The following is a 121367-nucleotide window of genomic DNA, read 5'->3' on the forward strand; positions in this document are numbered from 1 at the left end:
TACAATACTTCACTATTTGTTATTTCCTTAGCTGACTACTACTTTATTCTCACCTATCTTCTTTGTATTATGTGATCTATGAGCCAATATTTTTGAATACTGTACATTTTAGATGAAATATCATTCTAGGCATACCTTGGAGATACTGCAGGTTTGGTTTCAAACCACTAAAATGAAGTTATTTTCATAATAGAATGAATCACACAAATTTAAAAATTTCCCAGTGCATATATAAGTTATATTTATATTTTATTGTAGTTTAAGTATGTAGTAGCATTAAAATGCTAAAACATATGTACTTTAATTTAAAAGTACTTTATTGCTAACGATCCTAACAAACATCTGAGTCTTCAGTAAGTTGTAATCTTCTTGCTGATAGAAGTTCTTGCCTCACAATTGATGCTTGCTTGACTGATCATGGTGATGGTTGCTGATGGTTGGGGTGGCTGTGGAAATTTTAAAAAGTGAGATAGTAATAAGTTTGCCACATTGACTAATATTTTGTTTCCTGAGAGCTCTGATGGATACCATTTTTACCCACAGCAGAACTTTTTACAAAATTGGAGTTAATCCTCTGAAAACCTGCTCCTGCTATGTTAAGTAATTCCATGTAATATTCTAAATAGTTTTTTGTCATCTCAACAATGTTCACATCATCTTCCTCAGGAGAGATTCTATCTCAAGAAGCCACTTTGTTTGCTCATCCATAAGAAGCAATTCCTTATTTATTAAAATTCATCCTGAGATTGCAGCTCTTTGGCCATATCTTCATGCTTCATCTCTAATTCTAGTTCTCTTGCTATTTTCACTACATCTGCAATGACTTCTCCACTGAAGTCTCAAACCCCTCAAAGTCATCATGAGGGTTGGAAACAACTTCTTCAAACTCTTATTAATATTGATATTTTATGTTCTCCCATGAATGTTCTTAATGATATCTAGAATAGTGAATCATTTTCAAGGTTTTCACTATCAGAGGAATGAGTATCTATGGTAGCTGAAGACTTATGAAATGTATTTCTTAAATGATAAGACTTGAAAGTTGAAATTACTCCTTGACTAGAAGCTTCAGAATGGATGTTGTGTTAGCAGACATAAAAATAATATTAATCTCATTGTACATCTCCATCAGAGCTCTTGGTGAAAGCTACATTATCAATGAACAGTTATATTTTGAAGGAATTTTTTTTCTGGGAAGTAGGTCTTAACAGTAGGCTTAAAATATTCAATATACCATATTGTAAACAGATGTTCTGTTATTCGGGCTTTGTTATTCAATTTACAGAGCACAGTGGGTTCCGTATAAATTTTATGGGTCTTAGGATTTCTGAAAGAGCAAATGAGCATTGGTTTCAATTTAAAGGGACCAGCTGCATTAGCCTCTAACAAGAGAAGAAACTTGTCCTTTGAAGCTTTTTGGAAAAAATTTATTCTTTTTAGATATACCTGACAGTATATTTTCCTTTGAAGCTTTGAATCCAGGCATTGACTTTTCTCTAGCTATGAAAGTACCAGATAGCATCTGCTTCCAATAAAAGTTGTTTGAAATCTGTTGTTTCATGTACCCACCTCCATTGGTTATCTTAGCTAGATCTTTTGCTATAACTTCTATAACGGCATTTAATGTTTCACTTTGCACTTTTATGTTTTGGAGATGACTTCTTTTCCTAAACCTCATGAACAAACCTGTGCTAGTAACATCAAAGATCATAGATCACAGTGCTGGGGCTGGGGCTTAGTGACTGTTTGCCTAGCACTGGGTTCGATCCTTAGCACTTCGTACAAAAATAAACAAATAAAATAAAGGCAAGATATCCATCTATAACTACAAAAAATTGTTTTAAATCACAGATCACTACAACCTTATAATAACAATGAAAAAGTTTGAAATGTTGAGAGAGTTACCAAAATATGAGTTCAAAGCTGTCCTCAGCAATTTAGTGAGGCTCTAAGCAGCTCAATGAGACCCTGTCTCAAAATAAAAAGGGATGGAGATGTTGCTCAGTGGTTAAGGGACCCTGGGTCCAATTCCCGGTAAAGAAATAAAGAAAGAGAGAGAGAGAGAGAGAGAGAGAGAGAGAGAGAGAGAGAGAGAGAGAGAGAGTTGGGGGTGGGGGAGGAATGGATGGAGGGAGGACATGCTATTGAGCAAATGACACCAAAAGACTTGCTCAATGTAGGGTTGCTACAAGCCTTCAAACCTTAAAAACATGCAATGTTTTGGGAGTGGAATAAAGTGAAGCACAATTTTAAAAAGTTATGTCTGTATTTTTTTTTTCCTAAACATACATACCTATGATAAAGTTTTGGTTTTTATGTTTTGTTCTGTTTTATTGCAGTACCAGGGATTGAACACAGGGGGGCTCTATCACTGAGCTACAGTCCCAACAATTTTTGTTTTTTTGTTTTGAGACAAAGTCTCAACAAGTTGCTGATCCTAAACTTGTGATCCTCCTGCCTTAGCCTTCCGAGCAGCTGGAAATTCAGGTATGCACTACTGTGCCCAGCTATGATAGAGTTTAATTTATAAATTAAGTACAGTAAGAGATGAACAACAAGTGATAATAAAAATAGAACAATTATAACAACATACTATATTAAAAATTATGTGAATGTAGACTCTCTCAAAATATCCTAGTCACCCTTCTTCTTGTGATGATGTGAGATGATACAGTACCTACACGATGAACTGGAGGGAGGTGAATGGCACAGGCATTGTGACAGCACTAGACTGCTACATTAGGATTACTTGAACACAAGCAGTATGATACCAACATTCAATCTGAGAACCAACAGCTGCTAAGTGAAATATGGCAAGGAAGGCAAAGGGATGAATCATGTCCTAGTCAAGATGTAGCAGGACAGTAAAATATTTCATCATACTACACCAATAGCATAAAATCTAAATCTTATTATTTCTGGAATTTTTCATTTAATATTTTAAGATCACACTTGAATACTGATAGCTGAAGGAAAAGTAAAAATATAGATAAGAAGGGACTGCTGCATAGAGAAATCCCGTGGAACCATTCTCTAGCCTCCCCCAATGTTAACATCTTGCACAACTATGGAACATCAGTCAAGAAATTGACATCAGTGCATGTTGAGAGCCACAGCCGAAGTGGCCCCAGCAAATTTCCAGCTGATTGGCTCCTCTGCAGTGACGCTCATTGGGCTGTTTCCCTGCCCTTTCAGACCACGGAGCTGCTCACTGGGGGACTCTTTTTGGTTCTGCCCACGTGACCCAGCCAATCGGCCTCAAGAGCAGGAAGAGCTGGTGGTGGCAGTTGGGCTCTGAGGGAATTCCTGGAGAGCTCCTGTGGTGCGGCATGCATTCTAAAAATAAAGTTCGTTCCTGCTTGACAAGTGGCTCATGAATTGTGCCCAGCCAGACTGTGGCATTTTGGTGGCCCATACGGGAATGACTGAGGGTAAGTGATAAGGTAAACTGCTCGCCCCTGAGGGCAGGGCGAGAGGATGGGTAGCCATTTTAAGATTCTTCTTTCGTTTTGTTTTGCTTTTGTTTTAAGTTGCTTGTCCCTAGAGATGGGTGAGACGGAAGAAAAACCGCTCACATCTGAAGAAAAACTTTGCGTCTGAGGAACAGATAGGGAGAAAGGACGGATGGACATTTCAGGAGGATAGAAAGGCTGATATAATGAATTTTTGTTCCATTTTTGTTTCATTTTGTCTCGGTTTTGTTTTGCATTATCTTAGTGAGGGGTATCTTTGTCACGGAAATATGGAATTAAAAATTAGTAAAAAACAAACCGAAAAAATGTTAAGTAAATTGTTAGAGGAAGGAGGCACCCCAGTAATATCAAGAACAATTAGGGCATACGTTGAAGATTTAAAAAGAATAGAAAAGGAAAGCCCAGGAACTTTGCCAGTTGGCACATTACTGTTATGGACGTTGGTACAATCTTGTTTACTTAGTCAAGGAGAAGACATTTTAAATCAAGTAAAAGAGGAGGCCTCTCGAGATAGTCAGAAAGGGGAAGAAAGTTTAAAGCAGAAAAAGCCATCAGGGGAGAAGTTACAACAGGAGACTGCTACTAACACCTTTCTATCACCAGAGGGCGTAAGTATCCAACCAACAGCTCCACCTATAGAGACAACATATGCTGGGAGGCCCCCAACCCCTGTAGTTGATAGATGGGATCCTGAGACAGGACCTCAAAGATTAGCATGCCCTGTATTTGAGCAGGCAGGAGGGCAGTGAATTTACCATGCTTTAGATTTCAAAACAGTGAAGCAGCTAAAAGAGGCTGTAACAACCTATGGTCCTCAAGCACCCTTCACTGTAAGCATGGTTGAATCCATTACCAACTTGAACATGACACCAGCAGATTGGACTAGTATGTGTAAAGCTGTGCTAAATGGAGGACAATACCTGTTATGGAAGGTTGCCAATGAGGAATTTTGCACGGAGACAGCTAGGCGAAATGCCGCAGTCTGGCTGGGCACAATTCACGAGCCACTTGTCAAGTAGGAATGAACTTTATTTTTAGAATGCAAGCCGCACCATGCGAGCTCTCCAGGAATTCCCTCAGAGCCCAACTGCCTCCACCGGCTCTTCTGGCGAGCCTCTCAACTGGCCTCTTCCCACTCTTAAGGCCGATTGGCTGGGTCACGTGGGCGGAGTCAAAAAGAGTCCCCCAGTGAGCAGCTCCGTGGTCTGAAAGGGCGGGGAAACAGACCAATGAGCGTCACTGCAGAGGAGCCGATCAGCTGGAAGTTTGCTGGGGCCACTTTGGCTGTGGCTCTCAACAAGTACACTCTGTGGAGTTTACTTAAATTTTATCAATTGTGCATGTTGTGTGTGTATGTATGCAATTCTGTCACGTGTATGCAAAACCATCATCACATTCAAGATACTAAGCTACCCCATCACCCAAGACTCATGTCACTACTTCAGAGCCTCACCCATCCCCCAACTCTTCCATATCACTACTTTATAACCACACTCAAAGCCTCTCTCCCATCCCTGACTTCTGGCAACAACTATTCTGTTGTTTTTTTTTTTTTTTTTTAAAGAGAGAGAGAGAATTTTTTAATACTTATTTTTTAGTTTTTGGCGGACACAACATCTTTGTATGTGATGCTGAGGATCGAACCTGGGCCTCACGCATGCCAGGCGAGTGTGCTACCGCTTGAGCCACATCCCCAGCCCCAACTATTCTGTTCTTTATGTCTATTATTATGTTATTTTTAAAATGTTAAGTAAATGGAATCATCCAGTTTATATCCTTTTGAGAATACCTTTTTTCAGTCAGCATAATTTTCTTGAGTTTCCTCCAAGGTGTTGTATTTATCAATATTCCATTCCTTTTCTATTGCTGAGTAGTAGTAGTAGTAGTAGTTCCATGGTATGGATATACCACAGTTCATTTAACCATTCACCCATTAAAGGACATTCGGATAGTTTATAGTTTGAGGCCATTGTAAATAAAATTGCATGAGCATTCAGGTAACAAGTTTTTGTGTGGCAATAAGTCATATCTTTGTATATATGACCAAGAATATGCTGCTGGATTGTATGATAATCCCAACTTTTATTTTGACAGGCGTTGCCAAGTAGTATGGTCTGAATTTACATCTCCCCTTTACATTTAGTTGCACCTGTAGTTATCTCAGGAATTCTTAGTTGGGTCTGACTTCCCCCTTCCAAAGCCTGGTTATATACATTTATTTTAAGGAAAATAATGAAATTATTTTTTAAATTTTGAATTAATGTTTATTGTTCTAAATACTACAGAAATCAAACTTAAATATGGATATTTCACTTTTCTAAGTTAGTAACTTGCCGCAGTCTGGCTGGGCACAAAATTACGAGCCACTCACAGCTTTGTAGATTCAAACAGCAATTCTTTATTCCCGAACTCACACCGGCCCTCTACAAACACGTTCTGGGGAAATCCACGTTCTGGGCAAAATCCACACTCTCCACTGGGCTCTAAATCCCAAATACTCTCTGAATCCCGGGAGAACTCAACGGGAACTCCAGGAGCGGGCACGCCTGAGGCAGCAGGATACGCCCTATTCCCAGCAGGGTACACCTTAAACCTGGAATCGCCCTAAACCCAAGGAGAGCCCTAAACCCTGATCCCCCTAAACCCAGATCCGCTCTGGTCCTTGAGCAAGGTCACCTTACATGCAATGTCACTGCAAATGACCTGGGTCCAATATGGAGAGTCCTTCCTCTAAGTAACATTGGGTGGGCTGACAAAGAAATCGTCATACCTACTTGGCTAATGGCTCTCAGCAGTAACTTATAGCTCTAGCCCAGACCCTGAAGGATCCAAGGATCCAACTGGAAATGCCTACCTAGCATGTCCACATGGCATCATAATGATAAACACAGTATTCAAAACTGAACTCAGTCATCTCCTACCTATCCATTCTCCTTCAGGTTTATGTACCATTATGCCTTCCCACTATTGGCCCAGCAGAATCAAGCATCAAGATAGATTCTTCCCTCTACCTTATACCTTCTCATCCAAGCAATCAAAAAATTCTCTTGGTTCTGCCTCTTTGATAGCCCTTACCTGACACCTCCTTTGTATGTACTCCCTGCCTTCCCTTATCTTGTCTTTTCATTATTTTTCTTGTGTAGATAATAAGTTTTCAGAGAATGAAATAGTAATTTCTCAATGATTTGCAATCTATAGTCCTTATAAGTGCCCATGAATTGATTTTTTAAAAGTCACTTTTTTCATTTATAAGAACTAATAATGTAAAATTGTATATATTTTTATTGTCATATACAAAAAAGGATTCATTACTAATAACCAATTACGTGAGTTACTAATGGTTACCAAAATGTTGTATTAATAAGCTAAAGTTATATTAGTAGGATCCTCTCATTAAACTGTTACCCTACAAAGAAGTCTGGCTGAATGCAATGTTCATAAATAGTTGGAGTTTCCCTGATTTTCAGAAAGGATGCCTTTTGATTGTGTCATGGTTTTCAGTTTCTGCTTTTTTACTTTTTAATTATAACTTCCCATATGTGTGGATTTATATACAATGCTTTATGCTTATACCTAAAAGATAAATTTTAATTCAAATATTAATCATTCATAACTTTTTTTAGGCTGAATTAAATGAATATATAATCCTCCCAAACTTTCTTTTTTTTTTTTTAAGTAACATTTTATCTTAATGACTCAGTACTTTTTCCTCTGGACTATAACAACTGGTGGGGTATGAGAAGTTATGGGATCATTTCTTCCCCTTGCAAAATGGATCACAGTCAAAAAAGTGAGAGCCTCTGTCTATGATCATGTCATATTTAATTCCAGCCTCCCTTCTTCAAATGTATACACAATGCACTTTGATCTGTACTGTACTGTCAAAAAGCAATATGAGATTGCTAACATACAACATACAATCGTGTCATTCCCTCATTCTCCTCCACCCCCTTTTTTTGTGGTACTGAGAATTGAACCCAGGGTACTCTACCACTGACCTATATCCCCAGCCCCTGAATCTTCTGGCTTCCCGTTTCACCATGTGATCTTCTTTCATGTGCTCCTGCCATTGTGATGCCATCTACCTTGAGGCCCTCTCTAAAGGCCAAGCAGATGGTGTCACCTGATGTTGGGCTTTCAGTCTCCAAAACTGTGAGCCAAATAAACCTTTTTATAAATAAAGTATGCAGCTCCAGATGCTGCAGTCTGGCTGGGCACAAAATCACCAGCCACTCAAAAAGGAACAGACTTTATTTTTGAAACTCCCGCCAATGCCCTGTATGCTCCCGGGAAATATGCCCCCCCCCACACACACACACACGCTCGGCGTTCTCCCGGACCCACACACCAACAGGAAATCCCTCCTCTGGAATTCCCTTCTATCGCACTTCTCCAACCAATGAGAACTCTCCAGGAGTCCCATAGCAGGCCGAGGTGGACAGCAGAGGTCTAATATCCAATTGAATGCAGATCTTAACATAATCATATCAACTCAATGGCTTGCTGGCGTCACCTTACAACCAAAAATGCCATGCATCATTTTTACTTGGCTATGGCTCTCAGCATCCAGATATTTTGTTGTAGCAACAGAAAACAGAGTTAAGACACAGTTTATCAGATGTTCCTTACTTTTGATGACCTTGACAGTTTGAGAAATACTGAGTCGGGTATTTTTCAAAATAAATTTGGGGGAGCGGGAGTACCAGGGATTGAACTAAGGGGCACTCAAGCACTAAGCCATATCCCCAACCCTGTTTTGTATTTTATTTATTTAGAGACAGAGTCTCACTGAGTTGCTTAGCGCCTTGCTTTTGCTGAGACTGGTCTTGCACTTTCGATCTTCCTGTCTCAGCCTCCCACCCCTGTGCCTGGCCAAATTTTTTAAAAATTGGATTTGTTTTATGTTTTTCTCATGATTAGGCTAGAGTTATGTGTTTAAAAGAGGAAGAACACAGGGTTAAAGTATTATTTTTATTGTGTCATAACCAGGAAACATACTGTCAATGTGCATTATCATTGTTGATGTTAACCTCAATCTGTTGGCTGAAGAAGAATTTGTCAGTTTTCTCTACTATAAAATTATTCTTCTCTCTTTTCGAACTGTTCTTTAGAAGGAAGTCACTTTGCAAAGCCTATACTTAAGGAATAGGGAATTAAGCTCTATTTCCTTGAAGTATAGTATCTATATAAAGTATTTAAAATTCTGTACAGGAATTTATCTATTTGCCCCTTCCTTTATTTTATTTTATTTTTTATTTTTTTCTTTTCTTTTTTTAATTGGTTGTTCAAAACATTACAAAGCTCTTGACATATCATATTTCATACATTAGATTCAAGTGGGTTATGAACTCCCATTTTTACCCCAAATACAGATTACAGAATCACATCGGTTACACATCCACATTTTTACATAATGCCATATTAGTAACTGTTGTATTCTGCTACCTTTCCTATCCTCTACTATCCCCCCCTCCCCTCCCCTCCCATCCTCTCTACCCCATCTACTGTAATTCATTTCTCCCCTTCCTTTATTTTAAATATGTTTATCTCTAACTGGAATGCTAAAATAACAAAAACAATTTTAAAATTTTCCAATGGCTTAGTACACATTCTATTTCTTGTTCATTACAAAATGTCAACCATGGTTCAGCAGATGCCCCTGCTAAACATAGTAACTCAGACTGCCAGAGGTTCTGTTAGCTTCAGGTAGCTATACACCGTCTTTAATTTCTTTTCTTTCTTTCTTTCTTATTTCTTTCTTGCTTGCTTGCTTTCTTTTTCTTTTGATACCAAGGATTGAACCCAGGGTTACTTAACCACTGAGCCACAAGCACTTTTTAAAAATATTTTATTTAGAGATAGTGTCTCACTGAGTTGCTTAAGGCCTCAGCTAAGTTGCTAAGGCTGCCTTATAACTTGTGATCCTCCTGCCTGAGTGTGTGCCACAGCTCCTGGCTCAGGTAACTGCCCCTTCTGAAACATACAACTTCATCTGTTGCCAAGGCACAGGAAGAGCTCTGGAATGTTTCACACCAGCAAGTAAAGGTGTCAATTTAGCAATTCCATTTCTACCCATAGTTCATTGACCAGATTTAGCTTAACATGACTGTGCCTAAATACAAGGTGGTGAGGAAGTCTAATTCTGCCCACTTCCCTCTGGCTCCCATCCTACAAGGAGAGAGAATCAGGCATGAGTGAGTAGTAGGAGTAAACACCTACCCCAGTTGCCTACAAAACAAAATTCTGTTTTTTCTCCAGTTACTATTCAGCTGAAATGCTATGAACCTTCACTATCTATTTCATACTAACTTTGGGTCCACCTAAAGCTCCCTCAGCACTTTATATATCAATATTAAAATAACAGTTATATTGGATTATAGCCATGTTTTTTTCACCTTGATTTCTCAGCATCAATGTCTCTTACATTGAAAATACTCAATAAATCTTTACTATTTATTGAATTAAATAAAGAGGAGGAATTCTTAAAATTTGTAACCAAGCGTTTCACTGTAACTTCTTCTATAATAAAATTACTTATTTTGTAATTTATTGACAATTCAAGTAGAACTTTTTCCCTTATTAATTTTATTATTATTATTATTATTATTATTATTATTATTATACTGGGGACTGAATTCAGGGGCACTCAACCACTGTGCCAAATCCCCAACCATATATTTTATTTTATTTAGAGACAGCATCTCACTGAGTTGCTTAGTGCCTCATTTTTGCTGAGGCTGGCTTTGAATCCGTGAGCCACTGGGATTAAGGTGTGTGCTGCCACACCCAGCTCCTTATTAATTTTAAATGAAGTATTTAATTATAACTTCAAATAGATTTTTACCTAGATTGGCATAAGAAATTCTGGGTCTCAAACACAGAATCTTATTTCTAATTAACTTTAGAGGGATAAATTAAATGTATATTTAAATTTTTTTCTTTATTTAATTTATACTAATATTCTATGTATAGGTATTCTCTGCCTGATGATTAATTATTTTTATTTTTTTATTATTACTTGTTCAAAACATTACAAAGCTCTTGACATATCATATTTCATACATTTGATTCAAGCAGATTATGAACTCCCATTTTTACCCCATATACATATTGCAGATTCACATCAGTTACACATCTACTTTTTACATACTGCCATACTAGTGTCTGTTGTATTCTGCTGCCTTTCCTATCCTCTACTATCCCCCCTCCCCTCCCCTGACGAGTAATTATTTTCTAATTTTTTGGAAAGGACATCCTTATGTCATTCATGCTTGGTTTTTGTTGTTGTTATTATTTTTATTTATTTATTTATTTTACTTAAAATTTTTTCTTGTATTGGAGATAGAACCTAGAACCTTTACCACTGAGCTACATCCCCAGCCCTATTTTAAAATTTTGAGACAGGGTCTGACTAAGTTGCTTGGGGCCTCACTAAGTTGCTCAGCCTCCCATGTCGTTAGGATTACAGGTATGTACCAGTGTTCCCAAATTGTAGTTGGTTTTTTACTTGTAAATTTTTAACTCGCTTACCTCATTTGTAATATCAGAATCTTGTTTTAACACATGGTCAGGAAAAGAGAACACTTTAATTGCAGGTAGAATCATTTGGGGTTTTTTGTTTGTTTACTTGAGATAAGTTCTGGCTCTGTTGCTCAGGCTGGCCTTCAACTCCTGGACTCAGGCAATCCTCCTGCCTCAGCCTCCCAAATAGTTGGGACTACAGGCATATGCCAACTGACCCAGCAGAAATGCATTGTTTTAGACAATGACTTAACCATATTTGTTGAGTGATTACATCATATCAATGCATGTGCTTTCTACTGGAAAGGTAAAAGAGAAGATTTCAAGGAGAATAAGATCTTACAGAGCTCATTATGACAAATATAAAGGCAATATAAATGCAAACCACAATAATAGACAATACTGTCAAAGATAACAAATTATTGATGTATCTGTGTCATAAAACCAAGTCACTCTGAATTCAACTATGGTACTCTCCTGGTGCAGTGGGGATCAGAGGGGAGAGAAGCTGGAACTAAGGAGATTAGTCAAAAAGCCATGTTCATAGTCTAATCATGAAATTCAGACCTAAAACAAATTCCAAACTCCTTAGCGCGCGCACACACACACACACACACACACACACAATATTTAACTTGAAGTTTGACTGTATTCCTTGCATAAAGAAGATGTTTTAAGTGTAGTTTTTCTGCATTTAGGTATATATTATTCCTGTTGTTTTTCACAAGATTAGTAATTGTGTGTGTGTAAACTTTTCTAGAAAATAGTATATTTATGAGGAAAACAAAAATATCTTGACTTCCTGGATGCAAAAACATCTATTTTTTTTTGTGTGTGTGTGTGTGTATGTGTGTGTGCTGAGGATTGAACCCAGGGCTTTGTGCATGCAAAGCAAGTACTCTACCATCTGAGCTATATCCCCAGCCCCCATCCATTCTTTTTTTAGTGGATTAGAATTTATCGTAATTGAACATGAGTTTGAATTGGCAGTCAAAGAAACTATTTTCCAAAATAAATATATGAGACACTGATACCAGCCTTCCTCATTTTGGGGTCAGGAAACTTCATTTGAAAGATCCAAGTGAAAATGGTACTGTTTGTTTATACTTAACTCAGTATGAAACAGGCTGTCCCCTGTTCCACAACCAGGTACTTCACAGAGGTATTCTATTGACTAGAGTTGTGAAGCCAGGGAAGGGAAGAATAAGTGTGGCTGCATCCAAAATAACTTAAAAATGATGCTGAAGGGAAGAACAAATAGCACCCTCTTCAATTAAATATGTGCATATAAGTTATTTTTAATAAGAATTTAAAGCATCCTATCTTACTTGCTAAGGGTTGCAACAAAATATTTGTTTGTCAAGATGACGGAAAATACAACCATAAAACATGACCCAATTCCTTTACTTTTGAGAATTTTCCCTTTTCCCCAACTTTTTGTGATATTTTTTTAGAGCTCATTTATAAGTTGAAATCCCTGATTTGTAGTTTAATTAAGGAGAAATTAATGAATATGCAGTTGGAGAGGCAAAATAAGATTATATGGAAACTTAAACATCATACCTAATACAGAAATGAAATGCTAAAAGGAGGAAATAAAAATAGGAACATATCCATTTCTTTGCAAATAGCTGTATTTCATCACATGTTATTTCATTATGATTTCTCAATGTTGAATCACCAGTTATTTTGCAAATTGAGAAGGGAGTTTTGCAATGTGGCCAAAGTGGGAAATAAATTATTTGTTTATAATGTAGAATGAGGAAGTGAAATCCAACCAAAGTTCTAGTTGCTTTGACCCTGATATCTAAAGGTGACAGAACTAATAGAGTATTGAAAAAACATTCACAGAGAAATCAAAAGCTCTCCAGAATTCCTTAATCAGCTGCTCAACAAAAAGGATTCTTGTTAATAAAATAGGCTCTAGGCTATCAGTGGTATTGTCTAGTACTAGACCAATCTCTTAGAGAACACTCACACCTTTAAAATAAATATATGTGTATATAAATGAGTTTGCACAACTATATCAGGAATTGAAATCAGAAAGGAGAAAAATGTGAAATTACAGTGTGCCAAGGAGTAAGAATTGGGTTTCAATAGAAATTATTCCCTTTTAACTTCTACTTTTACAAGATAGTGTGGTAAAAAAAGAAGATGCAACTGACCTCAGCCCAAATCCCAACTCTGCCACTTACTGTGTTTCTTTGGGCAAGTTGTTAGCTCTATGAGGTGCAAATTATTCATTTATGAAATGGAAACAATACCTATGAAAACCCTTGTGAGAATTATACTGTGTTTTGTTTTGTTTGTACCAAGGACAGGTCTCACTGAGTTGCTTAGGGCTTTGCTGAGTTGCTGAGGCTAGCTTTGAACTCAAGATCCTCCTGCCTCAGCCTCCTGAACCGCTGGGATTAGAGGTGTGTACCATCCTCCCACCTCCCCATCCAGCTAGAATTATACTGTTTATTAAGAGACCAGCACTTTGTAAGCATTCAATGAACAAATCTAATATTATTTCCTTTGCCTTTTCCTTTATCTCAAGTCTGAGTCTCAATCACCAAGTTTTGGTAATTCAACTTCCTAAACATTTCCTGATCCCTCTCAGTTCTCTCCATACTCTAATATCATCTGCCATCTAGATTATTTGTCAGTTTTCTGGCAGCTCTCCTGGAGCCCAATCTAGAGAAATTTGTAAAGATTTTGATCCTATTGTTCCCTTATTTGATATACATGAATAATTTCTCATTATCTTTGGGATTAAATTCTAAATCCCACTGTCTTTAGAATTAAGTACCTAACTCTGGCCCTGCTCCATCCAGTATCATTAGTTTCACCATTTGTCACTGTATATCCTAGACTGCTTTCAGTGTCTTCTTCAGCCTTACCCTTACCTCTTTCCGCAGGCCTTCCAAACATGTTGTTTTAGCCCCATTCGTCATCAGTTTCCCTACCCTTTCTCATTGGCTACCTACAATTCATCATTCAGGTCTCAACTAGAATCTCCTAGATGAATCTCCTCTGTTACTTTCTTCCATAAACACAGTGCTTCCCTTTCTGTAGAACTTGGCTGTTTACCACTGAGCAGCATCCTCAGCCCTTTTTATTTCTTATTTTAAGACAGGCTATCACTAAGTTGCTTAGGGCTTCACTAAATTGCTAAGACTGGCCTTGAACTTGTGATCAATCCTCCCACCTCAGCCTCCCAAGCCATTGGGATTACAGGCATGCACCACCTTGCCAGGCAAGTTAGATTTCTGCAGTTTGGATGGTGTCAGAAGACCCAGGAAGGAAATTCTATTCCCCATTTGATCAAATTTTTCAATAAGCAGGAGCTTAAATTGGAGGGATATTGAACCCTAAAAAAAATAAAGGGATCGTCAATTCTTGGAGAAAAATACACTGGTCTGAATATTACAAACCCAAATTATGTACCATTTCCTAGCAACCCATGCATCGCAAGAGCCAACAAAATGCCACTTGTGGGTTGGGGTCAAGTTCTGCTCCTGTGGCAGAGGATGTTCTCACAGGCGACTCTGACCTTTGCAGGTGCAGCTGCTTGGGATGCCCTTCTGTTTTATAAAAGTCAGTTACACAGCCAAAGGGCAAGTCCACCAGTTGAGAGAGAAATTATTTCACCTTAACCTTTCTTCATCTGGTCTTCTCTGAAGAGCCACAGTTGTTGTCCCACCTCCTGCATATTTTCCTAGCATCCACAATAGAGATGAAACTAGGTCCTCTGTCCCCACAGGGGCAGCACCCCCTGAGTGCTGAGTGAAATAAGGCTGTTGTAACCATGCACTTGAAGGTCCTTAATGACAAAAGAAGCATGCACTGCTCCACTGTCAAATGAATATTGATGCCTTGGGCAAAATATACTGTTAACACAAAATTATTTCCTCCACTAATACAGACAATTTTGATTTTCTTGGATCATCCTAATTAGAATAAACAAGTCAAGATCAAATAGGATGGTGGGTGTAAGTTTGCTAAACCGTAAGTGGATATAAGGAATAGCACTCTGCTTTATTTTTCTAAATCAAACAATATTTGACTCTAAGCTCTATTTTCCCCTGAGTGGTGGCAATGATAATCTTTTAAAAACTTTTTAAGCAGACTTCCTAACCAGGAACTTCTAAGAGTCTCAAGAAACTACAAAGTCAGAAAACTCAGGGGAGACTTTAGAGCTTCAGTCTGCTGTGGTCATGCCTGAGAAATTCATACAGTAGTTATTGCCCAAAGGCTGGAAGCTCCTTTTCTGACCTCCTTGACTTGCAAGATATGTTTAGTCTCCCAGCAGCTACCTGCCTTCCAACAGATGTCTTGCCATCACCCTGGATCACCTAGAATGGAATGGAGGGCATCTCTTAATTCTTCTATTTGATGTGTCATTAATGTGGCCTTATTTAGAAATACCAAGGACTCCATTTTTATTATAATGTCTTTGTTTATTCTATGAAAGTGATATTTTTTCTTATTGCTCTGAGATATTAATTAGGGTTTTTATTTTATTTTGCATTGCCTCTGTTTCCTCTAAGTTCCTCTTCTTTAAATGTTTATTTTGATCTTTCTTTCCTATTAGTGGCTTTCATCAAGTATCTGATTGATTGTATATATGGTTAAACACTAAGGAACTAAATGGAAAATCCATGATGGGTCATACCACAGGCAATTGAGCAAAACAGGACATTTCGTCATGGGCTCCAAATATTAGTATCTATGGGTGTTTTCTCCTGGATCAGATATTTGTCCCAGAAAAGAATCCTATTGACTCCTGCCTGGGAAAAAATTTGACAACCATATTAGTAGAGGTGGATAGAGAGCTAGGGGATTGGTTTCTGGCTCAGAAGGCAGACTTTGAATTCATCTCTCTGTTTATGTTACAGCCTGTAGCCCACCCCCCTAAGGTGCTGCTTTTTCCTTTTTTTCTTTTATTGTGGTGCTGAGGATCAAATCCATGGCCTCATGCATAACAGGCAAGTGCTCTACCACTGAGCCACATCCCCAGCCCTTTTTATGTGCCTTTCGTTTCAAGTCCAGATTCTCTGGTTCATTCTCACCAAAGAATGATCATCGCATCTTTCTTTCCCTCAGGCTAAGAAGAAACAACAACCTGCTTTACTGGTCAAAGGGAGAAGACCTGAGAATTGAACTACTCCATATAGACTTCCAACCAGTCTTGCTGTTCTTAGCCCTGCCATTCACTCCTGCTTCAGAGTTGCCTAGTCTTTTCCCAGTTCTAAGACAAAAGTCATCTTACTTTTTATTAACTTCCTCTTCTACAGGCTCTGGGTTCTCAGGTTTCCCCATTATCCTAAATTACCACTATCCCCTCTGGATTACAAAATTGTATTGAAGTTTCTCATTTGTTGTTGTCTCTTCTGCTTTTCCATTGCCCTTGTTGCATTATGCCTTTTATAACTTCTATTGTTGCTATTTTAATGGGATTTGGAAGAGGGAAGAGATAGTCCTGTGTTGTCTGCACACTATCTTTAACAGACGTTCCATAGCACATTCTCAATTGTATCATAAGTTGTGCTAAGTCTTGGCCTTTAAGAATGATTTCACTTTGGGAGAGTAATCAAAAGTCTGAGAGATCCTTGGTCAAATTCCCTTTCCTTGGCCTGAAGTCCCCAACACTCACCATAATTATTTTTTCTCTATTTTTGGGGGAAATAACTTTAATAAATTATTAATTGTGAGCAATTAATAAGTTATTATCCACTGAAATAGGACAAACTTATCTGGGATCTACAAACACCTTTTGTTAAAAGGCAAAATGCATATATTGCATCAAATAAAACATTTAGTATACACACAATTTGGGGGGAAAATATTTCTGCCCCCAAATCATACCTACTTGCTCTTTTATTTTTAAATATCGTTTTTTATTTCAAGTGAAATAATAACAATGTTTATCAAATGTTACCACTGCCCATAACTCTTGCCCTTGAGGAAATAACAAAAGGGGATTAAGAATGCCTCTTTCCTTTCAAGTAGTCACACTGTATCATTGTTATCAGCTTGGCTCTGGGTGGCAAGAAATCATAAGAGCATCACTGTTCAAACATTTGTTTAAGAAAAATTAATCTTACCAGCGGAAGGCAGAAACCAGCATAGATAATAACAGGGTGTTTTCCAAGTATTGAGTTAGGAAGAGTGCAAAGGGAACCAAAGACTAACTTTTAACTGATTCCTATATCTTCGTTTCCTGAAAATCAGCCTATTTATTATTTTTTAATTTAACTTTATTCTATTTTATTTTATTTTGTATTTGTGGTGCTGGGGATGAACCCAGGAGTGCTCAAACACTGAGGTATTTCCTTGGCTCTTTTTATTTTTTATTTTGAGACAGGATCTTGCTAAGCTACTGAAGTTGGCCTCAAACTCCTTCCTTCCTTAGACTCTCAAACAGCTAAGATAACAGATATGTTCCATCACAAAAAAAAAAGAGGCATAGTTTAAACAATATGATTATTCTTGATTTTCTAATAGGATTGCCAGTCATTTAGAACCAAAGCTGGTAACCTGTAAAGGCCAGGTGGAAACATACTGTCATTGATGCAAAATAAGGATAACTACACCAAAAAATGACCTTTTTATGTGACTGAGAATCCTTCCTCATAGATATGGCCAGAGCATAGTTCTTTTTTGGTTCTGGTAGTGTTGTTTTTAACAATTTTTTTTTTTTTTTTTTGGTACAGGGATTGAACTTGGGGCACTTGACTACTGAGCCACATCCCCAACCCTATTTTATATTTTATTTAGAGATGGTTTCACTGAGTTGCTTAGCACCTCCCTTTTGCTGAGACTGGCTTTGAACTCACAATCCTCCTGCCTCAGCCTCAGGAGCTGCTGGGATTACAGTGTGTGCCATGGTGCCTGGCTGACAATTTTTTTATCTTTCTCGTTTTTATGCATTTTACCACTGAGCCACATCACCAGATCTTTTATTATTTCTTCAGGAGAAATTTCCAATGATAGATTGCTCAGTAAAAAATTAGTGGGGCCAGGTGCAGTGGCTCATACCTGTAATTCCAGTGGCTCCAGAGGCTGAGGCAGGAGGATCATAAATTCAAAGCCATCCTCAGCAAAAGCGAGGTGCTAAGCAACTCAGTGAGACCCTGTCTCTAAATAAAATACAAATAGGCTGGGGATGTGGCTCAGTGGTTGAGTTTCCTGAGTTCAATCCCTAGTACCCCCAGCCAAAAAAAAAATTAGTAGGCATGTCTTTTTTCACATTATTCAAAGAGGACCTTATATCATATTACTAACTCCAGAGCCTCCCCCAATGTAAGTAAATGAGAAACAACATGCTGTATTTCACATCAAAAGGAAAAGAATAAAGAAGAAGTTTTCCCCAACAATCACATATATGGATTCTTGGAAAATAACTTCTTGGTATGCTTTCCTCAGCCTAACAGAATAAAACTGGCTAACTGTTATGAAATTCCAGTGAACATCCTTTTCATTCCTCACCACCTCTCTTTCAGCTTTGTTGCAAGATGACATTTATCAAGCTGTAGCTTATGCAAAAAAGGTTATCAGTGACTAAGACATTAGTGCATGGTATGACTTAAGGATTAAAAGCGGGAACTGTTTTACCCTATTCTTGATGAATGCAGTGAGATATAACTTTCAGAGACCCAAGTGATATTATGAAACTGAAAGTTGCAGTCTGGGGCATGTGCTGCATAATATATCACCTCCATCTCTGAAGAGGCAATCTATTTTAACTGATTCCGAATCTTGCTCTTTTACTCCTCTATTAATTTTAGAGATTTCCAGAGTTTCAAACATTCTACACTCTCTACTAGTCCTTTCTCTTATCTTGGAACTAATTTTTAGAATATGTAAATGTTCCATGCACATAATTCAACATTTATGTTCAGCATTCTGTGCCCTACGGAGGCCTCTGAGGAAGAACAAAGCACCTTGTGTATTAATCTCCACTTAATCAGTAACATTATCTAGGTCTACTTGTAGCCTGTATGATATTTATGGATAGGATCTTTTGTTCCCCAAAGAGGTTTAAGTATGTACACTACAATGCAGATATGTTTTAACCTTTGCTTGTGTGTTTCTCTTTTCTCTGCAGGGTGGCATGGAGAAATCATTGTCAAAACCATGACCTCACTCAGTATATTCAGGGGTGTGGATGTAACTGCAAAATTTTCCTTCCTTCTCCAGCTCATTTTTTCTCTTTGCCACATTAAGGGATACACTACTATTGTTTCCCCTTCAAATGAATAGCATTTTTATAGAAGTAGGAGCAAAACACAGCCTTTCTCATAAGAGTTATACTGTTCACTAATGTGCATATTATTTAATAGTTACCCCCCCATTTCCAGCTTGTTAATAAAGCTAAAGCTGGTGAAAATTTAACTACAACCTTGATTATTAAATAATCTCCAGAACATTCAGTTTTTCATTAAAGAAATTATATATCCAGACTTAATCTTAAATGATACAAGTAGTTCCCAATATTACCTAAAATATATATAAAAAAAAAGACTATCGGAAATGCATTGATATTAGGCAAAATCCAAAATGTGTAGAATCCAATGCTTCCCATCTTCATAGTTATCTTCAAAGATAGGAAAAAGAACCACTCTCTTGGGCAGTATAAAATTTTTTAAAGAGTTGATGCCAGATGGCTAAAGATAGATATGGACTGAATAAAGAATTTTGTTGGCACAAAGTATGTGAACTTCAGTGTAAATATTTTCACAGATGTTGCCTTTATACAGCTTTATAAATAGACTTACAATATATCAATCTCTTTTAAACCTCTAAAGAACACTTACCTACATCTCACTCATTGTGAAGGTATTAAGAAGGGATTAAATGGGCTGTTGCTGTTCCCATTTCTATTAACTTAAACTCATTGGGCTGGGGATATGGCTCAAGTGGTAGCGCACTCACCTGGCATGCCCAGGGCACTGGGTTCGATCCTCAACACCACATATGTGTCTACCTAAAACTAAAAAAATAAATATTTGAAAAAATTTTCAAACATTTCATCTAAATCTGAGATAAATAAGCTTGTATAATTAATAACCACAGGAGTGAAATTATGCATACTCTAAAATGTTATTATTAAGGAGTTCAAATCACATATTTTATCTGCCCTTGTTTAGACCCATCTAGTGTCTATGGCAAAAAAACTTAAATAATTTGTAAAAACAAACAAAAAAAGATGTAGCACACTTAATGCCTACTGTATCCTCACCTCCACTTAAACAGGTGGATATCACTAGAGAAAAATCCACAAGCAGGCTAATAAATCTTACTTTGAATTCAAAACCATGAATCTCAAATGGGCCTCAAGTTAGCATGGTCACCTCAGTCACTTCTCTGGATTCCTTTTTTGTTGTTGTCCCCTCTCTCCAAAAGATTATGACAATTTTGTTTCTCCTGTTCTCTGTTGAGAGCTCCAACATGCACACCTGATGCCTTGTTATCCCCCTCACCTCTACATCCTCTATTCTCAGAAGATAAACCAGCCTCATATTCGATGGAGAGAAGAGACCACTTCAAAGAAGCACTACAAAGTTCTCCCCCTGTCACAAAGCAGCAGTCACACCTTCCCCTCATTGACTCTTCCTTCCCTCCCACTATTTCTGGGATTAAGAGCCTTTGCTCCTGGCAAAGGCAGCATCTCCATATGCAGCCTCTGTCCCATGCCTCACAACTCCCAGCTAAGCTGAGTTTCTCCCTCTCTGCTCCGTCACCTCCACCTCACAGACTGTTTCTTCTCAGCCTATCCTCCCATCCTACAAAGAACATTCCACTGACCCTACACCACCCTCCAAGTACAACCTCAGCCTCTGCTCTCTCTATGGTAAGACTTCTAGGGGAAAAGCGCATCCCCACCTCCCATCTCTCTTCAGCTCTTTCCAATCGGCTTCTGTCTCACTCAGCCACGTCTGCTGCCCTAGGACTTCTCCCATGACTCCTGGGTGCAATTCCAGTGATCATCTGCTCTCTGCTCTTCCTACTTGATCTTCATCAACATTTAGCTGAGTGAACCACTTCATCTCACTAGAAGCTTTTTCTCTCTCACCTTCTTACTTACATCCACCTCACAGACTGTTTCTTCTCAGCCCATCTTGCCTACTCTTTCTCTGCAAGTCCATTTCTTTCTTTTTAAAAAAAATATTTTTAGGGCTGTGGTTATGGCTCAGCGGTAGAGTGCTCGCCTAGCATGTGTGAGGCCCTGGTTTTGATCCTCAGCATCACATAAAAATAAATAAGATGAAGGTATTGTGTCCAACTGAAACTAAAAAAATAAACATTAAAAATATTTTTAGCTGTAGATGGACACAGTATCTTTTTTTCTCTTCCTCTTTTTTATTGATTTTATTATTTTTTTAAATACATGACAACAGTGGAATGCATTACAATCCTTATTACACATATAGAGCACAATTTTTCGTATCTCTGTATATAAAGTATATTCACATCAACTTATGCCATTATACGTGTATTTTTTTTTGCATTACAATTCTTGATACACATATAGACCACAATTTTTACAATATCTTTATTTTATTTCTATGTGGTGCTGAGAATAAAACCAGTGCCTCACATGTGCTAGGCAAGCACTCTACCACTGAGCTATGACCCCAGCCCCACTGCTATTCCATTACTAAATGTATGAATGTCCCCAGGCTCAAGCCTATAACCCTTTGGTATGTAACAGATTTTACTTATTCATATACAGTAGTCCCCCCTTAACCACAATTTCACTCTCCATTGTTTCACTTATCTACAGTCACCTATGACCTAAAAATATTAAATGGATAGTTCCAGAAGTAAACAATTGATAAGTTTTTATTGCATGCCATATGGAGTAACATGATGAAATCTCCCACTGTCCTGCTCTGTCCTGCTTGGGACATGAATCAACTCTTTGTCTAGTGCACCCGTACTGTATTGCCTTCTGATCATTAGTTCCTTAGTAGCCTACTCGGCTATCCTATTAACTGTGGGAGTATCCGAGTGCTTGTGTTCAAATACCACTTATATTACCTAATACAGTAATTGTTCTATTTATTATATTATTATTAATTTCCTACTGTCTAGATCATAAATTTATAATTTTTAAATCATAGGTATGCATATAAAACTAAAAACATAGTGTGTGTATATTATATATATATATATATATATATATATATGTATGTATATGGGTTCAGATATGCACTGCGCACCTCTAAATGTATCCCTCATGACTAAAGGTAATTATTGTATTAATCTCTGCTCAACAAAATATAACTTCCAAAAAGATTATTTTCCACTTGTTAAAAGCATTGACTTAGGCTGGTGGGCAGAATAGCTCAGTGGTAGATCAGTTTGGCTAGCAGGCAGGAGACCCTGGGTTTGATCTCCAGCACCACAACAAAAAAAAAAAAAAGAAAGAAAAGAAAAGAAAAAAGAAAGAGTGAGAGCTCAGTGAGAGAAACACAACACACACACACACACACACACACAGAGAGAAAGAGAGAGAGAGAGAGAGAGAGAGGGAGAGTCTTACTTTCCTCCCTGATCTTCCCATATTTCTTCCCCTCTGGTTGAGAAGGAAGAACAAGCTGCTGTCGTGGCCTGAGGGAGAACACTGAGAGTTGAACTGCTCCACATGGACTTCCAACCAGTCTTCCTGTTCATAGCCCTGCCTCAGAGTTGCCTTAGTCTTTTCCCATTTCTAGGACAAAAAGTCAGCTTGCTTTGTACTGATGTCCCCTTCTGCAGGCACTCACGTATCAGATTTATCCATTATCCTAAATTAGCCTTCACCCTCTGGATCATGAAATTGTATTGAAGTTTCTTTTCTATTGCTATCTCTTGTGCTTTTTCCATGGCCCTTGATGTCTTATGCTTTTAAAATTTCTTTTGATGTTTTCATGGGATGTGGAAGGAAATAGAGACAGAACTATCCCATAGTATATGCTGTAGAATATCATTGATCATCATAAATCCTAAGTCATCCTATGGATAATTCTTTTTGGGGGAATAATCAAAAGTCTGAGAGAACCTTGGTAAAATTTGCTTTTCATGGCCTGATACCCAAAACTCACTATAATTAATTATTTTTTTCAATTTTGGGGAAAATAAAAGAAATTAACAGTAATTAATAAATTATTAGTCATTGTAAAGGTACAGAATTATCTGGGATCTATAAACATCTTTTCTGAAAGACAAAATAAATATATTTTATCAATAAAACCTGCAGAATACACAGAACTTCTGGGGGAAAATTCTCTGCCCCATAATTCCTACTTGTTCTTTTATTTTTAAATAACTTGCTCATTATTTCAATTGAAATAATAACAGTATTAATTGAATGTTATCATTTCCCTTAACTCCCGTCCCAGCTAAAGGAGTGTGGATGTAGCTCAGTCGTAGAGTGCTTGCCTACTACACATAAGGCCCTGCGTTTGATCTCTGACATAAAAAATAAAAAGACCCAGGGCATAGGGGTGTAAACATGTCTTCTCTTTGAAGTAGTCACAATATATCAGGCAGGGTGTCATGGCTGTCAGTTTGGCTCTTGGTGGCAAGCAAATATTTGCTCATTCTATCCTCAAAACATGTAATTCCATAATTGTTCAAACATTTGAAAAGAAAACTTAACCTCATCAGCAGAAGGCTTAAACCAAGACAGATAATTTTATTTTTCTAGTACTAGGGACTGAATCCAGGACCTCCCACAGTACTAGGCAAGTGTTCTACCACTGGGCCACAACCCCAGCCCACAGCTGGATATTCTCAAGTACTGAGTAAGAAAGAATACAAGGGGGACCAGAGACTATCTCTTTGAACCATTTTCATTCTCTTTGGGTTCCCCATATCTGTCTCACTCTTTATTATTAAAGACTCAAAGGTAGGCCTCATCTGAACAATGTGATTATTTTTTTATTTTATTTTGAACAGGATTCTCAAACACTCATTCACAGCCAAGACTAGTAACCATTAAAGGTCAAGCAGAAAGAAACTTTCACTCATGCAAAATAAGGGTAACCACAAGGTGATAACCTTAATGTGGCTCAGAATCTTTCTTCCTAGGCAGATCCAGAGCACAGTTCTTTCTGAGTTCAGGTAGTGTTTGTTCGTATTCTAAGAGTGTGCTGAATCTCCTGACATGATTATCTTTGAAGGCAGCACTTGGTTGGCTAGATGTGTTTCTGTAGGTTTCAGTGTTAAAGTCATATTGCTTTATAAGTGACCTCTTATGTTCTAACATGGAACAGGAGGCAAAGCATTGTGGAAGTGGAGATAGAAAAGTTGTTCCATGAGCCTTATTTATGACAGGGAATCACTGATTTTTAACAATATAAAGTTTGGTATAGTGGTGGTAAACAGAGGATATCTTCACACATCTCCCAGCAACCCAGAGTAGTGGCTTAGAGAAGAAATGGAATGTGCTCTGAGGGACTCTATGATTATCAAAGACTTCCAGGAGAACTAGTACCTCCTCCATGTCATCCCAATGGTGGCTACCATATAGTAGTGTTGTGCCAAAGGAACCACCACTGCTAGACAAACCTGGTAAAGGAAGCTACAGTAGATATTACAATCATGTTGACTACTGAATAATGATGAGAGTCACAGGTTTTCTCATGATCAAAGAAGTGGTCCATTGTAGGAAGCCATCCGTGAAATACATGAGGACATTCTCTCAGCGTGAAAGCCAGGGAGGGATAGGCCTAGCATTGGGAACTTTTCATGGCTCTCCCATGGCAATAGATCACCCAATGCACGTGACCTTCCCCTCCACACTGCTAGAAAGGTCCCTCATAGTAGTACTGGAGATGGGTGTGTCCCTTTAGGAACTGAAAAGCCCACCTCTATCCTATTTTGGTGAAGAACATTCTATGGAAGGCCTTAGATATTTCCTGCTATAAATAAAACAGACATAGACTCCATTTTCATTTTATTTTTTTATTTGTATGTGGTGCTAAGGATCAAACCTAGTGCCTCACACATGCTAGTCAAGTCCTCTACCTCTTAGCCACAATCCCAGCCCCTCCGGCTCCATTTTTTCACAGAAGCCTGATCCGTCTCAGAGTTTGCCTGTCCTGCCCCTGCTGTTGACACTAGTTTCTGTGTTTTGTGCTCTTTTTTTCCCCCCGCTGTTTTATTTCTCTTAGCTTTTAATTCTCAGTGTTGTGATCGGCAAAAGGTTAGACTTATGCAGTTGAGGGGGAGAAATAAAGAATGTTCTCATGCTTCTGACCTTTTCAATGCTTTATTCACTTAAATCACTCAGTACAATTTCACTCTATAGGTTCTTAATCAAGAAAATGACAATCCTTTTTTAAAAAATGTTTTTATACCTTTGTTTTATTTATTTATTTTTATGTGGTGCTAAGGATCAAACCCAGGGCCCCACATGTGCTAGGCAAGTGTTCTACTGCTGAGCCACAATCCCAGCCCTGAAATGACAATCTTTAATGCTAGGCACTGCAATAGATATAATCAATTAACAGCAAAAAATGCTAGATTCATTCTAAGCATTGCAAACACACTTAATCATGACAGACTCATGACAGACATTCCCTCTGCATGCTAAGTCAAGTATCAGATCAAAAGTCTCAAGCCTTAGGCTGTAAGTCCAGCAGATGCACACTCATTCAGACCATGGTGATCAGATCAGGAGCCAAGGCAGACTTCACTTCTCAAGTGGAGCTGACAGCCAGGTGAGGAGACGGTCCTAGTGAGAAGCTGCGGCTCTCACCAGGGTCAAGGTATGGCTGTAGAATTTGAGAGCAGTGAGAAGGATGCAGAGGAACAAGCCAACGATGGGAAGAGTTGGGATGTCAATCCAGGTCCTCATCAGGCTCTCCAGCGTGAGGACATCAGTGTCAGCTGGCTGAATGTCTATTCATTTACTCCATTATTTATACTAAATTTTGGGGCTTCTGACCACCCTTTCAATCCCTATCAGCTGCCACTGGAGTTCTCAGTGATGTCATTTGCCCTGGGGTTAAAGCATCTGGTCTGGTGGTCCCCACTGATTTTCTTACCTCTTTCCCTGACGGGGTGAGGACAACATGACACAGATTTCACTCTGAGCTTGTTAGGGTGGGGAGAGGTAACTTGTTTGTGCCTGAGGGCCATACTAGAGGGCTCCATAGGTGTGCCTGTTGAGACTGCAGGTTTCAAAGTGGAGTTTTAAAATGAAGTTGCTTAGGCTCAGGCCTAAAGCCATCCTTACACTCAGCCACTTCTTTCCACCGAGGGGAATTCCATTCTCACTGCTTTTGCAAGACATGGGAGGGAGTCCACCTCACAGAGGAGATGAATCTGGCTTTACGAGGACAAGAGATGATTGTTCTGTAAACCCACAGCTTGAGGACAGGGACATGAGGGATGGATTTGGAAGAAAAAGCTCCACTGTTTGCATTACACAATACGCCAATCTCCTCATAAAAGAGAGGCTCCTGTTGCACACTGGTAGGAAGAAAGGACCCTCCACACAGCAGATCTGGCTCTTGGCTCAATAGAAGCAGCTTCTCTCTAGAATGAAGCAAAACTTACTCTCTCCATCAGTCTCATAGAGGTGAAAAAAGACCTAACAAGTCTTTAAAAATTTCAAGAGACATTTGCCCTCAGGAGTTCCTTCATTGAAGGTGTTAGAAAAACTCAAGAAGCTATGTAAAAAGGAACTTGCTGACTGCAAGCAAATGCACTGCCAAAAAGTTTAGCAATCAGATGAAAGTAGCTTGCCTGAAATTTCTGAGTTTGAGGCGGGATCCACAGCACTGTTTTTCACTAACCAGCCAAAGAACCAGAGTCACATGCAACAGATGGCATAGAAGTATTTGAAGACAATCAGCTAACAGTTGCTCTATAGCAATAGCATCAAAACCCAAAGAGACCAAACAGGTTGACCAACAGGACCAGAAGCATTTCAGATGGTGGTGAAAATGCTGCTTGCAAATGATTCTTCATTAGAGAAGTCTACAGAGTTTGCACTGAGGCAGAATTTGATTGCAATAGATGAGTGCTGTGTTGGAAAACCCAAGCTTTTCACTGCAGAGTATGATTGTTCTTCTCAAGATTTTGTAGAGCCTTTTTAGAAGGTTTAGTGCTCAGGCAAAAAATAAAATAAAAATGTTTCTAAATTTTCCCCCATTGTTCAATCCTTAATATATGGAATTTTTGTAATGAAGAGAAATACTTCATGCTAGCTGACCACATTTCCAGTATCAAATAAACATCTAAAACAATCTGCTTAAAGTATTTTAATTAGAAGTTTCTTGTTTTGGAATTTGTTTGTATTTTTTGAGGTTTTTTTTTTTTGGGCGGGGGAGGGTGAACAATCTATACCCATCCCTCATCCTTGCCCTCTACCCAAATGATGGTCAATTAAATTTTTAAGCTTGAACAAAGCAGTCCTGGGGTGCAGCTCTGTGTACTAACTCCTTCCTATTCTATAGTCTTCCATTTACAGATTAGAGATCATTTCACTCAAACATTACTAGTCTTTTTTTTAATATTTTATTTTATTTTTTTAGTTGTAGTTGGACACAATACCTTTATTTTATTTATGATAAAATAGGATCAAGCCCAGGGCCTTGCACGTGCTTGGCGAGCACTTTATGGCTGAGCCACATCCCCAGCCCCACATTACTAGTCTTTTTGCATTTCATAGTGAAGATATCATGTGGAAATGTTGGAATTTGAATTGTGGTGTTATTGACTTGTGCTCGCTTTCCTTAGGCTTTGTAACTTTTAATAAGTCAATGTGTCCTATCCTGAGTACTTAAGTATCTTAGAGAAGATTTGCTTTGAAAATACATCTCAATGATAAAATAGAGACACCTTAGAATAAAATCTTTCTTTCCAAGTAAATGAACTCAATGTGTCTCTTCCAAAATGCCCCTGAAACTTTTGCCTACTCTTACTGCTGGGTAGTCTTCAACAGTATCAAATACAAGACTAAGAGAAGGGGCAATTTTAGATGAACAATAAGGGATATTTAAAACTGAGATTTTTCAAAACCCCTCAGATCAGTACAGTAAACATTTAAAATATACAGGAGAACAGGAGTTTTATTTATTCTAAGGTTCATACTACCTGTCAGGAAACAGATTGATAACATGCTCTTGATTAAGTCATTTTCAGAATTATTCTGTTTTTAATCTGTGTAATCTGATGAGTTTTTTGTTCTGCTGACTCTTAGAGGTTCTTAGACATTCAAAAGAAATCTTGAAAGAAAGAGAAGAACAGGCAGTAATCCCCCCACAGCCAGCCTTACCAAGCCAGGCTGTGTCATCAGCCCTTCTAGTGGGCCATTCAAATCACAGGTTAGTTGAAAACCTAACAGGGACCCATTAGGACACTCTACTCATTTTCTGGTCACTTCCAGTAGCCCAGTGCCATTGAGCTAAAATATATAATCTGGTGACATTAGCAAGGAAACCTTAAAAATCATGTTTGTTGTTACTAGCCAATTTCATTATCCTCCCATCCTCCTTCCTTTTCTCCTCTATTCTACTTTAATTTTGGTATTCTTTTTATTTTTTTTTTACTTACCCCAGAGTACATCAAGGATATTCTAAAAGTAGAAATAGCAGTGTGAATAATTTCAATGGCTTCTCTCAGGGGTGCCCCCAAATATGTATTGTGCCATTCCACATATTTAAAAACTAATGAGTGAGTACATTTTTTTAATTTCATAAGGGAGAATACCTTGAATTTTTATTTTTCTCTTTGAGAGATTGTATTTAACTATCTTATAAAACATAAGTAAAATGAAATCCCACATATTATCTCTGATATTTTTTCTTAAAGTGTAAAGTGATATATTTGTTACAAACCTTAAAAAGATTAAGAAACTATTGATGTCATTTCTCCTGTCCCCTGTGTTTTGTTTTTCTTAAATATTCTGGTCCCAGGATTTAGGTTCTTTGGTTGGTATGTCACAAGTTTGAAAATAAAATCTTTATCCAGAGATGTAAGTTGTTTAACACATTCAAATTAATAAACATAATTCATCACCTAAATAGAATTAATGACAAAAATCACTAAGTCATGTCAATAGATGCAGATAAAGCATTTGACAAAATCCAGTACCCATTCATGATAAAAACACTGAAGAAAGTAGGAATAGTATGAATTTACCTCAACATCATAAAGGCTATATATGAAAAAACCTAAGCCAACCTCATAGTGAGTGGAGAAAAACTGAAACCCTTTCTTTTAAATCTGGAACAAGATTTTAAAATCACCACTCTTATTGAATATAGTGCTTGAAATTCTAGCCAAAGCAATTAAACAAGAGGAGGAAATGAAAGGACTAAAAATAAGAAAGGAAGAAGTCAAATTGTCACTGTTTGAAGATGAGATACTCCTATACTTAAAAGATCCCCAAAACCCCAGCAAAAGACTACTCCAGCTACTAAACAAATTCAACAAAGTAGCAGGCTACAAAATCAACACACAAAAATTAATAGATTCCCTACACCAAAATTGAATCTGCTGAGAAAGAAATCAGGAAAACAGTACCATTTATAATTGCCTAAAAACAAAAAAAACAACCTAGGAATACATCTGGCTAAGGAGGTGAATAACCTCCACATGAAAACAATAAAAAAGTGAAGAAAAAAGTTGAATGAGGCACAAGAAAATGGAAAGACCTCCCATGCTCGTGGATAAGCAGAATTAATATTGCTAAAATGGCTTAATTGGCTTAATATTGCTAAAATGGCTGTGCATGCTGGCACATCCCAGTGTCTCGAGTGACTGAGACAGAGGATCATGAGTTCAAAGCCAGCCTCAAACAGCGAGGAACTAAGCAACTCATTGAGACCCTGACTTTAAAATAAACTACAAAGTAGGGCTGGGAATGTGGCTCAGCTGTTGAATGCCTGGTACAAGAACTAAGAAAAATGGCAGAATTAACGAAGGCAATATGCAGATTCAATGCAATCCCCATCAAAACAATAATGACATTCTTCACACAACTAGAAAAAAACAGTCCTAAAATTTACTTGGAAAAATAAAAGACCCAGAATAGCCAAAACAATTTTAAGTCAAAATAAGAAATGCTAGATGCATTGCAACACCTAATTTCAAATTATACTACAGAGGGATAGTAACAAAAACTGTTTGATACTGGCACAAAAACAGACACATAGACCAATGGATAGAATACACAAATATAAACCTACATATCTACAGTCTTGGATCCTTGACAAAGGTGCCAAAAACATACATTGGTGAAAAGACAGCCCCCTTAACAAACTGTGCTGAGAAAACTGGGTATCCATATATGGAAAACAAGAATAGACCCTTATCCCTCATCCTGCACAAAAATCAACTCAAAACGGGTCAAAGACCTAGGAATTAGGCCAGAAACTATTCAGCTCCTAAAAGAAAACATAGGGTCATCACTCCAGCATATAGAGACAGGCAAATACTTGCTCAATAGGACCCCTAAAGTTCAGGAAATAATACCAAAAGTTAATAAATGAGATGGCATCAAATTAACAAACTTCTGTAAAACAAAGGAAACAATTAAGAACATTAAGAGGGGGGCTGGGGATGTGGCTCAAGCGTTAGCGCGCTCGCCTGGAATGCGTGCGGCCCGGGTTCGATTCTCAGCACCACGTACAAACAAAGATGTTGTGTCCGCCAATAACTAAAATAAATAAATAAATATTAAAAAAAAAAAAAAAAAGAACATTAAGAGGGGCTAAGGTTGTGGCTCAGCGATAGAGTGCTCACCTAGCACGTGCAAGGACCTGAGTTCGATCCTCAGCACCACATAAAAATAAATAAATAAAGAAAGAAAGAATTGTGTCCATCTGCAACTAAAAAATAAATTTTAAAAAAAGAACATGAAGAAAGAACTTACAGAATGAGAGAAAATTTTTGCCAGCTACACTTCTGACAGGATTAATATCTAGAATATATAGCAAATTCAAAAGAATTAACACTAAAAAGTCAAGAAACCCAATTAATAAATGATCAAATGAATTAAACAGACATTTCACAAAATAATAAATACAAATAGCCAACAAGTATATGGAAATATGTTCAACATCATTAGCAATTAAGTAAATGCAAATCAAAACTACATTGAGATTGCACCTCATACCAGTCAGAATGGCAGTTATCAAGAATACAAGAAATAATACTGTCATGTATATCTAAAAAGAACAAAAATTTTAAAACAGGAAAAAAGAATACAAGCAATTATAAATGCTGGAGAAGATGTGAAGAAAAAGAAATACTTTACACTGTTGGTAGAATTGCAAATTAATACAACCACTCTGAAAATCAGTATGGAGGTTCCTCCAAAGAATAAGCATGGGACCACCATAGGAACCATCTATAGTACTCTTTGGTATTTATCCTGAACAATTAAAGTTGTCATACTGTAGTGATACATGTCTACCCATTATTTTGATGACAGCACAATTCACAATAGCCAAACTATAAAACCAGCCTAGGTGTCCAACAACAGACAAATGGATAAAGAAAATATATATACACAATGGAGTTTTTTTCAGTCATCAAGAAGTCAAAAGTAGGTCATTTTCAGGAAAATGGATGGAACTTGAGACCATCATGTTAAGCGAAATAATCCAAAGTCAAAAGGTCAAGTTCATATTTTTTTTCTCATAAACATGGAAATTAGAGAGGACAAAGGAAAAGAAAGGTGGGGAGTGATAGCATGAAAAGCAAAGGGAGATATTAGACAATTATATTATTGTGGTATGTGCAGGTACTAATACGAGACAACAAATCCCACCATTATGTACAACTATGATGCACTGAGAAAAAAGAAAAGATAAGAAAGCCTGAGAAAATACCAGAGACAAAGGAGTTCTTCACTTAAATTCATTTTTTAAAAAATGTCTTACTAACAGATATGTTTAAATGTAGGATCAATGGGTAATCTTTGCCTCTTCCTTTCCCTCCAATTTCATTCAACATTTAAACTCTTTCTAAGCTTGCCATCAGCATTATTCTCCTAGGCTTGACAGTGTTGACTTTGTTGGGAATTTTCCTTTTCCTTTACTGTGTTTTAAAGCCAAATTATAGGATATATTCAGATGTATACCAGAGTATCTATTTTGTAAAATGTTCTGGATTAAAGATTTGTTTGTAAATTATCCACTGTTTTTCAGTATAGCTGACAGATGTGATAAAATTTTCATTTCCTTACCATGAAACCTTGATGATCAACATGGGGAAAGCTGATATTGTAGATCTTTTAGTGAATTTTAAAAGTTCAAAATAAAGCAACCAAGTTTAAATAAAATTATATAGATATGTAAATATCTTATAATAGTAACAAAAACACACCAAAGTAAAAAATTGGCTGAATAATTTGTCATCATGCTATATAACTTTGAAGACAACAGGGATATGTGTCATGTCTATTTACTTGAAAATATATATGTAAAGGAATAATTTTGCATGGAAAATATCAATAGAAATAGTGAAAACAGACAAAAGAATAGAGTAAAAAAATAAAGAAACAGCTGATTTTAAGTTGTACAAAATAGTCATTGTCTTTTCTTTAAAGTGGTTAAAATTAATAGTGAAATTGAATTTCCTGTTTTGGAAATGGTGCTGTTTTCCCAATTCTTCCTGAGCCAAAGCTTTAAACAACATCATGACTTTGTTTTCTTGTAGATTAATTCTCAGAACATCATAATATCTGTCTTCAAACATTAAAAAAAAAAAAACCATTCAAGGGTGGTGAACCAATAAGTAGTTCCTGCTCTGCACACAGCTCCAAAGGTATAGTAGCCCCCAACCACTAGAGGAAGAAGGAAGTTCTAAGATGTTAAATACTGAGGCCAGCTTCCCTAGGTAAGCTTAGTGGTCTGACTTTCCAGTCAACATGAAGGCTTTTCTGATTCTGGGGTTTCTTCTCCTCTCTGTCATAGTCCAGGGCAAGGTCTATGAAAGGTGTGAGTTGGCCAGAACTCTAAAAGAACTTGGATTGGATGGCTACTACGGAATCAGCCTGGCAAACTGTAAGTTGGGTCTTCCTCTTTGTTTTTACAATGATTGAAAACATCATTTTGGTCCTCTAGAATTAGATACCTGCTGGAGGGATGTGGGTATTATTCATTTTAAGTTGATTAATCTTCATTTTCTTGCACAACATTCAAAATATGCCATGATGAAAAGTTACTGTATAGCATACTCCATATTCTCCAATCTCTGTACTTTTCAGATTGACCTCAAACATTTCCCCTTCCACAGCTATTTGTAAATGAATGAGCAAGTAAGTACATGAATGGGTGGTTGAACAAAATCACAGAATAGCCTTTCCTATTCCATAATTCTTGGTTTCAAGATTCAAACTTAACATCCAAATTCACCTTTAGGTATTACAAGAAAATCACTCTCAGAAAAATCCTTAAATGTTTCTAATAAAGCATTTTCCCATCAGCCTATGTATCTGCTATGAATTTGTACAACCTTCTCAACAGCTCCATTTTCTGTTCTAGGCTCAATGTTGTCTGAGAGATGAGAACAAGAGGAAGGCAAAAGTGATGGAAAAATAGCAATTTAAAGATTTTAAAAAGTACCTTATCTTGCTTCACATTCTTATAAACTGATTTGAGCTACAAAAGGATACTCCTAGGGACCCTCTATAACAAAGGTGTTGAGGCAGGCAGGCATGGTGGCTCAGACCTGTAGTCCCAGCTACTTGGGAGGTTGAGGTGGAAGGATCACTTGAGACAGGAGACCACCCTGGGAACCCAGTGAGACCCTGTCTCAAACAACAAAACAACCCTAACCTGTTACTGATATTTTGTCAATTAAACACATCTTGTACTTACAAAGTAAGTCTCTAGTAAAATACAATTAGTTGCATAGAATTGGTTTTGATACACAGTATATAAATCAGTTGGTGTTGCTATTTATTACAAAAACAATTTCTTTTCAGGGATGTGTCTGGCCAACTGGGAGAGTAGTTATAACACCAGAGCTACAAACTACAACCCTGGAGACCAAAGTACTGACTATGGGATATTCCAGATCAATAGCCACTACTGGTGTAATGATGGCAAAACCCCAAATGCAGTTAATGCCTGTGGTATATCCTGCAATGGTAAGACTAGATAATATTTGAGTGATGGCACAAGAACTACCTGCATATATTTACAAGAACAGATGTTCAAGCAAATCAAATAGCCTTGTAAGGGTTTGTCAGGGAGCTAGAAAAATATCCATCTCAACTTCTAGAAAGTGATTGTTATCCTCAAAATTCCCTGTATAGAAACCTAGGGCTGGGGATTTAGCTCAGTGGTAGAGTGCCTGCTCATTTATTGTTAATGGCCTTATTAAAGCTTTTCTAAAACTTTGCCATTCCATGTATTCACTGAGAATGGCTTAGGGATCTTTTGATTGTGTGATCCTTTTGATTGTTTTATGCATTATTTTGAAAGGTCCTACGTATGTAGAAAGTTAGATTTTCAGATAATGAATACCCAGATGACTGTACACTTTCAACAATAATTAACATCTTTCCATAGATTCTTCTTGTATGTATATATACATTTTGCTGAGAGATTTTAAGGTGAATTAGAAATGTTGATATTTTATTTCTAAATCCTCTAGCTTGAATCTCCAAAATACACAATTCCTAAATAATCATTATCACACCTAAAACATTACCTCATGTATTTATGTACTTGGGATGAAACATTGTGTTTTAATAAGAAAAAGAACTCTCAAGGTTTGTTACATATATAAGGTATGAAAGTATTAGACTCCTGAACTCACGAAAATAGAAATAGCATGTACAAATTTTAGTGTATAAAATAGTGCATACATATTGCAGACTTGATATTTTAAAAATATTAAATGTTAAAATTCCCAAGAGAAAATCAATTTTATAAAATTATTTTTAACTTAGCTGATTTACTTAAAAATTGCTTTTGTATTGTATAATAATCTATGGTCATTGAATAATATTTAGAAAAATATAAGCAAGATGAAATAGCATGCACAGTCTTACTACCCAGAGATTTATAACCATGGATAATTTTTGGTGCATACTCTTTCTGAATGTATTTCAACATGTAAAGTTATATTAAACATATACATATCCAGATACAAATGTGTTTTTACAAAAATTAAATTTTATTATACACCTTGCTCTACAAATATCATCTATTCACATAAATTATTTCCATATCAATGTGATTATTTGAAAGGGAGACAGAATCCACTGTTAGGCTGTTTCCACTTTTCCCTTTTATGAATTGCTACAAATGGCTTTATGGATACATGTAAGGAGTTTCAATATATATTTCTCTCTCTCTCTCTCTCTCTTTAAATTCTTTTTTAACTTTTGTGCATATTGCCACTGAGACATATTCCCAGACCTTTTATTATTTCTTTGGGATATAACATCAGTGGTAGAATTGCTGAGTAAAAAATTTGGGGGCATGTATTTTTTCACAGTGTGCAAAGAGGACTTTCTTCCATATTAATTAATAATTCCAGGCCTCCAACAACTTTAGTAATTGAGAAACACTGTGTTATTTCACGTCAATAACAAAAAAATTAAGAGGAAGTTTTCCCAACAAACACAGATATATAAATTCTTGGCTTGGTATGCTTTCCTCTTCCCAACATAATAAAACTGGCTAAGTATAAACTTCCAAGGAAATTGCTAGAACATCCTTTTCATGCCTCACCACCTCTCTTCCAGCTCTGTTGCAAGATGACATCTCTCTAGACGTGACTTGTGCAAAGAGGGTTATCCGTGACCCACAAGGCATTAGAGCATGGTATGTTTTAAGGTTTGAAAGGGGAAACTGTTTTACCCTACTGTTGATATATGCAGTGAGAGAAAAAATTCAAAGACCTAAGTGTCCTTCTGAATGTTAAGTTGTCCTGTGGGGCCTAAGGGACACAATGTATTACCTCCTTCAGAAGAGACAATCTGCTTGAACTGATTCACAGTCTTGTACATTTATTCCTCTATAGATTTTAGGGATTTCTAGAGTTTTAAATATTCTCCACACTCTACTAGTTCCTGGTCATATCTTTTTTTGGGGGGAAAGTGGGAGGTTTGTATAAGGGATAGAATCAGGAAACTTAACCACTGATCCACAGCCCCAGTCCTTTTTAATTTTTTATTTGGAGACAGGACCTCACTAAATTGCTAAGGCTGTCTTTGAACTTGCAGTCCTCCTGCCTCAGACTCCTGAGCTGCTACAGTTACAGGCATGCACCCCATGTCGGCCTCCTTGTCATATTTGAAACAATTTGTGGAATAAGTAAATGTTCCATGCACATAACTCAACATTTGTGTTCAGCATTCTGTGCCCTATGGGTCCCTCTGAGGAGGAGCAAAGCACCTTGTATACTCATCTCCACTTAATCAGTAGCAGTACCTGGGTCTAATTGTAGCCTGAATGATATTTTTGGATAGGATCTTTTGCTCCCACAAAGAGATTTAAGTATGTACACTGCAATGCAGATATGTTTTAACCTTTGCTTGTGTTTTCCCTTTTCTCTGCAGGGTGGCATGGAGAAACCATTGTCAAAACCGCGACCTCACTCAGTATATTCAGGGCTGTGGAGTGTAACTGCAAAATTTTCCTTCTTCTTCAGCTCATTTTGTCTCTTTGCACCATTACACCACTAATGTAGTGTGTCACACTACCATTGTTTCCCCTTCAAAAAAGTAGCATTATTACAGAAGCAGGAACAAAATATAGCCTTTCTCCTAAGAGCCATGCCATTCATAATTTGTGTTTTACTTAATACTAACCCCCCATTTTCAGCTTACTAATAAAGCTAATGCTGGTGAAAAACTTACCTACAACCTTGATTATCAAATAATCTACAGTACATTTGGTTTTTTATTAAAGATATAATCAAGACTTAATCTTAAATGATACAAGTATTTCCCAATATTAGACAACAATACAAAAAAGGCTATCTAAAAACCAATGGAATTTAGGCAACATCCAAACTGTGTAGCATCCAATGCCTTCCATCTATACAGTCATCTCCAAAAATAGGAAAATTAACCACTCTCTTGGGCAATATAAAATTCTTAAAGGATTGGAAAGCCAATGCCTAAAGTGAAGACTAATCGAAGGAAAAATGTGTTTGCACAAAATGTGTGACATTTGGTTTAAGAATTTTCCATTTATGCAGCTTTACAAACACACTCACAATTTATATATCAATCTGTTTTAAGCTTTGAAAGAACACTTACCTGCATCTGACTGATCATGAAGCCATGGAGGGATTAAATGGGCTGTGCTATTCCCCAATTTTACTAACTTAGATTCATGCATTTCATCTAAATCTGAGACAGAAAAGCTTGCATAACTAATTAACCACGGGAGTGAAATTACGCATACTGTAAAATACAAATGTTATCATTAAATGGTTGCATTGCATATTTTGTCTGTCCTTGTTTAGACCCCTTGTTTGGTGTCTGGAGGGAAAAAAAATCACATATATTACAAAAAGAGAAAAGAAAGAACTTGGTACTCTTAATGTCTTCTATATCCTCACCTGCACTGAAAGCTGGCAATGGCTGGAGGAAAATCCACAAGCAGGCTAATAAACCTTACTTTGAATCCATAACCATGCATCTCATATGGCCTCAAGTCAGCATGGTCACCTCAGTCACTTCTCTGGATTCTTCCTGTGTTGTCCCCCTTTCCAAAATGACTATGATTATTTCACTTCTCCCATTCTTTGTTGAGAGCCCAACACACACATCTGATACCCTCTCTGCCCCCTAACCTTCCACCATCCTCTGCTCTTAGCAGATAACCTTTGCTTATATATAACATTAAAAAAAAAAAAAAAAAGCCATTTCAAAGAAGCACTACAAAGTTCTCCCCCTGTCACCAACCAGCAGTCACACCTTCCCCTCACTGATCCTTCCTTCCCTCCCACTGTTTCTGGGATGAAGGGCCTTTGCTCCTGGCAAAGGCAGCATCTCCACATGCAGCCTCTGTCCCATGCCTCACAACTCCCAGCTAAGCTGAGTTTCTCCCTCTCTGCTCCATCACCTCCGTCATTGTGCAAAGGGCCCCAGCATTCTCCCATCCTACAAAGAACATTCCACTGACCCTACACCACCCTCCAAGTATAACCTCAGCCTCTGCTGTCTCTATGGCAAGACTTCTAGGGGAGAAGCGTATCCCCACCTCCCATCTCTCTTCAGCTCTTTCCAATCTAGCTTCTGTCTCACTCAGCCATGTCTGCTGCCCTAGGACTTTTCCTATGACCTGGGTGCAATTCCAGTGATCATCTGCTCTTCCTACTTGATCTCTCATCAGCATTTAGCTGAGTGAACCACTTCATATCACTAGAAGCTTTTTCTCTCTCACCTTCTTGCTTATATCCGACTTCACAGGTTGCTCCTTCTCAGTTCCTCTTTCCCACTCTTTCTCTGCTATTTCATTCCTTTTTAAAATATTTTTAGTTGTAGAGAGACACAATACCTTTAATTAATTTATTTATTTTTATGTGGTACTGAGGATGAAACTCCATGTTTCCCATGTGCTAATCAAGGGCTCTACCATTGAGCCACAGGCCCTCTGCTACTCCATTACTGAATGTGTGAATGTCCAAGGGCTCAAGCCTATAACCATTTGATATGCAAAAAATTTTACTTATTCATTTACGGGGTCCCCTCTTGTCCATGATTTTATTCTCCATTGTTTCAGTTATCATGGTCAACTGTGACCCAGAAATATTAAGTGAAAGTTCCAGAATGAAACAATTGATACATTTTGAATTGCATGCCATAGGGAGTAGTGTGATGAAATCTCCCACTGACCTGCTCTGCCCTGTATGGAACATAAGTCTTTCTTTATTGCACCATCCTTTATTGCCTCCTGATCATTACTCATTTAGTAGCCAACTCAGCTACCAGATTAGCTGTGAGAGTATCCAAGTGCTTATGTTCAAGCCCCTTATTTTACTTAATACAGTAATTGTTCTATTTAATTTTTAGTTATTGTTAGTCTACTGTGTCTAATTCATATATTTATAATTTATAAATTAAGCTTTGTCATCAATAGCCAATAAAATAAAAAACACAGTACATACAGGGTTCTGTACTGCCTGTGGTTTCAGATAGCCACCTGGGGTTTTGGAATATATCCCTTAGGAATAAGGGACAACTATTGTATTAATATTTCCTCAACAAATTATAACTTCAAAAAGGATAGTTTTTCCACTTGTTAAAAGCATTGAATTGGGCTGGTGGGCACAATACCTCAGTGGTAAAGCAGCTTGGCTAGCAGGCAGGAGACCCTGGGTTTGATCCCTAGTACCACAATAAAAGAGAAAGAGAGAGAGAAACACACACACACACACACACACACACACACACACACACACACACAGGGTCTTACTTTCTTCCTGATCTTTCCATCTTTCTTCCCCCTCAGGCTGAGAAGGAAGAGCAAGCTCTGGTCCTGGCCTGAGGGAGAACACTGAGAGTTGAACTGCTCCACATGGACTTACAACCAGTCTTCCTGTTCATAGCCCTGCCATACACTCCTGCCTCAGAGTTGCCTTAGTCTTTTCCCAGTTCTAGGAAAACAGTCACCTTGCTTTGTATTCATGTCCCCTTCTACAGGCACTCATGTGTCAGCTAGACCCATCATCCTAAATTGCCCTTCACCCTCTGGATTATAAAATTGTATTACATTTCTCATCGTCATCGCTTCTGCTTTTCATGGCCCTTGTAGACTTGTGCCTTTTAAATCTTCTTTGGGTGATATTTTCATGGGATGTGCAAGAAATGTGAGATGGTTCTATCCCATTGAACATTCTAACAATATCATAAATTGTGGCAAATCTTTACTTTAAAGATGACTTAGTTTTGGGGAATAGTCAAAGTCTGTGAGATCCTTCCTCATCTCCTATTTGCCAGTCCTGAAGTCCCCAACATTCACCATAATTAATTATTTTTCCTCAATTGTAAGAAAAAATAAAGACAAAATTCTGAATTGTGAATAATTAATAAATTATTATCTATTGGAATAGGACAAAATTGTCTGGGATCTAAAGACATCTTTTCTGAAAAGACAAGAGACTCATATTTCATCAAATAAAACATGCAGAATATTCAGAACTTCTGGGGGAAAATTCTCTGCCCCATCATACCTACTTGCTCTTTTATTTTTAAATAGCTTGCTCATTATTTCAATTGAAATAATAACAGTATGAGTTGAATGTTATCATTTCCCTTAACTCCCGTCCCAGCTAAAGGAGTGTGGATGTAGCTCAGTTGTCAAGTGCTCCCTGACATAAAAAATAAAAAGACCCGGGGCATAGGGGTGTAAACACGTCTTCCCTTTGAAGTAGTCACAATATATCAGGCAGGGTATCTTGGCTATCAGTTTGGCTCTTGGTGGCAAGCAAATATTTGCTTATTCTATCCTCAAAACATGTAAGTCCATCAAACACTTGAAAAGAAAACTTAACCTCATCAGCAGAAGGCTTAAACCAAGACAGATAATAATGGATGTTCTGTTTTGTTTTTCCAGTACTGGGGACTGAACCCAGGGCGTCTCACAGTGCTAGGCAAGTGCCCTACCACTGGGCCACATCCCCAGCCCACAGCTGGGTATTCTCAAGTGAGTGAGGAAGGATACAAAGGGAACCAGAGACTATCTCTTTGAACCATTTTCATTCTCTTTGGGTCTCCCGAATCTGTCTCACTCTTTATTATTAAAGACTCAAAGGTAGGCCTCATCTGAACAATGTGATTATTTTTTTTTAATTTTTGAACAGGATTCTCAAACACTCATTCACAGCGAAAGCTAGTAACCATTAAAGGTCAAGCAGAAAGAAACTTTCACTCATGCAAAATAAGGGTAACCACAAAGTTTTAACCTTGATGTGGCTCAGAATCTTTTCTTCCTAGGCAGATCCACAGCACAGTTCTTTCTGAGTTCAGGAAGTGTTTGTTCATATTCTGAGAGTGTGCTGAACCTCCTGACATGATTATCTTTGAAGGCAGCACTTGGTTGGATAAATGTGTTTCTGTGGGTTTCAGTGGTAAAGTCCTATTGCTTTATAAGTGACCTCTTGTGTTCTAACATGGAACAGGAGGCAAAGCATTGTGGAAGTGGAGATATAGGAACGTTGTTCCATGAGCCTTATTTAAGATAAGAAATCACTAATTTTTAATAATATAAATCATGGGATAGTGGTGGTGAGCAAAGGACTATCTTCACACATCTCCCAGCAACCCAGAGTAGTAGCTTAGAGAAGAAATGGAATGTGCTCTGAGGAACCCTATGATTATGAAAGACTTCCAGGAGAACCAGTACCTCCTCCATGTCACCCCAATGGTGGCTACCATATAGTAGTGTTGTGCCAAAGGAACCACCACTGCTAGACAAACCTGGTGAAGGATGCTAAGTAAACATTACAGTCATGTTGACTACTGAATAATAATGAAGATAACAGCTTTTCTCATGATCAAAAAAGTGGTCCATCTCACAGATGAAACTGGCTGTACTTGGACAAGAGATGATTGTTCTGCAAACCCACAGCGTGAGTACAGGGACATAAGGGATTGATTTAGAAGAAAAAATTTCCACTGTTCCCATTATGCAACACACCAGTCCCATTAAAGGGATGTTCCAGTTTGCAGACAGACACTGGCAGGTGGAAAGGACTCTCCACAAAGCAGATCTGGTTCTGGAAGTATTTGAAGATGGCACAGAAGTATTTGAAGACAGTCAGCTAACCAATTGCTCTAAACCAATAGCATCAAAATCCAAAGAGACCAAACAGGTTGACCGACAGGACTGGGAAACATTTGGGATGGTGGTGATTTTTTTTTTTTTTTTTTTTTTAAAGAGAGAGAGAGAGAATTTTTTAATATTTTTTTTTTTTTTTTAGTTTTTGGCGGACACAACAACTTTGTTTGTATGTGGTGCTGAGGATCAAACCTGGGCCTCACGCATGCCTGACGAGCGCGCTACCACTTGAGCCACGTCCCCAGCCCAGTGGTGATTTTTAACAACATAAAGCTTGGGATATTTGCTGCTTGCAAATGATCCTTCATTAGAAAGGCCAACAGAGGTGGGCTGGGGTTCTAACTCAGTGGCAGAGCACTTTCCTGGCACATGTGACACTATGGGTTCAATTCTCAGCACCATATAAAAATAAATAAATAAAAACAGAGGATTTGTGTCCATCTACAACTAAAAATACTTAAAAAAAGAAAAAGAAAAGCCTATAGAGTTTGTATTAAGCAGAATTTGCTTTCAATAGATGAGCACTTTGTGGAAGAACTGAAGTAGTTTCACTGCAGAGTATGATATTCTCAAGGCTCTTTCGTAGAGCCTTTTTAGAGGGTTTAGTTTTTAGAGGGTTTATTTTTTCAGGCAAAAAATAAAATAAAAATGTTTCTAGATTTGTTTTCCCCCAATTGTTCAATCCTTAATATATGGAGTTTTTGTAATGAAAAGAAATAATTTATGCTACCTGACTACATTTTTGTATCAAATAAACATCTAAAACAATCCGCTACAGGCTGGGACTGGGGCTCAGTGGCAGAGTGCTTGCCTTGTAAATGTGAGGTACTGGGTTCAATCCTCAGCACCACATTAAAATAAAACAAACAAAATGAAGATATCATGTCCATGTATAACTAAAATTTTTTTTAAATAAAAAAATAAAATAAAACAATCTGCTTAAAGTATTTTAATTTGATGTTTTTTGTTTTGGATTTTGTTTATTTGCTTTTGTTTAATTGTTGTTGTTTTTCTGGTTTTTGTTTTTTGTTTTGTTGTTTGCATGTAGAGCCTAATCTATACCCATCCCTCATCCTTGCCTTGCCCTCAATTAAAATTTTTAAGCTTGGACAAAGCAGTCCTGGGGTGCAGCTCTCTGTACTTCTTTCCCATAGTCTTCCATTTGGGCACATGAGTGTAATTTACAGATTAGAGATCATTTCACTCAATATTACTAGTCTTTTTGCATTTCATAGTGAAGATAGATACCTTGTGGAAATATTGGAATGCTGAGTTGTAGTTTTATTGACTCGTGCTTGCTTTCCTTAGTCTTTGTAACTTTTAATAAGTCATTGTGTTCTATCCTGAGTACTTAAGTATCTTAGAGAAGATTTGCTTTGAGAATACGTCTCAATGATAAAATAGACATCTTAGAATAAAATATTTCTTTCCAAGTAAATAAATGTAATGTGTCTCTTCCAAAATGCTCCTGAAACTTTTGACTACCTCACTGCTGGGTAGTCTTCAACAGTATCATAAAAAAGACTAAAAGAAGGGGTAATTTTTAATGGTCAATAAAGGATATTTTAAAGCTGAGATTTTTCAAAAACCCTTCAGATAAATGAAAGAAACATTTAAAATATACAAGAGTTTTATTTATACTTAAGTCCATACTCCCTGTCTCAAAAAAAAGATGATGGATAACATGCTCATGATTAAGCCATTTGCAGAATTACTCTTTTGTTAATTTTATAATCTGATGAGTTTTTGTTCTGCTGACTGTTAGAGGTTCTTAGACCTTTAAGAGAAGTCTTTTATTATTTTAAATTTTTTAATTTGTTCTTTTAGTTATACATGACAGTAGAATGTATTTTGACATATCATGCATGCATGGAGTATAACTCCCCACTCGTGGTTTTACATGATATGAAATTACACTGGTCGTTTATTCAGATGTGAACATAGGAAAGTTATGTTCAGTACATTCTACTGTCCTTTCCATTCCCATTCCCCCTCCCTTCCCTCCATTCCCTCCTGTCAAGACAGGTGAGCATCACCCCACTCCCTGCCACAACCCCTCATTGTCAGTCACATCCACATATCAGAGATATCAGAGAGAACATTAGGCCTTTGAGTTTTGGCTTATTTCACTTAGCATGAGAGCCTCCAGTTCCATTCAAGGGAAATTTTGAAAGAAAGAGAGAAGAACAGACAGTAAGCCCCCCACAGCCAGCCTTACCAAGCCAGGCTGGGTCATCAGCCCTTCATTAATGGGCCGTTCAAATCACAGTTTAGTTGAAAACTTAACAGGGACCCATTAGGACACTCTACTCATTTTTCTGGTCACTGCCAGTAGCCCAATGCTATTGAGCTAAAATATATAATCTGGTAATATTTGCGAGGAAACCTTAAAAATCATGTTTGTTGTTACTAGGCAATTTCATTATCCTCCCATCTTCTTTCCATTTCCCCTTGACTCTCACTTAAATTCTGGCATTCTTTTTTGTTTTTAGAGTTACCCCAGAGTACATCAAGGATATGCTAAAAGTAGAAATAGAAGTCTGAATAATTTCAGTGTTTTCTATCATGGATGCCCCAAAATATATATTATACCATTTCCCAAATTTAAAAACTAATGGAAGACTGGGGTTGTGGCTCAGCGGGATAGAGCGCTAACCTAGCATGTGCAAGGCCCTGGGTTCTATCCCCAGCACCACATATAAATAAGTAAATAAAATAAAGGTATTGTGTCCAATTACAACTAAAAATTAAAAAAAAAATTAATTGAGCCAGGCTTGGTGGCCCATTCCTGTCATCCCAACACCTTGGGAGGTTGAGGCAAGAAGATCACAAGTTAAAACCAGCCTCAGCAACTTAGCAAGACTCTGTCTCAAAATTAAAAAATTAAAAGAGTTGGGGATGTGGCTCAGTGGTTAATTGCCCATGGGTTCAATCCCAGAACCAACACATACACACACACACACACACACAAAAAAAAAAAAAAAAAAAAAAAAAAAACTAATTGAGGCTAACATTTACTTTTTTAAGTTTCTCAAGAGAGTCTACATTGAATTCTTATTTTTGTCATTGAGATATTGTACGTAACTAACTCATAAAACATAAGCAATGTGAAATCCAACACATTATCCTTGATATTCTTCTTTAATGTGATTGATTTGTTATAATCTTAGGAACATTAAGAAAATACTGACGTCATTTTCCCCTTGTCCTCAGTGTTATACTTTTTCCTAAATGTCAAGTCCCATGATTCAGTTTCTTTAGTCAAGATTTCACAGGTGTGAAGACAGAAACCACAAGAGGCAAAAGCCTTGTCCACCTTATTGAAATTCATTAAAAACAAAACTCTTGGGGCTGGGACTGTAGCTCAGTGGCAGAGCACTTGCCTAGCAGGTGTGAAGTACTTGGTTCAATGATTAGCACCACATAAAAATAAACAAATAAAATAAAGGCATGAGTCCATTAATAACTACAAAAAAGAAAAAAGAAGAAAGAAAGAAAGCTCTTACTAACAGATACATTTAAATATACATTCAACAAGTAATTTCTTCATCTCCTTTACCTAAGTTGCATTCAACATTTAAAGCTCTTTCTCTCTTGCCATCAGCATTATTTCCTAGGCTTGTCAGTGTTAAGTTAGAGGTTTTTTTTTTTTTTTTCCTTTTCTTTAATGACTTTTTAAAGTCCAATTATAGGATGAATTCAGATGTGTACCAGAGTATGTATTTTGTAAAATGTTCCGGATGAAGATTTGATGTGTAAATTATCCATTGTTTTTTCAGTATAGCTGACGGATGTGATAAAATTTTCATTTTCTTACCAGGAGGACTTTATGATCAACATGGGGAAAGCAGGCATTGTAGAGCTTTTTGTGATATTAAATGTGCAATTTAAAGCAATCAAGTTTAAATTTACATATACATGTGTGTGTATGAGTGTGTGTGTGTGTGTGTGTGTAAAATTTATAAAAGTAACAAAAATACCACAGTAGGAAACTAGGTGAGCAACATGGCATCCTGCTGTATAACCATTAAGATGACAGGTACAACCAGGCATGGTGGTACACGCCTGTTATCCTCGCAGATCCAGAGACTGAGACAGGAGGATTGTGAGTTCAAAGCCAGCCCCAGGAACCGCAAGGTGCTAAGAAACTCATGAGACTCTGTCTCTAAATAAAATACAAAAATTGGGCTGGGGATATGGCTCAGTGGTTGAGTGCCTCTGAGTTCATACCCTGGTACAGAGAGAGAGAGAGAGAGAGAGAGAGAGAGAGAGAGAGAGAGAGAGATGACAGGAATATGTGTCATGTCCATTTTGTGAAAAGTATACATAAAATAATTTTAAGTGAAAAAGATTATTAAAAATAGTGAAAGTACACAAAACAATTGAATAAAAAGAAAGGGGCTGGGGCTGTAGCTCAGTGGCAGAGTGCCTGCCTAGCATGTGTGATTCACAGGTTCAATCCTCAGCAAAAACATTAAAAAAAAAAAAAAATCAATAAACAAAGGTACTGTGTGTCCCACTACAACTAAAAAACTATTTTTTAAAAAAAAGAAAGAATTAAAGAAACTCAAAAACCACAGCTGATTTTAAGCTGTACAAAAACAGTTGTTTCCCTTTCTTTATACTTGCTCAACTTCATAAAGAGAATTTAAACAATATTGTGACTTTATTTTCCTATAGAATAATTCTCAGAACATCCCAATCTCTGTCTTCAAACATAATAAAAAAAATAAAATAAAATAACTCTCCTTTCCCACCCCTTAGCCGCGTAGTTGTGGGCTCCGGAATCTTTGGCGGCTGGGACAGCGTGACCCGAATCTGGACGTGGCTTTCTCCGCCGGATCCCTATTGGGCCCCGCCGGCAAGTCGGCGGCGCAACTAGGTGGCAGGTTGTTAAGCCCAGGATATGGTTGGGGTTCCCAGACTCCTGGGGCCTCCCTGTCTTGCAGCAGGGCGTTCAGGTCATCCTCCGTCGCATGCTCAAGGGCCGCAAGTCTCTGAGCCACTGAGGATCGTGACGCTGCTGGCAGGATTCCAGTTAAAGCATTTCCCTAGCCTAGGACCTCACCCCGCGCCTTTGCGGGGAGCTGGGGAGCAGAGCAGACTTGGGCATACATGCTCCCCAAATCGTGGGATTGGCTTAGGGGAAGAAGTTTGGGTGGGACTGAAAGTGGAGGAGTGGTAGTCAGCTTGGCCAAGTCTCTTTTTATGCTTTTAAAATATGAAGAACTTCGAACATGTGGTACAATACACAGAACAGTATAAGGAACCGCTGTGTCCCCAGTACGAAGCTCGATCCGCCAGCCATCCACAACCGTCCTGCCCCCTGCCCTGTGTGACTTTGAAGCAGATCTCAGGCATCAGGCCATTCTGGGGATATTTCAGAATGTATCTCTCCAGGATAAGGGCTCTTTAAAATATAATTACAAAACTATAACCCCCCAGATTACCAGTAATTTGTAAGTGTCAATAAATGTTAATTCCAAATTTAAAAAATATATAAATAAAATAAAATAAAATAAAAACACCTTAAACAGAGACAAATCACTAAGTAGTTCCTGTTCTGCACACAGCTCCTAGGGCGTAGCCCCTAACCACTAGAAAAAGAAGGAAGTTCCAAGACATTAAATACTGGGGCCAGCTTCCCTAGCTCAGCCTAGTGGTCTGACTTCCCTATCAACATGAAGGCTTTCCTGATTCTGGGGCTTCTTCTCCTCTCTGTCATAGTCCAGGGCAAGGTCTATGAAAGGTGTGAGTTGGCCAGAACTCTAAAAAGACTTGGAATGGATGGCTACCGCAGAATCAGCCTGGCAAACTGTAAGTTGGGTCTTCCTCTTTGTTTTTACAATGGTTGAAAACATCATTTTGGTCCTCTAGAATTAGAGATAGCAGGTGAAGGGATGTGGGCATGGGAGGGAAAGATTCTATACCATTCTGAGTCCAACAGGACCTGATGTCCTCTGCTCGTGCCACTAGGTGGGCAGTTGCCTCAGATTCAATGCCCCACATACACTGAAGGACCTGTTTGGAAATCAGGTTCTCAGCCTAGAGTACACAGTTATTTTTCTTTTTTAAAAAATTATTCTGCCATGCCAGCCACCATGGCCCACATGTGTACTCCCAGCGACTCTGGTGCCTGAGGCAGGAGCATCTCAAGTTTGAGGCCAGCCTGGAGACCTTAGTGAGACCCTGTCTCTAAAACCCAACATGCTGAGGATGTAGCTCAGTGGTAGAACACCCTGGGTTCAATCCCACAAAAGCCTACAAAACAAACTCCTTACTATGACAGTGTATGTTTCATAGCAAAATCTTTCAAAATTATGTTGAATTCTCCAGAAAAAGGTGGTAGGACCTCTCATTCCCCACCCCCTCACTATTTATATAACGATCTCTATAACTTGGCGCTGAGATTGTGGCTCATGGGCAGAGCGTCGCCTAGCATGTGCAAGGCCCTGGGTTTGATCCTCAGCACCACATATAAATAAATAAAATAAAGGTATAAAAAAATCACATAAAAAAGATTTCTATAATCCAACATGAAATGATTTATAATTCATTTTAAGTTGATTAATTTTCAATTTCTTCAACAACATTCAAACATTCCATGACGAATAGTTACTTTACAGCATACTTCATATTCTCCAATCTCTGTACTTTTCAGATTGACCCCAAACATTTACCTTCCACAGCTATTTGTAAATGAATGAGCAAGTAAGTACATGAATGGGTGGTTGAACAAAATCACAGAATACCTTTCCTATTCCATAATTCTTGGTTTCAAGATTCAAACTTAAATTCCAAATTCACCTTTAGGTATTACAAGAAAATCTCTCTCAGAAAAATTCTTAATTGTTTCTAATAAAGCATTTTCCCATCACCTATGTATCTGCTTTGAATTTGTACACCCTTCTCAATAGCTTATTTTCTGTTCTAGGCTCAATGTTGTCTGAGAGATGAAAACAGGGGAAGGCAAAAGCAGTGGAAAAATAGCAATTAAAATATTTTTTGAAGTACCTTATCTTGCTTCACAATCTTATAAACTGATTTGTGCTACAAAAGGATTTTCCTAGGAACCCTCTATAACAAAGGTGTTGAACCAGGCAGGCATGGTGGCTCAGACCTGTAGTCCCAGCTACTTGGGGAGCTGAGGTAGGAGGATCACTTGAGCCCAGGAGACCACCCTGGGAACTCAGTGAGACCCTATCTCAAACAACAAAATAACCCTAACCTGTTACCATATTTTATGAATTAAACACATCTTATACTTACAAAGTAAGTCGCTAGTAAAATACAATTAGTTGCATAGAATTGGTTTTGATACACAGTATATAAATCAGTTGGTGTTGCTATTTATTACAAAAACCAATTTCTTTTCAGGGGTGTGTCTGGCCAAATGGGAGAGTAGTTACAACACCAGAGCTACAAACTACAACCCTGGAGACCAAAGTACTGACTATGGGATATTCCAGATCAATAGCCACTACTGGTGTAATGATGGCAAAACCCCAAGAGCAGTTAATGCCTGTGGTATATCCTGCAATGGTAAGACTAGATAATATTTGAGTGATGGCACAAGAACTACCTGCATATATTTACAAGAACAGATGTTCAAGCAAATCAAATAGCCTTGTAAGGGTTTGTCAGGGAGCTAGAAAAATATCCATCTCAACTTCTAGAAAGTGATTGTTATCCTCAAAATTCCCTGTATAGAAACCTAGGGCTGGGGATTTAGCTCAGTGGTAGAGTGCCTGCTCATTTATTGTTAATGGCCTTATTAAAGCTTTTCCAAAACTTTGCTATTCCATGTATTCACTGAGAATGGCTTAGGGATCTTTTGATTGTGTGGTCTTTTGATTGTTTTATGAGCTATTATGAAAGGTCCTACGTATGTAGAAAGTGAGATTTTCATATAATGAATGGCTACATTCACTTAGCATATTGTACACTTTCAACAATAATTAACATCTTTCCATAGATTCTTCTTGTATGTATGTGTACATTTTGCTGAGAGATTTTAAAATGAATTAGAAATGTTGACATTTTATTTCTAAATCCTCTAGCTTGAATCTCCAAAACATACAATTCCTAAATAATCATTATCACACCTAAAACATTACCTTATGTATTTATATACTTGGGATGAAACATTGTGTTTTAATAAGAAAAAGAACTCACAAGATGCATTACATATATAAGGTATGGGAGTACTAGACTCCTGAACTCATGAAAATAGAAATAGCATGTACAAATTTTAGTGTATAAAATAGTGCATACATATTGGGCTTGATATTTTTTAAAAATTTTAAATGTTAAAATTCCCAAGAGAAGATCAATTTTAGAATTTTATTTTTAATCTAGCTAATTTACCTAAAATTATTTGTATTACATAATAATCTATGATCATTGAATAACATGTAGCAAATAAAAGCAAAATGAAATAGCATCCATAGTCTTACTACCCAGAGATGTATAAGCATGGATAACTACATACTCTTTCAGAATCAACATGTATATAAATGTAAAGTTATATCAAACACATACGTAGCCAGATACAAATATGTTTTTACAAAAATTAAATTTTATTACATATCCTGCTCTACAATTTGCACTTATCACATACAAATCTGTTATTATTATTTGAAAGGGTGAAGAGAATTCCACTATTAGGTTGTTTCCACTTTTCCCTGTCATGAATTGTTACAAATGGCTTTATGGATACATGTGTAGAGTTTTGATACATTTTCTCTCTCTGTCTCTCTCTTTTTATAAAATTCTTTTTCATTTTTGTGATTTTGCCACTGAGCCATATCCCCAGATCTCTTATTATTTTGGGGGGATAAATCATCAATGGTAGAATTCCTGAGTAAAAAATTTCTGGGCATGTCTTTTTTCACAGTGTGCATAGGGTCCTTTCTTCCATATTACTTAATCATTCCAGGGGTTAGGGTTGTGGCTAGCAGCAGAGCACTGACCTAGCACGTAAGAGGCCCTGGGTTCGATCCTCAGCACCACATACAAATAAATAAAATGAAGGTATTGTGTCCAACTACAACTAAAAAATAATAATTCCAACAACTTTAGTAACTGAGAAACAATGTGTTATTTCATGTCAACAAGGAAAAGAATTAAAAGGAAGTTACTCACAACAATCAGAGATATATAAATTCTTGGAAAAGAACTTCTTGGTTTGCTTTCCTCTGCCTAACATAATAAAACTGGCTAAGTGTAAACTTCCAATGAAATTGCTAGAACATCCTTTTCATGCCTCACCACCTCTCTTCCAGCTCTGTTGCAAGATGACATCTCTCAAGCTGTGACTTGTGCAAAGAGGGTTGTCCGTGACCCACAAGGCATTAGAGCATGGTATGTTTTAAGGTTTGAAAGGGGAAACTGTTTTACCCTGCTGTTGATATATACAGTGAGAGAAAAAATTCAAAGACCTAAGTGTCCTTCTGAATGTAAAGTTGTCCTTTGGGGCCTAAGGGACACAGTGTATTACCTCCTTCAGAAGAGACAATCTGCTTGATCTGATTCACAGTCTTGCCTATTTACTCCTCATTGATTTTAGGAATTTCTAAATATTCTCCACACTCTACTAGTTCTTTCATATCTTTATTTTTTTTTGGGGGGGGGCGGGTGAGTTGTATAAGGGATAGAACCAGGGACACTTAATCATTGATCCACATATCCGGTCCTTTTTTTTTTTTTTTTTTTTTTTTTGACTAGTGAGAATTTTTAAAAATTTATTTTATTTATTCTAATTTGTTATATATTTATGACAGCAGAATGCAATTCAATTTATATTACACAAATAGGGGACAATTTTTCATGTCTCTGGTTGAATACAAAGTAGATTCACACCATTCGAGTTTTCATATATGTACTTAGGGTAATGATGTTCGTCTCATTCCACCTTCTTTATTACCCCCATTCTTCCTCCCTTCTCCTCCCTCCCCTTTGACATATCTAAACTTTGTCTATTTCTCCTATGCCCCCCTCCACATCCCCATTATGAATCAGGTTCCTTATAGCAGAGAAGACATTCGGCATTTAGTTTTTGGGGCTTGGCTACTTCACTTAGCATTACATTCTTCAAATCCATCCATTTATCTGCAAATGCCATGATTTTGTTCTCTTTTATGCTGAGTAATAAATATTCCATTGTGTATATATGCCACATTTTCTTTATCCATTTATCTACTGAAGGGCATCTAGATTGGATCCACACTTTAGTTATTATAAATTGTGTTGCTATAAACATCCTCAGTTTACACCCACAGGACTTAAAAACAGCATACTAAAGGGACACAGCCCCAGTCCTTTTTAATTTTTTATTTGGAGACAGGACCTCACTAAATTGCAAAGGCTGTCTTTGAACTTGCAGTCCTCCTGAGCTGCTACAGTTACACGCATGCACCCCATGTTGGCCTCCTTGTCATATGTGAAACTACTTTTGCTATAAATAAATGTTCCATGCACATAACTCAACATTTGTGTTCAGCATTCTGTGCCCTATGGGTCCCTCTGAGGAGCAGCAAAGCACCTTGTATACTCATCTCCACTTAATCAGTAGCAGTATCGAGGTCTAGTTATAGCCTGTATGATATTTATGGATAAGATATTTTGTTCCCACAAAGAGATTTAAGTATGTACACTGCAATGCAGATATGTTTTAACCTTTGCTTGTGTTTCCCTTTTCTCTGCAGGGTGGCATGGAGAAACCATTGTCAAAACCGCGACCTCACTCAGTACATTCAGGGGTGTGGAGTGTAACTGCAAAGTTTTCCTTCCTTCTTCAGCTCATTTGGTTACCTTGCCACATTAAGGGACACACTGCCACTAGTATAGTGTGTCATACTACCATTGTTGCCCCTTCAAACAAATAGCATTTTTACAGAAGCAGGAATAAAATATAGCCTTTCTCCTAAGAGCCATACTGTTCACTAATGTGTGTTTTATTTAATAGTAACCCCATATTTTCAGCTTACTAATAAAGCTAATGCTGGTGAAAACTTACCTACAACCTTGATTATCAAATACTCTACAGTACATTCAGTTTTTTATTATAGATATAATCAAGACTTAATCTTAAATGATACAAGTATTTCCCAATATCAGACAATAATACAACAAAAGGCTATGTAAAAACCCATGGAATTTAGGCAAAATCCAAGCTGTTTAGCATCTATATAGTCATCTCCAAAAATAGGAAAAATAACCACTCTCTTGGGCAGTATAAAATTCTTAAAGGAGTGGAAAGCCAACCCTTAAAAGTGAAGACTGACCAAAGGAAGAATGTGTTTACACAAAGTGTGTGACCTTCAGTTTAAGAATTTTCATAAAAATTATTCCATTTATGCAGCTTTACAAACACACTCACAATTTATATATCAATCTGTTTTAAGCTTTGAAAGAACACTTGCCTGCATCTGACTGATCATAAGCCATTAAGGAGGGATTAAATGGGCTGTGCTATTCCCCAATTTTATTAACTTAGATTTATGCTTTTCATCTAAATCTGAGACAGATAAGCTTGCATTACTAATTAACCACAGGAGTGAAATTCTGCATACTGTAAAATACAAATGTTATCATTAAATGGTTGCATTGCATATTTTGTCTGTCCTTGTTTAGACCCCTAGTTTGGTATCTGGAGAAAAAAAAAATCACATATATTAGAAAAAGAGAAAAGAAAGAACTTGGTACTCTTAATATCTTCTATATCCTCACCTGCACTGAAAGCTGGCAATGGCTGGAGGAAAATCCACAAGCAGGCTAATAAACCTTACTTTGAATCCATAGCCATGCATCTCATATGGCCTCAAGTCAGCATGGTCACCTCAGTCACTTCTCTGGATTCTTCCTGTGTTGTCCCCCTTTCCAAAACAACTATGATTATTTCACTTCTCCCATTCTTTGTTGAGAGCCCAACACACACATCTGATACCCTCTCTGCCCCCTAACCTTCCACCATCCTCTGCTCTTAGCAGATAACCTTTGCTTATATATAACATTAAAAAAAAAAAAAAGCCATTTCAAAGAAGCACTACAAAGTTCTCCCCCTGTCACAAACCAGCAGTCACACCTTCCCCTCACTGATCCTTCCTTCCCTCCCACTGTTTCTGGGATGAAGGGCCTTTGCTCCTGGCAAAGGCAGCATCTCCACATGCAGCCTCTGTCCCATGCCTCACAACTCCCAGCTGAGTTTCTCCCTCTCTGCTCCATCACCTCCGTCATTGTGCAAAGGGCCCCAGCATTCTCCCATCCTACAAAGAACATTCCACTGACCCTACACCACCCTCCAAGTACAACCTCAGCCTCTGCTGTCTCTATGGCAAGACTTCTAGGGGAGAAGCGCATCCCCACCTCCCATCTCTCTTCAGCTCTTTCCAATCTAGCTTCTGTCTCACTCAGCCATGTCTGCTGCCCTAGGACTTTTCCCATGACCTGGGTGCAATTCCAGTGATCATCTGCTCTTCCTACTTGATCTCTCATCAGCATTTAGCTGAGTGAACCACTTCATATCACTAGAAGCTTTTTCTCTCTCACCTTCTTGCTTACGTCCGACTTCACAGGCTGCTCCTTCTCACTCTTTCCCACTCTTTCTCTGCTAGTTCATTCCTTTTTAAAATATTTTTAGTTGTAGAGAGACACAATACCTTTAATTAATTTATTTATTTTTATGTGGTACTGAGGATGAAACTCCATGTTTCCCATGTGCTAATCAAGGGCTCTACCATGGAGCCACAGGCCCTCTGCTATTCCATTACTGAATGTGTGAATGTCCCAGAGCTCAAGCCTATAACATTTGCTATGCAAAAAATTTTACTTATTCATTTACAGTGTCCCCTCTTGTCCACGATTTCATTCTCCATTGTTTCATGGTCAACCATAGCCCAGAAATATTAAGTGGAAAGTTCCAGAACGAAAAAATGGATACATTTTGAATTGCATGCCATACGGAGTAGTGTAATGAAATCTCCCACTGTCCTGCTCTGTTCTGCCTGAGACATAAGTCATTTTTTTGGTACACCCACACTATATTACATCTTGATCATTACTCATTTAGTAGCCAACTCAGCTAACAGATTAGCTGTGAGAGTATCAAAGTACTTATGTTCAGGTACTCCTTATTTTACTTAATACAGTAATTGTTCTATTTAAGTTTTAGTTATTGTTAACCTACTGTGTCCAATTCATATATTTATAATTTGATAATTAAACTTTGTTATCGGTTGCCAATAAAATAAAAAACACAGTACATACAGGGTTCTATACTGCCTGTGGTTTCTGATAGCCACCCGGGGTTTGGGAATATATCCCTCAGGAATAAGGGACACCTATTGTATTAATATCTCCTCAACAAATTATAACTTCAAAAAGGATAGTTTTTCCACTTGTTAAAAGCTTTGAATTGGGTTGGTGGGCACAATACCTCAGTAGTAAAGCAGCTTGGCTTGGCTAGCAGGCAGGAGACCCTGGGTTTGATCCCTAGTACCACAATAAAAAGAGAGAGAGAGAGAGAGAGATAAACAGAGAGAGAGAGAGAGAGAGAGAGAGAGAGAGTCTTACTTTCTCCCTAATCTTCCCATCCTTCTTCCCCTCAGGCTGAGAAGGAAGAGCAAGCTCTGGTCCTGGCCTGAGGGAGAACACTGAGAGTTGAACTGCTCCACATGGACTGACAACCAGTCTTCCTGTTCATAGCCCTGCCATACACTCCTGCCTCTGAGTTGCCTTAGTCTTTTCCCAGTTCTAGGAAAACAGTCACCTTGCTTTGTATTCATGTCCCCTTCTACAGGCACTCATGTGTCAGCTAGACCCATCATCCTAAATTGCCCTTCACTCTCTGGATTATAAAATTGTACTACATTTCTCATCGTCATCGCTTCTGCTTTTCATGGCCCTTGTTGACTTGTGCCTTTTAAATCTTCTTTGGGTGATATTTTCATGGGATGTGCAAGAAATGTGAGATGGTTCTATCCCATTGAACATTCTAACAATATCATAAATTGTGGCAAATCTTTACTTTAAAGATGACTTAGTTTTGGGGAATAGTCAAAGTCTGTGAGATCCTTCCTCATCTCCTAATTGCCAGTCGTGAAGTCCCCAACATTCACCATAATTAATTATTTTTCCTCAATTGTTGGAAAAAATAAAGACAAAATTCTGAATTGTGAATGATTAATAAATTATTATCTATTGGCACAAAATTGTCTGGAATCTAAAGACACCTTTTCTGAAAAGACAAGAGACTCATATTTCATCAAATAAAACATGCAGAATATTCGGAACTTCTGGGGGAAAATTCTCTGCCCCATTGTGCCTACTTGCTCTTTTATTTTTAAATAGCTTGCTCATTATTTCAATTGAAATAATAACAGTATGAGTTGAATGTTATCATTTCCCTTAACTCCCGTCCCAGCTAAAGGAGTGTGGATGTAGCTCAGTCGTAGAGTCCTCCCTGACATAAAAAATAAAAAGACCTGGGGCATAGGGATGTAAACACGTCTTCCCTTTGAAGTAGTCACAATATATCAGGCAGGGTATCATGGCTATCAGTTTGGCTCTTGGTGGCAAGCAAATATTTGCTTATTCTATCCCTAAAACATGTAAGTCCATAATGGTTCAAACACTTGAAAGAAAAATTAGGGTGGGAATTGTGACTCAGAGGTAGAGCACTCACCAACCATATGTGAGGCACTGGGTTCAATCAGCACCACATAAAAATAAAAAATAAAGATATTGTGTTTGCCTATAACTAAAAAATAAATACTAAAAAAATAAAAGAGTTTAAAATTTTTTTAAAAAATGGAAAATTAATCTCATCAGCAGAAGGCTTAAACCAAGACAGATAATAATGGATGTTCTGTTTTGTTTTTCCAGTACTGGGGACTGAACCCAGGACCTCTCACAATGCTAGGCCAGTGCCCTACCACTGGGCCACATCCCTAGCCCACAGCTGGGTATTCTCAAGTGAGTGAAGAAGGATACAAAGGGGACCAGAGATTATCTCTTTGAACCATTTTCATTCTCTTTGGGTCCCCCAAATCTATCTCACTCTTTATTATTAAAGACTCAAAGGTAGGCCTTGTCTGAACAATGTGATTATTTTTTTAATTTTTGAACAGGATTCTCAAACACTCATTCACAGCGAAAGCTAGTAACCATTAAAGGTCAAGCAGAAAGAAACTTTCACTCGTGCAAAATAAGGGTAACCACAAGGTGATAACCTTGATGTGGCTCAGAGTCTTTTCTTCCTAGGCAGATCCAGAGCACAGTTCTTTCTGAGTTCAGGTAGTGTTTGTTCGTATTCTAAGAGTGTACAGAGCCTCCTGACATGATTATCTTTGAAGGCAGCACTTGGTTGGATAGATGTGTTTCTGCAGGTTTCTGTGGTAAAGTCCTAGTGCTTTATAAGTGACCTCTTGTGTTCTAACATGGAACAGGAGGCAAAGCATTGTGGAAGTGGAGATATAGGAAAGTTGTTCCATAAATCACTGATTTTTAATAATATAAAGCATGGGATAGTGGTGGTGAGCAGAGGACTATCTTCACTCATCTCCCAGCAACCCAGAGAGGTGGCTCAGAGAAGGATGGAATGTGCTCTGAGAGACCCTATAATTATGAAAGAGAGAACCATACCTCCTCTAAGTCACCCCAATGGTGGCTACCATATAGTAGTTAGTGTTGTGCCAAAAGAACCACCACTGCTAGACAAACCTGGTGAAGGAAGCAAAGTAGACATTACAGTCATGTTGACTACTGAGTAATGATGAGGGTCACAGGTTTTTTCATGATCAAAGAAGTGGTCCATCTCACAGAGGAGATGAAACTGGCTATATGTGGAGATGAGCACTATGTTGAAAAACCCAAGCCTTTCACTATAGAATATGATACTTGTTAAGATTTTGGAAAACTTTTTTAGAAGGTTTAGTGCTCAGTCAAAAAAATAAAATGAAAATGTTTCTAGATTTCCCACCTTCCCAATTGTTTAAATCCTTAATATATGGATTTTTTGTAATAAAGAGAAATATTTTATGCTAGCTGACCACATTTCCAGTATCAAATAAGCATTGAAAACAGTCTGTTTAGAATATTTAAATTAGAAGTTTCTTGTTTTGGATTTTCTTTGTTTGTGGGTTTTTTTTGGGGGGCGGTGGATTCATGTAGAGCCTAATCTATACCCATCTCTCATCCTCAGCCTCCACCCAAATGATGGTTAATTAAATTTTTAAGCTTAGACAAAGCAGTCCCAGAACTGCTTTGGGTGCAGCTCTCTGTACTTCTATCCCATAGTCTTCCATTTGGGCACATGAGTGTAATTTAAGATTAGAGATCATTTCACTCAAACATTACTAGTCTTTTTGCATTTCATAGTGAAGATACCATGTGGAAATGCTGGAATGCTGAGTTGTAGGTTTATTGACTTGTGCTTGGTTTCCTTAGGCTTTTAACTTTCAATGTCAATGTGTTCTATCCTGAGTACTTAAGTATTTTAGAGAAGATTTGTTTTGAGAATATGTCTCAATGATAAAATAGAGACACCTTAGAATAAAATCTTTCTTTCCAAGTAAATAAACTCAATGTGTCTCTTCCAAAATGCTCCTGAAACTTTTGCCTACTCTTACTGCTGGGTAGTCTTCAACAGTATTATATACAAGACTAAGAGAAGGGGCAATTTTAGATGGAAAATAAGGGAAATCTTTCAGCGGAGATTTTTCAAAAACCCTTCAGATCAGGAAACATTTTCCTACAGAAAACATTTAAAATATACAGGAGAACAGTAGTTTTATTTATTCTAAGGTGCATACTACCTGTCTCGAAAAAGATTGATTGATAACAGGTTCATGATTAGGCCATTTGCAGAATTATTCTTTTGTTAATCTTTGTAATCTGATGAGTTTTTTGTACTGCTGATTGTTAGAGGTTCTTAGACTTACAAAAGAGGTCTTTTTTAAAAAAGAAATTTTTAAATTTATTCTTTTAGTTATACATGACAGTAGAATGTATTTTGACATATCATACATGCATGGAGTATAACTCCCCACTCGTGTGGTTTTACATGATGTGAAATTACACTGGTCATTTATTCAGATGTGAACATAGGAAAGTTATGTCCAGTACATTCTACTGTCTTTCCCATTCCCATTCCCCCTCCCTTCCCTCCATTCCCTCCTGTCCCCACTCCCTGCCACCACCCCTCATTGTCAGTCACATCCATGTGGATATCAGAGATATCAGAGAGAACATTAGGCCTTTGATTTTTGGCTTATTTCACTTAGCATGAGAATCTCCAGTTCTATTCAAGAGAAATTTTGAAAGAAAGAGAGAAGAACAGGCAGTAAGCCCCCCACAGCCAGCCTTACCAAGCCAGGCTGGGTCATCAGCCCTTCATTAGTGGGCCATTCAAATCACAGTTTAGTTGAAAACCTAACAGGGACCCATTAGGACACTCCACTCATTTTTCTGGTCACTTCCGGTAGCCCAATGCCATTGAGCTAAAATATATAATCTGGTAATATTTGCGAGGAAACCTTAAAAATCATGTTTGTTGTTACTAGCCAATTTCATTATCCTCCCACCCTCCTTCCTTTTCTCCTCACTTTAATTTTGGTATTCTTTTTTGTTTTTAGAGTTACCCCAGAGTACATCAAGGATATGCTAAAAGTAGAAATAGCAGTATAAATAATTTTAATGATTTCTATCATCATCATCAATGCCCCAAATTATATATTATGCCATTCCTCAAATTTAAAAACGAATTGAGCCAGGCATGGTGGCACATACCTGTCATCCCAACACCTTGGGAGGCTGAGGCAGGAAGATCACAAGTTAAAACCAGCCTCAGCAACTTAGCAAGACTGTGTCTCAAATTAAGAAAATTAAAAGAGGTGGCGATGTGGCTCAGTGGTTAATTGCCCATGGATTCAATCCTAGATACCAACACACACACAAAAGAAGAAGAAGAAGAAGAAGAAGAAGAAGAGGAGGAGGAGGAGGAGGAGGAGGAGGAGGAGGAGGAGGAGGAAGAACTAATTGAGGGAAACATTTATTTTTTTAAGTTTCTCAAGAGAGTCTACGTTGAATTTTTATTTTTGCCATTGAGATATTGTACGTGACTAACTTATAAAACATAAGCAATGTGAAATCCAACATATTATCTTTCATATTCTTCCTTAATGTGAATAGTGATTGATTTGTTAGAATCTTAGGAACAGTAAGAAAATACTGATGTCATTTCCCCTTATCCTCAGTGTTATACTTTTTCCTAAATATCGAGTCCCAGGACTCAGTTTCTTTAGTCAAGATTTCACAGGTGTGAAGACAGAAACTACAAGAGGCAAAAGACTTGTCTACCTTATTGAAATTCGTTAAAAACAAAACTCTTGGGGCTGGGGCTGTAGCTCAGTGGCAGAACACTTGCCTAGCAGGTGTGAAGTACTAGGTTCAATGCTTAGCACCACATAAAATAAACAAATAAAATAAAGGCATGAGTCCATTAATAACTACAAAAAAGAAAAAAGAAGAAAGAAAGAAAGAAAACTCTTACTAACAGATACATTTAAATATACATTCAACAAGTAATTTCTTCATCTCCTTTACCTAAGTTACATTCAACATTTAAAGCTCTTTCTCTCTTGCCATCAGCATTATTTCCTAGGCTTGTCAGTGTTAAGTTAGAGTTTTTTTTTCCTTTTCTTTAATGACTTTTTAAAGTCCAATTATAGGATGAATTCAGATGTGTACCAGAGTATGTATTTTGTAAAATGTTCCGGATGAAGGAGATTTGTTTGTAAATTATCCATTGTTTTCCAGTATAGCTGATGGATGTGATAAAATTTTCATTTTCTTACCACGAGGCCTTGATCGTCAACATTAGGAAAGCAGATATTATAGAGCTTTTTGTGATATTAAATGTGCAGTTTAAAGCAATCAAGTTTAAATTTAAAATGTGTGTGTGTGTATGTGTGTGTGTGTGAGAGAGAGAGAGAGAGAGAGAGAGAGAGAGAGAGAGAGAGAGAGAGAGAGAGAGAGAGAGAGAGAGAAAGAGGATATATGACTTATAATAGTAATAAAAAATACCACAGGAAACTGGGTGAGCAACATGGCATCCTGCTATATAACCATTAAGGTGACAGGTACATGTGTCGTGTCCATTTTGTGGAAATTTTAACTGGAAAAGATCGTTACAAATAGTGAAAGCAAACAAAACAATTGAGTAAAAATAAAAATCAAAAACTACAACTGATGTTAAGTTGTACAAAACAGTCATTATCTTTTCTTTATAGTTATACAAATTCATAGTGAAATTGAATTTCCTGTTTTGGAAACAGTGCTACTTTCCCAATTCTTCCTGAACCAAGACTTTAAACAATATCCTGAATTATTTTCCTATAGATTAATTCTCAGAACATCATAATATCTTTCTTCAAACATTAAAAAAATTAAACAGAGATAAATCACTAGGTAGTTCCTGTTCAACACACAGCTCCATGGGCGTAGCCCCCCCACCACTAGAGGAAGAAGGAAGTTCTAAGATGTTAAATACTGGGACCAGCTTCCCTAGCTCAGCCTAGTGGTCTGACTGCCCAGTCAACATGAAGGCTTTCCTGATTCTGGGGCTTCTTCTCCTCTCTGTCATAGTCCAGGGCAAGGTCTATGAAAGGTGTGAGTTGGCCAGAACTCTAAAAAGACTTGGAATGGATGGCTACCGCGGAATCAGCCTGGCAAACTGTAAGTTGGGTCTTCCTCTTTGTTTTTACAATGGTTGAAAACATCATTTTGGTCCTCTAGAATTAGAGATAGCAGGTGAAGGGATGTGGGCATGGGAGGGAAAGATTCTATACCATTCTGAGTCCAACAGGACCTGATGTCCTCTGCTCGTGCCACTAGTGCCCACTGCTAGGTGGGCAGTTGCCTCAGATTCAATGGCCCACATACTCTGAAGGACCTGTTTGGAAATCAGGTTCTCAGCCTAGAGTGACACAATTCTTTTTCTATTCTTTTCTTAAATTCCTCTGCCATGCCAGCCACAGTGACAAACATGTACTCCCAGTGACTCTGAGGTCTGAGTCAAGTATCTCAAGTTTGAGGCCAGCCTAGGGACTTTAGCAAGACCTTGTCTCCAAAACCCAGCAGGCTGAGGATGTAACTCAATGGTAGAGCACCCCTGGGTTCAATCCCACAAAAGCCAACAAAACAAACCCCTTGCTATGACATGGTATGTTTCACAGCAAAATACTATAAAATTATGTTGAATTCTCCAAAAAGGCCCTAGGAACCCATTCCCCACCCCATTCACTATTTATATAAAGATCCCTAAAATTCAGGACGAGATGCTTTATTATTCATTCTAGGTTGATTAATTTTCAATTTCTTCCACAACATTCAAAATGTGCCATGAGGAAAAGTTACTTTACAGCATACTTCATATTCTCCAATATCAGTACTTTTCAGATTGACCCCAAACATTTCCCCTACTACAGTTATTTGTAAATGAATGAGCAAGTAAGTACATGAATGGGTGGTTGAACAAAATCACAGAATGGCCTTTCCTATTCCGTAATTCTTGGTTTCAAGATTCAAACTTAACATCCAAATTCACCTTTAGGTATTACAAGAAAATCTCTCTCAGAAAAATCTTTAATTGTTTCTAATAAAGCATTTTCCCATCAGCCTATGTATCTGCTATGAATTTGTACAACCTTCTCAACAGCTCCATTTTCTCTTCTAGGCTCATTGTTGTCTGAGATATGAGAACAGGGAAAGGTAAAAGCAGTGGGAAAACAGCAATTTAAATATTTTTAAAGATACCTTATCTTGCTTCACGGTCTTATAAACTGATTTGAGCTACAAAAGGATACTCCTAGGGACCCTCTATAACAAAGGTGTTGAGGCAGGCAGGCAGTTACTTGGGAGGCTGAGGTGGGAGGATCACTTGAGCCCAGGAGACCACCCTGGGAACTCAGGAGACTTTGTCTCAAAACAACAAAACAACCCTAACCTGTTAGGATATTTTATCAATTAAACACATCTTGTACTTACAAAGTAAGTCACTAGTAAAATAGAATTAGCTACATAGAGTTGATTTGATACATAGTATAAATCATTTAGTGTTGCTATTTATTTTAAAAAACAATTTCTTTTCAGGGATGTGTCTGGCCAAATGGGAGAGTAGTTACAACACCAGAGCTACAAACTACAACCCTGGAAGCAGAAGTACTGACTATGGGATATTCCAGATCAATAGCCGCTACTGGTGTAATGATGGCAAAACCCCAAAAGCAGTTAATGCCTGTGGTATATCCTGCAGTGGTAAGACAAGATAATATTTGAGTGATGGCTCAAGAACTACCTGCATATATTTACAAGAACAGATGTTCAAGTGAATGAAATAGCCTTGAAGGATTTGTCAGGGCGTTAGAAAAAGTCCATCTCGGTGGTAGAGTGCCTGCTCATTTATTGTTAATGACCTTATTGAGGCTATTCCACAACATTGCCATTCCATGTATCCACTTAAAATAGCTTAAGGATTATTTCATTGTGTGGTCCTTTTTTGATTGTTTTATGCTTTATTATTAAATATTCTAAATATGTAAAAAGCTAGGTTTTTATATAATGAATACCCAGATGACTATGCACTTTCAATAGTTATTCACATTTTTCTATAGATTTTACTTGTATGTGTATGCAGATTTTGCTGAGAGATTTTAAAAGTGAATTAGAAGCATTGATATTTTATTTCTAAATCCTCTAGCTTAAATCTCCAAAATATACAATTCCTAAATAATCATTATCACACCTAAAACATTACCTTATGTATTAATGTACTTGGGATGAAACATTATGTTTTAATAAGAAAAAGAACTCACAAGGTGCATTACATATATAAGGTATGGGAGTACTAGACTCCTGAACTCATGAAAATAGAAATAGCATGTGCAATTTTCAGTGCATATAATAGTGCATACATATTGCAGACTTGATATTTTAAAATTTTTAAATGTTAAAATTCCAAAGTGTAGATTTTAAAATATTTTTTAACCTATCTGATTTGCTTTAAAATTACTCTGTATTATATAATAATCTATGGTCATTGAATAATATTTAGAAAATATAAGCAAGATGAAATAGCATCCACAGTCTTACTACCTAGAGATTTATAACCATGGATAACTTTTGGTATATACTCTCTCAGAATGTACATCAACATGTAAATTATATACATCAAATCAAAGTTATATCACACATATACATAGCCAGATACAAATGTTTTTATAAAAATTTAATTTATCTTGCTCTACAATTGGCATTACATAAAATTATTGCCATATCAACTCATACGAATCTGTTATTATTATTATTATTTGAAAGGGTAAAGAGAATTCCACTAATAAGTTTTTTCCACTTTTCCTTTTTATAAATTGCTATAAATAGCTTCCTGATTACACGTCATGTGAGGTTTTAATACATTTCTCTCTCCCTCTCTCTCTCTCTCTCTCTCTTTAAATTCTTTTTCATTTTTGTGCATTTTGCCACTGAGCCATATCCCCAGACTTCTTATTATTTATTTGAGATAAATCATCAATGGTAGAATTCCTGAGTAAAAAATTCTGGGCTTGTCTTTTTTCACAGTGTACAAAGAAGACCTTTTGTCATATTAGATAATAATTGAGGGCCTCCAACAATTTAGAAACTGAGAAACAATGTGCTATTTCATGTCAACAAGGAAAATAATTAAAAGGAAGTTTTTCACAACAATCACAGATATATAAATTCTTGGAAAAAAACTTCTTGGTTTGCTTCCTCTGCCTAACATAATAAAACTGAATAAGGGTAAACTTCCAATGAAATTGCTAGAACATCCTTTTCATGCCTCACCACCTCTCTTCCAGCTCTGTTGCAAGATGACATCTCTCAAGCTGTAACTTGTGCAAAGAGGGTTGTCCGTGACCCACAAGGCATTAGAGCATGGTATGTTTTAAGGTTTGAAAGGGGAAACTGTTTTAACCTGCAGTGAGAGAAAAAATTCAGAGACTTAAGTGTCATTCTGAATGTAAAGTTGCGCTTTGGGGCCTAAGGGACACAATGTATTACCTCCATCAGAAGACATAATCTGCTTGAACTGATTCACAGTCTTGCCCGTTTATTCCTCCGTAGATTTTAGGGATTTCTAGAGTTTTAAATATTCTCCACACTATACTAGTTCCTTATTATATCTTTTTTTTTTTTTTTAAGGGGCAGGAGAGTGGGAGGTTTGTATAAGGGATAGAACCAGGAAACTTAACCACTGATCCACAGCCCCAGTCCTTTTTAATTTTTTATTTGGAGATAGGGCCTCACTAAATTGCTAAGGCTGGCTTTGAACTTACAGTCCTCCTGCCTCAGCCTCCTGAGCTGCTACATTTACAGTCATGCACCCCATGTGGGTCTCCTTGTTATATTTGAAACAATTTGTGGAATAAGTAAATGGGCCATGCACATAACTCAACATTTGTGTTCAGCATTCTGTGCCCTAGGGAGGCCTCTGAGGATGAGCAAAGCACCTTGTATACTCATCTCCACTTAATCAGTACCAGTACCTGGGTCTAATTGTAGCCTGTATGATATTTATGGATAGGATCTTTTGCTCCCACAAAGAGGTTTGAGTATGTACACTGCAATGCAGATATATTTTAACCTTTGCTTGTGTGTTTCCCTTTTCTCTGCAGGGTGGCATGGAGAAATCGTTGTCAAAATCGCAACCTCTCTCAGTACATTCAGGGCTGTGGAGTGTAACTGCAAAATTTTCCTTCCTTCTTCAGCTCATTTTGTCTTCACCATAATAAGGGAGTTGTATTTAATTGAAAGTTCACACTGCCATTGTTTCCCCTTCAAACAAATAGCATTTTTATAGAAGCAAGAGCAAAATATAACCTTTCTCATAATAGCCATAATATTTACTAATGTGTCTGTAATTTGGTAGTGAACCCCTATTTTCAGCTTTCTAATAAAGCTAATGCTGGTGAAAATTTATCTGCAAACTTGATTATCTAATACATCACCAGTACAGTTTTTCGTTAATGATATACTAGTATTTCCCAGTACTATATAAAAGTATAACAAAAGGCCATCTTAAAATCAATTGATCTTAGGCAAAATCCAAGCTGTGTAGGCATCCAATGCCTCCCATCCACATAGTCATATCCAAAAATATGAAAAATAAACACTCTGTTGACAGCATAAAATTTTTTAAAGGAGTGGAGTGCCAAATGGCTTAGATGGATACTGACTGAATTAAGAATTTTGTTCGCACAAAGTTTATGGCCTTTCGTTTAAGTATTTTCTTGAAATATTGCATTTATACAGCAAAGAGACTCACAATTTATATATCAATCTTTTTAAAAGGGCACTTAGGTGCATCTTTCTGACTGTAGAAACATTATGAGGGATTAAATGGGCTATTGCTGTTCCCCAATTTTATTGCTTGCTTTACTAAATTAACCACAGGAGTGAAATTACGCATATGTAAAAATTACAAATGTTATCATTAAATGGTTGCATTTCTTCGTTGTGTGTCTTTGTTTAGACCTATGTAGTGTCTCAAGAAAAAAATTACACATATTTGAAAAAGATAAAAGACTTAAATTTCTTCTATATTCTCACCTGCACTTAAATAGCTGGCTATTGCTGGAGGAAAATCCACAAATTCTACAAAGAACAAGTATGCTAATAAATCTCACTTTAAATTCATAACCATGAATCTCATATGTGCCTCAAGTCAACATGGCCATCCAAGTCACTTCTCTGGATTCCTTCTGTGGTGTTGTCTCCCTCTCTAAAATGACTATGATTATTTCACTTCTCCCATTCTTTGTTGAGAGCCCCAACACACACATCTGATACCCTCTCTGCCCCCTAACCTTCCACCATCCTCTGCTCTTAGCAGATAATCTTTGCTTATATATACCATTTTTTTAAAAAAAAGCCATTTCAAAGAAGCAATACAAGGTTCTCCCCCTGTCACAAAGCAGCAGTCACACCTTCCCCTCACTGACCCTTCCTCCCCCCCGCCCCTCCCCACTGTTTCTGGGATGAAGGGCCTTTGCTCCTGGCAAAGGCAGCATCTCCACATGCAGCCTCTGTCCTATCTCTAGCGACAGATATTCCAAGCTAAGCTGAGTTTCTCCCTCTCTGCTCCATCACCTCCATTATTGTGCAAAGGGACCCAGCATCCTCCCATCCTACAAAGAACATTCCACTGACCCTACACCACCCTCCAAGTATAACCTCAGCCTCTGCTGTCTCTATGGCAAGACTTCTAGGGGAGAAGCGCATCCCCACCTCTCTCCTCAGCTCTTTCCAATCGGCTTCTGTCTCACTCAGCTACCTCTGCTGCCCTAGGACTTCTCTCATGACTCCTGGGTGCAATTCCAGTGATCATCTGCTCTCTGCTCTTCCTACTTGATCTCCCATCAGCATGTAGCTAAGTGAGCCACTTCATATCACTAGAAGCTTTTTCTCTCTCACCTTCTTGCTTATGTCCAACTTCACAGGCTGCTCCTTCTCAGTTCCTCTTTCCCACTCTTTCCCTGCTATTTCATTTGTAAATTGTGAGTACTCCAGTGTTCAAACCAATAAACATTTGATACACTACAAATTTTCCTTATTCATATACAGTAGTCCCCCATTGTCCAGTATTTCACTTTCCATTGTTTCAGTTATCCACGGTCATCTGTGAGCTAAAAATATTAAGGGGAAAGTTCCAGAAGTAAACAACTGATAAGTTTTGGTTGCATGCCATATGGAGTAGTGTGATGAAATCTCCCACAGTTCTGCTCTGTCCTTCCTGGGACATGAATCATCCCTTTGTTCAGTGTACCTGCACTGTACATGCCTCTGCTCGTTAGTCATTTATTATCCAACTTGGTTATCAAATTGACTGTGCTTAGTTACAATTTCCCTTTTATGGGTTTGAGGTTTGAGTAAGGCCTATTGCTTTACAAATGACCTCTAACATGGAAATGGGAGACAAGGCATTGTGAGAGTTGGGAAAGTTCACATGAATCTTATTTATGACAGCGAAACATTGATTTCTACCAATATAGGACTTACAGATTAACAAAAAACAGAGAAGGAAACTGATGAGCAACATGTCATCATGCTATAAACTATTTAAGATGACAGATACATGCATCGTGTCTGTTTTGTGGAAAAATGTACATAAAATAATTTAAGTAAAAAAAATCAATACAAAATAATTAAAGCATACAAAACAGTTCTATCAAAATGAATGTTACTCAAACACCACAGTTGAGATGGAGGCAGTGGTGGACACCTGTAATATCAGTGACCCCAGAGGCTGAGATAGAATTGAGGGTTCAAAGCCAGCCTCAGCAACAGCAAGGCACTAAGCAACTCAGTGAGATCCTGTCTCTAAATAAAATACAAAATAGAGCTGGGAATGTGACTCAGTGTTTGAGCACCCTTGAGTTCAATCCCCAGTTCTCCCTGCCCTCTCCCATCAAAAAGGCATTTGGGACTGAGTTGCCAATATTATACCCAATGGCCCTAAATACTTCTGTGTGTAATTTCTACGAAGACTTTCTGTTAGGGTAGCTGGTGCAAATATCCTCGAGAGGTACACCTCTGAGTCAAGAAAAGGCTTATTGACAGAGAATATCTGCCATCCTGCCTTTCTGCAAGACTCAGCAACCTGCTGGAAAAACTTCTTAACTATACATGTACAATGAAGTAGTTTAAAAATAGCCCATCTAGTGCTATGATTATTAGTTGGTTTCTTTGTTGTGGTTTTGGTAGTTAGGGACTCACTAGGGGCAGGCCTAACAGGAAGGTCATGCCTGGGTGCGCAAGTGCTGATTTTCAAAATGGCATTACTTTGGCCTAAGGACCTAAAACTTTCTCCTACATAACCTCAAAATAACCAGCCTTAATAAGAAATTAACACTAATACAATACTACTCTAATAATCCGATCCCATTTTATTTCACCAATAAAGGCACTTTATAGTAGTGAAACCACGGATGATGAGAATCAATCAGGGCAGAGTTCTGTTTCCCCAGATGTGAAGATTGAACACCTGAGAAACACATAGGCAAGCAAAGAAAACAAGTTTTATTTAAAGGATACAACAGAAACCAACTTCTCCACAGAGAAGGGTCCCCAGAGCTGAAAATCCAAAGAAGTGGGAGTGTCTTGACCCTTTTCTACATTTTAGAATTCCTTTATTCTCATGCCCTCCTTCCCCAGCCACTTAGAAATAAAAATCCTGAACTACAAATATTTCACTATATGGATGATGTATTATTAGCACACAAAGATAAAAACACATTGCTAGAATGTTATGCCACACTTAAAAACTTATTAAAAAATTATAATCTAGAGATAGCAATAGATAAAGTACAATTAAATTTTCCAATTAATCATTTAGGAGTTCTATTATCCTCAACCATGGTCCGTCCACCAAAAATTCAAATATGAGTAGATCAACTCAAATCACTTAACAACTTTCAAAAGTTATTAGGAGACATAAATTGGATAAGGCCTTATCTAGGCATACCAACAGGAGAGTTGGGACCTTTATTTGATATCCTAAAAGGTCCATTAGATCCAAATTCAGCCCAAATGTTAACGCCTGAAGCAAGAAAGGTATTAAAAATCATTGAAACATATATCAAAATATGCATTTGGATAGAATTGATATAAGTTTGCCTTTATTATTTATTGTACTACCAACAAACAATATTCCTACAGGAGTATTTTGGCAAGAAGGTCCATTATTGTGGATACATTTATCTTATTCTCCTAACACTATTCTTACTAGGTATCCTGAGGCTGTAGGACAATTAATACTCAAAGGAATAAAAGCAGCAAAGGGAGTGTTTGGAATTTCTCCCAATAAAATTATTACTCCATATACTATGAATCAAATTGATGAGTTAGCTAATGAGTTAAATACTTGGGCAATAATCATGTGCAAATCTAATGTTTCATTTTATAACCACTTACCATCTAATCCTTTATTGTTTTTTTTGGTCATTGCATCCTGTAATTTTCCAAAAATGACAAGAAAAACACCTATCATGAATGCTCCAAATATATTCACTGATGGGTCAAATAATAGCTACACCTGATCAAATTTTTACATTTTTTAGTACCCAAACAATCAGCTCAAAAGGTAGAGCTTAATGCAGTATTATAAGCTTTTGTGATGTTTAAAGATTCTGTATTTAACTTATTTTCCGATAGTCAGTATATAGTTAATGCTATAGTATCCCTTGAAGATGCTGGTAGAATTTCCTCTAGGGTAGGGTAGCTGGTAGGGTACTGTTTTCTCTTTGCTTTCCACTATACAAAGTCTAATCTGGAACAGAAAAGATCCATTCTTTATAGGACATATCAGGACACATACAGGATTGCCTGGAGCCCTTAGTTTGGGCAATGATTTAGCAGATAAAACTACACATGACATACATATTTTCTCTACACTAGAAGAAGCTACAAATTTTCATAAAAAGTTCCATGTCATTGCTAATACTTTACAAAAGCATTTTAAAATAACTAAGGAACAAGCTAGACAAATAATAAAACAATGTCAAAATTGTGTGACCTTTTAACCACAAGTTAATCTTGGAGTCAATGCTAGAGGAATGATACCTAACCATATTTGGCAGATGGATATCACACACTTGCCAGAATTTGGAAAATTAAAATATTTGCATGTTACAGTTGATACTTCTTCCGGATTTTTGATGGGCTCCCTTCATGCTGGAGAAAAAACTAAAGATATTATAGCTCATTGCTTACAAAATTTTGCCACTGTGGGTGTTCCAAAACAGTTAAAAACAGATAATGCCCCTGGTTATACTTCTACCTCTTTTAAACAATTTTGCTCATCATTTGGCATTACTCATATAACAGGAATCCCATACAATCCACAGGGACAAGGCATAGTTGAAAGAGCTCATCAAACTATTAAAATGTATTTATTAAAGCAAAAAGAGGGAATTGGGAAGGGGTATATATTCCCCAAAGATAAACTTAAAATAACCCTTTTTACTCTAAACTTTTAAAATTTGAATTCATCAGGACTTAGTGCTGCGGAAAGGCATATGTGTCCAAAAAATGTACATAAGCCCAAGGTACTTTGGAGGGATATTCTAACAGGACAATGGAAAGGTCCTTACCCAGTGAATGTCTGGAGTCGGGGGTCTGTTTGTATGTTTCCACAGGGAGAGCAGCAGCCAATTTGGATTCCAGAGAGATTAACTAAAGCGATTTCTATAGACCAAAAAGAAGATGATTTGGTTCAAATTCATAACAGATGATATCCAGAACTCCAGTTTGGCTACCCTTACATCTGCGACAGAACCAGGATGCTTTTTTCAATGTCTATTTTATCATTACCCTTTCCCACATCATGAAGTTCTATTTTGTTTTTTGAGCTCATACAGACCTAGGTTAATGTTTTGCTGATCAGTTCTATTTTTTGACTATAGAGTTTTTAAACATTGTAATGGAGATTTCACCTGTAAAAAGTTATAAGGCCTTTACTATTATGTTATGTGTTGTATGTATTATATTATGTGTGCACACTTGTGTTTTATGTTGTATGTTTGTATGTACGTATGTCCATATATCATATATGATGAGCGCTCATGAAAAAATAAATCCAAATATTTTTTTTTATTCACATGATTTAAATGGTTTAATTTAAATTGGATAAACAGCTGTTGAGGATTGTTTTAATACGTGAACAAAAAAGAAGTTTAACAGAGGGCTGGGGATGTGGCTCAAGCAGTAGTGCGCTCGCCTGGCATGCATGCGGCCCAGGTTCAATCCTCAGCACCACATACAAAGATGTTGTGTCCGCCGAAAACTAGAAAATAAATATTGAAAAATTCCTCTCTCTCTCTCTCTCTCTCTCTCTCTCTCTCTCATTCTGTCCCACTCTCTCTTAAAAAAAAGAAGTTTAACAGATCTGTTTGTTTACTTTCACCTGTCCTTTTCATTATATTTAATAATTCTGTTCAAGATAATGTAAATTGTTCAGAAAATTGTTTTCCTTTAGTGCCTTCTGGAATGTTACATAATTTTTTCTTTAGCCATTTTTGCCAAAATTCCTATCTTCATCCCAGTGCCAGTGAAGACAAAGACAAAACCAATCTACAGCTTCTGCAATAGCTATCACTGAACTGCTTGCAGAACTTGCCTGGACTATGTATCACTTGTATGCATTGTGAACTCACTTGTATGCATTGTGAACTATCTGTTGGTTCAGCGACTTGTGGTAGTGTTGGGGTATTTTGCTAATGGTGTCATCGGTGGTACAATTTTTCCAAAAGGAGCTGTCAATTGGCTTGGTGTATCTTCCTCCCTTCTGCTTGTGATGGTCGTTCAGCTAAAATTTGGGGGCCAACAGAGGTGAGGCAAAGAACCTCACACACACACACACACACACACACACACACACGCTGGTACAAAGACCTACCCACAGGTGTGGCTGTATGCTGGACTGGTAGTCAATGACGGGTAAGATCCAATTGCAATGGTACCAACCTAAGACAGGAGGCTGACGCCTTGAGGTCAGCTCATCCGATGACAGGTAAGAACCATATGTAGTATTGGACAACCTAAGGCAGGCATAGTCCCTAAGCCACATGCTTGTTGTTTAAACAGAGAGGGGGAGATGTTGAGAGCCACAGCTGAAGGGGCCCCAGCAAACTTCCAGCTGCCAGCAAACTTCCAGCTGCCAGCTGATGATTGGCTCACAGCAGCCCCAGCAAACTTCTAGCTGCCAACTGATTGGCTCCTCTGCGGTGATGCTCATTGGGCTGTTTCCCCGCCCTTTCAGACCATGGAGCTGCTCATTGGGGGATTTTTTTTGGCTCCGCCCATGGGACCCAGCCAATCCACCTCAAGAGCAGGAGGGGTGGGGAAGGTGGAGAGGCTTTTGGGAAGCTGGGTGTGGCAGTTGGGCTCTGAGGTTTTTCCTGAAGAGCTGTGTGGTGTGGTGTGTGTGTTCTAAAAATAAAGTTCATTTCTTTTGACAAGTGGCTCCTGAATTGTGCCCAGCCAGACTGCAGCATTGTACTGTTTACTTTTATCTTTTGGATTGTAAAGGACTTTCCCTAGGATCTAACTACTGTCCTTTGAAATGCAAATGCCTTTGTGAAGGCTCCAGGCTGCACTAAAGGCCTTGAGTTAGTCTCCCTTATTGTCTGCTTCTGTAAACACTCTTCCTGCCTGAAAAGTTGCTGAGAAATTCTTGCTGATAGTCTAAGAACAGTTATGGTGAGGGTCTCTGGAGAAGATTAAGATTTTTCTGGGGAGGAGGGGGTACCACTACAAGATCAGTGATGCTTTATTAAGCAAAAGAGGGGCACATTTTCAAGGGAAAAATGGTGATAGGCTGTAAGAAGGGTCTGAGTTTTATAGGATTTAGCAGAACCAGGTCCTGAGAGGAGTTGGTCAAACTCATTTAGGGTGGAACAGGAGGACAAGTGGGGAAGTTCCCTGGGGTCTATTTTTTCTATTTGTTTGTACAGGAGATAGTGGTTCAGCTAGGTGGGAGCCAGGTGTGAATTCTTCAATTTCCTTCCCTGCCTTAGCTCTAGCTGAGGACTGGGCTTCTAAATGACAAAAGCTCCAATTTACCACAGATAGCCCCCCACACACTGAAGGAAGACAGGTAGGGGAACAACTGTAGACAGGGAAGTGCCCTGGGGCCTATTCTCCATGTCCTTCAATGTCCTTGACACTTTTGAACACCACAGAGAAGTTATATTGTAGCATGTCCCTAAGGGTTTTTCTGATATTCTCTGGATTAGATTAAGAATGCTACAGAAACAGTGTTCTTTTCATTGCCTCCATTTAGGTAGTTTGGATTTGTCCTGTTATTGATGATGTTCACTTAGAATACTTGCCTTCCACCCGGTTCTGATACCCCTCAGGGAACTGTTCCCTCCCCAACACCTGGATGTCCTCTTGTCCATGTTACACTTGTGACAAACTATACTGAATCACTGTTCTGATAGGAAGGAGAGCAGAAAATTTTTTACTTTTGTTCATTCCATATCCCAAAGACCTAGAACAGTGCCTTGAACATAGTACATGCTAAAAAAAAAAAAAAAAAAAAAAAGCTAATGGAATGAATCTGTTGTTGATTATTTAGTATATCCCTCTATATTGAGCATTCTAAGATTTTTCTTACTCTTCAAACCCACATGATTCCAATATAACAACTTATGGGTTTCCAAATCATACCTCATATATGTAACATAGTGTATAGTCCAACCATGGGGAGGCAGCAGGAGACCTCTAGACGGGTACAGCATTAGACTTTGATTCTTGGACCATACTGATGTGCATGATCTCATAAAGAATCTGAGCTGTGTAGCTAGGTGCTGTGGCACAATCCTGTAATTCCAGTGGTTTAGGAGCCTAAGGCAGGAGGATCTTGAGTTCAAAGCTAGCCTCAGCAAAAGTGAGGCACTAAGCAACTCAGTGAGACCCTGTTTCTAAATAATATATAAAAATAGAGCTGGGGGTGTGGTTCAGTGATTGAGTGCCCCTGAGTTCAATCCCCAGTACAAAAAAAAAAAAAAAAACAATATGAGCTTTGGGCTGGGTATATGACTGAGTGGAAGAGTGCTTGCCTAGCACATGTGAGGCACTGGATTCAATCCTCAGCACCCCATAAATCAATAAAGTTAAAAAAAAGAATATGAGCTTCATCATATCAGGATACTCGAAAACAAGTGGAAAACAACAACAACAACAAAAATTCATCAAAGTAGAAAGTGACAGCTGAGAAACAGCACATATCCAAGAAGTGTCAGGATAGCCCAACCCAGGCTGACTGAAGAAACAGAGATTACAAAAATTGAGTGAAGAGGAAAAACAATGGTTGTGGGAGGTTTTGTTTTAGTGTTTTTGATCTCAATTATTTATCATATAATTAAACTCACAAGTCAATTTTCCTATGTAGAGAGCAGAATTAAAATATCAATGGGGCTGCAGTTGTAATTCAGGGGTAGAGCGCTTGCCTAGCACATGTGAGCCACTGCGTTCAATTCTCAGCACCATATAAATAAACAAATAAATAAAGATATTTTAAAAGTTTGCTAAACAAATTATTAAATATATCAATGTTTGATCATTTTCAAAAGAAATTCAATTCCTGTGTTGTTATGTGATATGAAATATCACAACTGAATTCTTTTTGTTAAACATTTATTTTTTAGTTGTAGATTGATACAATACCTTTATTTCATTTTTTTAAAAATGTGGTGCTGAGCATCAAACCCAGTGCCTCACGCATGCTAGGCAAAGGCTGTACCTCTATAAAGCCACAATCCCAGCCCCACAACTGAATTCTTTATATGACACTAATTATAATTAAGCCCTCAGCATATTTGTTGCATTTCTATTTAGTAGAATAATTTTTAAAATATTGTCTTAAAAGTTGCTAAATGGAATTATTAAAAATTATAATCAGGCTGGGGATGTGGCTCAAGCGGAAGTGCGCTCACCAGGCATGCTGTGTGGCCTGGGTGCCATCCTCAGCACCACATACAAACAAAGATGTTGTGTCCGCTGAAAACTAAAAAATAAATATTAAAATTCTCTCTCTCTCTCTTAAAAAAAGTTTAAAAAATTATAATCAGTAATTAGTTTTTATTTTCAGTTATTTCTATGCTTTAAAATGTTAACCTTATATTGCTTTTTCTTGAATTTCCATTTTAGAATACTGATTTCCCAGGACAGAAGTTTAAATTCTATTTCCTTCCTTCTTATCCTTATCACACATGGCACCCTTCCCCAAAGTCCATCCTTCCAAATGTAATTTTTTATTTGTATTTTTATTAAGTCAATTCTCAGTACTTAGGTAGCCCTAAATGCAAGTTTGTTTTCCCTAAAGCTAGGAACTGGATAATTCTTAAATCTGCTTAGTTTTCTGTGTATCTGTCATGCTTTCAACTCCCAAACTCCAGGTCTAACTTTTAAATTTCCTCTTGAAGCTTCAGAGATGGCTGAAATGTTTTCTATTCCATTCTTCTGAAGCACTATACCCCAAAGGCTTCTAACTGAATCTCACATGAACTGGTTGCTATGTAATTTTCTCCTTCGTGGTATGTTCCCTCATTTTGGTGTGTCACATCTCCAGGACCATTCTGAGAAAGGGTACATGAGATTTTTTTTGAGATTTAGCATGTCTGAAACTTTCATTCTATGTATGTCCTTGGTTGATGATTGGCTAGGTATTGGAGACTAAATTGGTGGTGATTTTCCTTGAGAATATTGAGTAGTGCTTTACTTGCTCCCTAAGTTCCAATGTTGACTTTGTACCATTGATGCTATCCTGATTTCCTTATAACCTTGAAGTGTGTGGTATCTTCTCTTTAGCTCCATGCTCTAAAAGTTCACCGTGATATGCCTTGGCGTGGATCACTTTTGTGCTGGATGCCTGATATAATCTTTCAGTGTATAAACGCCTGCCCTTAAGTTCGGGAAAACTTTCTGAAATCTTTTATTATTTCCTTCCTTCCGTTTTCCTAGTTCTCTCCGGAACTTCCGGACATAGCCTCTCCAGTTGTTATGGCAGCGGCCAGACGCGTGCGCAGTGTGCGCGGCGTGAGCGCGAGCCCATCGCGCCTGCGCACGGCGTCGTAGCCGCTCCTCCTTCCGCTCCGCTCTCCAACCGCGCGGGGCTGAATGGCCTACCCTTACGCTACCCGAGTGGAGGAGCCGGCTGTTACTCAGTGCCGCAAGTCTCGGTGACTCGCTCTCCTTCTGTCAGGACCCCTCCACCGGCCCGCGCGGGAGGAGCGGGGCCTTTGAGGGGAGCGGCGACCCCGCCGGCCCCGGTCTCTTTCCCTGGCGGCAGCGGCTTCTTCCGTGGGACAATATGTTCAAGAGAATGGCCGAATTTGGGCCTGACTCCGGCGGGAGAGTGAAGGTCAGTATGCAGCCAGCGTCTCTCCCGTGGGGGGGCTCTCCCGCCCCGGTTCCTTCCTGCTCCGGGCGGGAAGGACCGCTTGGTTCCCTTTAGCGCCTTCCCTACTCGGTCTTGAACCGTGTACTCAAGGCTGAGAGCGAGTCAAAACCTCTGAGCGAAAAGTTGGATGTTCATTGGCTCAACCTCCATGCGTCACCGCCACCCTTTCATCCCCGCCAAAAAGTAAATCTTGTTGGGGGTGACTTGGGAAATGCTGAACCTGGCGGCTGAGGAAACAGGTCACGCTGAGGGCTGGGAATTCCTGGTATGCTGCACAGAAGCTGTCTGCCCAGGTCATTGGTAAAGTGAGGGCGTCGCCCTCCCGATTGTGAGGATGATAAAGGTAGCATAGTCGATGAGCACTCAGCTACAGAATTTGCAGATCCTGGACTGGAAGAATCTCCATAGTATTTACAAATAGGAGATCTGAGATACCTGGACATAGATTTACCAGAGTTCTGGCGATCACAGAGCTCCATAGCTATGGCCACGATGTCAAGACATACAAAGACCGTGATACTGTGCCTGGAACAAGGAGAACTTTTAGTAAATGTCATCTTTTGTTTTTAATGAACATTATCATAGAGCCTAACATAAAGTTGGACATTATGACACTCCCCTCGCTTTTATACGTCTACCATCATGTTAGTTTTTAAGGCAGGGTCAGCTGGTTTCTAATAAAACACCTGTGTTTACTCTTCTGATTCTTAATTTATCACAGGAAGGAATTTTTCCTTTCAAAGAAAGCATCCACTTTTGCATCTATCTACTTAGATTTTCTTAGAGTCCTTATCTGTGTCATTATTTTTATATTAAAAAATTTCAATTATGGTATGTACACAACTATCACTCTGTTTTAATATTACTTGTAAAAATGCAACCCTTTGAAAATTCCAGAAGCACTGAAATTTCATAAAAAGAGATGCCAGATAAAAATTCATAGTAGCAGAGATATAAATTATACATTTTGCCAAAGCTTTAGGGCAGGGTTTTGGACTGATAGGAAACTACTACAAAACAAAGGGTCTGAGGGTTAAAACATTAGATTTTGAGCAAGACATTTACTTATATCGTGTTAAATTCTAAAAGTTTCAATCCAGGACAACCTGAAATTAAGCCTGTAGCCCTCAAGTGATTTTCACCTAAAAATAGTCATGTCAAGATGCAAATTAGGGATCTATTTCTCCTTGCTGATTTTTTCTTTACTCTTTTAGGCATCTTTTTCCAATTTAGATAACTTTCATCCAGGTAGTAAATATATTGACAAGTGGTTCCTTTTTGTTTTTAATGAACTCTACAAATTCCTAGTGAATAACTGGCAGCTGTGGGATCTGTTGTACACTCACCAGGTCAACACCCTTGCACTCATTTGGTCAAACCTTGAACCTGTGGCCCCATCTTATGGTTGCTACAAAACTCATTGGTAGCGCTTACTATAATTATTTGTTTGCATACAAGCTGCTTGGCTTCTTCTGAACATTTTTTTTTTTTTTTTTTTTTTGTACTGGGAAATGAACCCAGAGGCACTCTACAACTGAGCTACATCCCCAATCCTTTTTACTTTTTGAGAAAGGGTCTCACTAAGTTGCCCAGGCTGGCCTCAAAACTTGGGATCTTCCTTCCCTAGTAGCTAGGAGAACAAACAGGCGAGTGCCACCATACTCTACCTGCACTATGTTTAGATTTATAGGTATTAGATTTTGTTGACTATTCAGCCTGAACTTAAAATTCTCCACTGTATTCACTTTTTCTTATTTCTTATTAATTATTGTTGATTACATTGGAATAGCACTTTTCACATACAGTATGTCTTTTTGTCCTTCAGGTACATTCCTTCTGTTGAATATTTGGTCTCAGAGTCATGTACTACACTAAATATTTGCTCTTCGCTTGAAATTTTTAATCTCTTTTCCATCATAATCTGAACACATTGCCATTATGCTAATCGAATATGGCAAGAAATGTATTTACATTACGGAACTGAGTACAAATGTAGCAAACATGCCATTGGCCAGTGTTTACCAACCTTTGGTTTTCTAAGTGCCACTTTACCATTTTTGCTATATCTGAATCCAGTTATGATATTGATTAACATTTATATTAAAAGCAATTCAATTTTTAAAAGAATCTTCCTAAGCATTTTGAAATTGTGGGTTTAAAGTTCTAGTAACATTTTTTCTAACATTTTAAAGTAAATCCATAAATAATAAAATGAAAAATATTTTCTCTTCTTATAGCTAAAATATTCACACATACTGCCTTTGATTTTTATTCTGTGCTTTGGTAAACACTGCCATAAGCTAATTAGTAAGGCCATTACCATCAAATGATGCCAATTAATTTACAGTTTTTATTCAGATGCTTAGCTTTCAGGTTTGTAAAGAAAAGGCCTTTTGCTTTTCTCTTACTAAAACTCTCAACTGCCTTACCTGGTGATTTAAATAAAAACATTTTCAAAGAGAGAACATGGTAATTAATCTGGTATTCAGTTATTTGTGTTAATATGAAATGAGAATGTCTGAAATTGATTTGAGAAAAATCCTGTTGTAACTAAACTATATTGTGAGATTGTCATTCATTGAGACAAGTTTTCAGAGCTCTCATTCTATTTAAGTAATGGTACAATATTTACTGATTTTTAAATTACTTTTCTTTTAGGGGGTTACTATTGTTAAACCAATAGTTTATGGTAATGTTGCTCGATATTTTGGGAAGAAAAGAGAAGAAGATGGGCACACCCATCAATGGACAGTATATGTAAAACCATATAGAAATGAGGTAGGCACTTGTTTTCATTGTAACTTTCTTTGAAGCTACAGTTTGTTTTGTTTGAAGATAAATTGTAAAATTTTTTTATAGTAACTTTCTACCAGAAAACTGGTCCATTATAGAAATGTTACCCACCCCCAAAATTGAAAGAATGAAGCAAGATGACAATCTTCATGTAATTAGTAGATTATTTTCTAAAAATGTTTTCTAATTAAAATTAAGGTAACAAGAATTGTCCTGCTATAAATAGTAAAAATAGACCTTCCGAACATCACATCTTAAGTTAACATAGTATTTAAGCAGCTATTTCAGGAATAGCAGTTAATACTTAAAGTGATAATGTTGTAATAAAACAATCAAAGAATGTAGTCTGGTCACTGGTAATTTTGTTTTGCTTCCAAATCTGCACTTCTTCAAGAACAGCTAGATATTTATTGAAAGAATAAATTATTCAACTTGTTTATATGAATGTAGTAGCATTATTCATAATAGCCCAAATGGAATCAATCCAAACATCTGTCAGCTGATAAATGGATAAGTAACATATTGTATGTCCATTTAATGGGATTTTAAGTTAACTTTTTATTGTACATTGTAATTATACAAAATAGTAGGAATCATTGTGACATATTTATTTATGCATGTAACATAATTTGGTCAGTTTCATTCCTTGGTAACTTCCCTTTCCTTCCCTTCCTCCCTCTGGCCCCCTTCCTGTATTCTACTGGTCGTCTTTCTATTTTCATGAGATCCACCACTCCCCGCTTCTTTTTTTTTTCTCTCTAGCTTCTACATAAGAGAGAAAACATATAACTCCTGACCTTCTTAGTCTGGCTTATTTCACTTTACATAACTTTCAAGTTCTCTCCATTTTCCTGCAAAAGACATAATTTTATGCTTTTTTATAACTGAGTAAAACCCCATTTTGTGTGTGTGTGTGTGTGTGTGTAGAAAACATTTTCTTTATCCATGAATAGAATATTATTAGGCAATAAAATAAAGTACTGATAAATGCCAGCCCATGGATGAAAATTGGAAGCATTATGCTAAGTGAAAGAAGACAATACAGTGTTATATATTGTATATTCTGTATATTTCACTTATATGAAATATACAGAATAGGCAAATTTATAGATGCAGAAAATAGATTAGTGGTTGCCAAGTTGGTGGGAATAAAAAGGAAGTTGGGAATGAGGACAGTATGGGGTTTCTTTTTGCATGTTAAAAAAAAAAAAATGTTCTGGGCTGGGGTTGTGGCTCAGTGGTAGAGCTCTCACCTAGCAAGTGTGGGGCCCTGGGTTCGATCCTCAGCATCACATAAAAATGAATAAATAAAGGTACTGTGTCCAACTAAAACCAAAAAATAAATATTTAAAAAAATGTTCTAAAACATTGTGATGATGATTGTACAAATCAGAATATACTAAAAACCACTGCACTGTGTACTATACAAAGGCAAATTATATGGTATGTGAATCATATTTCAGTAAAGCCGTGATTTTAAAAAACAACCCTAAGTAACTATCTAACCTATCTCTGCAGCCTTATTTCTGTCTGTGCCTCATTTCCTTATATCTTCCATTCTACAATACTGTTATCAAAGGAATACTCTTGAATGTCTTCAAGCATTTTTTTTACCACTCATTCTATTCCTTAAAGTCTTGGTTCAAGTATTGTTTTCTTTGGAACTATTTGCTGGTCCTCCAAAGACTAAATTAGGTGCCCCCCCATACCCATGAACTTGTACCTAATGCCCTCCTAACATGTTATGTTGAATGTGCATTTTATCATCTGTCCCCTATTTCACAGTGAATGTCTCATGCCTGAAGACAAGGCCCTAGTTTTTTTTTGTATTTCATTTAGAGACAGGGTCTCACTGCATTACTTAGTGCCTCACTTTTGCTGAGGCTAGCTTTGAACTCTTGATCTTCCTGACTCGGCCTTCCGAGCCACTGGGATTATAGGTGTGCGCCACTGTGCCCAGAAAAGGTCTTGTTTTATTAAACATTGTATAATTAGCATCTGGTACAGCAATATTGGTAGTCACTCAGGTATTTATAGAAGAAATGAAATCAAGTATTCCCAAAACTGGCTCCAAAGGTGCTTATGAAAATCTGCCTCAGAAAAAAATCCCTACACCATAACAAGTGACAAAGTATTAAGATTATTACAGTATAATCCCAATTTCATTTTTAAAATATATGTAGATATAAGTATATAAAACATTACTGAAAACAAAAAGGTTTGCATTTTTCTTTTTCTATAAGGTTTTTTTCCCCCCAGTATTGTGGATTGAACACAGGCCTTCACACATACTAGGCAAACAGTCTACCCAGACCTTTTTTATTTTAAGACAGGGTCTCACTAAGTTGCCCAGGATGGCCTCAAACTTGCAATCATCCTGCCTTAGCCTTCTGAGTTACTGGAATTACAGGCATGAATCATCACACTTGATTTTGAATTATATTTTTAAAAAGCCAATTTACCAAAGAAGCCCTATTATGTGCTTGTACTAATAAGTATGCTTCTGTGATTCAAAATATAATGGAAAAACAAGGAAGTTTTATATCCATCAGTTTAAGTTGCTTTATATTATCTTTATTTCTGGTAATATTATTAAATGCATAAGGAAGGACATGTATATTTCTTTATGAATATGAAAGAATTCAGCCAAAAAGGGGGGGGAGGCAAACCCCCACCTCCAAATATAATTGATTTTTTTAAAGTTGGATTTCATAAAATTTCAGGGAAGGTAGGTTTTATAAAGTTAGGTCCATATGCTAAATGTATTTCCATTCTAGTTTTCATATGAAGATGATAAAACTAATTAATTTCTATTTCAGGATATGTCAGCATATGTAAAGAAAATCCAGTTTAAATTACATGAGAGCTATGGCAACCCTTTAAGAGGTATAGTATAATCTTTTGATTCATAACATGCAAAATTTAAAAATGATCTAGGAAACTAAATTAGTAATTTATAATTGTTTTATTTTCCCCTCTTCTCTTCAGTTGTTACTAAGCCTCCATATGAAATTACTGAAACCGGATGGGGTGAATTCGAAATAATCATCAAAATATTTTTCATTGACCCTAATGAAAGACCTGTGAGTAATGCTAATCTTTACAAATAGAAAATAGATTTTTTGGTAAATGTGAAAATGTCATAATACTTAATGAATAGCTAATGTTCATTCACATGTATTTTATATAAACCTGTGGTGTGGTATATCTTAACATGAGTTAAGATAACATGTGGTGTGGTATATCTTAACATGGTTTTCTATTTTTAAAGTGGAATGCTTTTTGAAAAGCTTTTTTTCCCCTTCAAATATAGAAAGAAGGGATATAATATAAACATGTTAGAAAGAAAGAAATGGAAATCAAATGATTGCTACAGGGAAAAAAACATTTAAAAATCATGAGTATCAAAAAAAATAAAATTTCTAGTATCATCCAGTTATTAGTAGTAAACAATTTAAATTAATATGCTGTCTGAAATGAGTATCCAGGTTCTTTTTTTTTTTTTTTTTTTTTGGTACTGGGGATTGAACTCGGGGGCACTTGACCACTGAGCCACATCCCCAGCCGTATTTTGTATTTTATTTAGAGACAGGGTCTCAGAGACCCTGTCTCTAAATAAAATACCTTTCTAATTTGATATCATCTAAGCACCTCGCCATTGCTGAGGCTGGCTTTGAACCTGTGATCCTCCTCTCTCAGCCTCCTGAGTTGCTGGGATTAGCTTCTGCATATTTGTGAACACACTCAACCTTTGACTTATTTATTTTTATGTAGTGCTGAGGATCAAACCCAGGGCCTCACATGTGCTAGGCAAGCACTCTTACCATTGAGCCACAACCTCAGCCCCGTCCTTTGACTTTTTTGGACTAGCTTATTTCACTTGGCATGATAGTCTTCAGTTGCATCCATTTACTACCCACAAATGCCATAATTTCATTCTTCTTTATGACTGAGCAATACTCTGTTGTGTATAAATGCCACATTTTCTTTCTTTCTTCATTCGTTGAAGGGAACCTAGGTTGTTTCCATAATTTGGCTATTGTGAATTGTGCTGCTATAAATATTGATGTGACAGCATCACTGTAGTATGCTCATTTTAAATCTTATATACTGAGTGGGATAACTGAGTCATATGTTGGTTCCATCCCTAGTTTTTTGAGTAATTTCCATACTGCTTTCCAGAGCAGTTGCACTAATTTGCAGTCCCACCAACAAATGTATGAGTGTACCTTTTTCTCTATATCCTTACCAACATGTATTATTTATTTGTAATCTTTTTTGGGGGGAAGAGGGTGTTGCAGATATTACCCAGGAAGGTTTTACCATTGAGCCACATCCCCAGCTTTTTTATTTTTTGTTTTGAGACAGGGTTTCACTAAATTGCTTAGGGTCCCACTAATTGAACTTGCAATCCTCCTCCCTTAGCTTCCTGAGTTATTGTGATTACAAGCGTGCATCACCATACCCAGCTGTATTTGTGATTATTGCCATCTGACTAGAATGAGATGAAATCTCACTGTAGTTTTGATTTGCATTTCCCTAATTGCTAGAGATGTTGATCATTTGTGTTTCTTCATTTGAGAAGTGTCTGTTCAGTTCTTTTGCCCATTTACTGACTGAGTTATTTGGGTTTGTGTTTTGGCGTGTGTGTGTGTGTGTGTGTGTGTGTGTGTATGTGAAGTTTTTTGAGTTCTTTGTATGTTCTAGAATTAATGCCCTATCTGAGGAGCAAGTAGTATAGATCTCCCATTCAGTAGGCTGTATCTTCATGTTCTTGTTTACTTTGCTATGCAGAAGCTTTCTAATTTGATATCATCTACTTCATTGATTTTTTAAATTTTATTTCTTGTTTTGTTTTGTTTTTTAAAGAGAGAGAGAATGATTAAATGAGTGAATCTTTTTTGTAGGTGGACACAACTCAATGCCTTTATTTTTATGTGGTGCTGAGATATTTCTTGTTCTTTAGGAGTCTTGGTAAGGAGGTTGGTTCCTATGCCAAAATGCTGGAGTGTTAGGTCTACGTTTTCTTTTAGCAGTTGCAGTGTTTCTAGTCTCATTCCCAGGTTTTTTGTTTGTTTGTTTATTTTTTGGTTTTGTTTTGTTTTTAAGAGAGAGAATTTTTTAATATTCATTTTTCAGTTTTCATTGGACACAACATCTTTATTTTATTTTTATGAGGTGCTGAGGATCGAACCCAGCGCCCCACACATGCCAGGCGAGCGCAATACCGTTTGAGCCACATCCCCAACCTCATTCCCAGGTTTTTAATCCACTTTAAGTTATCTTTTGTGCAAGGGGTTTTAGATTTCATACTTCCATGAATGGGTTTCCAGTTTTCCCAGTACCATTTGTTTAAGAGGCTATATCTTTTCTCCAACATATGTTTTTGTCAACTTTGTCTATTATTAGGTAATTGTACTTATATGACTTTGTCTCTGTATCTTTTATTCCATTGATCTTCATGTCTGTTTTGGTGCCAGTACCATGATGTTTTTGTTACTATAGCTCTGTATTATAGTTTGAAGCCTGGTATTGTGATGTCTCCAGCTTCATTCTCCTAAGAATTGCTTTGGCTATTCTGGGTCTCTTGTTTTTCCAAATGAATTTCAGCACTACTTTTTCTACTTCTGTACTCATTGGTGTTTTGATGGAGATGCTTTGAATCTGTATTAGCACTTTTGGTAATATGGCCATTTTGACACTATTAATTCTGCCTGTCAAGGAACATGGGAAATCTTTCCAACTTCTATGATATTCAATTTCTTTCTTTAGTGTTCTATAGTTTTTATTGTAAAGTTCCTTCACCCCTTTTGTTAGGTTATTATCAAGTATTTTATTTTTTTGAGGTTATTGTGAATGGGATAGTTTTCCTAATTTCTTTTTCAGCAGATAGATTTACCATTGGAGTATAGAAACACAATTGATCTATGAGTATTGATCTTGTATCCTCCTACCTTGCTGACTTCGTTTATGAGCTCTAAAAGTCTTCTAGTGGAGTTTTGGGGCTGCGGGGAGGGGGGGCATCTCCTAAATATAGGATCATGTCATCAGCAAGTAGATAATTTGAGCTCTTATTTGTATCCCTTTAATTTCCTTCTCTTGCCTATTTGCTCTGGCTGGAGTTTCAAGGGCTACGTTAAATAAGAGTGATGAAAGTGAGCATCCTTGTCTTGTTCCTGTTTTTAGAGGAAATGTTTTCAGTTTTTCTCCATTCAATATAATATTGACCTTGGGTTTATCATATGTAGCACAACATCATTTTTAACTTTGTCATTTTTATTTTGAAAATGTTGCTTACCACTGCTTCCTAATTTGTTGTACTGCACCCCAATTGGAAAATATATCTATGAAAGAAATTATTTTTTATCTCATAACTTCTTTTTATAAGACAGCTCTGAGTCACTCTTAGAAGGGTAAAATAATATCTATTGTACTTCCATATTGACTAATCTGTTGCCTAGATTCCCATACAGGTCTACTAGACTGTATCTCATTCTCTAAAAAATATTACAGGTCTACTAGGCTACATCTCATTCCCTAAAAAGTATTTTAGTGTACTTTAAGTATAATGAAACCATTGTACTTTTTCAGTAGCAGGCTTAAGTGATTTCTGATTTACTTCTGTTTTCTAGTAACCTTTTAAAGGTCAAGTCACTACTTTAAAAAAAAAAAAGTTGTATCTGAAAGCAGAATGATAAAATTGGTTTTCATTTCTGGAAATAGGAATTTCTAGGTAGGTAAGACAGTTTTATTGCTCTAAGAATTGTCTAATACCACTCAAAGTTAGTTCAGATTTGTTATTGCCTGTATCTGCATTAATGCCTTTGGAAGTCGGAATAGTGAATTTAGAGGACAGTTTAATGGTCTAATTTTAAAACTTTTTTTATTATAAAAGTCAAATGATTTAATTTAACTAAATTTTTAATTTAAAAGATTTTTAATAAGAAGTGCAAATTAGTTCTGAATTAGTTTCCAGTACTACAACCTGGGTTGCTTAAAACAGTAGAAATTCATTCTCACAGTTCTGGCTGCTAGAAGTCTGAAATCAAGGTATTGGCCTTGTTCTTTCCAAAGCCTCTAGGAAAGGGTCTTTCCTTGCCTTTTCCAGCTTTTGGTAATCCCAGGTGTTCTTGGCTTTCAGCAACATAACTTCAAACTTTACTTCCATTTTCACATGGCCTTATCTCTCTCCCTGTCTCTATCTCATCTCCTCTTATAATGATACCAGTTATACTGGATTAGAGTCCATCCTAATGTCTGCTCGCTCACTTGGGCTCACTTGCTTTTTTTTTGTTTTGTTTTTAGTTGTTGATGGACTTTTATTTTTATTTATTTGTATGTGGTGCTGAGAACCCAGTGCCTCATGCATGCCAGGCAAGCATGCCACCGCTGAGCCCCAGCCCCAGCCCTTGCTTGCTTTTTCTCTGTCCCCTCCCCTTCTCTCCCCTCCTCTCCCCTCTCCTCTCTCTCCTCTGCCTCCCCTCCCCTTCCCTCCCCTCTTTCCTTTCTTCCTTCTTTCCTTCCTTCCTTCCTTCCTTCCTTCCTTCCTTCCTTCCTTTTTTGTTTTTCAGATGGGTCTTGCTATGTTGCTCAGATTGGCCTTTAACTCATAAACCTCTTCCTCAGCCTTTCAGATTGCTAGGTTTCTAGTTGCGTGCTACCCGCCCAGCCATTTTAATTATATCTGCAAAGACCCAAATATGGTCATATCAACAAGTACTGAGAATTAGAACTTCAGTTTAATTTTTTGGGTGACACAGTTCAACTCATAACTTCTTTTCTCCATCTCCCACCTGTTCCCCAGGAAAACCGCAGTTTTTCCCTCCAGTACTGGGGATTGAATGTAGGGCCTCGTGCATACTAGGCAAGTAGGTGAGTGTTTTACCACTAAGCCACATCCTCAGCCCTTATTTTATTTTGAGACATGGTCTTACTAAGTTGTGCAGTGATCTACCTGCTTTAGCCTCCCGAATAGTTGGTATTACAGTAATCCCCTGGAATTACAGGGCACCCAGCAGGAAAACCACATTTTAACAGTGGTTATTTTCAGTTCCTCCAGAAATTAACCCTGTTTATCTCATATATTTAATCTTTAATTTTGGATTTCTCAACTATAGGTAATATTTATCAACTAGTGATACCAGGTGATCCTTCCTTTTTCCCTCTCTTCAGGTTTTTTCATTTGCTAAAAGAATTTCTTCAGAAAGAATGCTTGAGAAATTAGCTTTATTTCTCCTTCATACTTGACTATTGTGGTATAAAATTCTATATAGTTTTCTTTCTTCATTTTTCAGTAAGTTTTTGGGTTTGCTCTGCTTTGGTTTATTATCCTGTATAGTAGTAACAGCTCTATTCTTATCCCCAAAATTTGTCAAGTTATCTTCAGATATGACATATAATTCATGCTCTCTCATTTTCAGATTATCTATTCTGTTACTTAGTGGAATTCTGTGCATATACCTTCTTCCTTTTAAACACACACTCCTAGTGCTGGGGATAGAATCTAGGACCTTGCATGTGTTAGGCATGCACTCCATCACTGAGTTGTGTACATCCAGCCCCATCCTTATTCTTCAGTATTCTCTCTCCTCCTCCACCCCCTGCATGAGTTATCTCTCTCCCCCACCCCAACTAGGGATTGAATTCAAGAACACTTTACCACTAAGCTACATCCCCAGTTCCCACTCCTTTTTTTTTTTTTTTTTTTTTTTTGGCTTGTAAATGGACACAATACCTTTATTTTATTTATTTATTCTTATCTGGTGCTAAGGATCAAACCCAGTGCCTCATACTGTGAAGCAAGTGCTCTGCCACTGAGCTACAATCCCAGCCTCCACCCCCCAGTCCTTTTTATGTTTTGTTTTGAAACAGGGTCTTGCTAAGTTGCTATATCTGTTCTCAAACTTGAAATGCTCCTTCCTCAATCTCCTGAGTTACAGACATGCACCACCATGTCCAGCCCCATGAATTTTTTTTTTTTTCCAATAGTGAGCAGTCAACCACTGAGCCACATCCTCAGCCCTATTTTGTATTTTATTTAAAGACAGGATCTCACTGAGTTGCTTAGCATCTTGCCATTGGTGAGGCTGGCTTTGAACTCTCGACTGGCCTTTTTCAGCCTCCCAACCCTATGAGATTACAGGCATATGCCATCATGCCCAGCTCCCACGAATATCCTTTTTTTTTTTTTTTTTTTAAATTTTTAAAATTTTTTGTGGTGCTAGAGATTGAACCCAGGGCCTTGTTCATGCAAGACAAGCACTCTACCAATTGAGCTATATCCCCAATTTCCCCATGACTATTCTCAATGCACCAACTTGAACCTGGAAAACATCTTTATTTTTTTATTTTTTTTTTAAATATATTTTTAGCTATACATGGACACAATATCTTTATTTTGTTTATTTGTTTTTATGTGGTGCTGAGGATCAAACCCAGTGCCTCACATGTGCAAGGCAAGCGCTCTGCCACAGAGCCACCACCCCAGCCTGGAAAACATCTTTAAAAAGGATACTTCACTGGCTAAATCATGTCCAGAGAAATCTGATATTTCTGTAAATTGAGCTTTATCTTTAAGGGGATTTGAAGATGGTTGTTCAAATTCATATGCAAATATTTATTTTCAGACTTCATTAGGACCGCCTTCCTATTTCATGATTATGTTAAAGAACTGCATTCCCTCATAATAATTTTAGATAACCTTTAGAAATTTCTTCAGTCTCTGAAATGGTTTCTGTAATTTCAGCTGAGCACTGATATTTTACCAGCTACATTCTATTTTGCTAAAACAATCACACATTGCCTGAAAAGCTTTTAAATATTTGAAAGCATGCTGCTCTTGCCACCGTGAATTATCAGTGACCAACATTTTGTTTACTTATTATGTCATTTACATAATAAGCTTATATCTCCAAGGAGAGTATCTTGCTCTCATTGAACATTTTAGTATTGGTTCTTCCTTTCAAAAGTATCAAATTTTTTTTTCTACAATAAATTCATGAACTCTATTCTTCACAGACAACTGTTAGAATTAATCTAATTTCACTTGTGTAAATAAAATACTTCATTTCTCAGTGGTTTTCCAGTTTAATTTCCATAGCTGTATTTTGTGTTATTTTTATATATAGTTAACTCTCCAGAGATGCTTGAATGGATGCTATTTGCTTCTTTAAAATGTTCATCTTAGGTGAAGTTCAGTGTTAGAGCACTTGCCTAGCATGCATGAGGTCCTGAGTTGGATCCCCAGCATTGCCCACTGTCCTCACCCCTCAAAAAAAAAAAGTAAAAGAAGAAATTTTAAAAAGGATTCGTGTTAAGTAGATGTGGATGGATAATGATACCGAATAGGAAAATAAAAGATGAAGAGTTGGATGATTTGACACAATAATTTACATTAAAACAATATCCTGAATTTGATGTTTGCTAATTTCAGTTCTAATTCAATTAAAGAAATGAGTGTCTCCTCATGGTGATGAAACTGTTGCACTGATGGGACATCTGTTTTTATTTTTCAGGTAACCCTGTATCATTTATTAAAGCTGTTCCAATCAGACACCAATGCAATGCTGGGGAAAAAGACAGTCGTTTCAGAGTTCTATGATGAAATGGTAATATTTTATAATGTGAGTTTTTAAAACATTTTAAATTGGAGAATTTTTAAGTTATTGGCCTTTTTCCCCTCCATTCTTCCTTTAAGATATTTCAAGACCCAACAGCAATGATGCAACAGTTATTAACAACATCTCGTCAGCTAACATTAGGAGCCTATAAACATGAAACAGAATGTAAGTACCATGTTTTCATAATTAATCCTGAAAAATAATGTGTCCTACAATAGTGAAAGGATTGTTTGATTAGCACTATTAAACTTATTTTAATGATATAAGTCATTTCTTAGAAGTTAGTAAACAAGATATGATACTATAGAACATGTAAAAAGGTTTTAAATTTTTCTCATAGTAGCTGGGCACGGTGGCACACACCTGTAATCCCAGTGGCTCAGCAGGTGGAGGCAGGAGGATCGAGAATTCAAAGCCAGCCTCAGCAAATTAGCAAGGTGCTAAGCAACTCAGTGAGACCCTGTCTCTAATAAAATACAAAATAGGGCTAGGTGGCTCAGTAGTCAAGTGCCCCTGAGTTCAATCCCTGGTACCCCGCCTCCAATTTTTTTTTTCCCATAGTAGGCCTACTTTTAAAAAGGTAAAAACTTACCACATTTTTTGAAGTTTTGTTTATTTTATTTCATAATTCCATTTTAATATAGTTTTTCATTAGTTTTACTTACCACTCAGTCATTGTCTGTTTACTAGTCTTTGCTAACAAAATCTTTGTGAAGAACCTGTTAGAATGTAATTATATTTTTGTGTACTGTTAACTAGTTTATCTTATATTTTTAGCTATGTTGTTTTACATATTGATTCAGGTTAGTACTTAAGTGGTGAATATCAGAATTTTACATTAATAATTAGTCATGTTTCTACTCTAAGCTGATATAGCCTCAGAATCCTTTATATATCACTGCATTTATCAACTGCCAGTCATTAACAGTTGGCATTCAAAATGAAACTTATTTGCCATCCCTGTATTAATTTTTGTCAGTATTCAGTAATTTTTCTGACTGAATTAATAATATATGCAGTATATAATATATATTGAGCACCAGTTATATATTGCTGTTCTAAGTGCTAAGGATAGGCCAATGTGTAAATCTGCCCTCATGGGTTCACTTTCTTTTGAGGAGAAGACAGATGTTAAATAAATAGAACAATAAAGTACAAGGTAGCAGTTGGACCCTATGGAGAAAAACAAAGCAGAACAGGGAACTTCTTTGGCAAGAGGAAATGGTTAGAGTTTCAAATACGAATACTTCCTAGGATTATATCATTTGAGGATCTAGAGGAGTAAGGTAGGGATCTGGGACAACAATGTTACATGTAGACGGAGCAGCAATGACAGGAGTCCAGTGTAAGAGCATGCCTGGCCTGTCTAAGCAGCAAGGAGGCCAGCATGGCTGAAGGGTGAATAAGGGTAAGAGGAATGGGAAAGGAAGCCTGACAAGTTAATAGGGAACCAGATCATACAGGGACTTGTGGATAACTGTGAGGACTTTAGATTATTAAACTGAGTAAGATATGAAGTCATTTTTTGAGTACTGAGCAGAGTTATAACTTTATCAGATTAATACTTTATAAAATGATCCACTAGCTGCTCGGTTGAGAATAGAGTATAAACCAGAAGTGGTGGAAACTCAATTGTTAGGAGGCTGTTCCAGTCATCTAGATATGATAGAATGGTGGCTTGGGCTGAAATGATGGCAACAGTGAAACAGTGAAAAGTAATCAGATTCCTGCCCAAACAATAACAACAAAAGATCTTTTTCTTTTGTTGTTATTGTTTGGGCAGGATGTTGAGGATAGATGGGACAGGGCCTCACCAAGTTGCTTAGACTAGCCTTGATCTTGGAATCCTCATGCCTCAGCTTCTCAAGAAGTAACTGGGATTACAGGCCTGTGTCATCATGTTCACCTTAAAGAGAGGTGAAGTAGGATTTGCTGGTGGTTTGAATAATAAACTGTGGGAGAAAGATTAGCAAAGGATAACTTAAGGTTTTTGCTTAATGGACACCCCCCCCCCCAAATAATGTTACTGCTTTTTATAAGATGGGAAGTCTAGGGGGAGCAGATTGGGGGAAAGATTAAGAATGTGATTTTAGACATGTTGAATATAGGATGCCTGTAAGACATGTAATTAGAGATCTTAAGAGGGCTGTTTGCATCCTAAAGTGTCTGTTATTCAAGGAGAGATAACAGGCTGAAGATAAAAATTTGGAAGATTACTAGTGTATGGATGGAATTATAAATTGTGAGGTCAAATGGTATCATCAAATTAGTGAATGAAGATAGAAGAGAGGTCCAAGTATTGATCCCTGAGCACTCCAACATTGGGAGGTTGAGGAGATGACCAGCAAAGAAAATAAGAAGGAACAGCATATATGGTGGGATAAAAACCAGGTACATTGGGCTGGGGCTGTAGGTCAGTCGTAGAGTATTTGTCTCACATGCACTGGGTTCGATCCTTAGTACCACATAAAAAATAAATAAAGGTATTATGTCCATCTACAACTAAAAATATACTTTTTAAAAAAAAGTGCATGAAATGTTCTGAAAGCCAGTGAAAAAAGTGTATTAAGAAAAGTCATCAGCTGTGTTCAGTTCTGCAGGGCAAGAAATGATATAGCAAGATAGAGGTTTTGCTGGGTGTGATGGTGCACACTTGTAATACCAGTGGCTCAGGAGTTCAAAGCCAGACTCAGCAACAGCGAGGTGCTGAGCAACTCAGTGAGACCCTGTCTCTAAATAAAATACAAAATAGGGCTGGGGATGTGGCTCAGTGGTCAAGTGCCCCTGAATTCAATCCCCAGTACCAAAAAAAAAAAGAGGTAGAAGTCCTGATTCCCATAACAGGAGTAGTTAAAGTGGATAAGAGAAAATGAGATGAGAGAAATTATCGAGACAGGCCCTATAGATGGTTCTGTCTTGAAGCTTGGCTAAAATGGAGCAGTAGGCCTTATAGCAGAAACAGGATATGGGGTCAAAAGGATATTGTTTTCAGGGAGAAGTAACTAGTTTATTCTTTTTATTTGTTCTAATAAGTTATACATGACAGCAGATTTGATTGATTGTACACAAATGGAGCACAGTTTTTCACTTCGCTGGTTGTACACGAAGTAGGGTCACACCATTTGTGCAATCATACATGCACCTAGGGTAATGATGTCCATCACATTCCACCATTTTTCCTATTCCCATGCCCCCTCCCCTCCCTTCCAGCCAATCCAAAGTTCCTCCACTCATCCCATGCTCCCCCACATTATGAATTAGCATCCACTTATCAGAGAAAACATTTGGCTTTGTTTTTTTGGGATTGGCTTAGAGAAGTAACTAGTTTATTCATGGACTGTAAAGAATAATCTGATAGTAGAAGGAGTAGAAGAATGGTAATGTGGGGAACAAGGCAATTAGTGTTTAACTGTTAGTGGTTTACAGCAGGGTTTATCTTCATGAAACCCATGTCTAGGAATTAAAAGATCTGTATATGCCAGGCATTGTGGTGCACACCTATAATCCCAACAACTCAAGAGGCTGAGGTAGGAGGATCACAAGTTCAAAACAGCCTCAGCAACTTAGTGAGACCCTGTGTCAAAAAAAGGGGGGGGGGTGCGCCTAGGGAGGTGGCTCAGTGGTTAAACACCACAGGGTTCAATCCCTGTTACAAATAAATAAATAAATAAATAAAAGATCTGGATACTAATTATAATTTTGGCAATTGGTAGCCGATTTATATGCGCAAATTTCTACATCTATAAAAATATTTGCCTGGCCCACTTTGTTGTGAACATAATAAGATAGGTGTGTACATGATCACTTTGAAAAGGTTTTAGCACTATTTATATGCTATTTAAATTGGTTTTTATTCACTTTCTCTAATACCACGAAGTACACCCATTTATAGAAAAAAATTCTCTTAAAACTTAAGTGCCCACATTTTTGTGTTTTCAGCAAAACTAATATTATTCATTTGTATGTAAATAGATATAAATTATATGTTTTATTAACTGTTCTTTAAGTCAATTTGATGTGTTAAGCTTATGTATAAAGCTTAGTAACCTTGGAAAGTCTTGATCAGTAAATTACAGGTTTTATATTATTTTTAGTTCATTTTTTAAATCATCAAATTGGTAAGAAATTAAAAATTCTATAAATAGTGTTGGTGCAATGGTAAGCTTCTGAAAGGAAACTTAATTTTAGATCATTGCTTCATAGTATTTACCAAAACAAATTCCAGTTTAGATCATCAAATATTTTTTAAAAATCAGTCAATCTAAGCAATACCTAATGGGTCCCCATTTGCCCAACAGGAGCTGTTGTCTCTTCTCACTTGAATAAGTCCTATTCAAACTCTCACAAATACACACACACATCAACCTTTTTTGTTTTTTAATTAGATTACTGTTTACTGTGGCTAAGGTGGACTTTCTAAATTTAAGGCATTAGAAGAAATCACATTAAAAGAAGGGCAAAGAAAGACTTGCAGAAAATGTGGCAAAGGATCAATATCTTTATTTGGCGAAGAAAAAAAAACTATTGATAGTATGCCCAGGACTCTAGGTTTGACCCCCAGCACTGCAAAAACAAAACAAAACCCTAAAGTTGATAAGCAGAAGAAAATGTTTAACTTTATAAAGTAGTTAAATGAGCAAAAGACATGGACAAGTCAAGTGGGTGGAAGAATATACAATAAAGATAAGAAATAGGAAGCTGTTTGCTCAGCTTAAGTAATTTTAAAAATGCAAACCAAATAATAATGAGTAATTATATTTTTCCTATAATATTAGCCGAAAGAAATTTTTTAAAGGAAACAATTACTTTTTTTTAATACCATTATTTTGTTTATTTAGTTTTTTTATGTGGTGCTGGGGATCGAACCCAGTGCTTCATGCGTGCTAGGCAAGTGCTCTGCCACTGAGCCACAACCCCAGCCCCAGCAAAAGGAAATTTTAATAGTTGCACCAGCAGTGATCTTTATTCATGATTCTCATGAATCATTTCTGTGAGTCTAAATTGCTTTTAGGAAAACTATTTGGATATATTAATCAAAAGCCTAAAAAAGATATGTACACTTGCACCAATTTGAGGGCATGGTATTCAATTATATTTTGTTATAATATCTGATTTACTGATTGCTTAATTATTTCTACTCTTAGAAGTCTATACATATATGTACTCATTATTTCTACAACCTTATTAGGTAATCCAGTTTAGAAAAAGGAAGAAGCATAGGAAGGTTGGGAAACTTGACCAAGATCACTTAGCTGGTTGGTGGAAGAGCCATAACTCTACCTTAGATCATAGACTCTAAAATGCAAATCAAAACAACTCTTGAGATTCCATCTTACCCCAGTCAGAATGGCAGTTATCAAGAAGTAACAATAAATGTTGGCGAGGATATGAGGAAAAAAGTTCATTTACACATTGCTGGTGGGACTGCAAATTGGTGCAACCACTCTGGAAAGCAGTATAGAGTTTCCTTAGAAAACCTGGAATGGAACCACCATTTGACCCAGTTGTCCCACTCCTTAGTTTATACCCAAAGGACTTAAAATCAGCATACTACAGTGATGCAGCCACTTCAACATTTTATAGCAGCTCAATTCACATAGCCAAGCCATTGTGCCATCCTAGGTGCCCTACAACAGATGAATGGATGAAGAAAATGTGGTATATAAACACAATGAACTATATTACTCAAACATAAAGAATGAAATTGTGACATTTGCCAGTAAATGGATGGAACTGGAGACTATCATGCCAAGTGAAATAAGACAGTCCCCGAAACAAAGGCAGAATGTTCTCTCTGATATGTGGATGCTAACTCACAACAAGGGAGGAGAAGATTAGAAGTTCACTGGACTAGACAAAGGGGAATGAAGGGAAGGGAGAGAGAATGGGAATAGGAAAGACAGAATGAATTGGATATAACTTTCCTATTCTTATATATGTAACATCATGTACAACCACAATAATGGGATCCTAATTGGAACAAGTTACACTTATTCTGTGTTGTATAATTTATCAAAATACACTCCACCGTCATGTATATCTAGAAAGAACAAATAAATAAATAAACAGAAATCATGCTGTACAGTTGCCCACCCCTATAGCTTTCTGAGGTTTCAGTTACCTGTGATCAACCATGATCCAAAAATATTAAATGGAAAATTCCAGGGCTGGGGATGTGGCTCAAGCGGTAGCGCACTTGCATGCCAAGAAAATTCCAGAAATAAACAATTAACATGTTAATAAAAAAAAACTTAGGTTTTAAAGTTTAGTAATGTTTTTAGATAATGATCACTATAGAGGTTCATTATGGAACATATTAAAAGATGTTTATACTAAAAGCCAATAAAAGTTTAAGGAATAATGATCTAGATTTTAATAGTAGTCATTGCTTTTATAAGGAATAAAGTAATGAACATAGAGTTTACTATATACCAGTAGACTTTACCATATAAAATGTTGAAGTGGCTGCATCACTGTAGTATGCTGATTTTAAGTCCTTTGGGTATAAACTGAGGAATGGGACAACTGGTAAACACTTTACATGTTTTAGCTTATCTAATATTATAACCCTAGGAGGAACATACTGTGATTAGCTTCATTTTGTAGATAGAAATACTAGACAGATTTGGTAACTTTGAGAATTACCTAGTGGGGCCTGGATTTGTCTGTATAAAAGCCATATAGTCTATGCACCTAACTCTTAAGTTATACTGACTCTACAAAAGTAACAATTCTCTTTTGGATTGTTTTCTTCTGAATTGAAACTTCATTGGGAAATGAAAAGCAAACTTTTATATAAGCATTTAAAATATAGGAAGCATAAAACTAGAATAAGCTGAAAGTTCTTCAGTGGTTTCCTCCAAGGATTTCATTACTGATTAACTCAGGTCTTCTGACTATATCATACCCTTTGCAGTCTTAGCAGTTGTCAAAAATAAAGTATCATGGTGGCATACACCTGTTATCCCAGCAGCTTGGGAGGCTGAGGCAGGAGAATCACAAGTTCAAAGCCAGCCTTAGCAAAAGCAAGATGCTAAGCAACTCATTGAGACCCTGTCTCTATATAAAATACAAAATAAGGCTGGGATTTGGCTTAGTGGTCAAGTGCCCCTCAGTTCAATCCCCAGTACCATAAATAAATTAAGTAAGTAAGTAACTAAGTATCATGACTAAATCATGTAAGAATCAATGTAATATCTGCAGTGAATGCTGTCTTCTGACAACTGAGTTAAATCAAGTCTTTCTAACTATATTTAAAACTACCTATTACAATCATACAGGATTTCTTGTTTCCCAGGGCCTGCTTCATCTCCTAACTCCTTTCTTATCTACTAACTCCTTTCTCATTCATCTCCTAACTCCTTTCTCATTCTTTCAAACTCAGTTCAGATTTTAACTAATGCCAAGAAGCTTTCCTTGGTCACACACACACTTTCCCTTTGATGTGAATCCAATGTACTGTTATGTCTCTCTGTGATAACCTCATTACACTGTACTGCATTTTTTTTCCTTGCTTCTGTTCTACCTTTGTACCCCAGCATCTAACAAAGTATCTATCATTTAATATGATTTTTAAAATTAATATTGGAGGAGAGAATGCAAGGGAATAAAAATTTCTGCATAGTAAAAAAGCACTATGAACAAAATCTATAGAGGGACAAGCCATGGAAAAATGCTGTGCTTGTGTCATAGATGATTAGCTCCTACAAATAAAAGAAAAAGGCCAATAATTAAATAGAAAAATGAGCAAAGAAATAGAAAAGAAATGAGAAATTTCTCTTAACAGATAAAAGATTAGTCAGCCTGAGAATGAGAAAGGCAAATTTAAAACTAGTAGACCAAATAGTTGTGCAGTAGGGAAATTTATATACAATCCCAGTGGGATTATAAATGACTAGGTCCTTTATGAGGTACTTAGCATTCTTCCAAAGTTACAAGTGTGTAACACACGCACATCACCTTTAGCCTAATGTTTCCACTTACAGGAACTTTCCTGCAAGTATACTGTAATGATTATGCACAACATGCACATTGCATTTTTTATAATAGAAAAAAGTGGAGTAATTCCAGCAACTTGGGAGACTTTCAGGAGGATTGTAAATTCAAGCCCAGCCTGGGCAATTTAGCAAAACCCCGTACCTGTCCCAAAAAAAGGGGGGGGGGTAGCGGAAATATTCTGTATCCATAGAAGACAGACTAAATGGGTCATGTATATCCATTCATTGAAGACTTCTACAGTCATTAAAAAGAATAAGACATCTCTATGATATGAAATGAACTTAATAAATGTATTATAAAATGAAACAGCAAGGTCCAGAACAATGTGTGTACTATGATACAAAGAAAAAACAGTTGGATATTTGCATGTATATCAACAGACTGTTCTGGAAAGATACCAGAAAAACCTCACAGTGATTATCTGTGGGAAGAAGCACTAAATGGTGGGGGACAAGGGTAGGAGTGGAAGAAAGTACTTTTTCACTCTCTGCCTATTTAGCCTTTTAATGTTATATCATGTATTTAATGCCTGTTTTTAAATACATATTTTAAAAAATAAAAGCCATGAAGAAATATAAGGATTGTTTTGGCAATACATGAGTTTATGTTACAAAATGTATAATAAAAAATACACAACAAAAAGCAAAATAATCAAAGTACTCATATTTACTACCTGTTTTTTTAATGTGATAGATGCTTTGTAATTATTTTAGTTAATCCTCAAATCCTGAGAAACACCTAGTTTTCACTGTATCATATAGAGGAAGAAATTGAGGGATACTTAAGAGATATATCCACATTTAGCTAATAAGGGGCTAAGGGTGTATTTTTGTATTTTGAACTCAATCAGAAAGCAGATTTCTCAGTTGTGTTTTTTCACCAAACCATCCTGTTTTCAACTAGTAACCACCCTAAATTTGTGAAAATGTGACTATACTTTAATAATTACCAGCAACAATTACCTAAAATGTCCACAAGATGGCACTGTTGGGTGCTAGCGGGCATTTTTCTTCGTGACATAATTTATGTTACACTGTCTAACTGGCATATTTAAATAAATGTATCCTATTTTGCAGCAATTTATTATGTATCTGGATAGAATTTTTCAAATATTATTTAATGGTCCTTTGTCATCATAATAAGTGATAAGGCTTTTTATGAACCGGGCAGTTTTCTGAGTACTTCATATACATTAATTCATTTAAAACCTTCTCAAGAGCTAAGGATATAAAGCACTTGCCTAGCATACAATGGTACCTAAAATCTTCTCAAAAAACAATGCTATGAGGTATTTGTTATTCTAATTTCTGTTTTGTAAGTGAGGAAATGAGCACAGAGAGATGAAATTGCTTCAGGTGTCACAACTAATAACTTGTAGAACTGGAATTCAAATCTAAACAATTATTGATACTTTTGTAAAAAAAAAAAACAGGATTTTTAAAATGTAATTTTTCACTTGTACATCAATTTAAGTATACTTTTAATTGGCTCTTATTAGTTGCTGTCTCTTAGACTTCAATGCTCTCTTACTTCCAAATTAATGTGTATTAGGAAAAAAAACAAGCAAATGTCTTAAAACCTTAACAGAGTTAGTGGCTAGAATTTCATTCTTAACTACAAAAAAACAAGTTTTACATTCTCTCTTGGGAATTCAGACTTCCTTACCTTCCACTGCCCGTTCATGATTAATATGATATGATATATCTGAAATTGTAACATTTCATCATGAAAGCATTGACCTAAGGAAATACCAAATTTATGAAACATCTTAGACTTGTGAGAAAAATTAATTCAGTATAATTATTTGTTTCCTTAGTTGCAGAACTTGAAGTGAAAACCAGAGAAAAATTAGAAGCTGCCAAGAAAAAAACAAGCTTTGAAATTGCTGAGCTTAAGGAGAGATTAAAAGCAAGTCGTGAAACTATAAATTGTTTAAAAAATGAAATCAGGAAACTTGAAGAAGATGATCAGACAAAAGACATATGAACAGTTCTGAGGAGAACGTGGTAGTAAACTAAATTGAAAGTAAGGTGGACTTCAATGGAGAAATGGACTTACTGCGAATGCTATGATGTTTCTTAGAGGGACTGTATGTCATTGTTGACCATGAATTTCTCAGCAATGATGTCATTTGTTCTATTCAAGCAATCTTTAATAACAAATATATATGTATAATAAGAATGGATGCTGGGCATTTTATAAACCCATTTTAGGGAAAGTGTATGATAAGCACAATTTTTAAAAAAAATTATTGGAATATATGAGTAGCTTATTTTCCATTTGACAAGCATCAAAATTTCATTATAATGTATAACTTGTACAAATTTTGTACTTCTGTAGTAGTTGCAATTAGTGATGAGTATGTATATTTTATTTATTCAAGTTCTTACTTGCCCCCTTCTACCTCTTTTGTATATAATATGCCCAGTAAGTATTCAATAAATGTATCTTATAGATCCTATTTCTGCCTTTTTGGTATGTTTCTTCCTCTTTGAAGACAATTAATATGTTTCCATAGTATTGTGGCCTCAGAGCATTATTTAAGAAATGCTTTGTTTTTAAGTTGTGGTATTTTATAAGAATTATGAAGGTCATGCAAAAGTTTCTGTGGTTTGGAATTTCTGCAAGGGTCCTCTAGAGCTTGAGGGTGGTGGCACTTCTTTTAGTTGTGGCAGGGATCATTCAGTCTTCCCCCATATTTTAGAGGAATGCCTGCTAGACCCTTAAGGATAAAATTCCCCACAGTATAGGGTAGGGTCTGGTGATAGATCAGAAAAAAATAATGAGGGAAAATTATCATTCTACTTGAGAAACTTTGATGTGGGGGATTATCCCTCTATTCATTAAAATCAGGGTCCATTTAGGCGGATCTGACTGTGCATGCATGGATATATGGGTTCAAAATACATTGTTATGGCTCAGTCTTGCCCTCTGTCAGCTCTTATTACTATGTTAACTATAATCTTGAAAGGATCTCCCTGTGAAGTTATAAGGAACTCCTATAGCTCAATGATTAAAAAATAGCCCAACTTAGAAATGGACAAAGTATTTGAATCAACTATTTCCCCAAAGAGGATGTAGAAATGGCCAAAAGCACATGAGAAAATGTTCAACATCCTTAGGAGAATATAAATAACCACAGAAAGATACTGCTTTATACCCACTAGCATGGCCATAATTTTAAACAAAACAAACACAAAATTAATGAGGTTGCAGAGGAATTAGAACTCTCATACATTGCTAGTGGAGACATAAAATGAGGAGGCCACTTTGGAAAGTAGTTTGGCATTTCCTCAAAAAGTAAACAGCCAAGCTTGGTTGTCTGTGGTTTCAACTACTTAAGAGGCTGAGGCAGTACAATCACTTGAGCCCAAGAGCTCATGGCCCCATTCTACAAATCTAAAAGTATATTTAGCAAGGAATAATTCCCTCATCAAGAAAAATTAATGGATACTCAATAAATTAGGTAGCTCACTTCTTTAAAGATCAAAATACCTATGTATATCAAGGTACAATTCATAATAGCCAAGTTATGGAATCCAGCCTACGTGCATGTCAATGAATGAATAAAATTACATATATATATATATCTGTATCTCTATATATGTAAATACACGTGTGTGTGTGTGTGTGTGTGCGTGCACGTATAAAACATTTCTAAGCTATGTAGGTAATGCTGTTATCCATATTTTACAGGTAGATTCAGAAACCATAGCTCGATATTGGTTCACAGTGATCACTCAGATGGGTGGGTAATGTATAGCTGTGGGCCTCTCTGCCTCAATATACTCAATTCTCATGTTCAAAACATTAGAACTGTTAATTGTTGCTCATGCCTAAATACTTCTCGAACTTCCTTTAAAACATCCTGTAATTAAAGCTGATCTTGAGTGTCCATGTGCAGTATGAAATGTTCCCTAAAGTGCCAGCACATATTATTGCTTGGGCTTAAAGATGAGAAGCACAAAAGGGAATCTAAAATACTAAACCAAGAAGTTACAATTTGAATTTCCCCTTGGAAGATATAAGAAAAGGTTTAAACACTTTTCTGCATATAAAATTTTTCCATTTCAAACAAGAGTGGTGATGTACAGTCAAGGTGACTCCGAATGAGTTTCACATGTACATTTGGACTGTCAACTTTTTAGGTAATGGTCATAAGGGACTCCCTTGGCTGTCTGTGGTTTCAATTACTTTAGAGGCTGAGGCAGTACAATCACTTGAGCCCAAGAGTTCATGGCCCCATTCTACAAATCTAAAAGTATATTTAGCAAGGAATAATTCCCTCATCAAGAAGAATTAATGGACACTCATTCATACTGAGTTTGGGTGCCTCCAATTGCATCCACTTCATACTCTGACCAGTTAAACATTCTGAGCATGCAAAGCAGGGGCTGTGATCCAGTTCTCTGCCTAGATAACTCAGAAAGGCAGTAGTACCTAGATTTCCTTCAAGAATTGTTCTGAGCAGTAGAACTGTGTTCTTTGCAGAAAAAGTAACTTTTGATTAGAGGCTGTGCAAACTGAAGAATCAGTCTTTGTAACTCTGTAATGTTTTTGGTCTTCTGCTGGAAAGAAAAAAAATGCTTTGAAGAATGAAAAAAAAAAATTAGGACAGAAGTAGCCTTTTTCCGTCTTCTCTACAGTGCTTGAAACACTCAGTATTTCGTATTAATCCGAAGCCTAAAGAAATAAACCAAAATGCTGAAGCAATTTTTGTACTATCGTGGTGAATCTTCTTCCTTTTCAAAATGTTTCTAATGTACTTATATTTTATATTGGAAGCAATAAATGAGAATCTTAAATAAATAAATAGAACATTAAATATGAACATCAGGTGACAAATACTGTAGATAAGAATCTTGCTAGGACTAATATCCAGAGTAAATGAAGAACTCAAAACACACCAAATATACACAAAACAAATTGACAAATGAACTGAACAGATACTTTTTTACAGATGGCCAATAATTATATGAAAAAAAAGTGTTCAGAATCTTTAGCCATCAGGGAAATGCAAATCAAACTACACTAAGATTCCATCTTACCCCAGTCAGAAGGGCTATCATCAAGAATACAAGAAGCAATACCTTGGGGTTGGGGATGTGGCTCAGTGAGACAGTACTTACCTAGCACGCGCAAGGCCTTGGGTTCCATCTCCAGCACCACCACCACCACAACAAAAATGCATTATTGGTGGAAAATGTCAATTATTACAGCTACTAAGGAAATCGGTATGGAGGTTTCTCAAAAAACTAAAAATAGAACTGATATCCAGCTATATCACTACTTGGTGTATACCCAAAGGAATTAATTCAGCATATTATGGAGGAAATATAAATATAGTATAAATATATACTATATTTATATATATTACATATACTCTATATATTATATTTATATATTATATATATATATACACACACACACACACACACACAATGGAGTATTATACAGCCATAAGAAAGAATGAAATGCCATTTGCAGGAAAATGGTGGAACTGGAAAACATCAAATTAAGCAAAATAAGTCAGATGCAGACAGGCATTGTGTTTTCCCTTGTGTAGAATGTGGTGGGGGCAACAACATTGAAAGTAGAAGGAAGACTACCATAGAAGAAGAGGATGGAAGGAAGAAGACATAAAATACACTAATAATTAAATTCTGATGTTGTCAGGGATGGTGGCACATCCTTGTAATCCCAGCAACTCAGGAGGCTCAGGCAGGAGGATTGCAAATTTGAAGCCAGCCTCAGCAACTCAAAATAAAAATGACTTAGGGATGTAGCTTAGTGGTAAAGAACCCTTGGCTTCAATCCCTAGTACTAAAAAGAAAGAAAAGTCTGGTGTTAAATACTGTTAGATAAAATTCTAAAGAACAGATATTTGAAATCTCTTGTAGAAGACATTTCCAGTACCTATTCCTTAATATTACCCCCAATATCTCTTATTTTCAACTTCAAACTCTTGAAATTAAAACCAAAGAAAATTAGATTATACATGTACTAGCTAGAAAAAAAAGCACAAGTAAATATTTTCTTGAAGTTGGAAATAATTTTTTAAGGATAATATGAAACCTGAAAATCTCAAATTCAAATGAGTTTAGGAATCTTTTTAAAAAATAACCTGGGGAACGAAGGATGCAGAGGAAACAAAATTGCCCATAGATGGATAATTGTTGAAACTAGGTAATAAATATGTGGGAATTTCTGCGCCCATCCCCCCACTACTGGGGGGGTTGAACCCAGGGGCACTGTATACTGAATTATATCACCAGCCCTTTTTATGTTTTATTTTGAGACATGTTCTTACTAAGTTGTTCGGGCTAGCCTCAAACTTGTGATCCTTCTGGCTCAGCCACCTGAGTGGCTGGAATTACAGGCATGCACCAGGTTAGGTTCATGAGAATTCTTTAGTATATTCTATATTTTTGAATATTCTTGTGGATTTCTATAATTCTTTTTTTTTTAATATTTATTTATTTATTTATAGTTCTCGGCAGACACAATAACATCTTTGTTGGTATATGGTGCTGAGGATCGAACCCGGGTCGCACGCATGCCAAGCGAGCGCGTTACCGCTTGAGCCACATCCCCAGCCCTCCATAATTCTTTTTATGTCACAGGAAATCATTACAATTTTTCTTTTTTCTTCTTTGTGAAGTCAGTAACTGAAAAAGCATATCATTTTGACCTTATCCCATCAGTGCACTCTTTGAGCCGATGACAGTAGCTTCCAATTGCATCGTTAGCATGTTTACTTCAGTATTCTGATAATTTTAATAATTTTAGCAAATTCTTCAACACTGATCATTGGGTAATATAAAAGTTTGAAAGCACATATGAGAGGGAAATAGAAAGGAGGAAAACAGAAAAGGAGAAAGAAAATCCCCTGGGGAGCTTTTTACAAAAAGTACAGAATCCCAAGTTTTACCCCGAGAAACGAGCTGAAGTCTGGCATAGAGGCTTGAGAATTTGCATTTCTACAAGGCATCCAGGGGATTTGAGAAACTCATAGTGACACAACTTGATAAATTGGACTACATAAAAATAAAACACTCTGAAAGGGAAAAAAACAATAAAAGTAATCTACAGGAGCATTGGGACATATATAACAGTGTCTACTTCCACAAGATAACATTCTTCCAAATCATTAAGGAACACAAAGACACTGGCGAAAGAAGCAAAAGACTTAAACAGTTCACTGAAAGGACATAAAAATGACCAGTAATTATGCTTGACGTTGCTAAACCTTAAGAATATGCAAATTTAAATAGCAAATATACGTGTAGGGTGGAGAAAATAAATACTGATGATACCAAAGAAGAGACCAGAAACATGCCTCTGTTTGATGTAGATGGTTGATCTTTCTTTTTTTTTTTTAATTTAATAAGTCATATGATCTGCCCAGATTGAGTCAGGAGGATATAGACAACATAAACAGACCAATATCAATTGAGGAAATAGAAGAAACCATCAAAAGACTACCAACTAAGAAAAGCCCAGGACCGGATGGGTATACAGCAGAGTTTTACAAAACCTTTAAAGAGGAACTAATACCAATACTTTTCAAGCTATTTCAGGAAATAGAAAAAGAGGGAGAACTTCCAAATTCATTCTACGAGGCCAACATCACCCTGATTCCTAAACCAGACAAAGACACTTCAAAGAAAGAAAACTACAGACCAATATCTCTAATGAACCTAGATGCAAAAATCCTCAATAAAATTCTGGCGAATTGGATTCAAAAACATATCAAAAAAATTGTGCACCATGATCAAGTAGGATTCATCCCTGGGATGCAAGGCTGGTTCAATATACGGAAATCAATAAATGTTATTCACCACATCAATAGACTTAAAAATAAGAACCATATGATCATCTCGATAGATGCAGAAAAAGCATTCGACAAAGTACAGCATCCCTTTATGTTCAAAACTCTAGAAAAACTAGGGATAACAGGAACTTACCTCAACATTATAAAAGCAATCTATGCTAAGCCTCAGGCTAGCATCATTCTGAATGGAGAAAAATTGAAGGCATTCCCTCTAAAATCTGGAACAAGACAGGGATTCCCTCTCTCACCACTTCTGTTCAACATAGTTCTCGAAACACTGGCCAGAGCAATTAGACGAAAGAAATTAAAGGCATAAAAATAGGAAAAGAAGAACTCAAATTATCACTATTTGCAGATGACATGATTCTATACCTAGAAGACCCAAAAGGGTCTACAAAAAAACTACTAGAACTAATAAATGAATTCAGCAAAGTGGCAGGATATAAAATCAACACATATAAATCAAAGGCATTCCTGTATATCAGCGACAAATCCTCTGAAATGGAAATGAGGACAACCACTCCATTCACAATATCCTCAAAAAAAATAAAATAATTGGGAATCAACCTAACAAAAGAGGTGAAAGACTTATACAATGAAAACTACAGAACCCTAAAGAGAGAAATAGAAGATCTTAAAAGATGGAAAAATATACCCTGTTCATGGATAGGCAGAAATAACATCATCAAAATGGCAATATTACCAAAAGTTCTCTATAGGTTTAATGCAATGCCAATCAAAATCCCAACGGCATTTCTTGTAGAAATAGAGAAAGCAATCATGAAATTCATATGGAAAAATAAAAGACCCAGAATAGCAAAAACAATGCTAAGCAGGAAGTGTGAATCAGGCGGTATAGTGATACCAGACTTCAAACTATACTACAGAGCAATAGTAACAAAAACAGCATAGTACTGGTACCAAAACAGGCGGGTGGACCAATGGTACAGAATAGAGGACACAGAAACCAATCCACAAAACTACAACTATCTTATATTTGATAAAGGGGCTAAAAGCATGCAATGGAGGAAGGATAGCATCTTCAACAAATGGTGCTGGGAAAACTGGAAATCCATATGCAACAAAATGAAACTGAATTCCTTTCTCTCACCATGCACAAAAATTAACTCAAAATGGATCAAGGAGCTTGATATCAAATCAGAAACACGTCATCTGATAGAAGAAAAAGTTGGCTACGATCTACATACTGTGGGGTCGGGCTCCAAATTCCTCAATAGGACACCCATAGCCCAAGAGTTAATAACTAGAATCAACAAATGGGACTTACTCAAACTAAAAAGTTTTTTCTCAGCAAAAGAAACAATAAGAGAGGTAAATAGGGAGCCTACATCCTGGGAACAAATCTTTACTCCTCACACTTCAGATAGAGCCCTAATATGCAGAGTATACAAAGAACTCAAAAAATTAGACAATAAGATAACAAATAACCCAATCAACAAATGGGCCAAGGACCTGAACAGACACTTCTCAGAGGAGGACATACAATCAATCAACAAGTACATGAAAAAATGCTCACCATCGCTAGCAGTCAGAGAAATGCACATCAAAACCACCCTAAGATACCATCTCACTCCAGTAAGATTGGCAGCCATTATGAAGTCAAACAACAACAAGTGCTGGCGAGGATGTGGGGAAAAGGGTACACTTGTTCATTGTTGGTGGGACTGCAAATTGGTGCAGCCAATCTGGAAAGCAGTATGGAGATTTCTTGGAAAGCTGGGAATGGAACCACCATTTGACCCAGATATTCCCCTTCTCGGTCTATTCCCTAAAGACCTAAAAAGAGCATGCTACAGGGACACTGCTACATCGATGTTCATAGCAGCACAATTCACAATAGCAAGACTGTGGAACCAACCTAGATGCCCTTCAATAGACGAATGGATAAAAAAAATGTGGCATTTATACACAATGGAGTATTACTCTGCATTAAAAATGACAAAATCATAGAATTTGGAGGGAAATGGATGGCATTAGAGCAGATTATGCTAAGTGAAGCCAGCCAATCCCTAAAAAACAAATGCCAAATGTCTTATTTGATATAAGGAGAGTAACTAAGAACAGAGTAGGGACGAAGAGCATGAGAAGAAGATTAACATTAAACAGGGATGAGAGGTGGGAGGGAAAGGGAGAGAGAAGGGAAATCGCATGGAAATGGAAGGAGACCCTCAGGGGTATACAAAATTACATACAAGAGGAAATAATACAAGGGGGAGAAATGAATTACAGTAGAGGGGGTAGAGAGAGAAGAGGGGAGGGGAGGGGAGGGGAGGGGGGATAGTAAAGGATAGGAAAGGCAGCAGAATACAACAAACACTAGTATGGCAATATATAAATCAATGGAAGTGTAACTGATGTGATTCTGCAATCTGTATACGGGGTAAAAATGGGAGTTCATAACCCACTTGAATCAAAGTGTGAAATATGATATATCAAGAACTATGTAATGTTTTGAACAACCAACAATAAAAAAAAAATAAAATAAAATTATTGATATAAAAAAATTAAAAAATAAAATTCAAATTTACCCAGATATTCCATATTTGTGTTTGTTAACTTTACATCTCGGAAAGATTTTTAAAAACAAAATCAAAACAGACCCACCCCACCAACCCCACCTCCTCACCAAACCCCCAGGTGCCAACCCCCCCACCCCCACCTCCACCACTCACTCCCCCACCACCCCTACCACCCCCCCACCTCTCCACCGCAAAAAAAAAAAATTAAATTAAATTAATAATAATCCAAGGCTAACTAGTGCTAGCAAGAGGCTCAGGGAAACAGCTACTCTCACACAATGATGGGGTTCTGGAGGACTATCTGGCAATATCTACTCAAGTACTCTCAGAATTTCACTTGTATATCTACTAAAACATTCTGACTCAACAATTTGACTTGTAAAGTTTATATTTGTTTAACTTTTCACTGAAAGCAACGAGACTTTCAAGAATAGACTATTTAGAAGCATTTGTACAAATGTGCAAGATATGTACAAGAATGCTCACTGTAGCATCATTTGCAGTAAATAACAGAAAAAAAAATGGGATCAGGCAAATATCTACCAATAGGAGCTTGGTAACTATGATATATAGTGATGTAATGGAATTCTTTGCTGCTATCAAAATGAAAAAAACAAATTTATATGCCTGACATAAAAAAAAATCTATATTATGCTGGTTAGTAAGAGGAGTGGGGAAAGCAATTTGAAAAAGTGTTCATATTCCCATTTTTGTAGATAATATTATAATAAATTAGGATATCCAGACAAAAATAACTTGGTGGAATTTTCACCAATCTTAACAACAGGAAGAATTATTACAGGGAATGTCACTACATTTTTGTTTAAGTGTTTGGATTTTTTTACAAAAGAATATTTATCATTTAGGTGAAAAGGAAGGGGAAGTAGTTTAAAAATTAAATGAAACAGGAGAACAGATGTCTTTATCAAAACATTGCCTCCTATGAACCAGATCATAACAAAATGTTACATGACAGTTCAAAGAAATGATGTAAGGGACCAAGGATTCAAGACTTTATCAGTATTTTAGATAGGTACAGTGGCTCAGGCCTGTAATTCCAGCTGCTGGGGAGGCTGAGGCCAGAGGATCATGAGTTCAAAGCCAGCCTCAACAATAGCAAAGTGCTAAGCAACTCAGTGAGACCCTGTCTCTAAATAAAATACAAAATAGGGCTGGGGATGTGGCTCAGTGGCCAAGTGCCCCTGAGTAAATCCCAGTTACAAAAAAAAAAAAAAAAAAAAGACTTCATCAGTATCTTTACTGGAGGTCTTAATAGTAAGATCCTTGCCCTTCAGTGCATCATCCAGGGAACTAGGATAACATTAGGATTCTCATAGAAAATAGGGTTAAATCCATCTTCTGCTTAAGCCTGTACTCTCTGCTTTTTAATTAGATTTAGTTACTTTTAATTAAAATAAGTTTTAATTAATTGGCATGCTAGGTTCCAGTAGCCTTATGTAATGTGCCCTATACAAATCCCAACTGAGAAGCCCTCCCCACCCCCACCCTGTTCTGTTTACTTTTTCTCACTTTCATTGTCAACTTACCTTAAATTAACTGTCCTCAACAGGCTTCAGTGCTTTTCAGTATTTCCTTCACCTGCCCGTAGTATATTATTCATCATTGCTATTTGAAAATATCAGGTTATTCACTAACTGAATAGTTCCAGAACTGTGAGGGAGCTCTAGGAACATCTCATTCCATTCTCTTATTTGATAAGGGACAAAGTCTTGAAGAAATTAAATTTTTTCCAAAGTCACACTATCTGTTGGGGCCAGAGGTAGAATTTGAATTCAGCTTTCACCCCTAACTGAGCAGCTGTGGATACTTAAGTATCATGGTGTAGCTCCACCAGGATTTAGAGAAGAATGTGTGAACTGGAAATCAACTTGGAAACTCACTCTTCAAGAAACCTGACTTTCCAGAAAAGGAGGAATCTATAAATTTGGGTTTACTGTTACTCATATAGCCAAATTCTCTCTGCAAAATCTTGGTTTATTCTTCCTCCAATGAAGTTCATCAAATCATGTTCTCAAAATTAATGAGTGTTGTCACCCCCTACTTGGTTCAATTCTGTGCATGAATTGCAAACACAAATCTATTTACTCTATACATTGGTAGATGCCCTCAGTTCTTACATCATTAAGATCCCTGACGCCATTCAATTGACTCCATAAACTTCCATCCACACAAAGTTTCTCTTTGTTCTCACCAAATCCTGAGCCTTCTTTCATCTCCCTAAGTGCTCTCCTCGTCTGTAATTTTAATTCCCATTTATAGTATGCAGATTTAGAATTAGGGGAAAATCAACTTTCTCGAGCCTCAGTTTCCTAGAGTGAATATGAGTATACTATCTGCCTCATGAAATTCTGTTTAAGAGTGAATGAAATAGCATATATAAAAGCACTTTGATAGGAATAAAGATAATCATGCTATGCTAGCTATTTGCAAAACCCTTAGCAAACCAAATCCAACATAGAAAAGGGATTAAATGATTTTATCATCAAGTGGGATTCAGCCCCAAAACTCAAGGCTAGTTTAATATGTAAAGTCAATCTATTTAATACACAGTTATGAGCTGAGTTATCCCCCCAAATTCATATGTTGAAGTTGAAAGCCCCAGCACCTCAAAGTGTATTTATATTTAAAGTGTCGTTTAAGAGGTAATTTAATTTAAAAAAATTATTATTTTTTTAATTTTTGGTACTAGGGATTGAGCCTGGAGCACTCACCGAGGTATATCCCCGCCAACCCCCACCCCTTTTTTTTTATCTTGAGCCAGGGTCTTGCTAAATTGCTTAGGACCTTGCTAAATTGCTAGACAGGCCTCAGGCTTTCGATCCTTGCCTCCTGAGGCACTGGAATTATGGTGTGCACCACTGCTCCCTGAAAGAGGTAACTGAATTAACACAGGGGCCACAAGGGTGGGCCCGAATCCAGAATGATTTAGATCCATATAAAAGGAGATTAGGATGCATATATGCACAGAGGGAGATCATCTGAAGATACAGAGAGATGACAGCCAGCCACAAACCACGTAGAGAGGCCTCAGAAGAAACCACCATGCCCACACCTTGAACTCAGAGTTCTAACTTCCAGAAAATAAATTTCTGTACTTTGTTATAGCAGCCCTAACAAACTAATACATACACTGTAAAATAGAATAAAGGACAAAAGAACACATGATCATCTCAATAAATGCAGAAAAAACATTTGACAAAAATCCAACATTCTTTTAGGATAAAACATTGAACAAATTAGGAATATAAGGGAATTTTCTCACCCTATGATGCCTTACATAATGGTCTTCAGCAGGATTGTGTCAACATTTAGTTGAATTTACAAAGACTTCCTGTTAGGCATAAGTGGAAGGGCCTTCAGGGTAAATTAAAAATAAATTTCCAAGTTAAAAAAAAAAAACTTTTATACACAACTTCCATTTCAATCAGTAAGATCTTCACCTCATTTCTTAAATGTACTCTGAACTTGCTTAAATCTCACATTCTTCATCTTTCCCTGGGTTAGAATCTTTCCTAGGCTGATGGGTGTCTCACATGGTTGAACCTAAGCCATATGGGGTTGTATGGATGAATCCTATATATGATATTTTGGAAGTATATATGGAAGTTGTTCCCTGCCCAAATGAGCTGGCCTTCCTCTGAGATTCCACAGCCTTGTGTTTGTCTCTTGTTGTGGTTCATTCCTCTGTAAAAGGAGAGCTGGAATCAATCCCAGGTCTAGTTGGGAACCTAGGTTTTTGTTTTTTAATATTTTTAGTTGTAGATGGACACAGTACCTTCCTTTATTTATTTATTTATTATTCTAATTTGTTATACATGACGGCAGAATACATTTCAATTCATATTTTATATAGAGAGCGGGGCTGGGGTTGTGGCTCAGTGGTAGAGTGCTCACCTAGCAAGCACAAGGCACCGGGTTTGATCCTCAGCACCACATAAATGTAAAATAAAGATATTGTATCCACCTAAAGCTTGAGAATAAATATTTTAAAAAAAATACATATAGAGCACAATTTTTTTATGTCTCTGGTTGTACACAAAGTAGAGTCACACCATTCATGTCTTCATACATGTACTTCTTAGGGTAATGATGACTATCTCATTCCACCACCTTTATTTATTTTTATGTGGTGGTGAGGATCAAACGCAGTGCCTCCCACGAGCTAGGCAACCATCCTACCACTGAGCTACAGCCCCAGTCGTTTTTAGGATTTTTAACTCTACTTTTTTCCCATCTTTCATGGCTTCTTAGTGAAAAAAGGGAGAGGATTCATTCTTCTTTATCCTAATAATTATATGTAAAGCATTTGGCATGTCTCCCTTCTAATAAGTGTTCAGTAAATTGTTGCTGACTTTCCCCCACCCACCCCAGGGCAGTGTGAAGTGGGGGAGAAGGGGATAACCTGGAATTGAACCCAGGGGTGCTTAACCACTGAACCACATCCCCAGCTCTTTTTATTTTTTGAGACAGAGTCTCATTGAGTTACTTAGGCTCTTACTAAGTTGTTGAGGCTTGCCTAGAACTTGCAAACCTCCACCTCAGCCTCCCAAGTCTGTTGCTGGAATTTTATTTATTTTTCTCCAACACTTAATTCTGTTCTGCATCAGGCACAAGTCTACTTGCAGGTCTTGGCTTTGCCTACTGTGTGCTAGCCTGTCCCAAGGCTGGACCAGAGTCTTGTCCTTTCCTGTCCCTGTATCATAAATGAGTACATAGTTCCTGTGTCCAAAGTGAAAAATCACTAGATTTGGCCTAAAATGGGGCCATTCATGGGGATCTCATTCTGTATGCTAGGATTGTTTCTATACCTAAGACTTTAGGAGACTACACAAATTTATACCATGTGTTTTGGTGTTTAATGACCATAACTAAGTTATTTTTATATCTGACTGATGCTTCTTACACTGTTTTGCTAGATTCAGAATGCACAAGAGTCACTGACCCCAAGAGGGAGCTCTATGAATTCAGTTTGAGATCAGGTGCTTGTAAAAGTTCTGAATTGACTATATTAGTCCAAGTTACCCTTAAAAAGGAATCGTAGAAGAACTATGAAGTACAAGCACACTGACTCATTTTCTATTTAATCTCACCCAATGCTCGTCGACCTGCCTGATTTCATGTGTGTTGCAGAAAGATTCACTCAAGAGAAATTTATTTCCTAACCTAAATACATTGCAGTTTGGCCTTGACTTGACCTTCATTATGCTGCGTACTTCATCAGACGTCTTTAGGGTTTCTCTTAGCTAACCTCTTAATAACTTTTGATGGAAATGGACCAACTTTTTTTTTAACCTGGAACTTCCTTTCTCTTTCCTTTCTATCACTATGATTTTTTGTTTGTTTGTTTGTTTTGTTTCTATTTCTCCCTTTTTTTTCTCTAGTCATTTTGACCATTTGTTTGTTTGTTTGTTTTTGTTTTGTTTTTTTGGTTCCAGGGGTACTTTACTACTGAGTCACATCCCCAGCCTTTTTAAAATATTTTATTTAGAGATAAGTTCTCACTGAGTTGCTTAGGGCCTTGATAAGTTGCTGAGGCTGGCTTTGAACTTAAAGATTCTCCTCCCTAGCCACTGGGATTACAGGTGTGTGCCACAGTGCCCAGCTTGACCAGTTCTTCTCAGTCTCTCTCAGCATTTCCACTTCCTCTGTTCATCTTATAATTTTTTATTCTCTGAGGGGTCTCTCCTGAACCAACTTTTAAAAAATTGTTACTTGCTCATGATTTTATTTTTTTTTAATTTTTTATTTGTTCTTTTTAGTTATACATGACAGTTGTTGCTCATGGTTTTAAATACTGTTTTGAGGTTAACTGTCCCAAACCTAGATTTCTAGCCCAGATTCCTATAATGAGCTCCAGACTGTACATTTAATTACTTCCTAGAAGATGCACTTGGGTATTCTGTTGATTGATTATGTCCACAATTGAAGTTATCATCCCCTATTTCAATCTCCCCACCATGAATTGCTTACCCTGGTAAATGGCATTAGTGCCAACCCAGTTGCCCATGCTGTTAGTAGGAGATAGGATCTCCTAATTTAGGCTCCTCTGGTGAGAACTGTAACCCTTACCCACTGAAATGAGTCCTGTGGCCATGTTTCTATTATGTGACCTCTTGCTCTGACTGCATTAGATTTGGGTGGATGCTGAACCCAATCTGGACCAATCAGATTGTCACCTAGGATTATGCTCAGCCATTAGTAATGCTGGAACTAGAGGTGGTGCATTTATGTAGATGGAGGAGAGTAAGGCTGGTTACAGAGAGAGAATGAAAAGCAGAGAGAGTAAAAGGAGGGCTTTAGATGGAAGTGAGGCTTTGGATAGAATACTGTGGGCCCTACCTGTGCCAAGACCCATAGGGCAGCCCCTGTCCCTGGATCACCACTCTCTGGATACAAAAAGTTGGCCTCAACTCTGGTAATTTATTCCTACTTTAAGTTCCACCTATTGAATTACCTGTCGTAAGTGTTGTCTTCCCCAAGCTGGACCCTGATTAATGTATGTATTTTTGCAAATAAGCACAAGAAACCTGCGTAAATTATTTTAAGGGTTGCCTGTGTATTTGACTATTGAGGAACACTTAAGTTGTTTCTTTGTTTTTTTTTTTCTTTCTTTTTTTGCTGTTATAATCAGTGCTGTAATGACCATGTATGTATTTCCATTAAAAAAAAATTCTAGAAGCTATTAGGGAGCAATGTATTAGGGGATTGTTATTGTTTGTTCATTTGTTTGTTTTGTGGTATTGGGGATTGAACCCAGGTGGCTTAATCTCCAGTCCTTTTATAATTTTTTATTTCATTTAAGACAGAACCTCATTAAGTTGCCAAGGTTCAAGGCTGGCCTCAAATTTGCAATCCTCCTGTCTCAGCCTCCTGAGTCTTTGGGGTTACAGACCAATGACTTATCATACACTTATTGTTTGTTTGCATTTCTTTTTCTGTGAACTGCCATGTAACATGTAATTGGTTTTATTTTTTGCCTTTTTTCATGCATCACCATGCCCAGCAGTGTATGCATTTTTAAACTTAATGATATTGGCAAATTTGTTCCCCAAATTTGTACCAATTATTAATTTCAACAAGTTTGCATTAGAATGTCGGCTTCTCTACTCCCTGGCCCACTTTTTGCCATTCTCTCTCTCTCTCTCTCTCTTTTTTTTTTTTTGGTACTAGGAATTGAACCCAAGGACACTTAATCACTGAGCCACATCCTCAGCCCTTTTTTGTATTTTATTTAGAGACAGGGTCTCATTGAGTTGCTTAGAGTCTTGCTAAATTGCTGAGGCTGGCTTTGAACTCAAGATTCTCCTGCCTCAGCCTCCCAAGAAGCTGGGATTACAAGCATGCACCACTGTGCCTGGCTCTTTTTGCCATTCTCTTGGGTGAAAAATATTTCATTGTTGCTTTGCATTTCTTTAAACTCTTACAGAGATCTAGTATCTTTTCATATACTTATTGTCTGTTTGCATTTATTCTGTGAACTGCCATGTAACTGGTTTTAATTTTTGCCTTTTTTCATTGAATATTATATGGCATGAACTTTATCTAGAACAATAATTTTTAATTACTGTTATCATCAGGGCTGGGGCTATAGCTCAGTTTGTAGAATGCTTTCCTTGCATGCACAAGGCCCTGGGTTCAATCTCTGGCACCACAAAAAAAAAAAAAAAAAAAAAAAAAAAAACATCATCAAGTAGAACTGCCTATCAGCCAAGCACAGTGGCACATGCCTCCAGGCCCAGCAGCTCCGGAGGCTGAGGCAGGAGGATCAAAACCAGCCTCAGCAAAAGTGAGGTGCTAAACAACTCAGTGAGACCCTATCTCTAAGTAAAACATAAAATAGGGCTAGGGATGGGGCTCAGTGGTCTAGTGCCCCTGAGTTCAAACCCCAGTGTTCCCTCCCCCTCTAGAAAAGAACTGCCTATCATTTCATTCCATGACTGTGCTATAATTATTCTTTTATTATTGGACATTTGGTTTGTTTCCAGTTTTTCCTAATATTTATAAATTATTTTTGTCTTTTCTTTTAGAAGTGAGAATGATTGAAAATAGGAATAGATCAGAATAAGATGTTCTCAAGTATGGTTATAAATAGCTAGAATTTCCCCTGAAGATCAAGGGTTTGGTCATCAGACAGACCTATCAGCAAGGTGAGAAACTTCTCCAAGTCTGTTTCCTCCACTAAGGACTGAATGAGAAGAGGTAGAGTATTTTGGACAGTTCCTGACACATTGTAGGTGCTAAATACATATTAGACAGTATAACATGAAATGTAATACATGCCTGTAGCTTATGATACAGTAAATATACCTTTGTTCTTGAATGATTTAATTTTCTTTTTAGGATTAGCATACTTTTAAACTTGAAATCGTCTGTCATATCCCTATTTGCTAGATATTTGCTAGATAGTTCTGGATCCTGTGATAACCACTGGGTGGTGTACTGGATCACAAGAGGACTCCAAAGTATATTTTAATGTGGAGAGTCTTGGGCTGTCCAAACCTCTGAGAAAACTACTGGGAAATGCTGTTAAGCATTACAAGATCATCAGAGTCATATAGGACTCTTCAGACTTTCTACTGACTTTCCCTTCTTAGGAAGTTGAGACTAATGAGAGAGTTGATTTAGTGCTGGTAGCATATTTTATTTCTTTAGATTTAATACTAGATTAATTTCTCAATTTCTTTCTTTCTTCTTTCTTTCTTTCTTCCTTTCTTTCTATATATTTATATTTTGGTACTGGGGATTGAATTCAGGGGCACTCATCAGCCCAATATTGTATTTTATTTAGAAACAGGGTCTCACTGAGTTGCTTAGAGCCTCACTAAATTGCTGAGGCTAGATTTAAACTCAAGATCCTCCTACCTCAGCCTCCTGAGCTGCTGGGATTATAGGAGTGTGCCACCACACCTGGCAAATTTCTCAATTTTTAGGCAAGTATATTCAGGTTGAACAGGAAAGAGATTTTAACAGTAGAGGTACATACTCTTTGCTTGCTGTAAGTTGGATTTGGTTTACTAGTGTGTTAACAATACAGATTTTTTTTGGGGGGGGTGGTTACTGGAAATTGAACCCAGGGGTACTCTACTACTGAACTACATCCCACCCCTTCTTATTTTTTATTTCGAAACAGGGTCTCACTAAGTTGCCCAGGCTGCCCTTGAAATTTGTCATATTCCTGCCTCAGCCTCTCACATAGTTGTGTGCTACCACACCCAGCTAACACAAATTCTTAGATGAGGAATTATTGGGACATAAGAGATGTGTGTGTGTGTGTGTGTGTGTGTGTGTTTAAGGTTTTTGATACATGTCACCAGATTGCCCAATGAAGTTTATCCCAATTTGCACTGGAACCAGCAGACTGTGAAGATGCCTATTTACCCAAACAAATTTACTCAGTTGAGGTATCTTCTAGAGAATTGTATCATGAACAAGATGATCCCTTGACTGGGCACAGTTACAGGCCATAGTCCCAGATACTGGGAAGCTGAGGCTGGAAGACTGTTTGAGCCCAGAGTTCAAGGCAGGACTATGGCCAGCCTGGGCAACATGAGGTCTCTCTCTCTCTCTCTCTCTCTCTCTCTCTCTCTCTCTCTCACACACACACACACACACACACACACAAAACCCCAGATGTATGTATGGCTCAAATAATCTCAGGAATCTCAGGCTGTAGGCAGTCTCTTTGTCCATCACAGTAAGGTTGAAACCACAGACCACCCCTTTCCACTATGTTCTCATTCATTCCACAACTAATTTTTTTTTAGCACCATTTATATGCCAAGAGATTTTATTTTCTAGTCCTAGAACTCTTGCATCAAAAATGGTGAGAACCACAGTTCTACAAAACTAGATATGCCGTAATATTTAGAAACAACTTCAGTTTCAGGGAAACCCTGTTTTAGACTCTGCTCCAGCCTCCCAAGTCACTGGGATTATAGTGACTCTGTGGGCAAGTTACTTAATTTCTCTGAAACTCAGTTTTCTCTTGCAGACAATTGAGATTTCAAAGCTTCTGAGAGAGGACTGATTTACAGTGTCTGCTTTATCTGGATACTGTGGGTGATCGTATAGGGATTAAAAGTATGGGCTCTGGGAGTGAAACTTCTTAAATCATAGCTCTACTCCTTACAGGCTTTGTGACCACAGGCAAGTTATTTAACCTCTCTGTGCCTTTCCTCGTGTCTAATGTGGGCATAATTATTTACCTCATAGTATTATTGAGAAGATCAAATGAGATGATATATGTAAAGAGCATCAGATTTAGAACCTAGAAAGTACACAATTAATATATATATTTTAAAACCACTTTATTAAGGTGTAATTTACATACTGTTATGGACTGAATTATGTTCCCCTCCAAAATTCCTATGTTAAATTCTAGCTCCTATACCTCAGGATGTAACTGTACTTGGAGATAAAGTCTTTAAATATGTAGTTAAACTAAAATGAGGTCATTAGGATGGGCTCTAATTCAGTATGGCTGGTGTCTATATGTAAGGATGGCCTTAGGCCTTAAAAATCTGCAGTCTCCCTAGGCACAAACCTACAGAGCCCTCCACTATGTCATCAGGCATAGCCTGGTAAACAAGTCATAAACAAGCCACTTGGTATAAACAAGTCATTTGCCTTACCCCTGTGAAGAGTCAAAAGTGTAAAATCAGGGCAGAAGCTACCAAACCTTGTGTCTTGGAAAACAACACTAAGAAACCTGGTAACAGCTGATAGGGACCCAAAGGGGGAGCAGAAGCTCCAAAAATTAGTATAAATAATGGAGCAAAAGGACAGACATTCAGCCATCAGACATTGATGCACACAAGCCTGAGAGCCTGATGAGGATCCGGACTGACATCCCAACTCTTCTCGTCATCTGCCTGATCCTCTGCATCATCCTCAGTTCTCTCAAACTCTACTGCAGCCTCTTGACTCTGGTGAGAACAGGACGTCTCCTTACGATCGCTCCTCAACCAGCCATCAACTTCACTCCAGAACAGGCCCCCATCGGTTGCTGACCTGATCGCTGTGGTCTGAGTGAGTGTGTTTCTACTGGACTTCAGACCTAAGACTTAAGACTTTAGACCTGGCCCTTGAGCTTAGCAGAGGGTGTCTGTAGTAGGTCTGTCATGATTAAGTGTGTTTGCAGTGCTTAGAGTTCACTTAGAATTGTTTGCTGTGAATTGATTATGTCTGCTGCAGTGCCCAGCATTAAGGATTGTCATTCCTTGATTAATAACCTATTGAGTGAAATTGTATTGAATGATTTTGAGTGAATAAAGCATTGAAAAGGGCAGAAGCACTTGGATGTTCTTTATTTCTCTCCTTGACTGCAGATGTCGCACCTTTGCCGATTGCGACACTAAAAAAAAGCAGAAATTTGGACAAGACACAGAGCGGAAAGACAAGTTGAGAACAAATGGAGGAGAAGGCTACTGTGTGCCAAGGAGAGGCCTGGAGTAGGCGCTTCCCTTACAGCCCCCAGAGAGAACCTGTCCTGCTGGTACTTTGATCCCAAACTTCCAGAACTGCGAGAAAATTAATTTGTTGTTTAAACCACCCAGTCATACTTTGTTATGAAAGCCCTAGCAAACTAAAGCACATACCATAAAATACCCAATGATAGGAGATTTATGTATTGAGAATCAATCTATTGTATATCTTTATCATCTTCTTAAAACTTCTTATAATAAGCATGGTCTTCTGCCCTGTAACTTCTTCTCTGTAATAACACATTCCTATTGTGACTTATTCTCAAAAAAAGTAAAACAAAAATTATTAAGTGTGCCACACCTGTCATTCCAGCAATGCAGGAGGCTGAGGCAGGAGGATCTCAAGTTTGGGGCCATCCTAGGTAATTTAGCAAGACCATGTCTCAAAATAAAATCTGTAAAGGACTGGAGCTGTAACTCAGTAGAAGAAGAGCACTTGCCTAGCATGTGCAAGGCCCTGGGGGGGTGTGTGGAATGTGGGTCAGTGGTTAAGTATCCTTGGGTTCAATCCCTAGTGGGGGGGGCGAGGATACTGCCTATGTGGGTGTTTTGGGTTTTTTTTTTTGTTTTTTTTTTTTTTGAGTTGCTAGAGTATAGCAACAGCCCAAGAAGAATTTCAATAGAAATGCTAATGAAAAGCCACTTTGGGGTAAGATCTGAACTGACAAGTTCTTCCCAAGAGCTGCTCAGGCACATCTGATAACTTGTGGGGATATTCTATCAAGACCACATATGCAGAGCCACAGTCTAACCAGCACAGCATCTAAACTGCCAAAGGAAGTGTTGAGGCTACACACAAAAAAGGGGGCTTTGTGCAATGCTCTTTTGTTGAAAAGATCCATCTAAATGAAATCTATCTGGTGTATTATGTCAAAAACAATGGCTGAAGCCTTTGCTTTGCTCGCCTAGGAGAGTCAGCCTCTCTTAGCAAACTACCAAGCCATAGTAACCATTGACCAAAATTATATGTAGGTGTACATATTCATGCACCTTTGTGACTATAGGTAACCATTATTTAACAATGCTTATTAAGTACCCTATGTGCACAAGACACTATTTATAAGCATTTGGCAATATGTTAATAAATAAACAAAGGTCCCTGCTATGACACTAGCATGTTAGAAGGGAAAGTCAGAAAAATAGTGGGCATTACAATAAGTAAGTTGAGTACAGGGTGAAGTTAGAAGATATTAAGTGACATAGGAAAAAACAATTTTTTAAAAAATTTGGTTGTAGATGGACACAATATCTTTATTTTATTTATTTATTTTTATGTGGTGCTAAGGATAGAACCCAGTGCCTCATATGTGCTAGGCAAGTGCTTTACCACTGACCTATAA

The 121367-nt window shown here is 37.3% G+C and overlaps 4 protein-coding genes and 1 pseudogene across 5 annotated transcripts; all 5 read left to right on the forward strand.

The window, feature by feature from the left end:
- Positions 1–24398: 24398 nt before the first annotated feature.
- On the forward strand, positions 24399–27076 carry LOC143397085 (periphilin-1-like; annotated as a pseudogene).
- Positions 27077–32859: 5783 nt separating this feature from the next.
- Positions 32860–36591, forward strand: LOC143397086 (lysozyme C-like). Its single transcript, XM_076853093.1, has 4 exons — positions 32860–32995; positions 33919–34083; positions 35692–35770; positions 36508–36591. Exons 1-4 carry the CDS (start codon positions 32860–32862, stop codon positions 36572–36574), a joined length of 447 nt encoding a protein of 148 aa, XP_076709208.1. The 3' UTR covers positions 36575–36591.
- Positions 36592–47386: 10795 nt separating this feature from the next.
- On the forward strand, positions 47387–53352 carry LOC143397087 (lysozyme C). The gene is made up of 4 exons (XM_076853094.1): positions 47387–47557; positions 49118–49282; positions 51025–51103; positions 52447–53352. Exons 1-4 carry the CDS (start codon positions 47422–47424, stop codon positions 52511–52513), a joined length of 447 nt encoding a protein of 148 aa, XP_076709209.1. The 5' UTR covers positions 47387–47421; the 3' UTR covers positions 52514–53352.
- Positions 53353–61331: 7979 nt separating this feature from the next.
- Positions 61332–65706, forward strand: Lyz (lysozyme). The gene is made up of 4 exons (XM_076853095.1): positions 61332–61474; positions 62891–63055; positions 64636–64714; positions 65452–65706. The coding sequence occupies exons 1-4, from the start codon at positions 61339–61341 to the stop codon at positions 65516–65518; spliced, it is 447 nt and encodes a 148-aa protein (XP_076709210.1). The 5' UTR covers positions 61332–61338; the 3' UTR covers positions 65519–65706.
- Positions 65707–76416: 10710 nt separating this feature from the next.
- Yeats4 (YEATS domain containing 4) lies at positions 76417–119956 on the forward strand. Of its 2 annotated transcripts, none has more exons than XM_076853097.1 (7): positions 76417–76700; positions 79398–79517; positions 82352–82418; positions 82521–82615; positions 90047–90139; positions 90229–90316; positions 119872–119956. In XM_076853097.1, exons 1-7 carry the CDS (start codon positions 76650–76652, stop codon positions 119946–119948), a joined length of 591 nt encoding a protein of 196 aa, XP_076709212.1. In that variant the 5' UTR covers positions 76417–76649; the 3' UTR covers positions 119949–119956. The 2 variants fall into 2 exon arrangements, with proteins under 2 accessions (XP_076709212.1, XP_076709211.1); XM_076853096.1 differs by lacking the exon at positions 119872–119956 and adding an exon at positions 99966–100610.
- Positions 119957–121367: the final 1411 nt, after the last annotated feature.

This window comes from Callospermophilus lateralis, chromosome 4, assembly GCF_048772815.1.
Source record: "Callospermophilus lateralis isolate mCalLat2 chromosome 4, mCalLat2.hap1, whole genome shotgun sequence".
NCBI lineage: Eukaryota > Metazoa > Chordata > Mammalia > Rodentia > Sciuridae > Callospermophilus > Callospermophilus lateralis.

What these genes read in the sequence shown, in the direction of transcription:
- Lyz (XM_076853095.1), top strand. Translation starts at nt 61,339, where the DNA reads ATGAAGGCTTTCCTGATTCTGGGGCTTCTTCTCCTCTCTGTCATAGTC. An exon ending in CGGAATCAGCCTGGCAAACT is followed by an intron (nt 61,475 to 62,890) that starts GTAAGTTGGGTC and finishes ATTTCTTTTCAG; the next exon opens with GGATGTGTCTGGCCAAATGG. An exon ending in CCACAAGGCATTAGAGCATG is followed by an intron (nt 64,715 to 65,451) that starts GTATGTTTTAAG and finishes TTTTCTCTGCAG; the next exon opens with GGTGGCATGGAGAAATCGTT.
- Yeats4 (XM_076853096.1), top strand. Translation starts at nt 76,650, where the DNA reads ATGTTCAAGAGAATGGCCGAATTTGGGCCTGACTCCGGCGGGAGAGTG. An exon ending in CTATGGCAACCCTTTAAGAG is followed by an intron (nt 82,419 to 82,520) that starts GTATAGTATAAT and finishes TCTTCTCTTCAG; the next exon opens with TTGTTACTAAGCCTCCATAT. An exon ending in TTGACCCTAATGAAAGACCT is followed by an intron (nt 82,616 to 90,046) that starts GTGAGTAATGCT and finishes TTTATTTTTCAG; the next exon opens with GTAACCCTGTATCATTTATT.
- LOC143397086 (XM_076853093.1), top strand. Translation starts at nt 32,860, where the DNA reads ATGAAGGCTTTTCTGATTCTGGGGTTTCTTCTCCTCTCTGTCATAGTC. An exon ending in CGGAATCAGCCTGGCAAACT is followed by an intron (nt 32,996 to 33,918) that starts GTAAGTTGGGTC and finishes ATTTCTTTTCAG; the next exon opens with GGATGTGTCTGGCCAACTGG. An exon ending in CCACAAGGCATTAGAGCATG is followed by an intron (nt 35,771 to 36,507) that starts GTATGTTTTAAG and finishes TTTTCTCTGCAG; the next exon opens with GGTGGCATGGAGAAACCATT.
- LOC143397087 (XM_076853094.1), top strand. Translation starts at nt 47,422, where the DNA reads ATGAAGGCTTTCCTGATTCTGGGGCTTCTTCTCCTCTCTGTCATAGTC. An exon ending in CAGAATCAGCCTGGCAAACT is followed by an intron (nt 47,558 to 49,117) that starts GTAAGTTGGGTC and finishes ATTTCTTTTCAG; the next exon opens with GGGTGTGTCTGGCCAAATGG. An exon ending in CTGTGGTATATCCTGCAATG is followed by an intron (nt 49,283 to 51,024) that starts GTAAGACTAGAT and finishes CCTCTCTTCCAG; the next exon opens with CTCTGTTGCAAGATGACATC.